Source organism: Poromitra crassiceps (genome assembly GCF_964638095.1).
Source record: "Poromitra crassiceps genome assembly, chromosome: 2".
Lineage (NCBI taxonomy): Eukaryota > Metazoa > Chordata > Actinopteri > Beryciformes > Melamphaidae > Poromitra > Poromitra crassiceps.
The window spans coordinates 44,204,511-44,330,659 of NC_139624.1; the positions used below are offsets into that span (position 1 = coordinate 44,204,511).

A 126,149-nucleotide genomic window follows, 5' to 3' on the forward strand; every position below is an offset into this window, starting at 1 on the left:
CCTGGCAAAGTGCCACGGACCCCTGGGGGTCCGCGGACTCCCATTTGAGAACCACTGCTGTAGATACACTGTCTGCATCATATGTTTAATCAGTGAGCCTATTTTAACACCAACAAAAACACACTAATAAGGATTTATTGCGATCCTTGAAATACCTATTTCTGTTCTCCGTACCCACTATAACTGCATTTACCCCCATAACAACACCAAGAACACCATAGTTATTTCCAACAGCTAAACTGGCTCCCAGTTAAAAAAAGAATCATCCAAATTAAATTAGGACTTACCCATAAAATCATACACAATGCAGTCCCCAAATATCTTTACAACTACTTTAACCGTTTTAGGGACATCCACAGCTATGCCACCAGAGGCAGCACAACGAATATCAGACTTTTTAAATATAGGGCTCTAGGTAAGAATACTTTTCTGTACTCTGCTGCCATTGAATGGAACAAAGTTCCGGCATCACTGAAGCTTATTGAGGCACAGAGCAGTTTTAAGAGGGCAATTAAAAAATTGTTGGCATCCACTCTTAGAATAGGTAGGTACTGTATCAGCACTGTATCAGCACTGTATCAGGGCGAGAATATATATTGTATTTTATGTTAATTGCTATATGTAGGTATGTATTTATGTATTGTGAGTCGTAAGTATTGTATTTGCACCTGACAATCCTGTCAGCCATCCCCTTCCTTTTCCCCCAGAGGACCACAATGGAAATAAGCCTGTGGCTTTGTTGTGTTTTAATCCTCTGCAGTTTTTTTGTTTCATAATGTCTGTCTTCTGTGAAGCAGTATTATGTGTGCTTTAAAAAATTGTCAAATAAAACTTACTTACTTACTTTTTTGTTGACCACAGATAAAGAAAATAAGAAATAGTTCATCTTACATTTCAAAAGACAAATGTAAATGCAGAGGGCCTACTTGTGCTTTGTGGATGCAAAAGTTAAAAACATGTTATTAAATCTCATGCATATTTCCTGACTTTATTATAGCTATAACGAGTGAATGGTGAATGGTGAATGGTCGAGCCAGTTTTAAAACACTATCCTATTTGTCATAGTGGGGCAGATAAGCTTGTATGAAGGTATTGTGCATTTTATGACTAAAGCATGAAACTTTCAGCATATAATCTACATACTGAAAGGTTTTATTTCAGATGTGGAAACACTTTCTATCTGACCTCTGGTGACCTGAGAGGTCATTGACCTCAACATTGCATTTTTCCAGTTTGCCCCACCACTCTCCATTATAATCTATATAAAAGAGAGCATGTGGGAAGCATGGTGCTGTCTCGGCTCTCCCCAGATCGGCAGAGGGTGGAGCAGCGACCAGGCCAGCATGGGGAATAATTGGCGAAGTACAATTGGGGAGAAAATCGGAGAAAATCGGAAATAATAATAATACAGTAATAAAAAAAGGGAGCATGTGGGCTCTGTCTGCGATTTGTGTCCCGGAAGTGATGTCACTCAACTGCAAGTGATGTCATCAGTAATGCCACTTGAGCAATTGTGCATTGTGACATCACTGATGATGTCATAGGCACGTGACATCATCAGTGATGTCATAAGAGCATTAATTTCTAAGAGCATCAACACATCATAATGGAGATGCACATACATAGGAGGAGATTTCTCCCCTCTACTCTACTGGCCTTCAGAGGGCAATGAGAATGACCATGAGACAGGAACACTTGCTGATACAGACAGGCAGCCATGTAGACTCTAAGTCAGAGTAATCATCCCTCCTCTCTGTTTCTCTCCTCCTCTCTGCATATAAAGCGTATGTCAAATGTGAGATCTTCACTGCATTCCATAAATCCTCATGTAATCTATATATCAATGTATATTGAGATGTTTGCAGTCCTTCTCTAATGATGATTAGAGGAGATTATGAATATGGCTTTATTAAATACACTTTTATAAAACACTTCCTGGACTCTTGGCTTCATTCAATTTGGTTTATATAAGCTGTTATAATGAGCATATAGCAGATGAGGAGTGGAGATCCAATTCCATTCCATAATAATGCGGCTTGGTACAAAAGCAGACCTCTTGCACTGCATAATGACTGGTGACACTGTGAACTGCATGGGGAACTTGGAAGGCTTTCCCTGAAGTGACTGAGGCTTTCAGTGAGCTCATGCAGATGCAAGGTGATGTGAGTGAGCTGTCCAAGTCACTGTTGGAGCGCTTTGTGGTGCTCATGTACAACAGGATTTTTCTTCCATTTCTTCATTTACGTCCTCCTCTACTCTTCAGGGCTGGTGTGATGTATTGGTCCTTGGCTGTCCTTTCATTCGACTTGGTCATCTGTAAATCCTTTGAACGAAGCTTCAGTGTGCGGACCTTCTTTTTTCCTTAATAGATTGGGTGTGCCACCCCACCATTCTTCGGTTGGAGCAGGTAACTGACGCACCCTTTTTCCAGGATCATGAATATCGATGTAAATGTTCTGTTTAGGGTCATAAGAGCAATGTTAACATGTTCTGCTGATTTGCAGGTACCATATATTCCTCAGGTCTAGGCTGCTCGTGTGGACCTGACTGGTACACTCACAAGGAGTTCACTACATTACACTATACTCACCATCATCATTTTCTCCTATTCCCAGGCTATAGACCCTTCTCACGGGGCCATTTTGTGTCAAAAAGGCAGGGTAAACACAGGTGCAAGCAAAACACTAATGAGGGTTTCAAACTTCCATGATTGGAATTTGGAACCCCTCATTACTGTTTTGCTTGCACCTGTGTTTATTCTGCCTTTTCAACACAAAATGGCCCCCATGAAAAGGGTCTATTGGGGCGCTGCGTGCTGTGAGTCTAACTGCATGGGCGGAGTTAATGGGGGGCCAGGGGGGCCAGGCCCCCCCAGTCGTAAAAAAATAAAAAATGGCTCACCATTGTAAATCTCCATATCACTGTCTGGCTGAATATGATCATACAATTTATATCCACTTTGACAAGAATCACAGGTATCTATTTGCTAAAGCTGTGACAGGGGGGCCTCTGACAGGGCCTTGCTGCAGCCGCCCCCTCCCTCTGGAATGCCCTCCCCAGTCACATCTGACAGGCCAAAGCTCATTGTCTTTCATACTCATTATGTCATCTTTCCAAAAAAGCCTTCAAAACCCACCTTTTCACTGTTGCTTTTGACCTATAATCTTTTTGTCTCTCTCTCATCTATTTTAATATTTTCTCTCTTTATTAAAGCGGTGAACAGTGAAGCACTATATAATATACATTACATTACTAAACATAAAATAATGAGTAAAAAAGTTCTCCAGCGCACACCAGGGTAGGAAAATAGACACTTTATTAACTTTTAGACTACATTAAACAAGGCGAAGTTCGCCTTGTTTAATCTAACCCAAAGGCAAGGTTTATTTAAACAAAAACAAAAAAGAAGTATATTTATAACAATAACATGCTCGCTCACTCACTCACACATGCACACAACAGTGTTTCCCTGAGGATTTGGAGAGATCATGGTGGCCCTGGAGCTGGACCCTCTTGAAAGAAAATTTTGTACATTTTAAAGTAAGATGCATCAATCTGGTGCACTCTGAGAGCAAAATGAAGAGGTTGAATTGAAATGTTGCAGTCAAAATCTATTTGTGGTGTGTGAGAAACAATGCACAGACACACAGAGCAGTAAATGGTTCCGTTAACTCTGCAACAGCCACTTTTAGAACAATATTTTTAAATCATGACACCATTTTGCAGCATGTCAACTGACACTGATACAATGCTACAATTCCTCAGAAAGAGCCATGTGGCGACGTGGCGTCATAGTTTCAATGTTGATGCACACACACACCCCTCTGCCACTGTCTCACACACAGCCTCTGTCCGTGTGATGGTGAGCACCCCCCCCCCCACACACACACACACACACACACACACACAGCAATACGTCAGAAGATCAGATCGTCATCGTCATCCGACCAGTGACGACAACATCCGAAGTTGGTCCCCGGGCGCTGTACGAGAAAGCGACCACTGCTCCTGGCCTGCCCCCCGGAGGAAAGGACATGCCTGGATGGGTTAAATGCAGAGGACACTTTTCACCGGCCACCGTCAGCATGAGTGTGTTGTGGCCGCATGCATGTGTTGTGGTGTTCGTGTGACAATAAAAGACGGGGCTTGTCCCGTTACGAGATTTTTTTTTTTTTTTTTTTTTACGAGAGTTTTGATAACGGCATGCCCCCACCCCCCAACACACACACACACACACACACACACACCGGTATGTGGGAAAATTGCATCTTTTTAGTGCAGTCTCATCAAATGAGGAATTTTTCTACGATTTGGCATTGCCTTTCATCGTGCTACATAATTTTGATGATTTAACAAAAACCATAGCAATGATGGATGCAACCATGTTTTCCTGTCATCTTTCATTCCAAGTTGTAAGTGGGAACTGTGAATGGCTGTAATCAACTTCCATTTTACGTTTGCCAGTTGGAACTGTTCTTCAAAATCACAATTGCAAGGAAACAAGGACACTTGCCAATCTGATAGGCAGTTGACAGCCGATCATGAAAAGCAGTGGCAAACTTCAGCAGTGGCCAGCTTTTTTCAGCTTAACTGTAAAAAAATAGTCCACACTATCAGAGGCAGACGCCCTTCCTCAGGTCTGAGGAACACGTGCTACCAATACATTTTTAATGGGTGCTTTTTCTATTGTGTGGACTCTATTTTCTTCAGTTCTACTTGCACCTCTGTCCAGCACCTAGTTTTCATCCTTTTTGAATGCGTGCCTTTGTGAACTTTTGTTGCAGCTTTTCTCAGCTGGTAAACTTAAACGGTCCAGACATTTGCTGAATTTCTACATTTTGAAGTGAATGTGAATGGACATTAAGCATTGTTTGTGCACACAGAAGAAGGCAGACGGTCGGTAAAATAATTTACCTGTTCATTTACCTGTCACGGTTTGCCCGATGCCATTGATTTACATGGCGTTTGCATTTGTCCAGGTTGCTGCAGGCCGAGTCAGTCTCGTCTGCACCCAGAAGGCAGAGGAGGTGTCCAGTGTCCAGTCTTCCTTCACCGGCACGTGCTATATGGGCCCTACACCCTCACAGCCATGTACTCTCCCTCAGCAGATGAGAAGTAAATCACAGCATTTCAGGCTGATCAGGCACTCTGAGCATTAGCCCGCTTATTACATGGCTACTTACAAAATAAATCAATTATTCGACACAAAATATAACAACAATTTTATTGATTTGAAAATGATTTGACTGCTTCCGTCAAAAAAAAGGTCTGTTTCCTCAGCAAGACTTTGCAGTTAATTTGAGACACCTGGAAACAAATAAGACAGATTTGCTAACCAGTATTGCTTGGACATGCTGCTACATCATGTAACACACCGGCCTGGAAGATACGTTACCTGGTCTGAGGTCGTTTTCACACATATTTGGGTGGGGTCATCCCTATGTTCCCCGGGTCCTATGTTCCCCGGGTCCTATGTTCCCCGTTTTTAACACTCCCTGTAACATTTGGGGTGTCTATCCGCTATGCCGACCACCCGCAATGCCGACCTTAGGTTTAGGCGTGAGGGGTGGGAGAGGTTAGGTTTTGGGTTAGGGTCTGGGGGAGGTTAGGAAGGGTTCTATGTTCCCCGGTCCCACAAAAACGGGGAACATAGGACCCGGGGAATATAGGACCCGGGGAACATAGGTACGCTCCCTGATTTGGGTCGAGCCAGGCGCTGCCGCAGCAGTGAAAAGTATACAATGTTTCAATTTTCAACTAGAGCGGCTTCGTTTCACATGTGTTTTTTATCACCGCGCCCAGGCCGTCGTTCTACAGAGTGGAGCGTCATGTATCCATGCCAACCAGACGGAAGTAGACGCGTATAGCGTACCGGTAATTCCACCCGGGAAGGAAGCCCGGCGGGATGTAAACAGAACTGAACGATTGATTGAAAAGTTTATTTCTATAGGGACAGATACATAAACATAGAGCATTCACAGTCTCTGTTATATATCCTGACATTTATCCTAAGCTAGTTTGCAATATTTGTCCCTAGATGGAGAATGGAGAATGAACAACGCCGTTTGCTCTTGGTACTGCTTTTTGCATTTTACATCGTTTGTCTCTTTCAATATCGGGAAAGTGTTGAATTTGAAAACGAGGCACGGCTGCATCTGGAAAACAATGTTTTCATGTAATGGAGGCGGCGGATGCGAATCTCCAGACAAAGCAGGACAAGGCACAGATTGATTCTGTTGAACCGTGAAGCCCTCGTCACCATACGCAGATATTATCGGCGAACAGCCAGGTAAGTTGTAAACATTAACGTTTGTAACGCTAGGCTTGCTATGCCCTTGGTGGTAATTTGGCCAATAACTGTTTATGCAATGTTTGTGAACGCCGAATTGACGTTAACATTAGAAATACAGCATTAGAACGAGCTGAAGTCGGCGCGCGTTCACACATCACTCGCGCCGTATTTAGTGTAGGGTTAGGGCGACGCAAGCCGCTCCGAAACCACCCTCTCCAGCTGAACCGAGAGCGAGTGAGTTACGTCGACTACGAGTTCGAGTGGCATGTTCACACTGACCCAGTCACGCCGTGTTTGGCCCTAAAACTCAGTTAAGTCGACCTAAACGTTCCAGTGTGAAAACGACCTGAGATGTTTCTTTTAAAGGGATAGTTCGGTTTGTTTGAAGTTGGGTCCTATCAGCTAGTCACATACACTAACGTAATTAGGTACAGTGTTCTGGATGCTGAGCGCAGTGTCTAACGAGATCCGGCACCCAGAGGAGCAGCCTCGCGCAGCCTCACCAGCTTTTTCTCTCTGAGTACTGGGGGTCAACAACTAAAACGTAATTTAGCCACCTAAAACACCTAAAACAACGCCCACCTAAACAAATCGATATCTGTGTACATGCACGCTCTATTTTGACAATTTTCAGCGCTTTACTTTTCCGCAAAACAGCAGTTTCATTCGGCACTGCTTTTTCTCCCAGCCGTACAACCACCGTATTCCTCCGCTAAAGCCAGCACAGAGCACAGAGCCGCGGTTTACAAAACAGGAAGAAGAGAGATAAAACACTGACTTACTTTAGAGACAACAAGTCACCTGGCCTCTCTGGTCTGGGTCGTTTTCCACAATTTATCCTGGGAATGGTGAATAAGGTTTGCAGCCAGGGCACCCAGGCATTTAGACAGCAGGCGCATCTCTCTGCCTGTTCACTCTCTGCAAAAGTTCCTCTTCTGTATTCTCTCTGGTTCATAATTGTATCCTCTTGTCACCAAGGTGAATGGCATATCATCCTCGCTATCAAAATCACTCATATTTTCGTCCGTGTATTCTATTTGTTGTGGCTTCAAACCGGGAGAAATAAAATAGCCTACCCCGAAATAACTGCGGAGTAATCCAGTGCTGCGGCTCTGACCTGGCTTTTAGCGGAGGAACACGGTAGTTGTACGGTTTGGAGAAAAAGCAGTGCCGAATGAAACTGCTGTTTTGCGGAAAAGTAAAGCGCTGAAAATTGTCAAAATAGAGCGTGCATGTACACGGATATCGATTTGTTTAGGTGGGCGTTGTTTTAGGTGGCTAAATTACAGTTATAGTTTTAGTTGTTGACCCCCAGTACTGAGAGAGAAAAAGCTGGTGAGGCTGCGCGAGGCTGCTCCTCTGGGTGCCGGATCTCGTTAGACACTGCGCTCAGCGTCCAGAACACTGTACCTAATTACGTTAGTGTATGTGACTAGCTGATAGGACCCAACTTCAAACAAACCGAACTATCCCTTTAAGATTATTTTTTGGGCATTTGGCCTTTATTTTTTATTTATTTTATAGGACAGTAGGCAGACAGGAAAGGTGGGGAGAGAGGGGGGATGACATGCTGCAAATGTCCGCAGGTTGCATTCGAACCCGGGTCAGCCGCGCGAAGGGCTGAGCCTTCGTGGTATGCGTGCTACCAAGTGAGCTACCAGGACGCACACAGTGTGTCGCAAATTAGCTTGTTAAATTGACTGGACTCCTTTGTGCGGATTGATATGACTTAGGTCGCCTCTGTGCATGGGACCGTTCTGATATCCCTCGCAGCGGTCTATTATACAGAAATAACAGGCAGCTGTATGTCGTGATTAACCAATCAGAATTCTGTGTAATAATAAAGACTCACCTGGTCAACTTCCAGGTCACGTTTTTCTCCAAGAGCTCCTGTGTCTACAACCAGCTCATCTACGCTGTTTTGGTGATAACTTATTTATTTATTTAAATTTACCAACATACTGTACCAAAAAACACACACAAAACAAAACATATAAACCAAACATCTACAAAAACGTAAGGGTTGTGCAAGGGTTGTCCTCTACCGATACACCGTGCAATAGCGCCCAAGATGAAGCAACACCCCGCGTAGAGTGAGCTTTAATGCCCTCCGGGGGAATCTTCCCAACGGCAGAGTAGGCCAGAGTAATGGCCTCAACTATCCAATGCGACAAGCGCTCCTTGGACAGAGGCTTACCTAAAGCCTGAGCTCCATGGCATACCAAGAGCTGGTTAGAAGTGCGCAATGTGCGCGTCCTATTCACATAGGCTAGAAGCGCCAAGGAAGGAGGGTTAAACGCTACCAGATCTACCAGAACCCGGCCCTAATGTTCTTGGGCTGGTAAGCGGGGTTGGGGCGAAGCGTGACCCTGCACTCATCATCAGAGAACACCATGCATGACTGTTGCACCGACAGGGCAATCAAGTCACCAACTCTCTTGTCGGAAGACAAAGCTAGCAGCAATGCCGTCTTCAGCGAAAGGTGTTTCAGACTGATTGTGTCAATCGGTTCGAAGGGAGGTCCCGAGAGACCCTCCAACACCGTAACCAAGTCCCATTTAGGGAGGACGCTCCTCGTATGGGGGACGAAGCTTGTGGACGCCCTTCATAAAGTGAGAAACCAAAGACAGGCATCCCACTGTCTTGCCCTCAATCTCCATGTCATGTGGCAGGCAGAGATTGCAGCCATGTATACTTTGAGGGACTGTGGCGACTGTGGCGCTTCGTACAGGCCTTGGAGGAAGCAGAGAATGGACTGTATGCCACAATACACTGGATCCAGGTCCCTTTCCGCACACCAGCGTGTGAAGGACCGCCACTTGTGAGTATACTGTGCACGAGTGGAGCTAGCTCTAGCGCTCTGTATGGTCTGTACCACATTCATCGGTAGGCCCTGGGCTAACAGCCGTTCCCGTTCAGGAACAAAGCTGCCAACTTCCACTTGTGTGGGGAAGGGTGGAGAATCTCCCCGCCCACCTGTGACAGTAGGTCCACTTGACGTGGCAACAGCCACGGAGCCTCCTGCGCCAGAGCAATCAGGTCTGCGAACCAGATCTGCGACGGCCAATGTGGGGCTACCAGAATGAGCTGCAGGCCCTGCTGCCTCACCCTGGCTAGCACCTGTGGGATCAGGGGGATTGGGGAAAACGCATAGAGGGCCTCCCTCAGCCAGACGTGCGCCAGCGCATCGTGGCCCAACGGTGGGTCGTCCCAGAGGACAGAGAACCACGTGTGCGAGCCGCGATGCGAAGAGATCGACACCGGCTCGACCGAACTTGGCCCGCATGGAAAGCGAGTCCAGCTCCAGACCCAAGAAGATCTTGACCTGTTTCGGGACAAGGGAGCTCTTGCGCCAGTTTATGAGAAACCCCAAGGCCTGGAGGTGTGATGTGACTACCTCGGTGTGCGTGGTAACCATGTCCCCTGAGCTCGCCGCTATGAGGGCGTGGTCGAGATAAACATAGATGCGGATCCCCTTCTCGCGAAGGGGGGCCAGCGCTGTGTTCACGCAGACGGTGAAGGTCCTTGGACTCAAGGACAGACCGAAGGGGAGGACGCAGTACTCGTAAGCTACTCCCAGGAAGTTAAACCGAAGGTATTTCCTGTGTCTTTCCACGATAGGAACGTGGAAGAAGGCGTCTTTCAAGTCGACGGATGTAAAGAAATCCCCAGGCCTGATCGATTTGAACAGACTGGGAAGCGTCAACATGCGGAAGGGCACCTTCCTCAGCGTCAAGTTGAGGAGCCGGAGGTCCAGAATGGGCCGCATGGATCCGTCCTTCTTGGGCACTATGAAGTACCTGTGGTACAATCCTGAGTGCTTGTCCGGGCCTGACACGGCCCGTATTGCGCCCTTTGCCAGGAGCGAGGAGACTTCCTCGCTGAAGACAGCCATGTCCGCCGGTCCCGAAGCGGGGATGCCATTGAAGTAGCCCTTTGTCAGAGTTCGAAGCACCCAAGGTGTGGGAGAACAAAGTCTCTTCCAAGTGGGGAGATTGCTCGACAGGGCAGGCTTGGCGCCTTGGAGCAGGGGTACTGTGTCGGACCCTGCCGCCCCGTTCTGGGGTGGACCCGGAAGGGCGGCTGTTGAGGCCAAGGCCTCCTGAGAAGGGCCGAGCCCGGGAGGGCTGCGGTACGCTGCGCTGCACGTGAGCTTCTGGCATCGTTCGTGAGACGGGCCGGGCCTGAGAGGGCTGCGGCGCTTTCCGACGTGCGTGATCTCCTGGCAACCTTCATAAGGCGGGCCGGGCCCGAGAGGGCTGCGGTCCGCTACAATGTGTGTGCTCGGCAGGCCGGGCCCCAGAGGGCTGCGTCCTGTCAGCAACGAGGCATTGTGGAACCCGTAGGGCCGGAGCCGTCATGGGGCACAACAGCGCTGCGCCCCTCACGGCTTTCGCTGGCAAGGGGCACATCATTGGCAAAGCTCTTTTGGGTGCTCGACAGCGCTGCGGGACACCAGGTCCTGGCAACGTGTAGCACTCCCCCACTCCCTCGAGGGGGGTTGCTAGGGCCGCGCCGGTCCTGGGGCCTGGTCGCGGATGCTGACCTGTCGCGGCGTCGGCCGAAACTGCGATTCGGCTGCTGGTGCATACGAACCGCGCGGGGCTCCCAAGATGCCCCAGGAGGCATGCCATTACTGCCTGGCCCACCTGGTCTGCTCACCCTTGCATTGGCAGGGGGCAGGCCCCAGTGGGCGGACCTCCTGCGTGGGGGGCGGGCGGGACTGGGCGTTGCCGGACGACCCGAGCGGCCCCGGGTCTGGACCGGGAGAGGGCGGGGAGTCCCCCTGTGCCTGCGCGGCAGGAGGGAGGTAACTGCCACCAAATTCTGACGCCGTCTTCCTGCCCGGCTGGCGAAATCTGCCATAGAGCCGAAGAGACCAGTTTGTGAGACCGGCGCATTCAGCATCTCACTCCTTTCAGCACCCTCTAAGCTAGTGAGTTGTAGCCAAAGGTGGCGATGGCTGACCACCGAGAACCCCATGACCCTTCGCCACACATTCCAGCATTTTGAACACGTAGTCAGAGACCTTACGTAGTTCAGTGAACATGCCAGCATCAGGGGCTGTCTGAAGCTGGTTGATGAGGACCGCCTGGTAGCCCTGTAGGATAGCTACAGTATTGGCCATGGCGGCCGACTGGCCTGCTGCCCTGTAGGATTTCTCCGCAAGCGTTGCCGTGTCCCGGCAGGCTTTAGATGGGAGCACAGGCTTCTCATTAGGGGTGAGGTGTTTTGCCATGCCTTTCTCCACAGGCGGGAAGCTCGAGTAACCCAACTCCGACATGTGTTCGATGTCCGACTAGCAGGCGAAAGCCTGGATGGGGGCCCTGGTCGTGAGGGGGGCAACCCAGGACCGATGGACCACGTGTCGCACGTTCTCGCAGCAAGGTAAACTGCGTCGTTGGCCGTGTCCGACGGGACGGAAGTGGCGCGTGCTGAAAAGCGACTTCTCGGGGGCCGGGGGTGCGGACTAGGGGTGTCAAAAATAATCGATTATAAGATGCATCGCGATGCGGACGTGCACGATTCTGCATCGATTCACAAATGTCAAAAATCGATTATTAAAAAAATAAAAAAATAAATAATAATAATAATCAAATAAAATATAATGGAAGTACATGCAGTTGTTTATTTTAATTATGGATCATAATACAATGCAATTCCAAATGCACTTTTATTTTAAAAGTAGCCACACAGTGAGAAAAAAGAAAGTGAGAAAAAATAAATCATGTATTGCGGAAAAAAGTGATGCATCGATTTAAGATGCATCGAGATGCATCGAGATGCATCGATAATCGTACTCGAATCGAATCGTAGCCCTCTGAATCGTAATCGAATCGAATCGTGAGGCCAGTGAAGATTCACAGCCCTAGTGCGGACCATTCAATGCCGAGCTCGGCGACGGCCCTGGATAATACTTCCCTGAACTCCTTCTGGTATGACTCGGCCAAGATGTTGTCAGTGGGAGGAACCCCCGAGGGGTGAGTCCCCGACCGATCCGGGCCTCCCATTAGAGAGCCTGTGTCATCCTGCGGATGGATGTCGAGGACGTCGTCCTCATGGTAGACAGACCCAGACCCCCTGGAGATGCCCTCCATCGACTCACCCCATAGTTGGGAGTGAAACTTAACTCAGTCCGGGGTACAGCACAAACAAGTTTCGGCCCTAGGCCTTCATCAGTGTAGTACACCACAAGGCGGAAATGACGTATAAGTAGCTTCAAACCGGAAATCCAATCACTCATGCAAGGTCAAAGGACACAAACAGTCAATTCGGGTAAATATATACCATAAACAGACGGGGTGCAGTATAGAAAAATAGAAATATAGACAATTAGAAAATAGTAAATAACAAACCGAGCTGAGGGGCTCCGTCAACGCCGCCCAACCCGGAGGGGAGGGAAGCGGCGCCAACAGAGGGAGAGGGAGCCGACAATGGAGGAAAACGTGATCAACCTGTCCAGCAGACCCCTGTCTCCACAAGAAACGTCGGTCCTCTCAAAAGGTTTATCTTTCGTTCCTTCCACTAAAGCTGATCCTTTTAAAACTAGGATAGAAATGTTTAAGTTTCTGAGAAATGTGAAACTCCATGCTTTTTTTGATAAAGGTGCTCCTCACTCATTACCACTTTTGAATCCCCCACAGACTGTTGCCGCACCCACTCCCACGCCTGATATAGGCCTAAGGGCCAAGAGTACTTTTGTCCCTCCTGCCCTGAACCCCTCGGTTGCTACTTTCTGCAGGCTGATTGAATAAGAAGTGACATCGAAGGTACTGATGAACAATCAAAATAAACTCTTTTCTAACATAGAACTGAACGAAAGAAATGCGTTGGCTACACTTTCTTCTGATTGTACTATTGTTATAAGAAATGCTGACAAGGGTGGTGCTATTGTGATTCAAGATAAAGAAGCGTATAGAACAGAAATCTTGAGACAGCTGGGTAACAGTGATTTTTACACTCCCTTAGCAAGTGACCCCACACTTCGGTTCTATCAAGAAATGGAGCTTTTTCTTAGCACAGCTTTGTCGGAGTCATTGATTTCCCAGAATGAGTTCAAATTCATGGTGCAGAAACACCCTGTGCGCCCTGTTTTCTACACTCTGCCTAAGATTCACAAGAGCTGTATACAGTACAGCCAGTCCCTGGCCGTCCTATTGTGGCAGGGACACAGTCTCTGACTGAACCTATGTCTCACCTCGACCGACACATCAAACGATGGTGTCCTTGCTTCCTTCTTTCTTAAAAGACACAACTGACTTTTTGAATAAATTGGATACAGTACAGCTTACTGACGATCAAATTTTTCTATGCACTATGGATGTCAATAGTTTATACACTAATGTTCCCCATTTTGAGGGCTTACAGGCCCTGTCACATTTTCTGAATAGGAGAGAAACGCTCACACCTCCCACCGACTTTCTGGTAGACCTGTCTAGACTTGTCCTTGACTGTAACTATTTCAAATTTGAAAACGCGTATTACCTTCAATGTCAGGGGGTCTCCATGGGTAGTGCCTGTTCCCCAAACTACGCTAATTTATTTATGGGTAAATTTGAAGAGGATTTTGTGTACCAAAACAACCCTTTCAGTACATTGTTACTGCTGGTTCCGGTATATTGATGACATTTTTTTCATATTCTCAGGTACACCCTCACAATTAGAAGAATTTAAACTCTATATTGATTCTAGACTACCATCCATTAAATTTTCACTAGAACATAGTCGTGAGTCAGTCTCGTTTCTGGATGTTTTGGTCACCAAAACTGAACACCTAATGACACAAGTGTATAGAAAAAAAACTGAGAGAAACAGCTTTTTAGATTTTGCCAGCTACCACCCTCCCATTCTCAAGAGGGGTTTACCTTATAGTCAATTACTCAGAGTCAGAAGGATTTGTAACTCAGATGACATGTTTGAGCAGCAGGCTCACGATCTCTGCATGAGATTCAGAGCCAAAGGTTTTGACCAAAAGGACCTGCACAGTAGCCTCCAGAAGGTCAGAAGGTTCAAACGAGAGGAGTTGTTGGTCTCCAAAACCTCCACAGACCGTGATTTTAATATTGTGTGTGCTACAACGTTTTCTCCTGTTTCTCAGGACATTAAAAAATGCATTCTTGACCACTGGCACATCCTACGGAGCGACCCCCAAGTGGGACACATCTTTTCTAAGCCTCCTCTGTTTGCTTTAAAACGTGCGAGGAATATCAGGGACCGTGTAGTCAGGGCGGACTCTTTTACACGCCCGACACATTCTTTGTCCAATATACCGAATGGTAATTTTCCATGTTTGAACTGTGTCAACTGCAACGCCATGATCAAAGGTGAATCCTTTTGTCATCCCCACTCGGGGAAAAGATATTCTATTAAAAATAGGATCTCCTGTAAAACTAAATTCGTTGTGTATCTATTGAAGTGCCCTTGTGGCCTGTTTTATAGGTAAGACGACCAGAGAACGGAGCATAAGAGTAATATCACGAATAAGGATGTAAAATCCTCTGTAGCGAGGCATTTGGATGCAGCTGGTCATGATGTGTGTTCCCTCAGGTTCCAAGGTATCGAAGTAGTCGATCCTCTTAACACATTCACTGCCAGCCGTTTTTCAAAACTGTAGTTAGCTTCTGCCAGAGGGTTTTTTTGAGGATTCTGGCTCATCTTTCAAGAGCCGAGGATTCGTTTCTGTTAGGATTTTGTGAACACACAATATCTCAAAAGAACTAATAGAATGTGTGCTTTCTCTGTCTAAAAGAGTTAGTTTGTAGAGTTAGTAGTTATGTAAGCATTAGCAGTTGAATACAGCATGGTTTCAGCGTCTGTAAATTTATTCTGAGATAAACGGCTTTTTGTGAAATTCGATAGAACAGTCACTTTAACCATTCATTTTTGGCATCAGTAAGACGTCAGACATCTAAACAATAGTTTTGAACAGTAATTTCCTCCATAACAGCAGGAAACACCCCTCTCCTTCAAACTCCTCCCTCCGTGTGTGTTCTTCTTGGCTGCAGCGGGCGTGTCACAAGCTCGTTGCTGCTGCTGCTGTAACCTCGCGTCACCAGGCTCACTGCTTTGCTGCTGCTGTGCCTGTCTGCCTGGCGGCCGCTGGGCAAGTCTGGATGGATGGGCTCGCTCGTTTCTTGGGGTTCTGAGAGCTTTGATGAAGCTTTTGCGATTCTGGTCTTATTTATGCTGTGTGTTTCAAAGTGTGTTCCACCCGTAATCTATTATGCAAATTTGCAAAACCCCACCGCCAGCTCCCAAGCGCGAAAGCGTTTTCGCCAATCCATTTTCATGAGAATGGCTTCCTCACAGTGCTTTTTGCTTGCCTTCCTCTAGAATGGAGAGCACTGTCGCCACTTAGTGGGTCGGTGGAATGGGTTGTACACGTTCGGTCGCTCCAATATTTTTATAGGAGACGTGGGGGGCATTGATCCACGTAGCACCGTCAAATTTTTTTTTTTTTTTTTTGACGTCTCAACTCGTCATTGGCAGTGAACCGTTGGAATTTTTTTGACGAGTCAACTCGCCATTGGCAGTGAACGTGTTAAGAGAGGTGGAGACAGGGATCGAGCTCTATTGCAAAGGGAAGCCTTTTGGATCCACACCCTTCAAACAGAACACCCTAGAGGTCTGAATGAAGAACTGCTACTAGGATGTTTTCTGTAATTGTTTTCTGTTTTCTGTAACAGGCCTCGCCCTGTAAGGCGGTAGCGTTTCTGGGCTGCTCAGGTCTGAAGAGAGAGGCCCTATATAGCCGTGCCTGCGGGGTCATCAAGGTGCATGGGGAACAGAAGTCCACGTCCCCCAGGCAGCGCTCAGCATGAGTGCGGCCCAAGCAAGTCACACACAGTGTGTGTGTATCATTAGGGGACAGCCAAGCGTCGCAGCGAGGGCAGCGCACCTCTGCATCGAGCTTCGATGCCATGGCCAAGAAGAAGCTAGCGACTGACTGGCAGCCGAGCTAAGAAGCGAGCGTGTGGGCGAGAAAAGCGCACGTGCCGCTAAAAGCGAACGAGTTGCAGCTTCGTAAGCGATCTCGGTAGCAGTACTGAGAGACTAACGGCTAACAGCACGTAATTCGGCCGGGAAGCGTAAGCCTAAGCAAGAAGCTGTCAGAACAGCTAACTGTGCTAAGGAGAGGAGTCTCCGGGACTCACGTGAGGATATCTTAGCAGACCAACACGTTAACCCTATCTAAGGTAGCATACAATTAGACGGCCTCTTCTTAAAAACCACGTGTAAAATACTACTTAGCTGTCGCAGCCAAAGTTCGTCGTCCGGGCGAAGGAAGCCGTCAGGCAAGAGAAACTCGACAGCCGAGGACTCCCAGTCCGCTACTCCGTGATATATTTAGATGAACGGTGGTTAGGCAAGGAAGCTAATTAGCAAGGTCGAGAGAAAATAATTATACATCTGGCTTCAATGTTGAATGCGGCAGAAGTGGGGTTCCCTGTCTGGGGGCCACTACAAGATGGCTGACGGTCGCATCCAATCACAGACGGGGATCGGCCAGGTGCCTTCAGGTGCGGCTACGGTGTTCCACGTCACCGTCACGTCACCTGGGGGGTTCGAAAGGTTCACTTTTATGGAATAAAAGGTAAGAGCATTCAAGTCTGTGCACTATGCGTGCTAAAGCATTAGTGAGAGCTCGAGCTGAAGCGAAGTAAAACCAATACATAGCCTACACAGACACAAACAGATTCACTAAAAAAATACCGCCCCACCCCGCAGGACCACCCCACCCGCAAACAAATAAAGATATTAGAACATTTTGCACAGCTCGTAGCTAATGACACCAGCAAAAACAACAAACAAAAACAGTCTCCACCACTCAGCAAAGAAAAGACAGACGCGACCTAGCTATCATGGAGATAGGGTTCAACAAATGCATTCCATGTCGTAATATTTTCTGCTTTAGCGCCATGCATACAGGCCACCGACATGGTCCACAGCTGAAGAAGCCCATTGTTCAAAAGGAAGTATGAACATAGGGGGAAGTAGCAAAATAAGATTCTGGGGCTTGCTGGAACCCTTGCTAACCCTTCTATTTTAAAATGTCACCCACAAAACCCACAAAAATACAAAAAAATATGATCCCCTTTACAAATTATCCTAAAAAATCAGTATTTTCCAGCACTAACCCTAACCCTTATGGCGAATATCACTTCCTCACTTGTATTTAAAAAGCTGCCCAAGTTCATAAGCTTCAATTTGAGCCCAAGATGAACTTCCTACTTCACAAAATGACACTTGCTGTGGCTGGAAATCCGCACTATAGCCTACCTCAAATCAGAGAAAACAGAATTTTCAGTCACTGCATCCACGGGATGTGAAAATTATGTTCACTTTTTCATAAAAGTTTGGCCAATATTGGAGTGTTTTTGTTTGCTTGTTTGTTTTTTGTTTTATTTCTTCTGGGACAAGTTCTTCTTGTCCCATCCAAACTTGGTGATGTCCACAGCTGGTGGATCAGGGCAGTCTGCAGCTTTCCAAAGCAGCACTTGTAGATGGGCATGCCATCCATGGATGCGCGCGTTGCGCTCTGTAGAAGGCAGTGTCTTCAGTGTTGTGGGTGGGGGGGATGCTTTCGGCAGATGTCATATTTGGTGACGTTCAGATGTGGCGACTTCCTCTGGTTGTACAGAGCCTAGAAGAAATGTCTCACTGGCTGCCTCTATAATCTGCAAATCAGTAGCCCCCTCCTCTCCATTGAAATTAAGCAGATCACCAGGTACTACTCTCATGGCCTTGGGCATGGACACCTTCCCTTTCCTGATGGGATAGGAGGTGGTGTCACACCCGGAGAGAGTGTGCATAGCCAGGATGGAGTAACACTGCTCGACCAGATTCTCTACTGTCGAACTGATGTTGAGAACATCTCATCTCTCCATCTGCAGGTGACATGAGATACCCACCTTCCAGCACCAATAGACCATAAGCACAAACACATCAGTGTCATCACTGAGATTGACAGTTGTAGCCTTTGTGCATCCAACATTTTATTTAACCTTTATTTAACCAGATAAAAACAATTGAGATGCGAGATCTCTTTTACAATTGTGACCTGGCCAAGAAGGCAGCAAAGTTGCACTTCAAGTTATACATGTTAGTAACATGATGTGATTAGGGAGACGTCAGCCTTATCATGTATAACAATACTGTCTGCTCTGCTGACCATCTCAGTGAGCCTCTTGTCCAATTTCTGTATTGTCCATCACTTTATGGGGGCTAGATAGAGGGGTTGTCAGTGAGAGTTGGTACTCTGTTGAGCTCTCACCGGCTCTTCTTTGCCTTATGTGATCTTTGGGCAGAGACTTGCTCACACCGGTCAAAGATGACACATGTTTGGGTGATGTAGCGATTAAGCTGGTGCCCCATGCTGGTTGCTAGGTCAGCCATGGTGCCTGACGATACATGGCCACACCACTTGGTAGATGAGCTGCGATGCATCTATGAATAGACTACCATGTCTGGGGGGTGGGGATTGGTGACAAGGATTTCAAGACGCTGGACGATCACATACTTGTTACCCTTTCTGAGGCATCCATACTATCGATGATGGATGCAGGGGCCGGGCCTAGTTCGTAGTCAAAGAGGGCGGCTCCATTTTTCTCTTGCTCCCCATCACCAGCAGCTGAGCAAACCTCAAAGTCATATGATCTTCCCATTGACTTTGAGTCCTTAGGGCAGTATCTCTTCAAGGCAGTGTTGTTGCAGCAGCCTGTCATCCTCTCTTTCTGCCCACCAGAACTTTGAGCTGTTGGGGTGATGAAGCAATCCACCCAGAGCCAGCCTGTGGGGTGCTCTCTCACTTTCTCCAGGAATGCTATTATCTGCTCGTGAGTCTTCTTTCCCTCGAAATAAGTCATGAAGAAGAGCAGAGATAACCATACAGAAGGCTTGTGTAGCCTTGGGCCAGGCCTTCCCATTGAAGATGGAAGCACCTACTAGCTCCTCCACACCGGTTCAAGTAATCAGTTCTCCAATTGAGCCGATGAATGACATGAAAGTGTGCATTATCCCAGGTCTGAGCATCATTGATGACCATTGCTGTGGATCACTCCACTTAATCAGTCAAATGATCATGTACAGCTGCATGTCCAACGTTATTCTGGACAAACTGAGTGGCCATGGCATGAGTCGTGCGAAGACCATTGGGTGTGAAGACGACAAGATCAAAATGATCACTCAAACTATGATAGGGCTGATGCGGCTCTCCAGGCCGACTGCATGCAGGTAGGACTTCATCCTAGGTAGGTATCCTCAGGTGAGGAATCAGCTATTGAGGCTACACACAAGAAAAGCAGCTGGCCCTGATGGCGTCAGCCCCAGGGTGCTCAAAGCTTGCGCCCCCCAGCTGTGTGATGTGCTCCAGCTGATCTTCAATAAAAGCCTGAGTCTCCAAAAGGTCCCCGTGATGGCGTGATGTGGAAAATGTCCTGCATCGTCCCTGTGCCTAAAAAGCCACGACCCAGTGGCTCCAACGACTACAGGCCGGTAGCTTTGATGTCCTACATCATGAAGACCGTGGAGAAACTCATCCTGGAGCAGCTCCGGCCCATCGTCAAACCATCCCTCGACCCCCTCCAGTTCGCCTACCAGCCCCAACTTGGTGTGGAGGATGCTGTCATCTACCTGACCAACCGCGCCTACGCCCACCTTGACAACCCGGCTAGCACTGTGAGAGTCACGTTCTTCGACTTCTCCAGTGCTTTCAACACCATCAGGCCGGCTCTACTGGGTGAGAAGCTGACAGCGATGCGGGTGGATGCCCCCCTGGTATCCTGGATTGTGGACTACCTGTCTGGCAGACCACAGTATGTGCGCTTGCAAAACTGTGTGTCAGACAGAGTGGTCAGCAATACGGGAGCACCACAGGGGACGGTCTTCTCTCCCTTCTTCTTTACCATCTACACCACGGACTTCACCTACCATACAGAGTCTTGCCACCTTCAGAAGTTCTCTGACGACTCTGCGATAGTTGGATGTATCAGAGATGGCGCTGAAGAAGAGTATCGGGCTGTGGTGGCTAACTTTGTCACATGGTGTGAGCAAAACCACCTGCAGCTCAACGTGACAAAGACAAAGGAGCTAGTTTTGGACCTGAGGAGGGTCAAGGCACCGGTGACCCCTGTTTCAATCCACGGGGTCAGTGTGGACATCGTGGAGGACTACAAGTACCTTGGAGTGTACATTGACAATAAACTGGACTGGGCTAAGAACACTGAAGCACTCTACAAGAAGGGGCAAAGCCGTCTCTACTTCCTGAGACGGCTGAGGTCCTTCAACGTCTGCCGGACCATGCTGAGTTGGTGGTGGCCAGTGCCTTCCTGTATGCTATCGTGTGCTGGGGCAGCAGGCTGAAGGCAGCGGACGCCAACAGACTCAACAAACTGATCCGTAAGGCCAGGGACATTGTGGGGCTGGAGCTGAGCTCTCTGACAGCGGTGTCGGAGAAGAGAACGCTGACCAGGCTACGCTCCATCATGAACAATGACTCTCACCCACTCCACGGCGTGCTGGTCAAACACAGGAGCACGTTCAGTGAGAGGCTGATCCCACCCAGATGCACCACAGAGAGGCACAGGAAATCATTCCTGCCTGTGGCCATTGGACTCTTTAACGCCTCACTAAGGAGAGCACCTCGGAGACACTCAGTCTTTTCTGAGACTGAGTCAGCCGATTGGATAGCTGTGCCTTAGTTACGTCATACGTAATGTGCAATTTGATTTAATTTAATTCCAGTGTGCAATAACTGCAATTTGACACGTACTGTACATAGATTGTAACTGTAACTACTTATTGAATGCTATTCCACAATTCTACTTACTTTTAGTATCCCATTGACCCTATTCTATTTTATTCTATTTTATTCTATTTTATTCTTTTTTATTTTATTTTATTTTATTTTATTTTATTTTATTTTATTTTATTTTATTTTATTTTATTTTATTTTATTGTATTGACTGTTTTTTTTACATTTAGGGAGATACTGTGTGATACTGTGTTATGCTATGTTGTGTTATGTGGATATTTCATGCCTGAGTGCGAGCAACTGCAACTTGTCCCAATTTTCCCCCGGGGATCATTAAAGTCTTTCTGATTCTGATTCTGATTCTGAATGCCATGCTCATTTAGGTTCTCAAGCAGTTCTGAGCTACCATGCTTATGGTGGAGTTTTACAGCAAGCCCAAGAGTTGTCTGATTCCAGCTCAGAGTGCTGCTGGATGCATTCAACGAGTGTAAGTGATGGTTTAGTCTAGGGGTGCCCAATGTTTTTACACTTCAGATCAACGTTTACATTTTTCAACAGCACAAGATCTACTTGTCTACCCCCCACCCCCGCTGTAACAGTAAACCTGATAATTTGACTTTGTTTGTACACACACCAAAACATAATTACACAAAAAAAAATCATAAACTCGTATTCCATACATAAGGGTGGGTAGAGGTGACCACAAATGAAATGATGTTTATCATTTCAATGATAAGCAATAATCAATTAGCAATAAACATTTGTTAGTGTATTTAAATTGTCCATTTGCAATAAACATGCACAGACTGACTGGTTGAATGTGAGACATTGACATTACAAAGTTACACTCATTATCCAAAAATTATTGGGATCTACCAGTGACCACCTGCTGGTTTAGTTACGTCTCCTTCATTTGACACTAGACTGGAGACAAGCTTGAGGAGGGTTGGACTTGTGTCTTGAACCACCTTGTCATGTCAGAAGCTGCCACGGTCATATTCACGGGGCAAGGAAATATTCAATGTTTATATGCAATGTATAAAGCATAATAACCTCAAAATCAACTTCAAATTAATCAAACCTCAATAATCAAAATGTAATACATTCAGCATCCCCAATAACCCCAAAACCACTCCAATTATATTGTTCAAATTGGCCAATCAGTTGCTGAAATATTGTCTATATGCGAGTATGTTAATGCTAATGATGCTAATTATGCAAATCCCAACGTATGCAAGTTAGCAGCCAACAGTTTCTAAATGCTGGGGGACCATACTGGACTTTTTTTTTTTTTTTTTTTTTTTTTTAATAGAACAATAAACGAACAAGACAAACAGGCTCAGAGACAGGAAAATAAAAAATAAAATAAAATACATACATCAAGTGAGGTCTCCAGACCATATTTCAAGCTGAAGGCCACTCATGCATAATCCGATCATCCCCTGACGACAGTCAAGTCCTAGCATAACGTGGTCAGTCAAAGTCCTAGTATGACGTCTGCTATGACGTCAAATATGACGTCAGTTAATCCTCATATATATAGCAAGGGTTCTACGTCACCTCTCTCTCTCTGGCCGATCATAGCAGCAGTAGCTTCACGGCAGTCCATCTCCCTCGAAGCGTTGTTTTGCACCAGATCTGCAGACCGAATCAGCACCCACAAGCCTTCTCTACCCGTGGAAGACGTTGGCGAAGCGACCGGACCACAGGCTGCCAGCATAGCCCCGACGAGAAGGCCCAGCGCGCGTTCCCGTGGCACGGGGCGCGCCACTGCGACGGACGAAGCGCCGCGCCGTGGACGCTCAAGAACGCGTGCGAGCGTGCCGGAGGGAGAGGCCGCTCGGCGCAGACGTGCGAGAGGCCGCGGGCGAAGACCAGTAGAGGCAGCTGCCCCGAGAGCCGGGAGCCGCTGGGGAAATGCAGGCCGCGGGGCCGCCGCGAGACGCCACGTACTTCCTGGTCGCACTGACCTCCAGGCCGCCGGGCAGATTCACGGTGATTGACGGGAACCGGCTTGGAGAAGCGCTGAAGCTGGAGTGCCGTAGCATCTCGGGCACTCTGGGCAGACCGAAAGGTCCATGGGGCGAACGGTTCATTCTGGCGGCAACAGCTGAAATGTAGTGCAATTTGCTTTCCCTTCCAAATCCAGCGACGTAAAATAATCCATTCACGAAAAGAATAAGCACTCCCAGGAATACATGGACGATAAAAGTTTAACGTTACATGCAGTTAAGCAGAAAGTCGCACTCGGCAGTAAAACTCGCATCCATGTAACGTTAATCCATCGGGTGTCCTGTTCTTTCTGTCACGAAGACTATAATCCACCAGATCACATGACGTTTTGTCATCAAGTCTTTAATCCACCGTCACACTTCAGGACATCCTCTTAATCCAAAACAGAGTGTGAAAAGTAGTTATCTCTCTCCTTGTTGTTGTGTTTGTGAAACGGAGTTTACGGTAACCAGAGACCTTTTATTGTAAAGATGCGACAGCCAATCCGCCATTTTGGAGACTAAGCTTCTGCCCCAGCAAGGAGCCGTATTTCAGGCCAAAATGGCCGCAGCGCTGTTTTCAAAAAGGCACTATATACTCTTGCCTTCTCATTCTCAATTATCCTTGCTGTTACACGCAGCTGAGTTTGTTTATTTTCTACCTCTGGGTCCCCAGTGACCCCATGTGACTGATGGTGACTGATAAATTAAATTAGGAAGCTTCTGTGATGATGACAATGATAATTTCTTAACTTTAGCCGATCTGAGGGGGTTTATTTGAACAACAATCTTTAAAAAAAAAAAAAAAAAAAAAACTCCACTATCACCCCCCCTTCCTGGAGCCCGACGACACCTTCATAATACCAGACTCGCTGTTAGTCGTCTTGGACATGGACGAGGGGACGTTAGGTTTCATAGTGGACGGACATGACCTAGGGGTGGCGTTCGGAGGACTTAAGGGCAGGAAGGTGTACCCCGCAGTGAGCGCCGTGTGGGGACACTGCGAAATACGAATCCGGTACATAAACGGACTCGATCCGGATCCCCTCCCTCTGATGGACCTGTGCAGGCGCTCTGTGCGGGCGGCTCTAGGAAGGGACCGCCTGAGCGGAATCCACGGACTGCCCCTGCCCGCCTCTCTCAAGAGCTACCTGCTCTACCAAGGACGGGGTTGACGACCACAGCACACCGAGCATACCCCGGAGGACCAGTCACCCGTGGATGCGAAAGGACCCATGAGGAAAGTATCAGTACTTCAGCATTTAAACGGGCAATCTACCTGTCCAGTAAAATCAGACGTATTCTCATCTCTTTAATACTCCGTCTGCCCGCAACGGCCCGCCCCACCAAACAGAAATACTGTCTTACATTGCTCTGAAAACACCACATGTACCGTAGGTGTCCCTCGTGCGTTGACTATATAAAGCGAAGCTGACTGACAAGTTATTTGGCCTGTGATCTGACTATTCTATCCAGTGGGCATCTCAGCCTGCCTATTTCCGACGCCTAAGCGGAAATCGCTTTCTGGCAAATGGCCAGCGGGAGTCACAATAATAATAATAATAATAATAATAATAATAATAACAATAATAATAATAACCACGCAAGGGGCCATTCTAACACCCCTGGCCCATGGAGCTCATCTGAGCATCAGCTAGAATGAGTGTTACTGCATAACCTTCGGACCGAAGACAGACGGCCCAGGGAATGCTGACGTCTTTCCGTGTTAAGCTACCCGGTCTTAATACACCACTTCCTGTTCTTAATGAATTTCAAAGTAAAATGCCTCTGGCATTTCTTCAGAAGCAGAATCAGAATGACTTTAATGATCCCCGAGGGGAATTTGGGACAGGTTACAGTAGCTCGCTCACAGAACACACATAGCTTAAAATAAAATAAACAGTAGTAAATGCAATGCAAATGCAATATTAAGCAATAAGCAGAAAAAAAAAAAAAAAAAAAAAACACAACATAGCATAGAATAACTAGTAAATGCGCTAGAAGCAAAAATAAGCGGAATGTCTAAGTAGCAAAATACAAAATACGTCAGGTAAGTATACATTCCGTGTCAATTATCATTATTGCACCCTGGACTATATTAAGTCGGCTTGCCCTATACGCTACACGTGGCTCAGCCAGGCACAGTTAACCTATCGGCTGGCTCAGTCTCAGGGAGACTGAGCGTCTCCGAGGTGCTCTTTTAACACATTGAATGCCAGCCATGTTTTCATTCCTGTAGGTAAGTTGTGCCAGGGGTGTTTTTGACGATTCTGGCTCATTTTAGAACAGCCGAGGATTCTTTTCTGTTAAGAATTCATGAACACCAATCATCTAAAAATAACTAATAGAATGTGTGCTTTCTCTGTCTAAAAGAGTTAGTTTGCAGAGTTAGTAGTTATGTAGATATTAGCCGTTGAGTACAGCATGGTTTCAGCGTCTGGAAATTTATTCAGAGATAAATGGCTTTTTGTGAAACAGTCACTTTAACCATTCATTTTTGGCATCAGTAAGACCGTCAGACATTCTAAACAATAGTTTTGAACAGTAATTTCCTCCATAACAACAGGAAACACCCCTCTCATTCAAACTCCTCCCTCCGTGTGTCTTCTCCTCCTTCCTCCTAACAGCGGGCGTGTCAGAAGCGCGTTGTGCTGCCTGCCTGTCTGTCTGCGTGCCTGCCTGCCTGCTTGCCTGCGTGCGGGGACGAGTCTGAAATGGATTACTGTAAAATCGCCAAGCCATTTCCTTGAATGGCTTGCTCCCGCGGTGTGTGTGTGTGTGTGTGTGTGTGTGTGTGTGTGTGTGTGTGTGTGTGTGTGTTCGCGCGTTGCTCCGCGGCTCTGGGGGGGAGGGGATCTCTGTCCGTTCTGTGTGTGTGTCTCCGGGCTCCTGACTGTAAAATCGCCAAGCCATTTCCGCGGGAGGCGGCTGCTTTTGGTGTACGGGTCCCGTGGCTGTGGCTTCTCTCTGTATCTGTCGCCACTTAGTGGTCGGTAAAATAGATTACACACATGCTCTTGCTCCTATAGTTATCTCGAAGATGTAAAAGGGGTTGATTGATGTCCCACCGTCAAAAAAACATGTAAGACGAGTTAGGTCGTCCTTGGCACTTAAGCGCTGGATTATGTAAGACGAGTTAGGTCGTCTCTGGCACTTAATGTGTTAAGAGAGGCATTAAATAGACCAATGGCCACAGGCAGGAATGATTTCCTGTGCCTCTCCGTACTGCATCTAGGTGGAATCAGTCTCTCACTGAACGTACTCCTGTGTTCGACTAGCACGCCGTGGAGTGGGTGCGAGTCATCGTTCATGATGGAGCGTAGCCTGGACAACGTTCTCTTCTCTGACACCGCAGTCAGAGAGCCCAGATCCAGCCCCACAATGTCCCTGGCCTTACGGATCAGTTGTTGAGTCGTCGGCATCCGCTGCCCTCAGCCTGCTGCCCCAGCACACAATAGCATACAGGAAGGCACTAGCCCCCCTTCTGCCCCTTCTCGTCCATGGCTCACTACGTCAAGCTCAGGCCTCGGACCGGCCCCTCGGCTCCCCTGTTCCTCATCGCACCCTGTCACCACATGACAAGACCCTGGTTCACCCTGCACCTCAAGCAGACGCTCCAGCAATGCAACCTCCCGACGAAGAACTACTCCAGCCACTCCTTCAGGATCGGAGCGGCCACCTCGGCCGCCGAGCAAGGAGTGTCCTCCGCCTCCCTCCAGCAAATGGGCCGCTGGTCCTCATCGGCTTTCTCCAGCTACATCCGTTCCTCACCGCACCTTGTCACCACATGACAAGATCCTGGTTCATCCTGCACCTCAAGCAGACGCTCCAGCAATGCAACCTCCCGACAAAGAACTACTCCAGCCACTCCTTCAGGATCGGAGCGGCCACCTCGGCCGCCGAGCAAGGAGTGTCCTCCGCTTCCCTCCAGCAAATGGGCCGCTGGTCCTCATCGGCATTCTCCAGCTACATCCGCCCGGAGCAGGCGGCCATACTGGCGGCCCAAAGAACCCTCCTCCCTTAAATCGGTGAGCATGGCAACAAACAGTGTCCCGGACTTCCGTGCCGAAAAATGTCTCGTTGGTGGTGGCCCCCCGAAAGCATGGCGCCCAGTAAGGCGCAGTAAATTCCCCGGTTCATTTTTGGGGGGGGATAGAGAAAGAGAGAGTCGGAGAAAGTCAGGGTAGTTGCGCCAAGGCAGCCAAGTAGGCCAAGCCGGGAAGCGCCAAGCTAAACTTTAATGTACCAAGATCGAAGGCCCGACCGAGTTGGGAGCGCCAGCCGCAAATAGCTGTAAGTCGCTAAAAAGGTTGAAGGCCGGAAAAGTACAATCGCGAAGCGCCAAGGCGGCCAGGTAGGCCAAGCTGGGAAGCGCTATCGCGAGGTGCCCGACCGAGTTGGGAGCGCCAGCCGCAAATAGCTGTAAGTCGCTAAAAAGGTCGAAGGCAGGAAAAGCATGTACCAAGGCCCGACCGAGTTGGGAGCGCCAGCCGCAAATAGCTGTAAGTCGCTAAAAAGGTCGAAGGCCGGAAAAGTACAATCGCGAAGCGCCAAGGCGGCCAGGTAGGCCAAGCTGGGAAGCGCTGTCGCGAGGTGCCCGACCGAGTTGGGAGCGCCAGCCGCAAATAGCTGTAAGTCGCTAAAAAGGTCGAAGGCAGGAAAAGCATGTACCAAGAACGAAGGCCCGACCGAGTTGGGAGCGCCAGCCGCAAATAGCTGTAAGTCGCTAAAAAGGTCGAAGGCCGGAAAAGTACAATCGCGAAGCGCCAAGGCGGCCAGGTAGGCCAAGCTGGGAAGCGCTATCGCGAGGTGCGCGACCGAGTTGGGAGCGCCAGCCGCAAATAGCTGTAAGTCGCTAAAAAGGTCGAAGGGAAAAGTACAATCAACTACTGGTGCCTGCAGATCTCAATTAACCACCGGTAATCAGATCTTCCTTTTGGGGGATCTCCTAGCCTATGCAGGTGCCCTCCTCTTGCCTCAAGAGCAGCGCCACTGGCCAATGGAGTCAAGCGCCAAAGTATTTGCCATGCATGCCGATTGCTAAATAAAGTTTGTCTAATCCTACCAACTGGCCTCTCATGATTGAAGTGAGGTCTCCAGACCATATTTCAAGCTGAAGGCCACTCATGCATAATCCGATCATCCCCTGACGACAGTCAAGTCCTAGCATAACGTGGTCAGTCAAAGTCCTAGTATGACGTCTGCTATGACGTCAAATATGACGTCAGTTAATCCTCATATATATAGCAAGGGTTCTACGTCACCTCTCTCTCTCTCTGGCCGATCATAGCAGCAGTAGCTTCACGGCAGTCCATCTCCCTCGAAGCCGTCCTCCGAAGCGTTGTTTTGCCCCACCCACCTCCCCAGTCCGCCACCAACGAGTCTTGACTCCTGATCCCCCACGGGGGGGGGGGGGATCTCCTGCCTATGCAGATGCCCTCCTCTTGCCTCAAGAGCAGCGCCACTGGCCAATGGAGTCAAGCGCGCCTATGCAGGTGCCCTCCTCTTGCCTCAAGAGCAGCGCCACTGGCCAATGGAGTCAAGCGCCAAAGTATTTGCCATGCATGCCGATTGCTAAATAAAGTTTGTCTAATCCTACCAACTGGCCTCTCATGATTGAATGACATTTGGCATCATTAATGTGGTGCTACCAGCCACAAAAGGTGCTTATGTGCTTGTGAGGGATATTACGCATAGGACCCCACCAAAGGGGTCCACATGAAACAGACCGGGCAAGCTGTCCATCACCCCCAACCTTAGTCACCGCTCCATACTGTACATTTCTAACATAAACGTTGGCGCTACCTAACATTTCCGGGTTCACAATAGGGCTCTCCATAGACTGGCAAATAGACTATCCTCAGATTCTGTGATTTCCTTCCCACAATGTCATAGAATTCACCATCAACTATTTACCTGAATAGTTTATGATACCACCATAGGCAATTCTAGGCTTTCCAACCAGGGGTTGCACCATCCCGGTCCCCTATGTTCCAGCATACTTCCTGCAAAATGTCATGTATGCATGCCATTGCAATACCTTATTACTTGCATTTACATGATTTTTGTCCCAAAAAAGGTTTTTTTGGGCCCCTGAGACCAAACGGCCCTGAGTTGAATGTTGTCCCTACACCTTGAGATGGCCCAAGGTATAAGATAACAGGAAATCATAGTGGAAAAAAAGGTAGCAGAAAACATCCTGAGGAGTGGGGCTGGCTCCTGGCCTATGGTTGTTTCGTCAGTTCAATGCCTGCATCATGGAGACAGTATTTGGCAAGAAAATTGCTGAATCTTCGGAGGTTTCTTCCAAGTAGCTTCGTAGTTTGTGGGATACAAGATGATAAAGAGGAACCAAGATGGAAGGCACTTTTACACCATCTTGGAAATGGGACTTTTCCCTAAATTGGACCGCAGGTTTGGAGGGATGATACGCTGCACATTTATTCTCGCTTATTCTCTCATTTTCCCTTGTAGACAGATAATAAATGTGGCCAGGAACATGAAGATACAGTAGCCATAAGTTGAGTTTTTATTTCTCATGACTTCCACCCTTGGATCACATGGGAATGCTATGTATAAATGCAACAAATAGTTCCGCTTCTCTGATGCTGACATGCAATCATACTGTATGTTCGACCCACACTTTCACATTTGGCAACACTATAGTCTTTAAATCAATTACAACATGAGGCTAAAATAGCTAAGACACTATATAAAAATAATAATAGTAATAATAATAACTATTATTATTATTATTAATAATAATAGTAATGAAACATATTTAGTCAATTCTGTTTTTATTTAGAAATCGCCTGTGAAGGTCAAAATATGAATAATCATACATTTTGTCTGTATGCAAGTTCAAGAAAAACTCATATGTAAATATATCTTTTCTTTTTACAATGTCTCTGATAAAGACGTAGTAGATTAAAAATTCAGAGGCTTTTCAAAGCACTGCTCGCTTCATCTCGGCTCTCCAGTGCAGGCTTTGATTTGTTCAACCCGGATGAGAATTCTTACATCACATCAGAACTTGATTTCTTAAATCTTAAATTGATCAGTGATATGGAGTAACCAAAATGGCATTGGCATGATAAATACCCAATCCGGAAAAGAAAATAGGAATATACAGAAAGTCAGTGATAACTGTGTGAGGCATGATTGACAAGGCAAACAGGTGCAGTAACATGGTCATACAAACCTGCCCTATAGTGGATTCTTCAAAAGTTGGATAAGACAATAGTACATAACAGGATCAGAACATAGTGCTAATGTTGATGATGAACACCGTGATGAAGGCACATAAGAAAAACTGAGCCTTTGTTGTCTACCAGCACTATATGAGGAGCAGCAACCTCACTAAGCACCACAAAAAGGACGGTATACAAAGACATGGAATGACTAGCAAGTGCGTGTGAGAAGAAGTCAAACCTCCAAGACAATGAGCAGTCAAAGCTTATTTGGCTACACTGAGCATCATGTAACAGAACTCTCAAAGTAAACACCCCAAACAAACGCATTGCTCTTCAGACTAATTGGACACACTAGTCTTTGAGTGCTGCTGTATAGGTCTCTCGTACAAAATAAATTAGCATTTATCAAATCAAGTCTAAAATTGTTTTTATCTATCTAAACAAGCTAAGTCTCTAGAACTCGTCATGCCGTAGCGCCTCCCCAAAGTCGGTTGCTTGGCTTCCGACAAACAGGTCATGTTTCTCCAGGATTTCCTCCTTGGAAAGCTTCCCATCCTGTAGAAACAAGGACAAGCAAAATAGATGTTAAATAGGCAAATATTTTGGGAGAGAGCGCAAAACAGAGAGCAAAGGAAAAACACAGATTAGAGTTAGGACCAACAGATTGACGCTATATTTATTTTATTTTATTTGCACAAAGAATGTGCCGGTAGAGACAGGAAATATATATATATACCGTATATATATATATATATATATATATATATATATATATATACACAGTATATATATATATATATACTGTATATATATATATATATATATATACACACAGTATATATATACCGGTATATAGCTCCCATAATGATGATGATGGATGATGATGATGATGATGAACTACATGTATATCATCATCATCATCATCATCATCATCCATCATCATCATTATGGGAGCTAGGGCTCTGTCTGTCTGTTTGTTTCTCTGTCTCACTGTGATTGTCCCACTGTGGTGTCATAAATCCCACTGTGACATCATCAGTGATGTCATAAATCCCACTGTGTCATCATCAGTGATGTCATAAATACCAGTGATGTCATAAATCCACTGTGACATCATCAGTGATGTCATAAATCCCACTGATGAAATCCCACTGTGACATCATCAGTGATGTCATAAATCCCACTGTGACATCATCAGTGATACTGGTCTCATTGGCCACACAGCAGCCGAGCTGCAGGCAAGGCTGCGCAGCGGCCGAGCTGCGAATGCGAGCTGCAGGGCCAGCTTGGCGAGCTGCACGGCCAGCTCTGCGAGCTGCAGGATGGGGCGAGGCCGCGCAGCGGCTGAGTTAGCGAGCCTAGGAATCGAGCCTAGGCGAGCCTAGGAATCGAGTGCGCGTAGTGCGCGAGATCCCTTGTATATACACACATACACACATACATAAATACACATACATATACAGGTATCAGCAAGTCAGTGACCTCTGATGTGATAGAGCCAATGCAATTTGTTTGAATACATATTTATTTTATATTAGTATTATGCAGAATTTCACTGGAGAAATGTTGTTTTTGGGGGGAGATAACACACCTTATTGGAGTCGGACTCAAAGACCAGGTGTTTGGCTTCTGCTTCTGAATGGTCATAGTCATTGGGCAGGATCCAGTCCATCGTCTCCTCCATGTCCATCTTGCCGTCTTTGTTCTTATCCCTGAACTCGGTGAACTGCTGACGCTCTGTCGCCACCCATTCCGGCTCTGGCATGTCATCATTATGGTTGTACATGTCGCCTACCAAAGAGTTACGCAAAGTGATGAGAAAACTGCTATAGACCCTTTCAACTTGACAGCATAAACATTCTAAATGGACCCTAGCTTATTTCCTGTTGCAGTGTTTGCTAATACAACAGCTGACAGGAAATAGACTAGGGTTCAAACTGTTCCCTAGCAACAGAATTCCAGTGAAACGGTCTATATTGCAAAAGGAGAAACATATACAGTAATTATTCAACCGGTACGTTTTTTGTACCGCCACCCCCCCCCCCCCAGCAGGTGCCCCGACTGACCAGAGGAGGCAGCGACCAGGACACATACCGTTAATCCGGCTTCCCACCCACAGACACGGCCAATTGTGTCTGGACGTCCGACCAAGCCGGAGGCAACACGGGGCAACCAGTACGTTTAAAGAAATAATACACCACATTTCCAACCAAAACATCACAATTATTTACCAATGTACTCCTGTAGGTCAATGAGGCCATCGCCGTCCTTGTCGATGTCTTCTATTGTTTCCTGTGGGGGTTAGCAGAAAGGGATAGGTGTCATGAAACTAATTTCTGATCATGGTTGCGTTTCTTGGAATCACTTCATTTTAGAATAGAAGACATACCTGCACCACTACTTGCTTCATGTGATCATAGTTCTCCGGGTGCATGAAGGCGGTGAACTCCTCTCTGTCCGCAGTCAGGTCACCATTCTTGTCTGCTACTTTGAAGCGCCTCTCATCTCTCGCCATCATCTTCTGATGGTCGTACTCGCTATCTGGTTCATCTGTTGGGTCAAGGGCGAATGGATGGGATCAAAACACTGAAATGTGGACTTATCCAAATGTTAGAAATCGTCATTTGTCTGAACCAATGGCTTCAAAGTTCCTTGCCCTTCCCTCCTTACCCAGGTAGGTACCATAGGTGTGGTTGTTGTATTCGTCCCAGGAGATCTTGCCGTCATTGTTCATGTCAAAGTCCTTCCACTGTTTGTCGACGTTGTCATAGATGTACCTCAATTGAGCGTTCTTTATCCAGATCTTCAGCTCCTCCTCAGTGACAAAACTATCCTTGTTATCATCTATCTTGTCTACAATGAAGCTGGAGAGAAAAATAATGCTTTGTCCACAGTGTCCAATGGAATATCATTACCAACACCTGGTACAACAACAACAAACTAAACAAGGAAATGAGTTTCAAATTAACTGCTCTGAACATGCTTGGTGTGAAGTGAAAATGCCATAATAGTAGAGTGGTGGCCTAAACTTGCACAACCAGTTCATGTCCAGAATCTGTAGCAGAATCCAGTAAGCAGAAGTACATTTCCAGTTTGTCTGCCTCTTCATGGATTAAACATACAGCATTTACAGGAAGATCTCTACTTCCTGCTGTGTCAATCTCTAAAATCTGCAAAGCATCATACGGGAAGTTCGCATTTGGAGCTACAATGTCACCCTCTCGTCGAAAAGGTTAATTTAGGCGGGACGATATAATATCACGATAATCATAACAACCCCCCCCCAAAATATCAATATATGATGATGTGGCTCACATAAGCAAAATCATGTTAAATAATCAAATGAATGTTCATCATATTGAACTGAATTAGGGTGATGTCAAACTAAACTGACATATTCACATAATATTCTTATCATCATTTTGTCTGAGTTTCTAAATGAAATGGGCTTGTTCTCCTCAGTTCAGATGGCAGAATTGTGCATCGCGATATCTCAAAATCCCTGTATCATCATAATATAAATCCCACTGAAAGATGATCAACACTAATATTGAGAAATAGCTGAATCATAAAGCCCCTCACCCCAGTCGGCGCTTGCTCTCTTCTGGTGTGAGATCGTCAAAGCTCTTGGCCTCTTCTTGGCCCAGGAAGGCCTCGTGGTCGTACTCGTAGTTCTTTTCGTCGTCGTGCTCCAGGTGGCTGAGAGGCTCCTCCTGGTGAACGCGGTTCTTCTTGTCCGTGGGCTTGCTGGTGGCGTAGACCACACACAGGACGTAACACATCAGCAGTGGGCGGATCATCCTGTGAGGCAGGGGAGACATTCGCATCCATTTCCCTTTATTAGATCACTTTTCTGTGACACATTTATGCCTGCATAATACATATACATTGATTAGTCAAAATTATAGCACGGCCGATATATCGATTGATTGATCGATCTTAGCCTACCACAGATATATTGGTATATGTTAATAATAATAAATAATAATAATTCATTTATTTTATATAGCGCTTTTCATGTTATTTATTTTTTGTTATGTGCAGCATTTTATGTATATTTGATAATTTTCTTAATTCGAGTATATATATATATATATATATATATATATATATATATATATATATATATATACACACATTATATATATATATATATATATATATATATATATATATATATATATATATATATATATATATATATATTGTTGTATAAAATTAAAGTTCCATTGATTGGCATTTAATCATCAATAAGCTATAATTGCATGCACATTATTAATTGGTACAAGTTATAGTTATGTCATAAGGACAGACTCATATAGACAGACATGGCGCCATCTTATACAAATACTGTAGTTATTAGTCATAAATGCATATGGACAGGTAGACACATCAAGGAGCAGATTTGATTTCTCCTCTACTCTACTGGCCTTCAGAAAACTCAGCATGACAGTGACCCTGAGACAGGAACGCTTGCTGATAACAGCCTCCCAGTTTGACTGCACCAACGCATATTCCAAACTATTCACTCCTCCTCTCTCCCTCTCCTCCTCTCTGCCTATAAAGCGTATGTCAAATGTGAGATATTCACTGCATTCCATAAATCCTCATGTAATCTATACATCAATGTATATTGAGATGTTTGCAGTCCTTCTCTAATGATGATTAGAGGAGATTAAGAACATGGCTTTATTAAATACACTTTTATAAGAGACTACCTGGACTCTTGGCTTCATTCAATTTGGCTTAATTTCAATATATATATATATATATATATATATATATATATATATATATATATATATATATATATATATATATATAATTTGTTAATTTTTTGTTATTTATAATTATTAAATTGCACTAATGTAATTTTGGGACAATGAAGGTTATCGTTAAATCGAGAGAGAATATCAGCCAATATAGCGATATCAGATTTTGTTTTACTCCCTAATATCAGCATCGGCCCCAAAAATCCAGTATTGTTCAGGCCCTATACATCCTACAGACCCCTGCAGATACAGTAGATCTACATCTCTGTTGGTCCTAAAGAAACTACTACTTCAAAATATATATTTTTCCCACTTGGAAAGATATGCATGGTTATAGCCTTTTTTGGTTTTAAATAATAGGACTTGATTTGCTCTGTCTTGGTCTGGACTTGGTCTTCACCTACTTATTTTGGACCCGGTCTTAACTCAAACTCGACTGAACCTGGTCTTGCAATGACTTGGACTGGAGTAAGGCTTTGACTGCTGTAATCCTATGCGTTGTTAGCGATGCTGAGGACACAGCATCGGCAGTGTTCTAAGGCCATGTTCAGACTAGGAGGCCAAATCTGATTTGTGAACTTTAGTGACCTATTAATGACTTTATCCAGATTGGTTTTATGAGTCAGGACGCTCCAAGTCTGATTTGTGTCACTTGTCCCAAAGCACATATGGAGGTAGTTTCCAATCTACTTCAAATGTGCTTTTGACTGATGTGACTTCAGTGTGGACGTGCAGATCCACCAAATCTGATTTGAACGTCACTCACAACTCGTCATCAAATGCTTCTGCGCAGGAAAACCACGTCACCAACGTACGTATTTACTGACGCCCACGTCATTACCATAGCAACCCATGCAGATATGGGAAACCAATCAAGATAATGATGATTAATGACTTCATCAGCAAATCGGATTTGCCTGTAATGTGGACATGGCCAAAGTGACGCCACCTTTTTAAGAGTGTAGAAGACATGTGGCTAGGGTGGCTCTGACTTTCTGCTCATATCAAATTACAAGATATGGGGTGGGTAGGTAGAAGTAACGCATGCGTAAAAAGTATTTTTTAAGGAACAAGTACTTTTCATGTTCCTTTTTTAAACTGTACTTATTATATCAAAATAGGCATAAAAAGTATACAGAAGTAGTAGTAAAAGTAGATTACTGGCAGTAATCTACTTTTTACTTCACTAGGCCTACATATGTCCACTCTGGGACAGATATAGGGAAATTGAGAAAGAGAAAGGTAGGTGAGGAAGAAGGGGGTAGAGAGGAAGAGATGGAGAGTGGGAAGATTGTTCATAATCTCAATTGTACAGAATTCTTGTTCGATTAGCCTACCTGCTCTAATCATTAAAAAAGTTCACTAAAAACTTTATAATAAATAAAAATAATAAAATGGAAAGTAACTTGTACTTTCAGTAACTTATTAACAAGGTACTTTATTTTAACTTTTACTTGAGTAGCTTTCTTAAATGGCAATTTTCACTTTTACTTGAGTCATTTTTATGGGAGAAATTGTACTTTTACTTGAGTATAGATTTTCAGTTGCCTACTCTAACCATCACTGAAAATGATGCAATGTAGTGTTGCAATCATAACCTGATGCAGGGTAACATCACAGTCAACCCTTAACCTCTAGCCTAGGCTACTCTAATTAATAGGCTACAATTTATAGCAACGACTTTGTAAATTATTTTGCAGTCTACTAACACTACAAGCAACAACAGCAGATCAGTCTGGCCAGTGGCCACTAACCTGAGTTGTACGAACCATGTATGGTAAATAATACAATGTTATGACACCACGTCACTGCTGCCTGCTGTCTTGAGCTGTGTAGGAATGCGACATGTAGGCCTATGTCTAAGCCATAGTTTGCTATCATTAATCTCTGCACTGATAAAGACTGTAGTAGACATAAGGAAAGGGTGACCTACCTGGGTGATGGTTGCAGTCGGACGCTATAGAGAGCAAACCGCGTTCCTCAAGTCAGCAGCCTCCAAAACACAGGCGGCTTTATCACATCAACAGAGTGCCAAAGCCACGCCCTCTTCCGGGTTAGGCATACGAACCAAGGGATTTCGTCTGCCATTCTTTTTTCCATCCACGTGTTCGTAAAATGCTTATAAAAATAGTTTTACTTGATCAAACTAAGCGATTCAGCTATATTTAGAACAAGGAGAGACTATAGATAATTTCACTCAGACCAAAACTAAAACACGAAAAACGCTGGATTAATTTTTACTTTTGTCGGAGTGAAATGTACTGTGGTATCTCCTGATTCTAAATGTAGCTGACTCGATTTGTTTGACCACCAAGTAAAACTATTTTATAAGCATTTTACGAAACGTAGATGGAAAAAAGCATAGCTGATGAAATCGCTTGGTTCGTTTGCCTAACCCAGAAGTGGACAAGACTTTGGCACTCTACAGATCACACCCTACGTCGCAGTCCCGTTTCCTCCAGGAGACAGCCAATCAACAGCCGCACACAACACCTCTCCCGATCCCATTGGTCCACTTCAGCAAGCGGCCGTTTTCACTTTTCACTCGGTGTCATCACATCATCGCAATGCACTAAACTCGCGTCAGGCTACATCGCACGGAGGAGTCGCTCATCGCACTCGCTTCTCATTGGCTGTCGTAAGCAGAGTGACGTGCATGGCCAATCAGGGTTAAAGGCGCGGATATGCGTGGAGAAAAGCCACACGCCGTGACGCCGCCACCTGCCACGTCCACAAGCTTTGAAACGGAGATGAGTCTTTTGGTAAAAAGAGTAGGCTACACACCAGGATGTATTGTGGCCCCTTCAAGGGAAGACAAATATTTATTCATTTAACAACTGTCTTTAACTGGGAGAGTGTATGCATAGGGTCATATTCTTTCCCCCCCTTTCTTTTTTAATCTGTAGACTTGCATTTCCAAATCTGAAAGAGGCATCACGTCAGATGCTCCTTGTCTGTAAAGAAACAAAAAACACACTTTCAAGATGTCTCTATAAGACAAAATTATTGCAGATATGGTCAATAATTAATCTATAATTATAGCTGCTGCGCAGCAATGGGTCGTGGCCGGGCAAGTCTCAAGTCTTTTAGCTATAGTCCAAGTCACGTCTCAAGTCTTTAGTCACAAGTCCAAGTCAAGTCTCAAGTCTCTTATGGATGAGCTTTCTATCATCTGCTGCATGCAATCCAGTCTGCTTAGAACACTGCAGTTCATGACAGGGCTGGGGCAGAAGGCAGAGCTGATGTTATGGAGAGGAAAGCTGAGCGATTTATAGATGACAATCATCATCAGTGATGTCACAAAAATGATGACATCATCAGTGATCAGTGGAGATTCAAGCTTTATTTAGCAAGAATTTGCATTAGCTGTTTAAAGTACCATTTACAGTAAAACATTTTGATGCACTCTGGGCTCAATTTTTGATCTATCAAATATCTGTTTGATAGTTTTGTGGAGGACAGTCTAACGATGCAGATGCTGGAGTTTGGTGTCGTTTGAAGAAAAAATGTGGGAGGAGTAGGGTTTAATTAGTTTTGCAGTTTTTGCAGTTTTGCGGTCTTTAGACTTCATAATTGGCCATAGGTTGCAGCGTACAAAAGTTTCTCCTCATTTGGGCACACATTTCGGTGAACGTGCCAAAGCCGTAGCCCATATGCCTGATTTGTTATGAATTTTCAAAGTTTGAAACTTTAGACGGTCGCTGTAGCGCCACTATCAGGACTATTGGCGCCAAATTCACGTCAACTTAGTTTGGCATGGGACTGGACCTTTGTGCAAAGTTTGGTTTATATTCATGCATGGGAAGTCTGACTTCCTGGGAGAAGAAGAAAAATAATAATAATACAGGCAAATACAAGAAGTGGCCCTGCCGCTTCGCTGGCCCGGCCACTAATAACCGAATGAATATAATAATGAATCTAATGCCTTTACAAATTTGTTTAATTTCATAATAAAGCTAATACTGTGTTTCTGGGTGGACGTCACAAAAGAAAAAGGAATTCAATTTAACACAGTTGATTTATCTTCTTTTCAACAGTGGTTAATTTGCCCTAGTGGCAGTAGCGGCTGGTGCTTTTTTGCCCAGGGAGGGCTATACCAACTATGGCGCCTATCGTTGCATCGGCCTAGTTTCTACGCCGAGCGCCTGGCGCAGTGGGCGTGGACCAGCGCACTTGATATCTTGGTCTTGGCGCTACACGCAGCCTAAAGCATTACAACCACGCCTTTTAAGCGTAAAATTATGCACCGTCATGCTCATTAGATAAGTGCAATAAACGAATCGCACGCTTGCCTTTTAAGCTCCAATTCCAGTGGTCCAGCAAAACCAGACAAAAGCCAAGCGCTCTGCCCCCCCCCCTCCCTTCATCCAGTCTGTCTGTCTCTATATATAGGCTATTATTCCATATTATTATGCTTCTCAAACCAATCTAACTGCAGTTTACATACTGCAAGCATGTAAATACGCTACACTATAGCAAGATCAAAGTGAAAAGAATGTTCTAAAGGCATCAGCTAGAAAAATATAGCCTATCCCTATATGATGAGATTAATTTTATATTGGTGAAAGTTTGTCCAGAAAGATATCGTTTTCTCTCCCCTGCTGCAGGTAGAATGATGCACATAAATATACCCTACATTATGTAAAGTCATTGCATAAATGTGTTTTTATTGTAAAACTAAATGTGAAGTAGGGCCAAGTTATTGGAGCGGACATCACAGTATAGCACATGACAGTAGATAGAAGCGCGTTCCGCAGCGCGTTCCGCTGTCACTTATCTAAATCACGTTAAATCCACAAGAGATATACAGTATATAGGCCCAGGAGGACATATATGTTTCACATAGGGTGGTGTATTAATTTCGATGTTTCATTTGGTCCAATATTGAAATGTGTACAATTGCAGGTTGTGTTACCATTACACATTAATTTAGATCGACCTTTTATATCTATTTCGCCTCATTTGGTTGCTATTTAGTAGCGAAATGGAGAAGCACAATGCATGCTGGGACATGCCAGGCAACTTACAACTTATTTTTCCTATATGGGAAGTGTGTTGTGCCTGTCTAAGCGAGGGAGTCAGAGAGAGAGAGAGAAGGGTGACAGAGAAGAGGCAGAAGAGCACTGGCGCACTGAATAGGCCTGGTTTCAGAGAGAGACAGAGAAGGGTGACAGGGGAGAGGCAGAAGAGCGCTCCTTGCAACTGGCGCACTGAATAGGCCTGGTTTTCAAAAGCGCAAAGCGCTAAATTTACGCCAGGTGGGAAGATATCATTACGCCGAGATTTAAGGCCGACACGCCCATTCTGGCCCATTCTGGGACTGCGCCACGCCCATTCGGCCTAAAGCGCATTTGGCAGCGTAAAGCCATATTGATATCTTCCTGAGGCAGGCGCAAGGCACGTTTTTTTGCGTTTAAGGCCCGTTTTAGCGCCGAAGGCCTGTGGGAGAATAGGGCCCTATAGGCCTGGACAATGGGGTTGAAATCAATATGATAATCATAAGGATTATTCTCAATATCAATATCATATGTTTCACGTATGCAAAATCAGTGTTCATCTCATTGAACTGAATGGTGATGTCAAACAAACCTTACATTTTCAAATAATATTCCTGCCATACCTCATTTGATCAGTTTTTAAGTAACATTTGCTTGTCATCATCAATTTAGACAGCAGAAATGTCACTATTAAAATAACTTCATATCATCACGATGATTCTACTGAAAGACAACAAAGAATAATAGGCTATTGAATTATCATCCACTCCAGCCCTAAATCAAGCAAGTAGTAGTTGAAAAGCACATGGCATAAACACTTTGGAAGAAGGACTTCCCACAGCATGTGAATGAGTTACATTACATTACCTATGAGGAAAGCATGTTCCTGCATGCAAATAGAGAGTCCGTCAAGAATGCATTGCCGTCGCTCTACCTGGCCCCACCTCCATGGTCGCTAGATACCAGCGCCCCGAATCGCTTTGTTTTGAGAGCGAACAGCGCATGTGCAATTTACACAGATCCTGGCTTAGCACTGGTGGAAGTCGGAAGTCCCCGGACGGCGTATATATATATATATATATATATATATACACGTTGTTTTATTTCCCCCTCCATGTGGGCAGGTGGGGCGGCGCCCTGGCGCCCTCTAGTGGCCGGCCGCCACTGCTTAGTGGCAAGCCACTATACATGTTACGGCTACTGTAAAAGGCCATCTGACTTAACAAGTTGACTGAAAAATAGGATAGTGTTTTGAAACTGGTTCAATGTCAGATTATAGTTACACCATCCACTTGTTATAGCTAATAAAGTCAGGAAAATATGCATGAGATGCATGAGAAATGTAACCATTATATATATTTGTTATATCTGTGGTCAACAAAAAAACTGGTGTTCTTGGTGTTATGGGGTAAATACAGTTATAGTGGGTATGGAGAACAGAAATAGTTAGGTATTTCAAGGATTACAATAAATCCTTATTAGTGTGTCTTTGTGGGCCTTACGTTAAAATAGGCTCACTGATGAAACATATGATGCAGAGAGTGTATCAGTAGGAATAACATGATTGCAAGTTAAGATATGATAATACTTTATTTATCCCTTGGGGAAATTCGGATGCCACACCAGCAATTGGCGAACAATGCGGAAGTCATGTAAAATATTTAAACAACAATGTATAGAGACTAATGCTATTCATCAGTCCTGTAGATATTTTTTTCCATTACTTTGACAGTGAAGAGAAACAGAAAGGAAGGGGAGAGGTGGCATGCCATGCAACATCTTGAGCTGGTCGGTCAATTGATTATCACTGTGCAATCCAATTTTCATTGTCTTCAAGGGGCTTATAGCTCCTTAGCTGCCTAAGAGCAGAACGATTTGCAAAATATGGCAGAGTCAAATACAAAGTTTGTCAATTAAATTAACCCATTGTAAACTCTCATTTAACCAAATCAATCTTTTCTGCACGGGCCGTGAGCAGGCGACTGATAGGCGTGTGAACTTTAAGGTTGGGGGTGCAGAAAAAATCGAGAGGAAAATTAATAAGTAGGATAGCAGCAGGTGCATTTTCATATCCTGACTAATATGCCCAATGAGAGCGGGTTCCAAGGCCAGTCTCGTTGGAGCCATTCTGTGTGCAACAATGATAAGACCGTCTTTAGGCATCTTTTTGGTCTTCTTGGGCAGGAGGGCAACCTGGATGTTGGGCAGCACACCTCCTTTAAAGATGGTGACCCCGACCAGCAGCTTGTTGAGCTCCTCATCGTCCCTGATGGCCAGCAGGAGGTGACGAGGGCCGATGCGTAACCGCTTGTTGTCTCGGCAGGCATTCCCGGCCAGCTCTAGGATCTCTGCCGACAGTATACTCCAGGATGATGGCTGCCAGGTACACTGCAGCCCCCGTGCCCCCTCTCTGAGCATAGTTGCCCTTCCTCAGCAGTCAGCAGCCGGTGGATACGGCCCACTGGGAAGATCAGCCCTGCTCTGGACGACTTCGTCATCTGGGTAGTTTTGGCCTTGGGCGCAGCAACTTTCTTACCAGGGCCAGACATCTTCAGTCTGAGGGGAAGAGAAAGGATGTATTCAGAACAAGAACAGTCTACATCACTGATGATGTTATAGACATTGCAATCTGTGAACCCAGAGTCTATTTTTATTTGAAAAATGGACTCTGGGACAGTAGCCCTAAATAAATTACGTAAATTACAGTCTACCCATCTTGGTGTTAATATAACCCGCTCTTTGGACTTACTTCTTAAAACCAATTTGACCCCTCTATTGTCCCAGACGAAGCTTGACTTCCAAAGATGGAATAACCTGCCTCTATCATTAGTCGGTAAAATACAATGTGTGAAAATGAATACCTTGCCTAAATTCCTCTATTTCTTTCAATGTCTTCCCATTTTCATTCCCAAATAATTTTTTCGTTCTATAAATCAAGCCATTACATCATTTATATGGGGCGGCAGGGTCCCTAGGATCAGCAGAACAGTGCTTCAGGGGAACCGGCACCTAGGCGGGCTCAGTCTTCCTAATTTCTTATACTACTACTGGGCAGCTAATATACATAAACTAACATTTTGGATGCATGCACCCCAGACTAACTGGTGTCTGTTAGAAGCCAAATCTTGCCGGTCGACATCACTTCCAGCTTTATTATGTTCATCTTTACCTCTGTCCCCGTCTCGACATACGTCCAACCCAATTGTACTTTCCACCCTAAAAATTTGGTTTCAGTTTCGGCGACACTTTAAATTCAAATCTCCATCCGCTCTGACCCCTCTATCAAACAATCATGTTTCCTCCCTCTGTGATTGATAATGCTTTTCTCGTGTGGGACAGAAAGGGAATTGGGTCTGTCAAAGATCTGTATCAATCTGATGTTTTCTCTAGCTTTCAGAACTTGAAAGATAAATATGCTTTATCTGGAATTGACCAGTTTCGGTACTTTCAGGTGAGACATTTTGTTCAGGCCCGGTTCCCATCTTTTCCACATGTACCTCCCAGGCTACCTTGGGACAGATGTCTGGAAATCATGCCCAATCAAAGGCGTATAATTTCACAAATGTACGATCACCTCATGTCATTAGATACTCATACTCTTTTGAAAACTAAATTAGCCTGAGAAGCCGAGTTGGGGTCGGAACTTACAGATGAGTTTTGGGATGCAGCTGTTGATAGGATACATTCATCAACATCATGTGCACGCCTCAGGCTTATACAATTTAAGGTCCTGCACCGTACCCACTTTAGCAAGGCCAGGCTGGCCGAGATATATCCGAATGTTGACAACAGATGTGACCGCTGCAACAACACTCCTGCAGACTTGTCTCATATGTTTTATTTCTGTCCCAAACTAAGTAATTTTTGGACCTCTGTTTTTAGAACCATGTCAGACATTTTAGGAAAGGATTTGCAACCCTGTACCTTCATCTCACTATTTGGAGCTTCAGAAGACCACACTACTCTAACCGTTAAACAAGCTGATATTGTGGCATATGCATCACTATTGGCTCATCGCAGAATACTGTTAGATTGGAAGTCCCCTAAGCCTCCATCATCCACTATTTGGCTTAGAGACCTTGTCTTTTTTCTTAAGCTTGAAAAAATGAAATTCACTCTCAGGGGCTCCGTAGACCGTTTCTATAAGAAATGGCAATGCCTGATAGACTACTTTATTGACCTTCAAACACTCCCCCCGGAATGAGAAAATAACTTGTATTACTTGTATAACTGTATTTATTTTTCTTATCCTTTGCTATGGTGTGTATGCATACATTTTGCTGTTGTGAATTATTGATGTGCTTTACTTTGCTGTTCGGAATCAGAATTTAATGTACACTCGCTGAACCTGTATAAGTCAGGGTTTTTCAAGGTAGGGATGGGAGGGAATGGGTGGGAGGAGGGAAGAGGCATCTGCTGTCAAAAAAGAAAATCTGAAGGAAATAATTAATGTTGACTGTTCATGTTTGCCATGTCTGTCCTTCAATAAAAATCATTGAAAAAAAAAAAAAAAAAAATACAGTCTACCCACTTCTCCAGGGACCACTACACTACTGTCGGGTCTGCTCCAAAATTTAATGGGTTCTTCCTTGGCCCATGCTACACCCTTCCACCAAGTTTCTTGAAAGTTTGCCCAGTAGTTTTTCCGTAATGCTGCTAACAAACAAGCAAACAAACAGCACCGAAAACATAACCTCCTTGGCGGAGGTACAATACAATCTGAAAAACCTGAAAGAATACAGATAGAGAGTACAACATAGTAGTGTATCTATAGACACCATATTTAAAAGAATACAGATAGAGAGTATAACATAGTAGCCTAGTGTATAACACTAGTGTATAACACAGTGTATAACATAGTAGTGTATCTATAGACACCATATTTAAATCATACTGGGCGGCATTTATATTGTTAATAAATATAAATGATACAATAGAGAGATTTGCTTGTTTATTACCTTCGCCAAGGAGGTTATGTTTTCAGTGCCTTTTGTCTGTCTGTTTGTCTGTTAGCAGGATTAGGGAAAAACTACTGAGCCGATTTTCATGAAACTTGGTGGGAGGGTGTAGCAGGGGCCGAGGAAGAAGCCATTAAAGGTCATACTAGACAGTCGGGGTTCGAGGGGTGGGTGTAGCTGGAGTGGCTAGGCGTATCTGGTTGGTGAGAGGGGGCATGGTAAGGAAAGGCGGCGGTGCTAGGGTATGTTACATCTCTTACCCCAGTGAGTTTCCCATTCATTTTCTCCATAGACATTTAGAAAAATCCTTATGTAACGAGATTTAACGCTGGAACCAAGCCAACCCGTGACCTACTCAATCGTGAGTGACCATAAAACATTTCACTCTGAGCAAAAACAAAAAAATAACAAGGTGGGGGGAATCTAATTTTCGACCCCCCGTCTTTATTTTTGTAGTCTGTACGCAGAGACCAGGAGGCAATATGATGTGCAGCTTGTGAACTAATCGATTTATCAGGGGGAATTGTTCTCCAGTCGTGTCATATCCTACCTGGAAAGTGTCGACATGTTTCCCATTAACGTCGTTGGACCGTATTTCAATTAAAAACATGCTCTCCTCCTTTCCCCATACTAATTTTTTCATCTTTCCTCTGACAATATCCTGGCACAGGGCCGGATCTACCATATGGGCAACCTGGGCAGGTGCCCAGGGGCCCTCAGTATGAAGGGGCCCTCAACTTTTTTTAAATTATTGATTTATTTTTGGTCGGGCTCATGTCAGGCTCCACAGAACTATGACACAAATCTAAGACCAATCAGAATAAAATAAAAATAGTTTCCAAGAAGATTAAGTATCATGATTGGGTGTCGTTGGATGGCTGTGGGCAAGTAGTGGTGACTGGTCAGCCATTCATTTTTCCATTTTGTAAAATGCTTATAAAAAATAGATTTACAAAGCGATTCAATTATATTTAGAATCAGGAGAGAGCATATAACATTTTACTCTGACCCCCCCCCCCCCCCCCCCCCCCCCCCCTTCTTGTGTCCGAGTGTAATGTTCGGGGGGGACCCTGGGAGCTTCATTGCCCAGGGGCACTGGGGGTGCTAATCTGGCCTTGTCCTGGCGAAACTTCCTGTAATTGGTCCGAAAGTCAGAACCTTCCAAAAAATGCTTTCACAGTGCAAAGGAACCGTGGTGTAGTTTGATCCGAACCGAGATCAGACCACCTCTTTTCCGCGGACCAAGAGCGAACCAAACAGCCTTGTTTGGTCCGCCATTAGTCCGGACCGTGAGGGAAAGTTTCACCTGTCATTTTGGTTCGGATCAAACTGAACAGTCTGATTTTGAAATAGCTCACTGACAAGTGAAGGTGAAAGGGTTGGCTTGTTTTTCAAATTAACCATGTCCCACGCACACACTGTTTTTGCTCATATAGGCTATGTCGTTTTGAGTCACTAGGTGTCCTAGGCTCGCCCACTGCGCAGGTTCGCCCACCCTGCAGCTCGCCAAGCTGGCCCTGCAGCTCACATACGCAGCTCGGCCGCTGCGCGGACTCGCCCGCAGCTCAGCTGTTGCGTGGCCTCGCCTGCCCTATTGGTGTGCAGGTGTGTGTGTGCAGAGATGGGCGAAAATACATCAAAAAGTATTTTGATACAAATTACAAATACTTGCTCAAAAAATGTATCACAATACAAATACAAAATACTGGTCTGAAAAATGTATTTGAAATACAAATACATATTTTGTATTTTGAAAATACATAAAAATACATTTGATAAAAACTGATAAAGAGCTGCAACGATTAGTCAATTCATCGATTCATTGCCAAATATTACATTAATTGCCTATTTTGATAATCTATTAATTATTTTGAGCCATTTCTTTAAGGAAAAATGTCCTAATGCTCTTATTCCAGCATCTCAAATGTGAAATTTTCTTTTTTCTTTAGATGGTAAATTGTCTCTTTAGTCCTCTGTGACAGTATTCTCCTTTGTGTAATGTACCCTCTAACACAGTGGTTCTCAAATGGGGGTACGGGGACCCCCAGGGGTCCTTGAGGGGGTTCCAGGGGGTCCCCAGCCAAAAGGGGGGTAATTTATTTTCGCTATAATCCCATTCATAAGTAACACAATGACTATTTTGGTCATGGGTTTTATACACTTTCTGTAATAAAACACCTACAAAGCATCAATCTTATCATATGGGGGACCGTGGGACAAAATCCTATCAAATGGGGGTCCGTGGTCTAATTTTTGTCAGTTTAGGGGTCCTTCATGTGAAAATATTTGAGAATCACTGCTCTAACACATTGTTCCATTTCAGTTTTAGTTGTTTTTCAGCACAACAAATTTCTCCCTCACTTCAACTGTTATTCGCCTTCTGCAGAAGCGTCATGCCCATTGAAACGGCAGTTGCCCCCTCCGATTTTTTTTTGGGGGGGGGGGGGGTCATGGCGGGGGTCATGGCGGTCATTAGTAGTAGAGCATCAATCCCCTTTTCAAACATGTGAAAATGAAATGCTGTTAGTTATTATAGGCATAGTTTGCATAGCAAACTAGGCATAGTTTGCATAGCAAGTTAGTTGGCTTAAGCCTTATAGCCTACTTGTACCTACCATGCAGCAAAAGTTAGCATTGTAATGCTAGCCAGAGCTCTTATGGCAGTGAGCTGTTAGTTTTTACCACCACTATCACAGGTTATACTGTAGTTACTGTAGCAAAACACTGAATTCCATTTGATGTATCCAGGTCAATGCAGTTCTTGTGGATATAGTCTTTTTATGTGAATAACATTTTAGGTGAAGTAAGATTGATCTATTTCAAGAAAAGTGGCAGCAGTCTAGAAGCTATCGTGTAGAAGTGAGTGACTAAGCTAATAACCATGAAAGCACAAATAATTGACCAAAATCTCTAAATAAATATACAGTATTTACCCTACTGAGAAAAGGAGCAAAATATTGAGGGTTAAAACTGAATAATGACATCACAACAGTCTAATCCTAATGTTAATTTAAAATGAGATATTCCTCTAAATCTGGCTTCAAATGGCCAACATTTTAGAAATAGCTAAATGGACCCATTGATAGATAAATCAATCAATCATGAGTGGATTCAGGACACTTTATCCGGGCAGACTGATTGAATCATTGCAGATCTATTCAGACCTTAGTTAAATTCATCCTCTGCATTTGACCCATCCCTACTAGGAACCTTCCTAGAACCAGTGGGCAGCCGCAGTGCAGCACCCGGGGACCAACTCCAGTTCTTTTGCCATTGCCTTGGTCAGGGCTACTGACAGGATTTTGCTATTAACCCTAACATACACACTGACAGTACACATTGAGTGTCAATATTATACAAGTCAAGGTAGTTTTAGGAATTTTTCAAGTGAAGTAGGCTATATGCTACTTACCTTTTTTGCCTGTATTTGACAGGTTATCTTTCAAAGACAAGGACCAACCTTTTTATTTAGCTCAGTGGGACCAACCAGGAGAGGGCGAGGCATGCATGGCTTTAGAGACATAGAACAACTTTTTTTTAATTCTCATAAACAAATTTTCCCCTTTCATTCTAATAAGAGGACCAGTACAGTACAGTACAATACAGTACAGCACAGTACAATACAGTACTGTACTGTACAGTACAGTACAGTACAGTACAATACAATACAGTACAGTACAGTACAATACAATACAGTACAGTACAGCACAGTACAATACAGTACAGTACAATACAATACAGTACAGTACAGTACAGTACAGTACAGTACAATACAGTACAGTACAGTACAGTACAATACAGTACAGTACAATACAGTACAATACAGTACAATACAATACAGTACAGTACAGTACAGTACAATACAGTACAATACAGTACAATACAATACAGTACAGTACAGTACAGTACAATACAGTACAGTACAGTACAATACAGTACAGTACAATACAGTACAATACAGTACAATACAATACAGTACAGTACAGTACAGTACAATACAGTACAACACAGTACAGTACAGTACAGTACAATACAGTACAGTACAGTACAGCACAGTACAATACAGTACAATACAATACAGTACAGTACAGTACAATACAGTACAGTACAGTACAGTACAATACAGTACAGTACAGTACAGTACAATACAGTACAGTACAATACAGTACAATACAGTACAATACAATACAGTACAGTACAGTACAGTACAGTACAATACAGTACAATACAATACAGTACAGTACAGTACAGTACAATACAGTACAGTACAGTACAATACAATACAGTACAGTACAGTACAGTACAATACAGTACAGTACAGTACAGTACAGTACAGTACAATACAGTACAACACAGTACAGTACAGTACAATACAGTACAGTACAGTACAGTACAGTACAGTACAGTACAGTACAGTGGCAATCGGATTCGGGAGGAAAATTAAGCCTCAGATCGGAATAGTCATTCTTATTATGCTCTCTCATCCGAATAAGGTTTGATTTTTGGTTTGTAATTTTGCTTTTATCCTTCTTGTTGGATAGGAGCTTTATAAGTAGACCTATCCTGCAGGATGACAAGTATGACCCACAAAGCGTATCAAACCCAGACAGTCTCACCAACCACTTGGCTGTTCTGCCATCTTGAGGGGAGTGAATGGGGATGACGCCCTAGAGCCCACTCTAGTAGGGCACGAATGATGGGTCCACACGCACCCCCCTTATTTGTTTTTTCTAATCTGGATTTTTGGCATCCATATATAAAGATTTTGATGATCCCAAGATTATCCCCCCCCCCCCCCCTCCAATGTTTTATTACCCCTATCAGACCTGCAGTATTGCTGGCAGGACTGTCTTTCAGAGACTGTGGCATGCTCAAATTTTGAGGTAGGGCAAAGATCGGGCTATCATTTGAAACTAGACAACCCTACTGGACCCCAGTCTGTCTCCCCACCCCACTTTTTTGAGAACCATCACTGCACAGAGATAATGTATTAAAAAACAGGTACATCTATAATATAAACATAAAAAGCCTATAATATAATAATAGATGGCTGATGGCTCAATTTCCTAACTGGGATTATTAAATTTCCATGGTGTCTTTATGTGCAATCTGACAAAATTCTTGCTTGTACTTTTCTGACATCTAGTGGTAAATTGATACAAATACAGGACGGCTGTGTTAACATGGAAATGATAGCTACATGTTGTTAGGCCTAACATCTTTCTTGGGGCTACAATACATACAACGTAAACGCAAATACCGGACACTGCCCGGGAAGAGCATGTTAAGGCCTAACTGTTATGGGTTGTGTCATGCACAGAGGATGGCACATCATGGCAGTAATAAGCAGGGGGAATCAATTCTAACTCTCAGTTGAGATTGGATTGAAATGAAGTGCTTTTTATTGAAATACCGACATTAGCAAAACCCAAAAGATTCAAATAGCATTCCAAGTTTGACTGGGTGAAGTTGGGCGGGTGGGCGTGACGCCATACGACAGAGCGGAACGTTCAGGGCTAGGTAGGTGGTTCCTGCCTATGTTTCTTCGCGGAACAGAATACTAGTTGCACGCGGGAAACCTGTGCGAGATGGCGGTCGACATAAGGACCGACTAGAAATCTATCCGGCTCAAATACATCTCACGTTACTGTCGGTAGCATATTATCACCTCATCGTTTACATTGACGAATCTGACCTGCGCTATGGAAGGGGGCAAACCTACATTGACACTTGTTTACCAGGCTGTTCAGGCTCTGTACCACGACCCGGACCCCGCCGGCAAAGAGCGAGCCTCGCAGTGGCTCGGGGAGCTGCAGAGATCGGTAAGAAAATGGGAGAGGTGGGAGGACTGCAATGGGCCCTGCTACTTCGTGGGGGAAATAAGTCACCGATGGGGATATATGGGCGTTCCAGACCAAGCCATACTTTAGCACTGCATCTACATAGCTAAGCATAAACACACGTGAAGTGCGCAGTCAGAAAAGGGGTTGCAAATCGCCTGTATTATAAGCTAGCTCACTCGGCGAATGAATGGATCAAAACATAACATGCTAGGCTAGGGGTTGACTTACAGTGCTGTTAGCTCTATTTGGCTACATCATTAACTGGTGGCTATCTACTAAGTTGACGAGATAGACACCAACGGCACATATCTATTAGTTATGCTCATTTTCTATGTATCAGGCCAATGTGTCTCTTCCACCCGGAGAATTAGCATTTGACCCGGGCTCAGGGGATTTCAGCCAGGGCCTGGGCAACTGGAGCTAGCTTAAGATAGCTTAGCTAAATCAACTGCTACAGTGAAGCATAACGTTATAGCTTTGCCGTTTTGCGTAATTCCCACGTGAATATGTATAACCTGGCTAACGTTATCTCCAATTCCTGCCGTTCTCTATTGTATGGATTTTATCGTTAGTTTAAAATCCTGGGAGTTTGATGTTGCCTTTCTTCTCGACAAAGCTACATAACAGCTACCTGGTAACGTTAGCACATATAAGACCTTACATGAAGCAACAGTTTTCTGATATTTTGGCATGGCGTTAGATGATTCAAGAAGCAACACTTTATTTTAACACAATCTTAACTTTTATACTCGATTTCTGCTTCCACCACGGTGTATTTTGGTGGAAGGAGATTGTGGTAATAACATTCGAACCAGTGTTAAAAGTAGACATTTTATTAAAATAAGTGCTGCTTTGTGTACTGGGTGTCTGCCAAACTGTGCCAAACGTTAGACTAGAGGTGCAGTTTTTCTTCTTTGTATTTCTTGTTTCAGTCATGTGTCTTGTCTTGGTCTTGTAACATGGTCATGTCTTATGTGGTTTTGGACGGATATCTTTAAAACCAATACACATATATATCTGTGTCCTTTTCTGCATTTTCTGGCCAAGTATGAGTGAGCTTGGTTGACCCGTTTAATTTCTGTATTTGCGTGCTTACTCCCAGCTTGTTGTCAAATCGGGTACAACTTGCTCAGCACATTCTGCATGCTGGATCCATGATGCACTGCAGTTGTTGCACTAGTAACGACTAAACTGTTCAAAAAGTCACACAGGAAGAACTCTAACCTGGTCATTACTCAGTATTTGCCGATGATGAAATGACGATTGCCTCATACACTCCTTCCTTGAAGACATGGGCATCCTGCACCTTGTGTCTGCTTCTATTTCTGGCATTCAGAGAGCTAATTTGGGAGAAAGTCTTTTGACTGACTGCATGTAATGTGTGCGCTGCCAATCAGCATTTGCAAGTTTTTTGCTCCAGCTGCATGGCTTTGCCATATGAGCTCCCAGACCCAGGCACACTTTTGTACCCATTGTTCTGTCTTGCTATTTTTTCTGCGGTTTTTGTATATAAAAAGGTACTTTTTATTTTGGCACACTTCCCATCCTTTGCTCATGGGAGGTTAAGGTTTTCCTGCTTTGATCACATTCCACATGGGACACTGTGCAACACGTGTCATTCCAGAAGATTGTTATTGTGGACCAGGCAACATGTATTCTAACCAGAACTTCTTAAATTATTTTTCTTTCTTTCCATTCTCGCTTTGTTCCCCCCGCGCATGCACACACACAGACCACGTGCAGCAGTAACTAGCTATTTCATTATCCAGTGACTGCTCTTTTTGTACGTGCTTTTGTAGTTATGGTGGGGACAGACTCACCATGTCCCTACACTCGTATTTTGAGTGTATCGTTAATTCATTTGCTAAAAAATGAGACAAAACACACAATAAACAAAGTTAAAGATGAATTTGACTCATAGCATTATTATTATTATATGCCGCAATAATACCGTTATCAGGATTTATTTTGACCACGATAATTGAGGAGTGAAAATCTGATATTGTGACAGCCCTACTTGGTATACATTTCAATCTAGCTAAAAGCAAAGAAAATTGCAGTGCATTGTTTGAAGAGTAGGAAGTGAAATGCGTGTGCATTTTCTTTTCAAAATCACCTGTCAAATCCCACTTTAACCCCTGTGCACGCAAATATTTCTGATGAGTAAGGGTGAGAGAAATGTTGGCAATCTGGCTTTTAGGTATTTTGCAGATTTTTTTTGTATGGCCCCTTTTCACAGGGGCCATTTTTTGTCGAAAAGGCAGGGTAAACACAGGCGCAAGCAAAACACTAATGAGGGTTTCAAACTTCCATGATTGGAATTTTCAAATCTTTTCCTGTGCCAACAGGTTAAGACCGAGATAATTTCACCAACATTCAGTATTAAAAATGAAAAAAAAAAACAACAAAAAAATTAATAGACCAGCTCAGGGTACTCAAGTAACCCATTTTCAATGGTTTTACATGGAAAAAAGGTTTTTCTGTTTTTTCGTTTTCGTTTTAAATGGCTTTAAATGGAAAAACGAAAAAAAGCTTCACCGCCAATTTTATTTTTTATTTTTTGCTAAATTCATAGCGGGCCACTTAAAAAACGCGGGCCGTAGTTTGGCCACCCCTGATGAACTTACTGTTTCTGCTGCCGTTGGTGCGATCGCTGCAGTCCACTCCAAATAAACTGCCATGCTGTATTATAATCCAGTCCAGCACTTGCCCATGTAGCATACTAGGCTAGTGCTATAGCTTTAAGTTTAGATCAAGATTGGATTCAGTGGATTGACCTCATCTGGGAAAATAATACGAGCATGTCTTCTCTTCCAACGTGTCTTCAGTGGAGACTCCTGTTTGATGTTCTGATGACATCATTGATCATATAAGGAGTGACGCATCCCATCGTTGTTGATGCGTGGCTTTTTGTTTACCATTGCCATGGGTCCTTTCGGGGTCCTTGCGAACAATAGGCAGCTAACATGTGCCTGACGATTTTTTTTTTGTGGACCGGGCTCGCGGCCCGCTACCAAATGTGTTGCGACCCGGTACCGGTCCGCGACCCAGTGTTTGGGGACCACTGGACTAATCTACCGTAGATTTAGACAACTAAAATAGTATGATATTTACTGTAGTCAACTAAACTAGGCTAAAACTAAGACATTTCAGGTGACATATGACTCAAACTAAATGGCATTTTAGTCAAAAGACTGACTAAAACTAAATCAAAATTTGCTGTCAAAGTTAACACTGGTGTGATGCCCCATCTTTGCCACAATACTGTTTTCAACTAATTAGCCATTTAGTGCCATAACATCAGCCAACTTCCGTCTTTCACTCAGCAGTGCCACTAGTCTAAACTAGAAGGCAGACCGCTCCGCCAAGGTTCAAGCTTGTTTGTGAGTCGGCTCCGATTCCGCTCCCAGATGTAATGGGTTCCAGTGTTTCCCCTAAGCCCTTTTCCCACATGCGTACCGGAAAATTACCTGTAAGTCAATATCGGACATTTCCCTGAATTTCCCTTCACACCTTAGCGCGCGCATATGGGAATCTAGTCGTCAAATAGCCGGTATGTTGGGGGGAGGGGAGAGCTTATTTGGGGGGTCGGCAAAACTTCACTCAGTCCTCCGTACTTTGCAGCAGCCTGACACAGGACAGACAAAGCGAGAATGGCAGAGGCTTGCAAGGCAAGCTGCCCAACGCTTGTAGCCTATGTATGTAGAGAAAGCAAATGCATGAAGCAAAATGTGTGGAAGTAGTTTGCTTTGATGTGCGCGAATGATTAGATGATGCACTTTGAAGAAGTTGGGATCCGTGTCTGAGAGAAATAGTTGCTGGTTCGATGTTTATCCGTTCACCTGCGTCGCGTTGAAGCACTTTTTACAGACTGGCTTCGTTTGATGTGTCCGGCTTGCCTTCGGAAATCAGCAAGCTGACATACTGCTCTTATTAGGCTATCACAAGATAATTTCGCCAGTTTGCTTTAATGTGCGCGAATGATTAGATTATGTCCGCTGGAACATTAAGCAATGTGTGTAGGCTACACTTCGCCCATGATTGAAGGACCGCTGTCGCGGAAAATGACTGGACCCGTTTCCACTTGCGTCCCCTTAAGAGCATACCGCTCTTCTGACTGGATCGAAACTGGTGAAATGTCGGGGACGACGGGGTCGCGCTTATACCGGCACGGCGCCTTTCCCACATGCAGGCATTACACCACGTTCCGGTCATTTTGCGGTACAAAGCGCATGTGGGAAAAGGGCTCTAGAAACATTTTCAGGCCTGGAGGGATTTCGAAACGTGGCCCGACGGCAACGGTGGGGGCCCTCGCTGGCGACGCTAAACTTTTAGCTAACCTGTTCACATCTATGTTCGCAATGGCATCCCAAGTATCATCATATCATCATACTATTATGGGATGGGATGTGATGCGAACAGTTGTATTATGGGATGTGCGTTTCCCAGGCAACGACAGATGTTGACACGTTTTGGAACAGCGCTGCACACTGGCACAATGCTCCTAAAAGCAAAATGCTTATTGTTTTGAATGATTTGGCATCTTCTATTACTGTCAACACCAGTATTGTTGTATTGTAATAATATGCCATAAAGTTTTATTGAAATTTTTGGGGAGAGCAGGGGGGAAAGATTTATTTTTATTTTTTGCAATTTCTTTTCTGGCCTGGCGGGCCCGCCAGGCCTGTAGAATGGTGGGGGAAACACTGGGTTCTTCCTTGGCCCATGCTACAACCCTCCCAAATGTAATGGTTCTTCCTTGGCCCGTGCTACAACCCCTCCACATGCTACAACTAGGGCTGTCAAAGAATATTCTATATTCGAATATATACTTTGAATATAAAGATTAAAAGAATATTCGAATATGAAAATTAATATTCAAATGTATTATTATTATTATTTTACATTTAACTAGGTAAAAAAAACTGGCCAAGAGGGCAACATAAAAACATACATCATTTGCCTGGTTATTTAAAAACATTACAAGGCTACTACTAGTAGGCTAGTTCTGTATTAGTACTCACTGAATAAATATGGGGGGGGGAAACAATGTTTATGTTGATTTTTTTTTATTTTTTATGTTCAAATAAATATACCAAGTAGTTATATAAGCTCGCAAAAATCTTATGAATATGTTTTGCTTAGAACTGTTATAAGGAATATTCAAATATGATTTTGGGGCAATTTTGACATGCTACAACCCCTCCACCAAGTTTCATGAAAACCAGCCCAGTAGTTTTTCCGTAATCCTACTGACGGCCAAAACATGTTCTAGGGCTGTCTCCAACTCAGAATTCTGTCAGTCGAATCAGATTTGGCTGTTCAATACGAATATTCGACTATTCTATTTTCTCTTGTTCTTTTTTAATAAGACTATCTGGCAATCAGAAAATCAATTGGCATGAGCTTGTTTATAGCCGGAATGGAATGATCCTTGTTTCATAACCACACTTTTCGACTGTGAGATTGGCAGTCGAATCAGGCTCCTTCGAACGAATCATAGAGTCGTCGACTATTTTGGGTCACCCGTAAATTGTTCATACCCATGCAAGACTGTGTAATATACCTATTACCTTATATATCTTATATATTACCTTATGTTACAACTTGGCTACTCTTTCTGCTTTTGATAGTGTGTTTGTTAGAAATCAGTAAATCGGATAGTCATGTCCCCTGTCTGTCCTCTCTGTGTGCCCTCCTCCCAGATGTATGCATGGGAGATATCAGACCAGCTGCTTCAGCTGAAGCAGGATCTGGAGTCCTGCTACTTCGCCGCCCAGACAATGAAGATGAAGATCCAGACATCGTTCTACGAGCTCCCGCCGGACACCCACATCGCCCTGCGCGACTCCCTCCTCTCCCACATACAGAACCTCAAAGACCTCTCGCCCATCATCGTCACTCAGGTAACGCCTCACCCTCGCGTTATTGTCGTCCGGGCACTTCCTGACGGCACTTTGCGTTTAGTAACGGTCGAGTCATGTCAGTGTTCCGTAAGGGACGCATTGACACACCATGCTTGTTGGTGGCTCATGTGGACATCTGATAGCCAGCAGCTCCTCATGCTCGGAAAGCCGAGCATAACAAAACGAACTGAGGGCCAAAGCCAGTCTGGACTGAGGCTCATATTCAGCTCTTTCAAGTTTTTGTTTCTAGTCACTTGAAAAATGGTACAGTACTTTTTTTTTAATACCTGGGCATGTTATCAGTGTGCTTATTAACATTTTGTTATCAGACGTTGAAACACTCACCTAAACCTTTTATGAAAATCAATTCTAAACTTAGTTTATTTTCTTCTTTGTTTTGTTGGAGATAAGGAGGTGTGCTTGTTTTACTGTCACTTGCAAGTTACACCTCACATTTACACTCACACTTTGTGTCTCTGCTGCTTACATGAACAAATGCACATGAGTAATAACAATAAGAACCAGGCAAATTAACGATTGGTATACATTTCCGTGTTCGCACGGTACGTTTTTCAGAGCATAATGTGAACATATCATCGCACTGTACGGCCCTGATCAGGGAATTTTACAGATTGGTCACTTTATTTTCCGACACATAACTCTTTAAAAACAACATTAACAAACCACAAAGGAGTAGCATCTGGAATGGAATCACTCTGAGGTCGTTATGGGAAGTCATGGAACTTGCCATCAGGGCCCTGGTGGGAAGTGAACCCTACTAAAAGTGCCGGGCCGGGCATCATGGTGGTGTGCCATGTAGCCGCGGCACCCTGGGTCTGAACCTTGTCTGAGACCTTTGTCGCATGTTGTCCCCTTTTGGTTGCCGTAGTGAGCCGGGCGTGAGCATGCTTGCCAAACATGCATCTGAAGCTTTCTGTAACGGTGCCGGGGCGCACTACGCTTTGCAGGAGAGACAGAAGCTGTTTTCACACACAAGCCGTTTTCCCACATGCGTACCGGAAAATTACCTGTAAGTCAATATCGGACATTTCCCTTCACACTTCGGCTCTCGCATATGGGAATCTAGCAGCCAAATTGCCTGTATGTTGGGGGGCGGGGCGGCACTGCAGAGCGGGTGGGGAGTGACGTGTCGGCAAAACTCTTGATGGTGAAATAAGTTTGCTTGTTTATCCGTTCACCTGCGTCGCGTTGAAGCACTTTTTACAGACTGGCTTCGTTTGATGTGTCCGGGCTTGCCTTCGCTGTCGGCAACGTAAGCAAAATACTTCCACATTTCGCTTCGTGCATTTGCTTCGTCTGTGTCCCTGTCGGGCTGTGCCTGTGACTGAAGGAGGAGGACTGAACGACTGTGGCCAGAGAGCGAGCAGGCAGCAGAGAGGAGAGATCACAAGATCATTTCGCCAGTTTGCTTTAATGTGCGCGAATGATTAGATTATGCCCGCTGGAACATTAAGCAACGTGTGTACACCTCGCCCATGCCGGCAAATGACTGGACCCGTTCTACACTTGCGCCTGTTATCGCGCATACCGCTCTTTTGACTGGCTCGAAACTGGTGAAATCTCCGCGATGACGGGGTCGCGCTTATACCGGCATGACGACTTTCCCACATGCAGGCATTAGACCACGTTCCGGTCATTTAGCGGTACAAAGCCCATGTGGGAAAACGGCTATACAGACAGGGAAATTACCGTAAATTCCGGACTATAAGACGCACCGGTCTATAAGCCGCACCTTCAAAGGTGACTATTTTTTTCTTCTATAAGCCGCACCGGTCTATAAGCCGCGGGTGTTTTGATGTTTAATTACCATATGTAAGGCTTCGTGCACAGAGGGGATTGTCGGGAATGGATGGCTGTTTGGGGAAGCTCCCATTTATTAACATTTCAACAAAACAAAAGTCAGGTCACTAATCCCCAGACAAAATCACACATTGTGGTATTTTTTGTTTTTTTTACAGTGCACACAGTGTCCGCGGTGTGGTGAAAAGAGGGCAAGAGAGGAAATTAAAACAGAAGTGGATTTATAGTTAGAAAGAGTGCTAAAGAAGAGAGAATTCCGTTTTTTATTTTTTTATTTTAGTTACTCACAGTACTATTGACCAGTCCAACTCAAAAGATATTCGGCAGTTTCACTTTGAGCTCTTGTTCCGCCGCTGGGCACACAGTGTCCGCGGTGTGGTGAAAAGAGGGCAAGAGAGGAAATTAAAACAGAAGTGGATTTATAGTTAGAAAGAGTGCTAAAGATAGTCCGGTCTGGTTATGACGAGTCTCGCTGGGTACAGTACGCCAAAGCGATATCCATTGACTCGATGATGCTGTTGTATGTTGCGCGTTTCTGTTGCACCAACGCGGAGAGGTCCTGCGGGACGAAAAAGCGCGTACCCTCCCAGGTGAGGGGCTTCTTCCCCGCAGCCTGGAGGATGAGTTGACGGTCGGGCCAGCGGAGTAGGCAGATGAAGATGGCCCTCGGTGGCAGGCCGGGGTCTGGACGTGGCCGAGGCGCCCGGTGTGCCCTGTCCACCTCTGGTGGTTTCTCGCCTTCCTTCAGGTCCAGGATGTAACACAGGATTTTGCCACAAAAGCGTCCATGTCACCAATCTCAGCTCCTCTTTTACATTGATCAGGCGAATGTTATTTCTTTTACTCCTGCTGATTAAGTCATCAACCTGCGTGTGCAGGGTTTCGATTTTGCATTTTATCCATTTTCGGACTCACTGTGTTGTTTTTGTCCTCCAGTGCGCGGATGCGCTTTTCCGCATTATAAACTCTGTTCACGGTTGCCTTAGTTTCTTTAGTGAGTGAGTGGATGGACTTCTGCACGTTTTCAAACTTGTTTTCAAGCTGCTCAAAACCTCTGAGCGATGTCGGACTTAATCGATAGTGTTTCACGGAGTAAAAGTTTAGCCCAAGCGTGTATCTCCAGCCTCCAGCAGGTGAGTCATTTCCTCATTCATGGCGTGATTGCTTCGTCTTTTTCTTTCTGCTTACCTGTGTTGTGTTATGTTATGTTATGTTATGTTGTTAAAAGAGGGCAAGAGAGGAAATTAAAACAGAAGTGGATTTATAGTTAGAAAGAGTGCTAAAAAAGAGAGATATTTTTTTTTTTTTGGAAAAAATCCATAGATAAGACGCACCGTTATATAAGCCGCAGGGGGCAAAAAAGGCCAAAAAACGGGAAAAAAGCCGCGGCTTATAGTCCGGAATTTACGGTACCTGTAAATCAAGACTGGCTATTTCCCGGAATTTCCCTTCACACCTGAGGGACCACATGTGTGAAAATAGCCGTCAAAGAAGCTGTATTTTGGGGGGCGGCACTGCAGAGCTTTTAAAATTAGTTTCTGCTGGTTTTATTAGACTATTTCCGACACCTGCAGTAAGATAATTCATTTGAGAATTGTGAGCGTGAGTATGGGTTTTTTCCCTCCGTATTTCCCCTTTCTGCAATGCGTGCAGCTCCTATCATAGCCTATCCGAGGAATGTTTTTGTTTAGATGGCTGGAGGATTCAACTTGTCTTCTCGTTTTGTTAATGTGTTTTTTTCTGCTTGTAGATGTAAAAATAAACGCTTTCTAATGAAAAAAAATCAAGCATTTGTTGTGGTAATGGTTTAATGGGGCACAGACAGTCAAATAGCGCATTTTAATCTTCTCGGTTAACCGACCAATTGTCGGCTAATGAGGGTCTGTTGTCGGTCAAGAAAAATTATGATTTTCGACATCCCTAATCAGAACCATCAAACCCGCCTCCACTGAATAGCCGTCTCAGCTCTCTCAGCCCTGATAGCCCACTCAGCCCTGATAGCCCACTCCGCGCTGACTCCAATCCACCTCAATCATGCTCTCAACACAACATATGTCCCCTATCGCGGCATACCACTCTTATCACAAGGTTACAAGTGGTGAAATGTCCGCGATGACGGCGGCGTGCTTATACCGGAAAACAACTTTCACACATGAAGGCATTACACCGCTTTCTGGTCATTTCCCGGTATAAAGCGCATGTGTGAAAACGGCTAGAGAGAGACATGAAATGAAGAAGTCAGTCCACTGAGCAGCAGCCAGTGTGTTGACCATGTTTCTCCACCCATGTGGTAAAACTTTGATTGTAACAGTTCATTTTTTGTCATTTCAATAAGTGTTGTTTTTGAGAGAGGAAGCAGCCAAAAGTAGGCAACAGATGCCACCACAAACAATCTCTGCTGCCACAATGGTGGAACGAGCTCCCTCCTTTTGTCAGGACAGCTGGATCACTGCCCATCTTTAGGCTGAGACTAAAAACACACCTTTTCAGGCTTCACCTGTGGCCGTCTTGAACTAACATCCTCCTCCTCCAGCTTCTTCTTCTTCTAATGCTACTTATTCCTTCTTAGGCCGAATTCAGATACAATCCGTCGACTCGAGACGTATAGTAGTCCGGCTGTAGTACATTGGGGTGGGTGGATCTCACCTCACCCCACCTTTCTGCCTTCTCCCCCGCGAACCAGGAAAAGACGAGTGCTGAGACAGGCAGACTTTCATTGACAAACTAACCACTAACCAGAGGATTTTTATTGTGAAGAGAACAGATATACAGCTGCGATTTTTTGAGAGAGAAGAGAAGAGTGAAACACAGCAAAGCTGTGTGTGTGTGGGGGGGTGGGGGCAAGCCTAGATTGGCCAGCGGAGCGTGAGGTAGGGCTGCATCTAGGGATCCAGCGGTATACCGTTTGAAGGTATACCGCGGTTTGAAAAAGTCACGGTATCAAAACCACTAAGATTTGCCGTCATACCTTCCCCACGGTATCAGCTGTTTCCCCAAAACAAAGTGCCCAGGTCGCTTATAGAGTGCAGCTTACGTGGTCCCTCCCCCTGGCTGCATGCCTACCTAGACTAGAGCACAGTAGAGAGGAGCTGTCCCTGACTGTATTTACAACCGTGTGTGTGATAATGGCTGAAGCAGGAGAACGCAAGGACCCCCCTGAACTTTCCCCCATTTAAAAAGATGACGTCGGCTGTATGGGAATATTTCGGCTATTGTAAAAACACAAATGGTCCGCGATACCGTGAAACCGTGGTATTTTTGTCCAAGGATATCATGCCGTCAAAAACTCATACCACTGCATCCCCCAAAAGTTGGGTCACCCTGAGCTCTCTCGCCATATGACCTCTGCATGTTTTTCACGCATACCCCTGCGTCGCCCACTGCCGGAGCCTGGTTATCTGTCGCCTTTTTAACTATGCATGACTTTGCATAGTTAAAACTACTTTTGACAAATGCGACTGTATTTCCTTTAAAAAAGTCTTAGCTGACAGACTGCGTTGCACAGCTGATTCCACTGCTGTTGACAAAATGTACTATTTAAGTCGCTTTGGAAAGTTTGGATAAAAGCGTCTGCTAAATGGTGTGGTGTAATGTAATGTAAAGTCTTACCAGGGCTGAGAACTGAAATGCCTTTTTACATTCAGTAAAAACAGGTTTTGTGATTCTCATTCATGTGCTGATATGGTCGTTGGTTTCAGAGTGACACTGCAGTACTGCAAATAATGGCTTTTCATTGTCACTTTGAAAGTCACACCATTTCTCACCTATCGCTGTACAATGTCACATGACCATCACTTGGTTGCAGCACTGACCATAATGAGCATCGGTGTATGCGGGAAGCTCGCGCGCAGTCTACAGATCAATCCGCTACTACGGTGCCTGGCTTGACTATCTAAAGCTTTATTCACTTCCTGCTTTCGTCTCTCTCTCAGCTGTGCTATCTGAGAAGAAGGCGAGACAGTGTGCTTCTTTATTCTATCCAATAAAGCAGAAATGCCATCACAATCATTTAGGCAACTATTAGGCAACTGTGGTTGTTGTTTCATACCCCTGTTCCTCTTTTTTGTGCAGTATCTAATCCCCCTCTCTCCCCCAGCTGGCTCTTGCCATTGCAGATCTCGCCCTTCAGATGGCCTCGTGGAAGGGATGCGTTCACACCCTCATTGAAAAGTAAGACACCCCCCTCTGTCTTTTTAAGAGTCAAGTCAATATCGCATCATGACTCCATCTTTCTCCCCTCTGCCAACTTCACTTTGTGAATTGGTGCATTCTGCCTTTCATATGCTGAGCTGACAACAACTGATTGTGTTGCGCATATTTGCATATGTACACACATGCATAGACACACAAGTGAAAAGGCCGGATATGGGCGTGTGTCCATTTGCAGCTTGTTTTTCTGGTGAGGTCAGCCTTTGCAGCTGAAAAGTCGTTCAACACTGGTTGCTCGTTCATAGCACCGCCCTCCATTGTTAAGCAGTTGAAGATGGTTTTGGGGGGATTGGGCGTTTCTGGATGAGGAGTGATTTCATGTGAAAATGTGAAATGAAAAAAAATTGTGCTTGAAAAAGTGCTTGAAAGTCCTTGAATTTCATTTTGTAATGTCTGTAACCCTGTAACCGTAATAACCAGGTTATGATGACCACTGCAATAACCGTAATAACCAGGTTCAGTGTTTCCCCTACCATTCTACAGGCCTGGTGGGCGCTCCAGGCCAAGACACCCCCGCCAGGCATATTATTACAATACAACAATACTTGTGTTGACAGTAATAGATGATGCCAAATCATTAAAAATAAACATTTTGCTTTTAGGAGCATTGTGCCAGTGTACAGCGCTGTTCCAAAACGTGTCAATTTGTGTCGTTGCCTGGGAAAGGCACATCCCATAATACAACTGTTTGCATCGCGTCCCATAATAGTATGATGATACTTGGGATGCATTGCGAACATAGATGCGAACAGGTTAGCTAAAAGTTTAGCCTGGCCAGCGAGGGCCCCCACCATTGCGGTCGGGGTACGTTTCGAAATCCACCCAGGCCTGAAAAAATTTCTAGGGGTTATGAGGACCACTGCAATAACCGTAATAACCGAGGTTATGATGACCACTGCAATAACCAGGTTATTGGTTTGGGTTAGCACTGCAATAACCTTAATAACCAGGGTTCCCTTGAAATCCTAAATCAAGGCATTACAGTTTTTGAAGATGTCATGCGTCTTTGAAAGTGCTTGAATTTAGGGGTTTTCCTGCATAGAGAATGACCATGGGCCATGAACATTCGCAGTTGGAACTAACACACAGCACACAGCTGAGAAATGTTCACACATTCAAGCCTCTCTTTAATTGTCTGAGAGCTTCTGCTAGTTTTCATTATACAAATGATGTGTTGTAACAGTAATTAACCTTGGTCCATGTCTCAAACTGCCGTGTTCGGTCCTTGCATTTGGGGAACTCGGTATTGAAAGTCCTTGAAAAGTCCTTGAATTTGATGTTGAAGGTGTGGGAACCCTAAATGACAGACACTAATTGCACATTTCCAGCTGTTATGGTATAGCCATGTTTCAATCTTCCCATATACGGACTGTCACTGAGTTTATTCTTCACCTTCTTGTCTTTCTTGTCTGTCTGGCCTACCCAGGTACAACGATGACATCAGCTCCATGCCGTTCCTGATCGAGATCCTGACGGTGTTGCCGGAGGAAGTCCACAGCCGCTCGTTACGCATCGGAGCCAACCGCAGGACGGAGATAATTGAGGACCTGGCCTACTATTCCAGCACTGTGGTCACACTACTGGTGAGACATCTCCTCTCCCACCCCTTCTCCTACTATTCCAGCACTGTTGTCACACTATTGGTCAGACATCTCCTCTCCCACCGCTTCTCCTGCTATTCCAGCACTGTTGTCACACTACTGGTGAGAAGCATCCTCTCCCATCCCTTCTCCTGTCACCGTTCTCCTTCACTCACTGCCGGCTTTCTATTCTATCAACCTACGCTGTAAAGGCCTAGAACAGTTAAATGAAGCCTTTTAACTTAAGTCTTAAATACATTTTGAAGGTCTTAAAAAGTTGTGGTGTAAATTTTAACTTTTGCAGAATTGGCCGTAAATTTAATTCTAAATGCTGTTTAAAATACCCTTTTAAAAAGTCTTAAAGGAAACTTGTATAGCAACGGCTGCTGTTTAGTCCATTTAAAGTGTACTGACGGGTTGTGTTTGTGTGTGTCTTCCTCCAGACGACATGCGTGGAGAAGACGGGTAACGATGAGAAGATGCTGATCAAGGTGTTTCGCTGTCTGGGCAGTTGGTTCAACCTGGGCGTGCTGGACAGCAACTTCATGGCCAGCAACCAGCTGCTCATGGTCCTCTTCCAAGTGCTGGTTAGTCTCACACTTCCTTCTACACTCATCCTCACAAGTTTTTATAGGGTATTGTAATTGGGAATAATGGTGGTAGTTCTTACGTTTTAGTATTTTTCCTGAAAGATAGCTTGAAAGTGCTTGAATAAAAAAAAATTGAAATCTTGAAAAAATCTTGAAAATGCTTGAATCTATAAAGAGGTCTTTAAAAGTGCTGGAATTTAGCCCACCGGAATCTCTGAGTTTGAGCCCCGTGTACTCCGTCATCTCAAAATTGCTGGGCCAAGCTTGATACACTTTCTTCCTATCCATAGTATCACTCTCCGCACTATGCTTTGTCATTGCTTGTCGCTTAGGTCTTTAGAGACCTGCCAACCTGCACGCATTTTGACATCTAGGTACGCTGGCACAATTTGTCACTTAAAACTACACAAAAAGGCATTGACACCTGTGAATTCAATGGTGCGCACGACACGTGCAACATCCAAGTGTGTTGTGAATCTACTTCATCCTGTGGTGATAACCTGACCAATCCAACCAGCAAAATGAACACGTCTAGCCTATTAGAGGCAGAGCAGGGCGGGTCTAGCCAATCAGAGGCAGAGCAGGGTGGGTCATGACTTTGCCTTCAACTCCCAGCGGTGGGCAAAACACCTGTTTTTTCCCCTGTCTGGCAGTGTTCACCTCGACTAGGGATGTTAATTATTCCCCGTTAGTCGATTAATTGCCATTAAGACCTTCACAAATTAAAAATGTAATTAACTGATTAACCGACAATACGTTCTGTCCATCATTTCTGCGGGGGAACTCAGATACTGTAGGCCAGTGATCCTCACTATTTTTTCCATGAGAGCCACACATAGCTGGTCAAAGTCAAGAGGAGAGCCACTTTTATCGCAAAACACCAAAACCACACAGTGAAGGTTTTGTTTAGTTTTTAGTTTATTAGATGATGAAATCAATTAGAAAAAATGTTAGAAACAATTATTAAAAACATAAAAACATTCAGACCGACTTGATAAAAAACGATAGAAAAAATAAATATATAAAAGTGATAAAAACATTCAGACCGACTTGATAAAAAAAATATAAAAATGATAAAAACATTCAGATGTTTTCATCGATGTCCAGTCTGTCTCTCACTGGGATACAGCTCCACAGCTTAGTAAACAGTAAGGGTGGGAATCTCTAGACATCTCATTATTGGATTCAATTCTGATTCAGAGGCCTACAATGCAATGATAAAATTATTATCGATGCATCTCGAATTGATGCATCACTTTTTTTTCAATACATGATTTCTTTTTTCTCACTGTGTGACTACTTTTAAAATAAAGTGCATTGTAATGATCCATAATTAAAATAGCCATGTGGCAAGAGCACTTTGAGGTGAGCTGAACTGGCGCAGTGGATTTGATAGGTTCCCATTTCCAGTGGAGCGAGTGAGTCATCAATTAATTAAAGAAATAACTAACTACTGTAGACTTTATCGCGATGCTGTTCTCAAATACAGCTCCAGTAGCCTGCATCATCAATGTTGTACCTGACACGAGGTTGCAGTGGGAGGCGAAAGTGAAACTCACATCTGACTGTTTAGAAGAAGCTGCTGATGTGCGTGCAGACGTTGCATCAGAGACAATAACTCAGAGGATTTGCCTCAAGGTGGAAAAGGACATGATGCAGATCAACGTGGTGGACTGTCTGTGAGCCATTTCGTGAGCTACTGCACTACGGTACATTGAGATTGAGAACCAGGCTGTCATGTCAAAGCCCAAGCTGCGTTTTTCCCCCCCAGTATGCAGCGTTAATGATTAAACAATTAATTGACTGTTATGGTGTTCAACTAATGGTTAAGGAAAATGCATGAAATTCCCATCCTTAACGTCGACACAGCGAACATGGCTGCTGCGGTCTTGCCAAGCATTCACAGCTTGTGGACAAAGCACGGAGTGAAATATGGAATTATTTTTGCTTATGTTTCTGACAGTCAGGGCAAGCCCACGGTCTGTAAATTAAGGGAGCCAACACGTCAGACTTGGCCAAACACCTCGGCCGGCGAATGTACTAGATAAAATGACATGCCCTCAAATAAGTCAAACGAGTGTGATTTATTTTGACAAGCGAACTTCTTTCACCGTCAGAGTTTGATGAAGCAATTAAGGACAATGCGCTCAGTATAAGTGCAGACTTCTGCCAAGGAGGTGTGATGTTATTGAGTCATGACGTTATTTAATAAGTGATCGATATCTGGTTGCAAATACAATATAATAACTTAACTATCAAATAAATCACATAAACTCAAGTAGGGGAGGGGGTCACTGAATACTAGTGCTGCACGATTTGGGGAAAAGGTGCGATTAGCCATTACTGTGGACAATATTGCGATTTGCTATTGTGATTGCGATATAATAAACAAATGGTATCTAGGCATCTCCCGCTAGTGTTGATGTCCAGTGTGATGGCAGACAAACATCAGTTTATTTGCTGCGTCACATGTAACGTTAGTTAGATGAGGCATGCACAAACACACACACACAGACTTTTTTTTAAATATATATATATCGCACCCTTTTGCGGTTATGTATTCGCACGTGCTGACATCGCGATTGCGATTCGATTAATCGTGCAGCACTACTGAATACAACTTATCTCTTATATGTCACCTCACCTTAATGCCAGAAAAACCCTCATTGGCTATAACGATGTGCCGGACAAGTCATATTTCTATTATTCTTGTCTATTTCCAAGTAACTGATCAATTATGCTTGAGGCCAACTGTGAAGTGAGTGGCTGATGTTTTCCGATGTGTGGCAGCAGCGAGACGACACCTCTACCAACCTGCACGAGGCGGCGTCCGACTGCGTGTGCTCCGCCCTCTACGCCATCGAGAATGTGGACGCCAACTTGGGGCTGGCCATGCAGCTCTTCCAGGGCGTCCTCACCCTGGAGACGGCCTACCACATGGCTGTGGCACGGGAGGACCTCGACAAGTAAGCACGCACTTTATTCCATCAACAATACCCCTTTCAAAATGGTGAAGCAGCTTATCTCTTAAAAAAGCACCTGCAAACCTCTACCATCTGGCTCCTGAATCCCCCACTCCAATGGCTCCCTCCTCTCTCAGAGTGCTGAATTACTGTAGGATCTTCACGGAGCTGTGTGAGACGTTTCTAGAGACGACGGTGAGGAGTCCAGGTCAGGGCATGGGCGACCTGCGGACGTTAGAGCTGCTGCTAATCTGTGCAGGACACCCCCAATATGAGGTACGCACACACACACACACACACACACACACACACACACACACACACACACACACACACACACACACACACAGTGTTCAGTGTTTTCATGTTATAGAGCATTGGTTCCCAAACTGTGGTCACCGGGCTCTGCCTGGTGGTCCGCCAGAGCTTTGCATTGTTGTTGTTGTTGTTTTTGTTTTTTAAACAGACAAGAGTTTTTACATTAACCCTGAGGAGTGGGCTTGGGCTGGTCTTTGGAAATATCGCCATTTTGAACATTTGCTTTCAAAGTATTTCTGGTATCATATGAAACTAGAAGACCTAAGGCATCAATTGGTACCAACTATGTCATGCTAGCTTGTCAACAAGGTGGCTAAATAACACTCCACATTTAGGCAAAATTTTGGCGAGGGGAAAAAAAAAAAATCATTTTCAAATTAGTGCTAACATCCAAGTCTTCCAGACTCACTCCTGGGGTACTCTATTCATAGGGTTTATATACTGGCCTTTTATTATAAAATCAGATATTATCCAGTGAGTCGTCCACCTCTGATGCATGCGGTTTGATTAATTACATATTGTAGAATTGATCAATATTCAGTGTTTCCCACAGGATTTTGAGAATTTGTGGTGGGGGACCGCAGACCCCCTAGGGGGGTGCGGTGGCATGCCCCCCCGCAAGATTTTTTTAAACATTTGAAAGTAAAATGCATGAATTTGGTGTACTTTGAGAAAGCTTAAGAGCAAAATTAAAAGGCTAGATCTATGAAGAACATGTCATCATTACTGTGCTGTGGGTTTACAATGACAAACTAAATTTCTCCCTATAGGTCAGGGATACTCAACTTGCTTTGCCACTTTCGTGAAATGATAGAAGGCGAGGGGCCAGTTAACTCATTGAGTGCCATGGACGTCTTTCGACGTCCAATTAAATAGTGACGTAGAGTGCCACGGACGTCTTTCGACGTCCAATGCGTTTTTTGACGGTGGGACGTCGATCAAAGCCTTCCGCATTTCCTGTACAACTATTGTAGCTATTGGAGGTCTATAACCTATTTTACAGAACCCTTAGGTGGCGACAGTGCTCTCCAGGTTAACAGAAAGGCAGAGAAAAACAGAGAATAAGTCGTTGGGGAAACGGAAATCGCATCGCATCCGTATGCATCGATATGCATGAAGCGTTTTAACGTTAGATGTGCCCGCAGCAGCCAATCTGCTCCCACAATTGAGCTCCTCCATGTCCGCTGCAACAGCCCATTCGCATGATCAGCCGTGGAGTTATTATTCTCAACTGGAAGCATAGGAGCCGGTGACAAGCACACGCGGAAGGCTGTAAAAAAGCTGGATGTCGCGCACCCTTCACAGTGCAGAGCAAATTCAGCAGAGAGCCACCTCCCATACAGGAGGAGTGTGCAGTTGAGGCGGGGCGGGGCGGGGCGGGGCGGGGGGGGGGGGGGGCACGCAGAGCAGCACACAACACTGACCCAGACAGACCCAGGCAGCAGGACAGGGTTGGCAAACGCAAGCCAGAATATCCGATGCCCACCAGCAGCAAATCAAGAAAGCAAAGAAGCTGCAACCAGCAGCGCACGCAGGGGCCAGCGCTGCTAGTTGCAGCTAAAAATATTATTCTGCCAAACAAAATTCCCTGGCCTTCACTGTTTTATTGAAGGAAATTATTTTTGAGGTGTGACTACATCAGAAAATTAGCTTCAGAGTCAGTGATGTGTTTGAAATGTTTAATTTCACAAAAGGGCCATTATCTCAGCTTCTAGAAAAAAACTGCTCTTTTTTGTTAAATCAAGCTATCTTCTCCGGCTGATAACTAAAGAACGGAAAATGATATCAATAAACCTGTTTTTGCTGATGATAGAAAAGAGTCTCATCGTTCTTTTGCGTGTTCATTGTTTACATAGTAATATCACACAATATTCTGTGGGCCTCGAGAAATCACTGAAAAAAGCTCTGAAACTCTGGCACTGGGAGCGTCCGTTCTCCAAAAGTGGCTGGCACTCAATGAGTTAACTCATTGAGTGCCAATGACGACAGCTGTCGTCAATTCAAATACTGACGTAGAGTGCCAAAGACGACGACTGTCGTCAATTGCGTTTTTTGACGGGGGGGGTCCATCGAAGCCAGATCTATGTCCTGTAACATTTTGGGACATGTTGAATGTCTATAACCTATTTTACCGAGCCATTAGGTGGCGACAGTGCTCTCCAGATGACAGAAATACAGCCTGACAAAGCCGTGATCAAACACAAACCGCGCTCATGCTGCGCGGATTGATTGCTGTTGGCAAGCAGCCCAGAGCCATCTACATGATGGCTCTGGGCTGCTTGCCAACAGCAATCAATCCGCGCACACAACTGCAGCTCCTCTGCCTGTCTGTCTGTCTGCATAATAGTTTCTCAACACACCAGAAAGGCAGCACCCAACGCCGAAGGGCCAACCCTTACCTGCAGTCGCGTTGGGCATTTCCTCATTGCTGCTGTGAGCTGCCAGGAGCCGCGCACAGAGGCTCCGAATAGACTTTGTGAGTGTGGGGAGGAGTTTACAGCTGACTCGGGGAGAGGCGGGGAGAGGGGGGGACAGGGGGGTGGGGCACGCATGCACCACAGAACTAAACCAGGTCACATCATCAAAAAAATATTAGCTAGAGTCAGTGAATGTGCTTGAAATAATGCATTTCACAAAAGGCTGAATATCTCAGCTTCCTGATAGAAAAGCATATTTTTGCTGTTTTTGACCTATCTTCTCCGGCTGATAACTAAAGAACGGAAAATGGTATCAATAAACTTTTTTTTGCTGATGATACAATAGAGTCTCCTTGTTCTTTTTGCGTGTTCGGTGTTTACATAGTAATATCACACAATATTCTGTGGGCCTCGAGAAATCACTGAAAACGCTCTGAAACTCTGGCACTGGGAGCGTCCGTTCTCCAAAAGTGGCTGGCACTCAATGAGTTAATAAACAAACAATATACATTTTTCTGTAGTGGATTGTAGGTTTTTGGGGTGTCAGCCGGAGTTTAGGCTGACAGTGTTGTGCACACCGGATAGTTACCGTAGTTAGGTTAAGTTAGTTGGGTTAAGTACATACATAAGTGCCTGGGTAGTGAGCAGATGGCGGTATTTGACAATTTAGCAGCTAAATCATAGATTATTGAAAGATATTCCATATTCCAGACTGAAATGCTATAACAGAAGTATTGGCCAGAATGACATGAACATTTATTGGACACTTATTCAGCGGACATCTTGCATGTTGCGTTCAGGTGCACTGTAAAAAAATTATTTTTTATTTTATTTATTTTTGGTCAACATCTTATTGTGGCGGTCAAAATATTATTCTGGCGGCCCGCCACAAATTCCTTTATGTATGGGAAACACTGATATTACACAAGTTCAGGGTCCGTACAGTCATGGAAAAGCCTGGAAAAATCATGGAAAATTCAATTCAATTTCCAGGTCAGGGAAAAGTTTAGGAAAAAAATAAAATCCGACAAGGTTTTGGAAAAGTAATGGAAATTTGTTTAATAAATATTTTCATGACCTTCATTTACACCGAGTTTAAAATAATGTGCGCGCTTAAATAGGGCTGGGCGATATGACGATAGATATCGTTTTCACGATAGAAAATGTATTTAGTTTCATATGATGCTCTATCGTGTATATCGTTGTGTTGCAAATCACACTCTTTATGGCAATATTGTCTGTCATTTGGACGACGCTGTGCTTTCGTCATTGTGTTTTCTTTATTACTCACGTCCACACACGCACCAGACTCTGTCAACAATGATTATGAGTGGCACAAATCAGCCGGTGAGTAGAAAGAGCAGGGAAAAGTTAGCTCCACTCTAGTCTCACGTAGTCAGACCCACCGTCGACATCATCAAGCTTCCACGGCGGGCACTGCCGTCCGCCTAGTCTACCCAGGCATTTGCGCTGTGTTAAGTCCGTGTTTGATCCATATTTTTTGGCAAAACATCTCCTCTCGTCCTCCCAAGGAAATCCATTGAGGAGCCGAAAACAAAACGTCTAGCTTACTAAAGCTAGCTAGTTAGCTTTAGCTTCCTTGGGTGAGAGTTGTGTTGGATAACCGGGAAATCCCGAAGTGGAGCATTTTTGTTCCTTCATAAACAAACTCATAACACCGGAGACTGATGGACTGCCTGGACCATGGACGAGACTGACTGCGCACACTGTGGCGTCACTGGTACGACTTGTGCTATATCAAATAGAATCATTACAAGACAGTTATCAAAACGTATTGCACTGAAGAGAAGTAACATTAAATAACCTGTAATAATGTGTGTGAGACAGAGAGGCAGAGGGGTGTATTTGTGTGAGTGCATCAACATTGAAACTATGAGGCCATTGACACCTGGCACTAACATGCGTGATCACAGATCTACTGTAGCAAGAGAGAGAAAAGGAAAAACAATATGAGAGATTAAACATTACGAATCTAGCTAGCTGTTTTAGTGAAACAAGTGTTACATGCGACCTTGATTATTTTTGAATTGCTAAATGTCAAGTTGCATGAAAATTGTAAGGACGCGCTAAGTGCGCTCCTCTTTCAAGGAACGCACCTGGCGTTTACACGCTGGTGGCGTCTAGTTTTTTTGGCGGAGCGCTCTGGGCGTTTTAAACTGAAAAAAGTTGAACATTTGGAGGAAAAGTGCGCTGCTCGTCTTTTCACATCTCCTACCTTTTCTCCTCCCAGAGGGATCTTCAACCTGCAGAATTGACAATAATCTGGCTTTCATGTTCACAGTAAACACCATCAAACAGACAAAACCAGCTGGCTACCATCCGTGTAGTCTCTCCCCAGACTCAAATATTACATTGAATCGCTGCGCTCCGCATACTACATAAGTGAGTCTGTGACACTTCACAGCCACTGCTGGTTTTTGAAGGCGGGTTGTTTTGAATTGAATTGACAGGTCGTAGCACTGTTGAGAGAGCGGTTCGAAAAATGGGCTGCGCCTCCCGTGTCGTCTGATCGCAAAGTCGTTCTAACTGATTGGGGAGGACTGAATCCACCACTGGCATATCACTGGCCAAGTGAACGGTTCCCTCCCATAACCAGCCGGCTGAGGGAAAGTGTCCCAGACCCAGAGAGAGATCTGCAGCATGCAGTAACGTAGTGTATCAGCGTAAGAACTCTCATGGGTCTGGCGTTGAGACTACCGTCCGTGTGATCATTGTGCCCTAAACTGTACTGCTACTGTAGGGGGAAACAAAACAAAGCGCAAAAAAACACTCCATGTGCTGTGGTTTGTGCACATTGGAAGCGCTCTCAACATGATTTCCATAGCGTTCTTACTGAAAAAAGTGCGTTGGGTCTGAACGCCGCCTTAGTTTTTCAATTCTTGTAATCTGTTAATAGTGACATTTTAAATTTAGAATGTCATACTCATTACTCATGTTTTTATGTATACGCAGAGAAAATATTTGGTCATGGAAATTTGGTTTGAAGTCATGGAAAAGTAATGGAAAATCATTGGTCAAAATGTGTATGAACCCTGCAAGTTGTCTGTAGGAAACAACTGATTCTAATGTAACCTTTTCCATCAGATTTCACACAATTCTGCATTTATATTTTGTTTTTATTAATTGTCTTTGTGGTTATGATTTTATTGTTAGTGTCCTGTTTACTGATTCTTTTTTCTGTGGAAGAAAAAGAAAGTGAACGTTGATTATAAATTACCCCCCCCCCCCTTATTTGCTTGTATTTATGTATTTACTGGTCCAGGTTGTGGAGATCTCCTTTAACTTCTGGTATCGCCTGGGGGAGCACCTGTATAAGACCAACGACCCAGCGCTGCACAGTATCTTTAGGCCGTATATTCAGAGACTGCTGCACGGCCTGGCCCGACACTGTCAGCTGGATCCAGACCACGTACGGACCCGGCTATCTTTACCTGTTCAAATTAATTCTGGGTAGCACATTACATTACAGCTCGGTAACAACATGGCAATAGGGTTGTAATAGTGTGATAATAATTAGGTATGATGTAATTAATTACCAAAGTAATAACCACCTAATAGCTGTGGTAGTTTCTGTGTAATAACCATGAATGAGGGCTGCACTCCCTGTTTCCACTTACTTTCATGGTAATATTAGATGAAACCAAACATCTAGAGATGTAGGGATTATCTGGACGATCCCCCAGAGCTAGGTCTCTGAGGGTTGCGGCTAGCGTGTACACTTCATAAGCGGGTGGATCGAATCCCGCCTCCACCCCTGCGCTAGTCTCGCTTCCCAGACTATCTCCATTTCGCTCTGTACCCGCGCAAGACAGTCTGGCTGGTCTTGCTCTCACTCTGATATAGCAGGAAAAAAGGCTCCGTTATCTTTACACCATCCACCGAAAGTACCAAGCAGGCCTGCTTTATAATAAAGCAGGCCTGCTTTATAATAAAGCAGGCCTGCTTTATAATAAAGCAGGCCTGCTTGGTACTTTTGGTGTAATAAATTATTGCACAATCCCAATCTTTGTCAAAACCTGCCATTTTCAGCACGTAGCAACGAGCTACCGTTGTCGTCATCTCACTGCGGGGGAGGCATTTCAGAGTGACATGCAGGGAGGGGAAAGGAAATCCATAAATTACCTGAGCCAGTCGGTCGGAGCCAATGGCAGAGCTTGCAGGGAGCGCAAATTTTCTTCCGCTGCCGACTGAAATGGTCAGCACCAATGGTAAAGCTGACCATCCTCCAGGCAGGCAGACTGCCCTTAACACAACGCAGGCTACATTTAATCTCATATTACCATGAAATTAAATGGAAAGAGGGAGTTTAGCATTTTGCAGCCCTGATTCATGGGTATTACACAGAAACCAATCTGGGAACCCATCGGTTAAACAATTTTTCCCCCTCTAACCTCTGGGGGCAGCCCCGTTTCAATGTGGTGCAACAGGAACTCAAGAGGCGCGGTCGGCAGCGGAAGAAAATCCCTTTCCACTCCCTGCAAGCTCTGCCATCGGCTCCAACCGACCGGCTCTACCCATTAATGGATTTATTTTACCCTCCCTGGGTGTCGCTCTCAAATTCGTCCGTCGCTATGAAACAATAACAACTCTAGCTCATTGTTAGTAGCAAGTAGCAACTTGCTATACGTTGAAAATGGTAAGTTTTGACTACACACCCGTCACGTTCACTTCATTTTGATTGGGTAAAGCGCAGCATGCGTGCGAGTGCTGTTGCACCCCTTTTGACGGAGCCTGCCGACAGATTTTCGATGCAAGTCGAAAGTCTGTCTCGAGAGATTACACAGAAACTACCACAGCTATTATGGTTATTACTTTGGTAATCACATGATATTACCTAATTATTATCACACTATGTTGGTAACATGTTGTTACCGATCTGTAATGTAAAGTGCTACCAAATTCTGCTTCATGATGGGATTTCTGCTCAAGCACACACCTCAATACTGATCATTTTGTCATGGGTGTGCGTTCCCCAGGAGGGAATCCCAGAGGACACAGATGACTTCGGCGAGTTTCGGATGAGGGTCTCGGATCTTGTGAAGGACGTCATTTTCCTCGTGGGCTCTATGGAATGTTTCTCCCAGGTATCTTTTGGTCCGTGTCATTTCCCCCCGATTTGCTATCTGTAACGTTTCCGCTGCCTCATGTTTCCTCTCCTCTTCCCTCTCAGCTATACTCCACTTTAAAAGAAGTGAACCCTCCATGGGAGGTGACGGAGGCTGTTCTGTTCATAATGGCCGCCATCGCAAAAAGTGTCGACCCGTGAGTGAACCCCCTTGTTGCTCCCTACCAGCAAAAACATTTCACCTACTTTTCATCACTTTTGTATTTTAATATATGGAGCCAATATTGGCCTTTTATTAAAGATCTTGTAAAATCTACCTCTGAATGATTACATATTTATTGTACTATTGATCAATACACTAGTTGTCTATGGGAAGACCATAACCTGATTTAATTTTAAGGCCCTGGTCACACTCATCTGTTGTCTGTCCATCTCCATTTCAATTAATTTTCAATGAGGGCTGTCCTTTGTCCGGTCATATCAGCATTGATGTTTGTTTCCAACAGATTTCCGCCCGTTTTGATAGTTGAACTTTTTTCTGGACAGACCGATTCGTCACTGTCCATTTAGCAACTAGGAGACCCCCCCCCCCCCCCCCTCTTTTTTTGTCTTTTTTAATCTGTGAACGTTGACATTCCAAAACAGCCCAACGGGCAGAAATCTGTCTGTCAATAATTCTGTCCGTTTTCCAACGGATCCGTGAGGCCGTACCCTAATGCAACATTTTGATTCGATTTCATCCACACAAGTGTACGTTTTATGCAGGTTTAGGGAGTAACCGATTACAAGTAATAGGATTACGTAATCAGGTTACCAAAAACGGTAACTGTAATCCCTTACGGTTAGAGAGAGAAAAGTAATGTAATCAAGATTACACCTACATTTAGTACAAATTCACATCACTAGCAGGATTACAATTTTAAAATACATCCCCACCAGTTTTAAAATAAAGAACGATGCACACACATTACAACACTTGCTTCACACAACACCACTCTGGTCCAACCTGGTCTCACGTCAGATTGTGAAATAATAGTCTGCAGCCAGTTGCACCAGCTGACATTGTGTTATTATTTTCACTTTGTATTATTAATGAGATTAAGACTACATAAGATCTGAAAGAGCTGTTGTTGGGTTTTTTTGGGGGGTGGGGGGGATATCCTCCTGAGGAGCATGGCCCCAGATTCGAAGGGGGGGGGGGGGGGGGGGGGGGTTGGGGGTGAAAATGGTGAAAGTTAAAGATCTATCTCTGCATTTTCCCTCCTTCATATTTCTTCCTCCTGTCCATTTGGTTTTGTGTAACTAGTCAAATGTTTTTTCCCTGCCGGCAGTGAGAACAACCCCACCCTGACGGAGGTGTTGGAGCAGGTGGTGCTGCTGCCGGAGACTGTCCACATGGCGGTCCGCTACACCAGCATCGAGCTGGTGGGGGAGATGAGCGAGGTCGTGGACAGAAACCCCCGCTTCCTAGGTGCCGACTGATCTCACAATACTGTCAATACATGATTCATATACCAGGGTGTCCGTGGGGTCTTGAAAAGTATTAAAAGTTGATAAATCAGTGTAGGGAAAATTAAGGAACCTTAAAAAGTCTTAAAAAGTCTAAATCACCATTTGATAAGGTATTAGATTTTGTAGCTGATTGTGTTAAATGGGTATGTATCGTCTCATATCGATCGCAGACCCCTGAATTGAATCAAAATCATATTGTGGCAGACTTTGTGATATCAGCAAATATCGTCTCGTCGTCCAAATAATCTATATAATGTGCATTACCGTATATAATAATGTGAGAAAATTGTGATTTACACCCCTGTCGCTGATGTGACGAAAGTGGCGTTGCCGTCTTAAAATATATTGAAAAGGTCTTAAAAAATGTCTTAAAAGGTATTGAATTTTACTTCAGGATTCCTGCATATACCCTGGCCTGGAAAAATCATGGAATTAGTAACAGTAGTTTTGGACAGATCATGGAATTTTGTTTTGTGTAATGAAATTAATTGTTACAATAATCTTCCGTGGATAACCTTACATATAATGTAACATAGCGACACACCCCTTTATATTGGATTTTAGTGCTGCTTGTATTTGTAATGTGGTGCAGTGAATGTGAAGCACAAAGAGGTGTGTCCTATTTCTCCAGCGTAGTAATAATTTCTGGTATGGATTCAGAGTCACCGCCAGACATTACATGGTAATCCTACTATGATCCTTGAAAAGTCATGGACAAGTTTTGAAATTGTATCCATGAAAATGTGTGGGAACTCTGTGAGTCAATCCGTGTGGTTCCTCCCATGATCTCAGACCCGGTCTTGAACTACCTGATGAAGGGCTTGCGGGAGAAGCCTCTGGCATCGGTGGCGGCCAAGGCCATCCACAACATCTGCTCGGTATGCAGGGATCACATGGCGCAGCACTTCCAGGGCCTGCTGGACATTGCCCGCGCCCTCGACTCCTTTCAGCTCTCCACAGAAGCAGCCGTCGGCTTGCTCAAAGGTACGCAGGCACTGTCAATAAATAAAATGGGGCTGCAACAGAGGAGCGTCCCGTCGCCACTAATTTGATGCGCTGTAGATAGACTTCTAACAGACTAACAGACTTCTGTCTCTTATGATAGTAGTATCTTTACACAAACGTTTACAGGGTTACCACGGGTCCTTGAAATCCTTGAAAGTTTGTGAATTTGAGAGGGGGAAATGTAGGGATTTAACGTTTTTGAAAATGGATAGACAGACATGGGTCATTGAAAGTGATTGAATTTATATATTTTGTGCAAGAATAGAAATTTAAGTTATTTTGATATATTTTTTTACTAAAGGCACTGACAGGGTTCTGCGCAGCCTCGACTTGGAGCCTTGCCACGAATAGCGGCGACAGCGAGACTGTGCATACTCAAACGTAACTCGGTGCATTGGCTGCGGTACACGTCCAAAACACTAGGTGGCTTGTAGTCTCAACGCCAGACCCATGAGAGTTCTTACGCTGATACACTACGTTACTGCATGCTGCAGAGCTCTCTCTGGGTCTAGGACACTTTTCCTCAGAGGGCTGGTTATGGGAGGGAACCGTTCACTTGGCCAGTCATATGCCAGTGATTGATTCAGTCCTCTCCAATCAGTAACGACTTTGCGATCAGACAACACCGGAGGCGCAGCCCATTTTTCAAACCGCTCTCTCATCGGTTCTACGACCTGTCACTCATTCAATTTCAACCCACCTTCAAAAACCAGCAGTGGCTGTGAACTGGAACAGACTCCCTTATGTAGTATGCGGAGCGCAGCGATTCAGCGTAATATTTGAGTCTGGGGAGAGACTAGGTGGCTTGTGGTACACTTATGTCCATTAAATATGACGTTATCATGTCGTTTACCAAGAACTTGAAATCATGTCGATGGGGGGACATTTTATTGTCCCTCCATTTCAAGCCTGCAGAAGGCTTTTCTAGATGAAGGACAAGCACTGTTAAATGAGGAAATGGATTTCCTCATTCCCCACAACAACTACGTCAGCGGATATGTGCGCAGCCCAAGGCAACGGCCAATCACAGCTCGCGTGCTGGTCACGTCAACGTCGACGCCGCGGAGTCACATTTTCGAGGAGCTGCACGCCCCCCTCCGCCGAGCTGCGCCAATAGGACGGCCGGCTGCGGCGACCCCTCGCTGCAGTCGGCGCTGGCGATTTCGCGTAAGCATAAAACCAGTTTTAACGCGTAACAGCACAGTTGAGAAGCCTCTCTCGTTGTAATTGTTGTCTGTGAGCTTCTGTAAAGCTGCTAGTTCTCATTATAAAAACTCTGTGTTGTAACAATAATTCGCCTTGATCCGACTCTCAAACTAGGCTGTGTTGGGTCCTTGAATTTGAGGGAATTGGGCCTGGAAAGTCCTTGAAACGTCCCTGAATTTGGTCAGGATGTGTGGGAACCCTGCATTTAAAAGAGCAAAGCCTGAAGGGTCAGCAAATAACAGAGCAACAAAAACAAACTTGGTCAAAAGAATAAAAACAAACAACACCTATTGCAACATCACTTGCATTGAGAAATCAGTTTGGTGTGAATCAGAATGCAGGGCTTAAAATACACTTTGCAAACTATATGTTCTTCAGATAGGGGGGATTTATAGACTTTGGGGGGGCTTTTTTCAGCCGATACTATAACCAGCAAATATCTGCTTCTCATGTCCGATAAGGGATAATTTCACATTTTTCTATTTAAAAAAGGAAGTTCTTAACCTGTAGTTTATGCACACCTTAGTCTAAACTACTATGGCTTTTTGTCAATGTGTTTTATCTGCAGACTAGGAGCCATAGGCTTTTGGTTCTGTCAAAGCCTTTATTTTTTGTATTGAGTGATACACTTTAATAAAACACTCGTCATATTATATCAGAAGTTCTTTGTTTTTCTGTTCACAAATCACAATAGTGATGTCAGTTAGATTTGGTTAGGTCATAGCTCTGGAATATTAGTTAAATCATCCATCTTTGCTCACTACATCTGCCTTTCCTGTCATGTTACTGGCAAAGCTGTAACAAATTTGGCATTGGGGAGTTCTATTGAAGTGAATGGGCAGGCATTGGAAGTCTGTCCCACTATAAACCATTAGGCTATCTGTCTGTGTGTTTCCACTTCCACCTGATTAAAGAAAATACATTATGTGATGTTGACTGATGTTTTATGTATTACATAAAATCACATGTTTTCTTTAATCGGGTGGAAGCGTTTTTCAATCAAAGGTGAAACGACACAGATATTATGGTTTATAGAGTGACTTACCCCACACGCAATTTAATAGGGATCTCACAATATATCGTCCCACAATATATCACGATATCAAAACGTGACAATATGTATCGTTGAGATGAAATATCATATTGCGAGAAAAAGAAGCTGAACATGCTGGCACTGATCTGCATCTGATTGCATGCTCGCTCTCCTTTTCATTGCTTTGTTTGAACAGACGAGGGACGTTACAGACACGGAGGATGAAAATGGTGAAATTACTCAAATTAGCGTGGAGGATGCCCCCTCAACTTACAAATCGATCGCAAAAAAATATTGTTAAAATATCGTATCGTTATCGTGAACCCAATATCGTGTATCGTATCGTATCGTGAACTGAGTGTATCGTGACACCCCTACAATTTAATGTTCGCTCCGATTAGCCACTGTAACGTTAGACAGCTGTTCTAGAGCCATCGACCAACACAAAACCTGGATGTTTCATTTCGGGTAAAACATGAGTTTTTTTTTTATGGATTACGCTAGCTCTGGGAGTATGAAGTGCTTTGAATGCGTGATATTTGGTCACAACAAATATGCTGCTTGCCGAGCGGGGAGGCTACACCGCTGCCTGAGGTAACGTTGAGCTAACAGTCTGCCCTCTAATGTGTCCGACACGGCGACCACTCGTCCGTATTCATCAGCAAACGTTCGTTCCGCTCTGTCGGCTTAACATTATAGACATTGGTGCGCAAACAATTGCAGGACTTCTCCTGCATTATAAATTACAAATCTGCGCGAATTGGCAAAAATATGCGCGATTCTTGCACTCCTGCGCCGAATTTTAAGCCTTGAGAATGTATCAGATGTTACCTAGTTGTGTTACATCAGTGGTTTCCAAACTGGGCTACGTGCAGGTACTACAGGGAGTAGTTGAGAGAAAGGGGGAAATGTAAGAATAAGTCATGAAAATAAATGAAACGTTAAAATAAATGTGCTCAGGAGGCACTAATTGCAACGCATTCACACCATTTTATTATTTTATAATGTTATATTCTTCAAAAGTTGGGTGATCATTCATTGCATCATATGCTATAGTTTTCTCCTGCAGTTTTCTAAGCAAAATGTTGTAGTCGAGCAAAGGGGTAAATAAAGGGGATTCATAAATCATGGAAAGGGGGTACTGAAGCCAAAAAAGTTTGAGAAACACTGTGGTAATTGATCACTTCATCAGTTTTTGTTGCATTATGCTCAACTATTTCCATATGTGCAGTTCTTACATTGTGTTGCTACATTCTCTTTGGTAACGTCATGTGCGTCATACTTTTCGTGGCTCTTCATCTTGTGAGACTGTTGTATGTTAGCAGTATGTTTTGCCTGTCATGGTTTTAGACATGTAAGCAAGTCTCTCCTCCTCCTTGGTGCAGGTACAGCACTTGTCCTCGCCCGTCTTCCCCTGGAGAAGATCGCTGAGTGTTTGAGCGACTTGTGCGCTGTGCAGGTCATGGCCCTCAAAAAGGTCAGTGTGAATACAGTGCTTCAACCACAGAACTTCTCCATAACTTAGTTATTTCCAAGCCCACTTGTCAGCATTGCAACATCATGGGACACTAAACCTGTTCCTTGAAACCAAGGATGATGATAAGAAAACATTACATATCCGTGCCTAGTAATGTGAGATCAATAAAAAGTCACATTAAAATCAATTCCTCTCTAGCTGGGGAAAACGAGGCACGAGCATTTCAAGCTTTGCTTCTGGCCCTCTTTCGATTTTAATTTGTACTGTTCTGCCTTCATAATATTTTTGACATTAATAGCACTTCTAAATAGAACTTAACAGTAAATACAGCTCTGGAAATTCTGACCAAGTCAGTTCCAGGTCTGGAAACGTGTGGGAATTGGACATAAAAGTCTGGCAAAGTATGAAGCAAAGGTTGTTCTGTGCTAATGCACACATAACCACACATTTCCTATGGTCCTAGTTCAACTGTCATTTCACGTTAAAATATTTTTGTTTATGAAGAATAATTGTCAGCTATAGAGGGATATGGCTTAGTTGACAATCATTATCAAGCTATAAATTGGGGTCTGGACAAAGTATAGAATTTTGAAAGAAAATGGAGTAAGAATCTTGATTAAAGCCAGGATGACACACAGCTTTACTGGAACCAAAGTGTGATTTTTTTATTTTTTATTTTTTATGCGTCTCCTCAGCTTCTCGGCCAGGACCCTAGCAATGGAAAAACGGGAGACCCAACTGTCTGGCTGGACAGACTAGCAGTCATTTTCCGGTGAGGGTGCTGTGTTGATTTGCATGTAGTAAAATGTCGACAAAGGTGCTAGTCTTTGTGTATTTGTGTAGAGCAAGCAATGTCAGATGATGTGCATTTGATGCCTCCATCTTGGTCACTGACTGTTTTTTTGCCCCCAGACACACAAACCCCATTGTAGAGAACGGCCAGACGCACCCCTGTCAGAAAGTTATCCAGGAGGTAAATCACATGCTTTTCGACCGCTCTCCGCGCTTATCATTTTTGTCCCTAGAGCAAAACATTTGTCTGTTTCCACTGGCATCACTTGAGTAATATTCCCCCTCCCCCCGTGTGCTGTGTCCCGTAGATCTGGCCCGTCCTGTCGGAGACGCTAAACACGCACCAGGCTGACAACCGCATCGTGGAGCGCTGCTGTCGTTGCCTCAGGTTCGCCGTGCGCTGCGTGGGCAAGGGCTCCGCCTCGCTACTGCAGCCACTGGTCACACAGGTATGTGCGCACGCTGCAATCTCTGTGTTTGTGTATGAAGGTGGATCATCTGTTTCTCTGTATGGAAAACCATATTTGGGATGGGAGACAGTACACTATGGATCCGCTTTGGTTTGTTTGCCTGTCACACACAACATCGACACTCACCACTGAGTTCCAGCAGTTTCAAATTACATGATTGACCCAAGGGAGCAGGTACTGCAATTATAGGTCAAAATTGATCTTAATAGTTACCCAGTCATTTCCCCCATACCGCAAATTCAAATGACATGAAATGTGCACTCTGCCTCCAGGACACGAGTGTACATTTTGAGCTTCTTGAAAAACAATTTTCAAGAAGTAATGTTTTACAGTATCTATATGATGTATTTGCATTGTAATGTTACTTAACAGACTTTTTTCATTTATATAAGCTGTTGCTAAACGCACCAGTGTGAGACTGCAACATCAATGGATGACCACATGTTTACCGTTGCCTTAAACAAGAAATAATTGATCAAACTGTGTATATTGTTTGGACTGTATACTGTATTGGATATTGTATGCTGCTGTGTGTAATCTCTAAAAGTCTCTGCACCTTTAATGTGCTCACTGCACTCCCAGAATGCACTTTGCACTTGTAACTTTTAAACCTATGTAGGATATTGTTGTAGTTTTATATTTTTGATATTGCGTGCGTGTGTATGTGTGTGGCTATGTGTATGTGTATATGGTGTGTACAGTGTGTACACGACATGTACTGCAACAGACGTGTATGACTACCACCTGAGTTTCCCCTTGTGGGATAATAAAGTTGACCTTGTACCTTCTACCTTGTACCTTGCCTTGGAAACGTTGGATCATCTGTTTGTGATTTGGTTTTCTCCCAGATGGTGAGTGTGTACCAGGTGTATCCACACTCCTGCTTCCTGTACTTGGGAAGCATCCTGGTAGATGAGTATGGCATGGAAGACGGCTGCAGACAGGGACTACTGGACATGTTACAGGTACACACACAAACACACACACTAGGGGTTACAAGTCGACCTTTCTACCAATTAAGTCGGATCGACGTCGACTAGTCGTCATCACGTGGTGCAGTGCCGGTTAAAAACAAAAGAAAGAAAAGTAGTCTCGGTCACAGAGTTGATGAAAGCAGGAATGTAAACAATAATGGCTTGGGAAAACTCTGGGCCAGTAATATGGACAGAGACTTCCTGCTAACAGTTTGATGCCCGGGCTGCACACACGTCGTTTCACTCTAATGTCCGGGGGTGACTCCGCCCTCCTCTCATCATGCTGCCCCTCTCAATGCAACTCCTGTCCACGCGTGCCAACTAGAAGCCTGCTCAACTCTGGATAGAAACCGTGTATTTGTATATTGTATGTCTCTTCTTCCATAACCACCGCCTCCCTCCCTCCTCTGCAGCCCCGTTTTTCCGCCTTCTCTGGGATTTCGTCTATATACACTAGGGGTGTCACGGTACACAAAAGTCACGGTTCGGTACGAATACGGTACAACGGAGAAAAAAAGCAACAAAATCCCAAATTCATTTTTTTCCCCTTTGAATTTTTCTGAATTCTGTGTTTTTGCTTTTTACTATGATGTTACCATCAGAAATAGTGTCTAATAAGTGGGAATGAATAAATGTCCACAATTTAATAAGATCTAGGCAATCCACACAAAAAGGTTTTACTCTAGAGCAGTGATTTTCAAAGTGTGGGGTGCGCCTCCCTCTCAGATGTCTGTATTCCAGCTGTTTGACAGGGCAAAGGCATTTCCCCCCACTTTAAATCCTTATTGTACACAAGTTTGTAAACAGAGTGTGTGCAAAAGACACAAGCTGAGAAGAGCAGCTCTTGCTGCTGGCAGGAAGCCTGGGGCAGTCTCAAACTACATCATGAGTTGACTTCCCCTGGTAGGGGTCGACTTGTGGTAGTAACGTTGACGTATCGACGAGTCTATGCAACCCCTAACACACAAACAGACACAGACAGCCTAGGGTGCCTGAAATCAATGGTACTTGGTAGTGGGCGATAACTGTTTAAAGTTTTAAACGTAGAAGGACTTTGTTGCCCAGAATTCCTATAATATGACGACAGTAAACTGTCCACGCATCTGCTTTCTGCTGGTTAGGACATTTCCTGCCAGTGACCACACCACACCTCTGAAATGATAGGGCAAATCTACACTGTCCCAATTAGCAGCTGTTGCAGCCTCAATTAGTGATTGAGAGCAGATAAAACGGGCATACTTTGACATAAACATCTTGCCTAGTGCAGCTTCAGTGGACTCATTCCCTCTCTCCTCCTGCAGGCTCTATGTATGCCTACCTTCCAGCTTCTGGAGCAGCCCAACGGCCTGAGGAACCACCCCGACACCGTGGACGACCTCTTCAGGCTCGCCACAAGGTATGACGCCCAGCGACACTCACCTTTTCTCTATGAGGAGATAATGCTCAATATATGCCCTCAAGATGCTGTGCCCTTGAGATGTTATTTTCTAAGAATAGTCTATCTCTACTGATTAGGGATGAATGATGTCTCTCTCATCTTACAGTTTTGTTTGAAAGAAAGTGTTACACAAATACCAAACATATTGCATGTTTTACATAACCTAAGTTTAAGTAGTTTTCTTATTTTGTCCAGTGATGGCATTATATTTATGTCTGGGCCATCATGATAAGAGTAGGCATAATAATGTGTTAATTCAGCTACAGGAGAGACTTTGTTATCTGAAATTAGGTAGGGGGGAAATGCACACATATATCCAAAAGAGTTACAAACTGTCGGATATCAGGAAGGAAATCCAATATGCATTCCTACTTATGGCCTTTCTACGTCTGATGTCGCTCACCGTGTGTGTGTGTGTCCAGGTTTGTTCAACGTAGTCCAGTAACCTTGCTCAGTAGTAGCATCATCGTTCACATCATCCAGTGTGCCATCGCCGCCACCACACTGGACCACCGGGACGCCAACTGCAGTGTAATGAAGTTTGTCCGAGACCTCATCCACACGGGAGTCTCCAACGACGTGAGTGACCCATCATATTATACGATGCCTGTGGGAAATAAATAATGACTAGGCCGCTGCGCTGCCTTGCCCGTAGCTCGGCCTTGCCTGCCCTATTGGCGCATGCGGGTGTGTGTGTGTGTTGCTCACTAAATGTTATTGCGTCAGTGATGTCACAATGCCTCCTTGTGTGTGTGTGTGCCCCATTATATGATATCACTGACTAAGGATGCTTTCGTTATTGAAACAGACAACATACACGCTCCTGCTGTAGTCTTATCTATCTACATTTGCAGATTTACATATCTTCTGGACATTGCCTTAATGAAAAACAACGCAGCTAAAAGTAATAACTGTGACAGTGTCAGTGCAGACAGCGCACAACTTGAATCTCTCTCCCACTCCACACCTGGCACCTGTGTCAGCTCTACTGCACTCGCTCTCGGCTCCCATTTGGCTTTATTTGTGGGTAGCATTTTGATTCATCTCCTCGTATCAGCGTCGGCCGCAAGCGATTGATTCGCCCGACGTAGGCTGTCATTTTAGCAGAGGTAAGAAGCATTTAATTCCAGAGTCACGTTTGGTAGCCTATACGGGAGAGCCAGAATTAAACAACCAGAAAACGCCAAACATAAAATCTAGTCGCCATTGGCGCTTGGCGGCTGTTCGTTTCGGGCCCTGGATTAATCTACTAATCGTTCAGCTCCATATATAGTATATTAAATAAGTGAGACATAAGAATATCAACTTATGCGATATATGCTGTTCAAATGACAATAGGAATATAAAAACTTAACGATGTGGTGACTTATTAGCTTGATCTTCCATTGCAGCACGAGGATGACTTTGAGGTGCGGAAGCAGCTGATTGGCCAGGCCATGGAGCAGCACGGGCAGCAGCTGGTCACCCAGCTTATGCACACGTGCTGCTTCTGCCTGCCGCCGTACACGCTTCCTGACGTGGCCGAGGTGCTGTGGGAGATCATGGTGTTCGACAGGCCGGTGAGTAACGCCCTCATGCCACTAGATGGCAGCATCAGCCCTTTTCAGGACTTTACACAGAAAGAGACCACCTAACCAACTGTTTAACTGCAGAGGATTTCAAAGTGGGAGGCGGGCCTCCCCAGAAGGGCTCCAAACAGATTCAGGGGAGACTCAGTGAAAAAATATGACATTACTTATTTGTTATCAAAAGGAGATGACATAGAAGCCTAAATGTGTGTGATTTGGTTAAATAAATACAGTCGTTTTGGTGAATCTTACCCATTGTCATCCAGGAATTGAGTGAAACTACCGTAAGCAAGTAAACTGTCTGAGGGGAGGGGAGGCCCACAGTCTCAGACTTTGAAAACCCTTGGTTTACTGTAACAAAACAAAGGTGCCAACATTGAGTGGTGGATAGGTGGATAGCTACAAATATCTGGGTATCATTCTTGATAACAAACTGTGTTTTGAGTCCCATGTTGATGGCATTCTCTCTAAAAAAAGGTCTGATGACTTTTCTTTCAAAGAAAAATGAACTCTTAACGTTTCTTCTGAGATGACTGTTTTATAGAAGCTTTATTCAGTCTGTCTTAACCTTCTTGCTTTATTGCTTGGTTTGCTAATTTAAACTTGTCAAATAAGAACAGCGTTGGCAGTCTAGCTGCACTCCCTTTGCACATACAGTGCACATTTGCACTTTTTGCATTGCACTTTGTATGAATTCTTTTTTTTATTTATCGGTTTGAGATAGCGTCCCCTGCACTACTCTGTCTGTGTGTTTTTTGCGTGACATGCTGTTGTATATCTATGTAAACCATGCTGCAAAACAAATTTCCCCTAGTGGGACAATAAAGCCTCTTTTAGACTGGTCAAAAATCCCACTAATATCCACAAACTAGTGGCATTTTCTTCAGTCTAAAACGTTTCCAAGCGAACCTGCAAGTGAGGTGGGTTTTGACGTGGCGGCTCTGCTCCGGCTGGTGATATAAATCTTGGCGGTGGTCCAACCCGCGATTTTCTGACCGTGCTTCTCCTCCGCCTGAGTTGCCGCCCCTTTTCCAACGTGAGTCAGTGAGATTCAGTGATTCCTGAAATTCGCCTTTCTTAACAGTTAATTAATTTACATTGACGAAATATGCTGAGAGAAAAAAGTGTCTCGCCCACACAGCACAGCCCCAGGCGCATACTGTGTCAAGTCAGCCAGAATGTAAGTACGGTAGGTCGTCCGCTTTAGCACTTTAAAAATAAAGCCCTCGTTGTAATGTTCACATTTTGAGTAATGCTTTACAGCTTCACCATTATGTAATCTTAACATCAAAACGAGTATTTTGATACAATGTTTGCTGCTTCGTTTGTTGAAACACCTTTTTCTCCTCCAACGTGCATCAGTGAGGCCATTTACTTGTTTAAATGACATTAGTTTGAAATTTTCCCCCCGGAAGTTTCCATTTTGTTTTGGCTGGCCTGACACGTGTCTGGACAGCACAGCAGTGAGGGGAAAAGGGAGGGGGAAGAGACAGCCTGCAGCGGTGGAGAAACGGGGGTTGAGAGTGCGATCTAAAAGTTTAAAAGGCGATGCTGCTGCTGCTACCCCCTGCTGCTTTCCTGGGTAACAAAACACATGTACTAGTGGGAGTTTTGATGTGAAAAAAGGTATAAGGTAAATCTTGAACATGGTCTGTTGTTTCCTTGCAGACATTCTGCCGCTGGCTGGAAAATGCACTGAAGGGTCTTCCGAAGGAGACGTCGGGCGGGGCGGTGACCGTCACTCACAAACAGCTCACAGACTTCCACAAGCAGGTCACTAGGTAAGCAGCAAGTCTGTTTCACTATCTGTAACTTTTCAAGATGGTACATCTAATGCCTCAGTTATCCTTTTATATACAGTGTTTGACCTTTGCCCTTGCTGACCAGTGGACCTTCTCTCTGATTGTGATCCAATCCAAGCAAAACAATAGTTCTGTATCAAACAGGCTCCTGATTGGCTGCCTGTAACCACTGTAACGTCACATTAGTTCAAACTTAGAAAACCCTCTGTAAAGTCATGTTTCAAGATGTATATAAAATACTCTACTTTGAATAATAATTTGTCTGATGGTTTTTCCCACAAAAAAGTTTAAATTATCTTGTTAAACTCCTTAAAAGGACTTCCCCCCCTTCTCCCTAATTTAAAAATCCAAAGAAACCAATCAGGTTAACTAGCCAATCACAGCATACGACACAGGCTTTCAACACATTCTCACTCCCAACTCATGACAAAGTGATGACAAGGGTTCCTAACCGATCTGCAGTATATGACGAGTTGGGAGTGAGAATGTATTGTAACTTTATTAACGGCTGAATACTGGACAGGGATTGGCTCCAGTATTTGTGATTTGTGATGTCATGAATCATGCTTGTTGGAAACCGCCTTTTCAGTGAGCACAGAGAAACTTTCCACTTTCAGCAGATGATTGTGAAAACAGCCTTCTAGTGTCTCTGCACAGACATCATTCTGTTACAGAAAAACTGATTTTTTTTTTTACTTTAGGGGGTCTTTAACAGTAATTGCATGTAGAGACACATAGCGGGTTTGGGCCACTAAAAAGTATATAAAAAAACAGGGTTTAAAATTAAGTTTTAATTCAAAATTAAATTTGCTCATGTCTCTTTATTGAATGCACATAACGAAAGTTAACTTAAGACACAGGGGCTAGTGTTTTCACCTGTGACTGGAGCTATGGGCTTATCGTCGAGGCCTATAATGGTTCCTCCAAGTTTTGGGTTAGCTTAGTGCAGCAGGCCCGAGGGCAACCTTTAGCCTGGCTGTTGTATGGTTCCTCCAAGGTTAGGGTTAGCTTAGCGCGGCAGGCCCGAGGCCAACCTTTAGCCTTGCTGTGTGGTGTAGCCACGTGGGTTTGCAGTCTGACAGGTCCGTGCCCAGACAGGCTGATCCGGGGACGCTGTGGAACGCTGAAAAACTGGAGCGGGTGAGAAAACCCACGGTCCCCATGGCTTGTTCAGGCTCGTCCAGGAAGCAGCCGCAAGTCTGCTCTGGTTAATCTGGGCATATAGCGAGGCATGGCAGAATGAACCTGCCTTGAGCACTGTGTAGCTTTGTATTGTAGAGTTACTCTCTCCACTGAAATCACTGATCATAGCGGACTCTATTGGAAAGAATATTTTAATGAATAATCTGTGTTATTGGATCTTTTAATAAATAATCTGTGACATTTTTCCATAATCATTGTCCATTTTGCTACTCTAGCTTCCAGTCTAATTGTGTTTTGCCGTCTCTTCACTTCGCCCCAGTGCTGAGGAGTGCAAGCAGGTATGCTGGGCCGTCCGAGAGTTCACCAGATTGTTCCGATAGCCACGTCCTTGAGAGCTCTGCCACAACACCAGGTAACGCACATCAGACCCGAGGCAGGGGGTTCCAACGGGGCAACATGTTGGGTGGGATAGAGTCCAATATAGGTTTTTTCAAGGCCGATGCTGACAGCTGCCAGCAGCTGCTATTTTGCACATATATTTAAGGTTTTTAAATTTGCCAGATTAAATTTGGCCAGATTCACCCTGAACAATTCTGAAAATGTGTGATCAGTTTTTGCCCTGGATTTTTATTCCTGTAAGCGGAATGCCTCTGAGCTGTTAGACAATAGGACACTAATGCTGTGTTCAAGACAAGTCGGAACTTGGAAGTTTCAACTGGAGATTTCTGACTTCCAACATCATTGCGTTCACACTGTTTTTAACTCGGGCTTAAAACAGCAAATTAACTTGATTGGTACAATAGCTGTTGAATTCAACATATTGCTATAATCAGAGAGAAATATAAACAACTAGGCATCTCGCGTCTCGATTCCTAGGCTCGCCCGCTGCGCGGGCTCGCTAGCTCGGCCCCCACGCGGCCTTGCCTGCACTGCAGCTCGCCTGCTGCGCGGCCTTGCCCGCAGCTCTATTGGCATGCGCAGGGCACAATTGCTTAACTTTGCGTCACTGATGACATCACTCACTGATTACATCACAATTGCTCTTATGACATCACTGATCTCACAATGCCTATGACATCATCAGTGATGTCACAATGCCTATGACATCATCCAGTGGGACAAAAATTGAATCAAACAGACAGAGAGCCCACTTGCTCCCTTTTATGATGATGATGATATAAACATATTGCATAATTACACCTCAAATTAGGTCAACAAACCAGTGCTCTGAAATAATACCCGAATTTCCGACCTGTAATTCCGACCTCGACAATGGTTCAATTCATTTTTTACAAGTCGGAGCTCGTTTTTCAACCCCTGAGTTCTGAGGTGTCGTGAACGCAGTATAAAACTCCATTGACCCATTGTGATGATGAAGCATACTCAGTTATACAATACTGTGGTGAGATTTAATAATAGAAGAGTAGAGTGCACGCACATCCAAAAGTATATTTCAACAGGTGCTGGATTGAACTAGATTTAATAATAGATCATGATTAATAGATGCTATTATCTATTAATCATGATCTATTATTAAATCTCACCACAATAATAACCTTACCTATTAATCATTATCTATTATTACATCTCACCACAATACATACATAATCAAACATATTATTGCATTAGAGATTGATAACACTGATTTCAAAATTCTCCCCCTTTTCAAACTACACTTGTCATAGACATTCCTAGTTAATTAGTTAACTCTATTTATTTTCCTCCTCAGGTTAAATCTTTTGTTGGCTAACATTCAGAGGTGACGGCAAAAAATGCTGAGGACTGCAGATGAGGATCTAAAGGGAACTCTAACTGAAAGATGGCGGGACTTGGCGATCGTGGAAAGCCAAAACGGGGACACAAAAGTCTGGAATTGGAGTGACAGGGTGAAACGAGATTGCATAGACTGAGAGGAGTCCACCAACCCCATCCCCCCCCCCCCCCCTTCCCCCCTACCCCCAGCTCCCTCGAGGCCCCCCTCGCTCACCGGCACCCGGGTTGGCAGGGCGGGATGGGGGGTCAGGCCCGAGGCGGAGCGACGTTCACCGACTAAGTGAACTGAAACGGATTAGTTCTGCGTCAGCTGGATTTCTACGTGATCCATCATCAAAAAAGAGCAACAACAAAGAAACAAAACAAAGCAGAGGGATGTGCCTGGTTGCAAAGTCATAATGCATCAAAAAAAGACATTGAGTTTTTAAGAAAGAGAGAAAAGATTTATTTTCATGGACGTGTCTTTAGAACTTGAACATGGTCTTGCTGTCCGTGCCATATGAAGAGTCAATAGCAAACCCATGATACTCAGTGAATGGCTGCCAGTGCCTGCGGGAGGCATTTAGATGGTAGAGGCTTAATGCTTGGGAGGATTTGGCGTCACCTTTGACCTTTTTAACATGTTGGCTGGAATTTTAGTTATCCTTTGCCAGAAAGTGAGAGCTGTGACAGATTGTGTGAACTCTCTGGCAAACAAAACAACTTTTCGTTCTTCCAATTGGTATCGTCCTAACTTGGGAGAGACAGACACCACGACATCATCGACGATGTAGCCTTGTTGTAAACAATAAAAAAAACTGAGAAGAACAAACTTGCACTCAATATTATAATTTGACTCAGCCCCCAGACCCCCCCTATTTTCACTCTGAAACCGGTTTCAACTGCATCTCCATTGTTACATATTAAGTCTCTTGTCAGAGAAAGCTGGCACACACTAAGGGATCAACTAGAAGGGTTACATTTTCAGAAGAAAATGTAGTTGTGCTTGCTTCAGCAAAAGAAGGCTGAAGGCAGTTGAATTTTTATTACAAAGAGTTTAAATGTTTTGAGTATTTTTAATTGTTTCAAGTAGCTGAAGTTATAGTGTCAGTAGAAAGAGTAGAGACTGCTGATACTGACGTTTTATTTTGAAGGTTCTACAGCCTTTCGGAGGGTGCTGGACCTCAGGTTGAATCCTCGCGGCCCGTCGGAGGGTCCCATCGGTCCCCATGTAGCATCTGATAATGTAATATCATAGACCTTTAAAAGGTACTTGGACATAAAGTAGTATTTGGGTGGAATATACCTTTATAACTATAACTGTGTGGGTGGGTCTGGTGGGCCTGCACCATTGGGGGAAATGGTGTCAAATTATGCTGATTTGAGTGAGCTCACTGGTTTCAGTGTCTGAGGCATTAAAAATCCCACAAATGAGCTTTTACCTTAAGAAAAAAGGTCTGGCTGAACATTCTCATATGTAATATATGCAGTAATGCAAGTAGTATACTATGAAAATTGTGTGGAGCAGTGACACTTTAAGAATGTGGAAATGAAAAAGCTAATTAAAAGTCAGAAATTGGATGGCACGGTTGGTCAGTGGTTAGCACTGCTGCCTCACTGTAAGAAGGTCCTGGGTTCGAACCCCTGTCCGCCCAAGGTCCTTTCTGGAGTTTGCATGTTCTCCCTGTGTCAGTGTGGGTTTTCTCCCACCAGATGTCCTATGTTAGGGTTAATACTTCTGTCAGTGTGTGAGGCACTGGCAATTCTAACTGGAGTTCCAAGGGACAGCAGTTGAAAATCATCCATCTGGCTAACACAGGTGCATTTACAGTAATGTTCATTCATGTGCATTGTCCCTCAAATAAATGAATAGGCCCCAAAACAGTTTTGCACTCATGTCAAACAACCCATCACAGCTCAAAATGTATAAAAGTGACATTACTTTTAGAGTGGCAGAAGGAATAGCCAGACAGTTTAAGGTAAAATATGTGTAGTATACAAATTATGGGAACAATGTTTGAAAACGTTGAAAATTTTGCCATGACATCACAGCGAGCTAAACATTCCACCATTTAATTTAATGGGGGGAAAATACTGCGTTTCAACATAGATCGTGACAAATGTAAAAGTCGGAATGTTTAGAAAAGTTATAACACGCAATTTGCGAACATTCTGAACTTTTGAGTTGGGACTACATCGATGGCTCAAATGGTTCAAGCTGTGAAATAGTAATAAAAAAAAAAGTGCAAAGAAGAAAAAGCAGTAATACAGAGAACATTATGAACACCGGTGTGAAGATACTCAAAAATATTAATGGGAGAAAACCTCTCTTGGCACTAACATTGAGTGCATTCAGATTCATGTGTTTAGCCTCTTGGTCAGTCAGTAATCGGAACCCGTCTCTATTGAATGTGAACAGGGCTCCAGCCTGGTTGATGTCACTCTGCAGCCCTCCCTCGGGTTAATCTGATGTCATGATCACACATACTGCCAACTCTTTTGTATCATGCTCGCCTCGTTGGGACCGCGTTGGCGTTCGAGTCAAACAGGTTTGTGTTTGTTGTGAGCACCCAGTTGGAGAGGCAGCATTTCCTCACCGTTAAAACCCCACTTGAATCGCTAATGCAATCCGATAGCCAGAGCTCAGCTATGTAAGGGGGAGTGTGAGAATCCCACAATAGAGCTCAACAGTCACGTGACGTCATTGCCCCGGAAGTAAGTTCCCCATTCATTTTCTCCATAGACATTTTGAAAAATCCTTATACAGTATAACGAGTTTTAAGGCTGGAACCAAGCCAACCCGCTCAAACCGAATGTTTTATGGTCACTCACGATTCAGTAGGTCACGGGTTGACTTGGTTCCAGCCTTAAAACTCGTTAAATAAGGATTTTTCAAAATGTCTATGGACAAAAAGAATGAGGAACTTAGTTCCGGGGCAATGACGTCATGAAAAGTCACATGACTGCTCTATACATACCCATACATCTTGAATGGAGCAGAAATCCTTTAGGGGGGAAAAATAACTTATTTTGTAGATATTCCTTTCTTTTACCACATAGAAAATACTGTACATTATATTCAGTGGTTGTCTCAATAGTGTAAGCACATCACACTAATTGCTGAATGTTTGCATAACATACATTAGCCCGATACTGAATTGTTGTCAACTCATTACACTCAACTCTGGAGTGGGTGGATTGGGAGGTCTGGACCCAGCAGGCAAACATGGGGGGGAAATACATGAAATAATGCATCTTGTGGCATAATATATAGATTGTGGATATAGGGGTCCAGTAATGGATGTGTTTGCCATTCATTCACAAAACGTGTTGACTGATTGTTGGTTCACACGAGATGTCATTAAGAATGCAATAGAGACGTGAAAACTGGCAAATGAGAGGAGGGGAAATCCCTGTCCCCATATTAATGAATACTGCAGCGGTATTTATTGAAATCCTTAGTTACAATCCAATATTAAGGGGATACTTATTAGCCAAGAGAAATTAAAATACAAAAGGTGTGTAGGTCATTCAATACCTCAGGTTAACTCAATACTGCACATGACTGCTATTAACTTTCAATGCTGCATCCAGTTTCACACTGAGCAACACAATCAAGTCCCTCCCGATGCGATGTTAGTTTCATGAACTGCAAGGGCAAAATGGATGACAACAGCCACTCAAAGCTTTCAAGTTCTACACGTTTTGAAAGACTACAGGCACAAATGTCTCAAAAATGGTGTTTGGAGAACGGATGCAACCATCATTTGGGTCGATGGTAAACTCCAAAGTAATTTTATTAGATTTACTCTTTATTTTCAATGAAGGCTACGCAATTGGTGCTTGCTAGCTAGCTATATTAATTAATTGTAATGATGCAACATTATGAAAGGCAAGGCCAAAGCAGAAGCAAGTTAGGAACTTTGCAGGTGCAGACCACCACATAGTCGAACCTGCAACAACCACAATCTGTCAGAATAGCAGCAGTGTTGACGCATGATGAGACAATGAGTTCAATGTTGGACAACGCACCCACACTTTAAGGGTTGAAGCGGTCTTCCTGAGGAGGTTAGCCTTTGGCCCTCTGCTTCAGTGTACACTAGATACCCAGGGCCCTTGGTCTCTGGCCCTCTGCTTCAGAGTATATTAGAGGCCCAGGGCCCTTGGTCTCTGGCCCTCTACTTCAGAGTATATTAGAGACCCAGGGCCCTTGGTCTCTGGCCCTCTGCTTCAGAATATATTAGAGACCCAGGGCCCTTAGTCTCTGGCCCTCTGCTTCAGTGTACACTAGAGACCCAGGGCCCTTGGTCTCTGGCCCTCTGCTTCAGAGTATATTAGAGGCCCAGGGCCCTTGGCCCTCTGCTTCAGGGTACATTAGAGGCCCAGGGCCCTTGGGTGTGCTGGCTCTGGAGGAGCTTCTGCAGCTCCTTAAATTGCTCCACTGTGTGGTCCTTCACGTCAGGGTTGGAGATCTGCAGCCGGATGCTGTCTGTGGACCAGCTGAGTTCTCCAGAGAACATCTCTGTCAGGATCCTTGCCACAACAGGGACAACCTGAGGCCAGTGAGAGACACATTACTGCTGGGGACGAGGTGTAACGTCACTGAAAACTCTGTTCCTTTGTGCTGCTGCATTTGGTTTTCATAGGCAAAAGTTTTAGTGGTCTATTCCCACCAAAATAGGATGGCTTAACAAGTTTGAGTGAAGGCCAGCCAATGCATGCCACATTAAATCAAAGAGAACTGCTGACCTGGACGATGATAAGTTTCTTCTCCTTGGGTTTCTTGTCGGGCCAGTCCTCGCCAAAGCAGAAGTAGATCTCAAAGGGAGGAGGGTTTGGCGCCTCACCCTTCTGGAACATGATCAGACCTGTTTTCCATGTGTGTCCAGATGGAAGGATATACAGTATGTATAGTTAGGCAACAGAAAGAAGAAGAAAAATACGGATCCACACAATTATTGCGTTGGAGGAGCCACATCCTTCAGGGTTCCCACGATCATGGAAAACCTGGAAAAGTAATGGAATTTCTAAATCTACATCATGGAGTAAAATCCTTGAAAGTTTTAGAAAAGTCATGGAATTTTCTTGTGTGTAATGGAATACATTTTTACAGTAATCTTCCATGGATAACCTTCGTCCCACAACATGGAACATAATGGCAAATTTATTTTCTGTAGCCTAGCTCTAATGTGTGTCCCACAGACTCTGGATCAATAACAGAAATTTTCACTACACTGGACAAATACGACACACCTCCTTATAGTGGATTGTATTGTGTGTTATGTCACTGCATCACATTACATTATTGAAATAAAACATGCATTTCCATAAAATATTAATATAAAATACAAGAAGCACTAAAATCCAATATAAAGAGGTGTGTCCTATTTGTCCAGTAATAAGTTCTGGTATTGATTCAGAGTCACCGCCTCACATTACACAGAAATGCTATTATGGATCCTTGAAAAGTCACAGAAAAGTGTTTTAATTTTATCCATGGAAATGTGTGGACTCCTTGTGTAAAACTGCCTACAGTTTGCAAAATGCATTGCAAATTGAGAAGAAACATGGTTATTGATTGCAGTATTATAAGATACATTTCCACTGCAACTTTGATTTACTGCATGTTTTCATCATGAAATCTTCACCGAGAGCTGGTTAAAAACAAAAGCAATGGGTATCCATGCATTGTCAACACAGAATAAATCAATTGTTTGCAACACCTGCATTGCAACAAGGATGCAGCAGTGACAGATTATCCTCTTTGAAATTAATGAACTTCCATTGGAGAGCAATCAATGCATTCAACACATTAAGATTGATGCTGGCCTATAGTGGCCTCAATAAGAAAGGTGAGACTCCCAAGATGGCAATGACAGATCAAAAATAAGCTGCATGTGGCAAAAAAGCTTAGTATTGCCATGATGACTGAAATTTCAATACCGTTGGGAAGGATTGAATTCAGTGAATGCATGAGCTGTTTTAATTCAATTTGATGGAACTTTTCTGCATTTTTGGAGCTATACAAAAGGTCCAATGAACTTCAAATGTGTTCAAATAATAACAGAATTTTCCTTTTGGGCGAACTTTTGTTTTGATATTGAAATGTAAATTCTGACACAACAAACAGTATAACTAAGTGATTTCAACACTTCACCTTCCAAGAAGTTGTTGAGGCTGAAGACCTTAATCTTCCTCTCGCGCTCCATGGGGTTGGGCGGGCCGTGTTCGTGTGCGCCCGGTCCGGACCAGTACACCTTGCACTGGCACAGGCGGATGGCGTAGATGTCCTGCTCCCAGATCTCCAGGATCAGCCCGCGGTCCATCACGTCCAGCAGGGCCTCAGTGTAGAGATGAAACGGTATAAAATTTTCATATCACGATTATAGACCTCATATTTTTGCAAACAGTGATTACGTATTTTGTGGGCAGAGCCGAACTGGTTGCAGAAAATGACAGCTAGCGGTTCAGCTGTCATAAGCCCCTTTCAGACATGCCCTGGAATTCAGAAGTTATCTAGCTGTTACCCAGATGGGTGTATGTATGAACATAATTGGCTGTGTTATGCGTGCTCCCACAACGCTCCTTTGACCCAGATCTGTGACTAGGCTAGGGGGTAGTCACAGGGCCGGGTTGGAGCACCAGAGCTTGTGTGTGTCTGCCGGCCACCTCCTCACTGTAAGGAGGACGGCGGGCGCAGACACAAACAAGCTCTGCGGAGCCTGTGAGAGACGGACAGAAAACCAGGGAGACAGATTATTAGGCTATTATATGAATAGTCGATGTGAATGAGCGAGCAAACATGCAGTTTCAGTTTTTCCAAATGAAGCTGGAGCTGCTCTGTGGGTCAGCAAACAGGCGACGTGTTGCTTGATTGAAATGCCTTGGCTCTATTTCTGCAAAGCTTCGCGCACCACACCACCTTCAAAATAGAGCATTTTTGGACGTGTGGGTCGTCCTGCTTCCCAGCATTCGACATCACTAGGTAGGATATCTGGGCCTATTGCCAGAATAAAGCGTTTTTGTGTTTGTTTTTGTTTTCATGGAGTGGAGAATTGCTTTCTATATCTCTGATGTAGCCTACATTGAAAAACGTTAAAAGTCTGTCTCGACTCTCGCATTTTTGGACGTGTGGGTCGTCCTGCTTCCCAGTATTCGACATCACTAGGTAGGATATCTGGGCCTATTGCCAGAATAAAGCGTTTTTGTGTTTGTTTTCATGGAGTGGAGAATTGCTTTCTATATCTCTGATGTAGCCTACATTGAAAAACGTTAAAAGTCTGTCTCGACTCTCGCATATACTCCGCAATACATTATAATAATAATGCATTTATTTTATATAGCGCTTTTCAAGACTCAAAGACGCTTAACAGTAAAACAAAAGACAAGCAACAGGGAGCAGACACAGGCAACAGATACAGGCAACAGGCAACAGATACAGGGGACAGGTTCAAATAACAGTGGCGGTTCAGGGCAATGTTGTATGGAGAAGCAGAGGAGAGAAAGAGAACAGGAGGGAGGGGCAGGGGGGGGGGGGGGGGGGCGGAGGGTGATGGTTTGGAGGAGGTGGTCAGGGGTAGGGGAGGTTGTAAGCTTGGGAGAACAGATAGGTTTTAAGTCGGGTTTTGAAAATGGGGAGTGAGGGAGAGTCTCGGATGTCTGGGGGAGGGAGTTCCAAAGTCGGGGTACGGCACGGGAGAAAGCACGGTCACCAAAGGTTTTGAGTCTGGATGGGGGGACGATGAGGGTGGCAGTAGAAGAGGATCGGAGTGTACGTGAGGGGTGATGGGGGATGAGGAGGTCAGTCAGGTAGGGGGGGGCTAGGCTGTGGAGGGCTTTGAAGGTGAGGAGTAGTAGTTTGAAGTCGATACGTTGCTTGACGGGGAGCCAGTGGAGAGAGTGGAGGACAGGGGTGATGTGATCGCGGGACCGGGTGTGAGTGAGCAGGCGGGCGGCTGAGTTTTGGACCATCTGGAGCCTATGGAGGGAACGGGAGGTGATGCCGGTCATGCAAAATCCTACTGCCTGTTGTTCCGGACTACACTCTTGATCTCTGTATTCCAGTAATTATGTAAGCTTTTCACAATGTGTGTGTGTGTGTGTGTGTGTGTGTGTGTGTGTGTGTGTGTGTGTGTGTGTGTGTGTGTGTGTGTGTGTGTGTGTGTGTGTGTGTGTGTGTGTGTGTGTGTGTGTGTGTGTGCAAGTCGATGTATGCCCCTGGCCCACATCGACTTGGTCTTGCGGCCGGTGTGATCCCATTGCAAGATGCTAGTTCCATTTGACATTGGACTACAATTGGACATCTTGATATGAAAGAGTCACAGAGAGCATCTTTGTTGTATACTGTAAGTCAAAATTGGTACCGAGATACTTTAAGAAATCCTTACATCAAGAATGCTTGATGTCTCTGTCTCACACCAATGTTATAATATTAATAATAATAATAATAATAATAATAATTTATTGAATTTATGTAGCACCTTTCTAGATACTCAAAGTGCTTCACATATCAGTGGAGTGGAGGAGGTGAACTCAACTCATCCACCACCGATGTGTAGCACCCACTTGGGTGATGCACGGCAGCCACTGGTTTGATCATCCGGAGTCCTTGTTTATTCAGTGCACACACTCCACTCTTGCCCACGTCTTATAGTTTCCATTGAAACACTTGTACCAGGCTTCATCAGGTCATCCTGTAGCTGTCTTGCAGTCACATGGGGGGTTTTCTTAGTTGTCCAGACTAAGTTGCTAAGGGCCCTTGATGACATTTTGGGATTTCTTCCACGGCCAAGCATGTTTGCAGCTGTTCCATAAGTTTTAAACTTCCTTATAATGCTCCCAATGGTGTTGGAAATCTTATTATACCCAAGGCCCTTCAGGTGTGATGAAATAATCTCCTCTCTCAGCTTTTGTGGAAGCTCCTTTGTCTTTCCCATCATTGCAACTCACCTTGAATACCTTAATGGGTGTGGTTTATATGTGCATCACAGTTGAAGCAAATGAAGGATGATTATAGAGTTCCAAAAGGCTTAATTATGTTTCAACTCCACGTTAGGCCATAAAAACTGTCAGAAAGCTTTAAAAACAACAAATATACTGTTACACACAAATACTACATGCATCTTCTGTGTTGATTTTATGTATCAGTCAACTAATAAAGAAGTCATCCAAAGCAGAATCTTGCTCTTTGAAAAAACTTTAATTGATAAATCCATAACATCTTTGGGGGGTTGAATATTTCTGATTGCAACTTTTCAATTGATTTTATTTTATTTCACTTTTAAGTAACTGCACATTAGAGCAAGTGCTGACTTTGACATTCTGCAATGCGTATGCTTAAAATTGCTGTGTTGTGTTTTATTGCACAGGAGGGGTCTAGGATCCAACTACATCGCCAAAGTTGCAGTGCCAGACATCGTCATATTCCTAGTGGGAAACCCCAGCGTCTATACAGCACAAGACGTCTTTTTCCCTTTCCCAGGGATCTCTCTAGTTTCGGTTTCACTTGTTTCCTCAGATTTTCTGCTACCACGCTGCGTGCGCAACTGCAGTGTCCAAATTGGTCTACAGTATACTGAGTATAGTGACCAAAATTATCATGGTTATCAGTATAACATTGCAGTGTTGTTAAAATGTGCTGAAAATGCTCAAAAAGTACTGATAGACTCACCGAAATAATTTGACCAAGTTTTATATTCAAACCTCAGACCCAGAAAGTACCGATAGACACTGAAATAATTTCACCAAGGCTGCGCGCCTGCGTCTGGGAGACTGTTGCTAACTTTAGTTGATGATGGACAGTATTTACCGTGTTTTTCAAAGCGCTGTAATCACAGTAATCATGGTAACACGGTTTTCATTATAATAAAAATTTGAAACATACTAACCGTAAGGAATTTTCAGGGTTCCCACGGGTCTTTCAAATCCTTGAAAGTTTGTGAATTTGAAAAATAAAAATCGAGGCATCAAAGGTTTCGAAATTAGACATGGGTGCTTGAATTTCGTGTTTTTTTTTCTGCATAGAGAATTACGAGTCAAATTTCGCTCCGCCTTCAGCTCTCGATAAGTGAAAACAAAATATTTACTAAAAAGCGTTGCAGTCAGTGTATTTCTGTAATTTACAATTGCAACTAATACTGTGCAGCAACTGTCTGTGGACTTCTACTAGATCCGCCATTTTAGGGGGGAGTATGTGTTTGTAATATGTGTCTGTGTGATGGTGTATGAAAGGGTGTTCTTTTTCACAGGTTTAAGTTCTATGTTGTCTTTTTACGTTATGTTAGGTTCTTTAGTTCTTAGCTGGTGTGATTTTTGCTGCTCTATCTCTAAAACTACTACGGTTGGTTTAGATAAAGAATATGGCTAATAAAAATCCTGTACAGACACTTCCGACTACTTTTCAAGTTTCAACCTGGAATGTGAACGGACTGCAGGAAGGTACAAAAAAACATAAGGTTTTATATCATTTAGGAAAACTCTCATCCGACATTGTCTTTCTACAGGAACTCCACTTTAAAAAAGGGCAAATAGAATACCTTAAGAGGCAATGGGTGGGGGAGGCCTTTGAAGCTGCATTTACTTCGAGAAGCAGGGGGGTGGGAATATTAATCAATAAGAGGATACCATTTAAGCTGCTCTCTCAGCAAGCTGATACTTACGGTAGATTCCTAATAGTGAAATGTGAAATGTTTGGAGAACTTTATACGCTAATTAATATCTACAAGCCTCCCATCTCAGATATGTCTTTTTTGTGTAAAATTCAAAAAGTGCTAGACAGATCTCCAACAGGAGTGATTATACTTGGGGGTGACTTGAATAACATTTTTAGTTCTAAAGATAGCTCAACAAAAAATAGGAAAATTAACCCTCCAAAAAAACTTTTGAAATTTCTTACGGTAAATGAACTACAAGATATATGGAGAACTCTGCACCCTAATACAATAGACTATACATACTTCTCACATCCACAAAATAGCTACAGCCGAATAGATTATTTATTTGTTTCTAAAACTGGTTTGGACACTGTACTTTCGAGTAAAATAAACGACATATTAATATCTGACCATGCCATAGTCACTTGTACTATGACCCCAAAACAAAACACACTTTTACATAGGATATGGAGAATGAATAGAAAATATTTGAGTGACACCGATTTCCTGAAGCATATAAAACAACATATTGATATATTCATTCAAACCAATGTAAAGGAAGGGGACCCCTTAGACAGACCAGAAATCGGCATAATTTGGGACACCTTTAAGGCCTACATAAGAGGAATAATGTTAGGATTTGCAGCAAAAAGAAAAGCAGACCTGGATAAAGAATTAAATAAACTGAAAGATCAAATAAATACATTGGAGAAAAAACATAAAATACAAATCAATAATAGCACATTACATGAATTACAGGAATTAAAACTAAAATTAGATACTTTGTTATTAAAAAAAGCAAATGATTTCAGACATAATTCTAATAAACTCAATTATATCTCTGCTAATAAATCAGGCAAACATTTAAGCTCTTTAGTTAAAAAAGTTTTAGCGAGACAACCTATATCTCTGAAAAATAAAACACAAGATGTAGTTTATATAAATAACAAAAAAATTAACGAAGAATTTAAATTATTTTATCAGAAATTATATACATCAGAAATAAAAGAAAATGATCCTCTCCCTTTTCTTCAATCACTTAACCTAAAATGTTTATCAATGGAGGAAAAAGAAACACTTAGTAAGGAGATTACCTGCACAGAAATTAAATCGGCCATTAAAAATTTTCCAATTAAAAAAGCTCCAGGGATGGATGGTCTCCCAATAGAGTTTTATTCCACATTTTGGTCAAGTATAGACTCCCTTTTCTTAGAAGTAGTTAAATCAGCCCAAATGAATCATAAACTTCCACAAACAATGTATTCAGCAACTATATCCGTAATACCAAAACCAGGCAGAGACTGTGATAGCCCCTCTGATTTTAGACCGATAAGCTTAATTAATTGCGATAAAAAAATTATTACTAAAATAATAAATAACAGACTGACATTAATCTTACCAAATATTATACATCACAATCAAACTGGATTTATACAAAACAGAGATCTAAAAACTAATACTAGAACATGTTTATCCTTAATTCAATATGCAAAAAAGTACAACAAAGAATTAACACTCATGGCGGTTGATGCAGAAAAAGCCTTCGACAGAGTTGAATGGTCTTATTTGTTTAAAGTTTTAGAAGTTTATGATTTTCCAGTTGAATTTATTAATATGATCAAAACATTTTATAAATCACCAATAGCACAAGTATACACAAATGGCATTCTTTCTGACCCTTTCCCCTTAAGTAGAGGTACAGCTCAAGGGTGTCCTTTATCCCCGTCTTTATTTGCGTTAGCAATTGAACCGTTAGCCCAAAAAATTAGACAATCGGAAAAAATAAGTGGCATTACAATTGGAAAAAATGAATATAAACTTAGTTTATTTGCTGACGATTTACTGCTTTATTTAAGTAACACAAACACCTCAATCGCACAGGTAATTGAAATTATTACAGAATTCTCCAAATTATCCGGTTATAAAATGAATGAAGGGAAAACAGAATTAATGATAATAGAAAAAGGTACAACTAAATTGGAAAATTTAAAACAGTTTAAAATACAAAAAAAGAACATTAAGTATTTGGGTTGCTACATAAGTGCAGATAAAACACAGCTATATAAGGATAACTTTCTTCCACTCATAAAAGGACTTAAACAAGATATAGAAAGGTGGTCTGAATTGAAAATTAATTTAATAGGTAGAATTAACCTTCTCAAGATGATGTGGTTGCCAAAATTCTTATACATATTCCAGACTATTACAATTACACCACCGCAGTTATTTTTTAAGGAGGTGAACTCTCTTTTCTCTTCTTTTATCTGGTCAAATAAAGCTAACAGATTAAAGAAAAAGTTACTGTATTATCCTCGAGAGGATGGCGGTTTGAACCTACCGAATCTGGAGTTTTACCATAATGCAGCTCAAATGTTTTATTTCGATCATATAATAAATAATACAAGTGAAGAACCATGGATAAATATCGAAAATCAACAGTTAAAGCCCAGCAGTTTTCTTTTAGCTCTTTTCTCCAAAAAAAAAATTAAATCTACAAATTTTATAATTAATAGTACATTAAATGCCTGGAAAAAAATGAAAAAAATACTAGGTCAAGACATAGGAATCCCCATACATATAGAAATCTGGAAAAACCCATCAATAACCATTCAGAACACGCAATTATATTGGGAAACATGGATAAATAGCGGAATTCAGAAAATATCAGATATCATAGACCAGAACTCGTTACTTTCATTTCCGGAATTAAAGAATAAATATAAATTGAACGACAAAGAAATTTTTAAATATCTTCAATTAAAAAATTGGATAATAACAAACTTTGACCTTGGAAATAGAATTTCGACTGAGATGGGGGAAATTCTAAAAAAAAAAAAAACAGATGAAAAGAGGCGATTATTGGGTGCGGCGTATAAAATACTTCTTAAAGCGGAGGACAATAATGAACTACTTCAAAATATATATAAAAACTGGAGCAAAGATCTTGGAATAGATGCAAAACAAAAATGGAAGGAATGTTTGCAACATACATATGTATTTACCACAAATGAAAATTTACGCTTAATACAATACAAACTAATGACAAGAATATATTATAGTAGAGACAAAATTCATAGATTTGATACCAGATCCTCAGATAAATGTTTAAAATGCAGTATTCATAGTGACTCTCTCATACATGCCTTTTGGTACTGCGACAAAGTTAGAAAGGTCTGGGATGATATCGAAAAGTGGATGACAAAAGTGTGTAAACACAAAGTAAATTTTTCTCCAACGATCTGCATCTTTCAAGACATTGATGACATAAGATATCCAGCTAGGTGGCAAATCCTTTTTGTGTCACTGGTGTATAAGAAATTAATACTGCAAAATTGGAAAAGTAAAGACGCACCTTCAATTCAAAAATGGAAAACATTAATGAAATATTACTTAAGCATAGAGAAGACAATGTCGGATGACAGCAACAAAGAGAAACAATTTCACACGATATGGAAGTTAATCTACGATGCTCTGTAGACTGAGTGAGGCAGCGAAAAGAAAATCAAACCAGCATTTATCAAACATTTTTATTTATTTTTTTGTTTGTTGTTGTTTTTTTTGTTTTTTGTTTGTTATGTTTGTTGTTTGTGAATGTGCGTGCGCGTGTGTGTGCAGTGTGGGTGGGCGGGGTGGGGGGTGGTTAGTGGGTTAAAAAGAAAAAAATGTTGTGGGAGGAAACGTATTATGCCTTGGATGCAGATCATTTTTGATGGTATATTCAAAAATATAAGGTAAACCATGTTTTGGTTTTCATGTAACATGTCCTGACCCTCACTCAATAAAAACAATTATAAAAAAAAAAAGAAAACAAAATATTTACTAAAAAGCGTTGCAGTCAGTGTATTTCTGTAATTTACAATTGCAACTAATACTGTGCAGCAACTGTCTGTGGACTTCTACTAGATCCGCCATTAAACCGAGAGAAGAAGAAGAGCTTCTGCTTGTATTCATTATAAAAATTCTCAGTGTGCTGTGCTAACAGTACTCCATGTCTCAAACTATGCCATGTTGGGTCCTTGAATTTGGGGAATTGGGCCTTTAAAGTCCTTGAATTTGATGTTGAAGAAGTGTGGGAACCCTGAATTTGATCACGGTTTATCATTAAACCGGTTATCATTTCACCCCTACCTCGGTGTAGAACTTCTGCTTCTGGTTCTGCATTTCGCCGGTGCTGGGGAACAGGACCTGCTGGAGGGTAACGGGCCCGAACAGGTCCACCTGCTCTGGGGTGGGCTCCAGGTGGCCGTAGTACAGCCGGCAGCCCTGGGGGTTACTGACGGTCAGGGAGCCCGTCGTACGACCGCGGTACTGGAATTTCAGGTCCAGGTCCGTCACTGGAGAGATGCACATATTTTTATTGGATCAAGTGTTTTTTCAGAAAATAATCATTAGTTGCAGCCCTACTGCTTTCATCAGGAATATACTGCATCATTGTTCATTCATTGTTTCTTTTTTTAAAGCTGTGATAAATGATGTCACATGAATATAATCTGATTTGGATAGAGAGAAAAATCCATTCAAATATTTGATGAAAAATGCAAGAACAATATTTGATATGATATTTTGACCATGCTATCGTAATGCTATCCTAGCCAAATGCTTAGTACGGTAATCTCTTCTCATGTACACATGGAAAATGAGACTGTATTTTTATTGTGTGACCACAGAACCTATCTATACCTATACCTTATACCCTGCTGTCACACCATCTACCACAACTTATACCTTATAACCTGTCACACCATCAGCTACCACACCATATACCATTGTGTGCCAATGGCTGGCTGGGTGTGACATGAATGTGCAGCAGTGTAACAGACTGCACCACTAAAACCAATATAAACCACATAATCACTGTTAAGCTACTACTACTGGGACCTCAAATAACACTGGCAGTTTAAAGCTGCAATATGCAACTGAAATAATAACTAAATAGGGTATACATTATCAGTCTGCAGAGCAGGGAAGTCATTGCAGATTTGCTGTGCTCCCTGTCTAACACTACACATGTCGCATACTGTAGCGTTAACCCTCCAGCACAAAACAAACACAGGGTTCCCACACCTTCTTAAACATCACATTCAAGGACTTTCCAGGCCCAACTCCCTCAAATTCAAGGACCTAACACGGCATAGTTTGAGACACGGATCAAGGTTAATTACTGTTACAACACTGAGAATTATTTATAATCAGAACTAAGGCCGATATGATTCAGATATTTTTTATGTTTTTTATTATTATTGATAAATTCACTTTCAATGACCCATGTCTATTCATGTCTATTTCCAAAAACGTTCAAGGCATTGATTATTTTCTTGCAAATTCACAAACTTCCAAGGATTTCAAGGAGCCGTGGGAACCCTGCAAACACTTTCTGAGGCGAAGGAGAGGGTTCTACTCACACGGCAGGCTGTTCAGCAGGTCGTACTTGCAAGGCTGGGCCTGCGTTTCGCCCTGGGTCTCCACGCCTGGCATGTCCTGGGTCTGCATGCCTGGCATAGGGCTGGCATCCATCGGGGTGGGCTCGGGGGGTGCGGCGGCGGAGGGAGACATGGAGGAGGGCAGCTCTGGGAGGGCAAGGGGCGGCACACCCAGCCCATTGGGGAGTCCTCCGGGATGCCCGAAGCTCCCCCGATGTGGGCCATATGATTTCTGCAATGCAAATGAAATGGATGGAATCATGGAATTTGGTAATACAAGTGGAATCAACTGTAAAACATGGACTATTGCAGAATTGTCCATAATTTGGCTGAAATTGGTAAAAGTAGGCCTAATTATCCAAATCAAAAGTAGACCTAATTATTGCAGTATGATTTCATAAATGTGAAATAGGCCTAGAGTAGAGAAATTATTCTGGTTTTGATTGAGGTGTTTTGAGAGGGCGGGTCAGTCTTGTGCAGGTTGGGACCCTTACGTCACCTCACAATTTGGTTTTCACTTTGAGAAACATGTTGAAGAGGCTGTCTGAGAGAGCCAAGTCATATATATATATATATATATATATATATATATATCCTAAATCCTAACTTAAAATTAAAATGGAGAAAAAAAGAAATTTGGAGAGAAAAAAAAAAATTCGGCGGGAAAAGCACATTTGATACACGCAGGATGCATCATTGGTACATTATATTTTAATTTATGAGGCCATTTTAGGTATGCTGCCTATGTACATCCGTTCTAAGTTAATAATAATAATAATACATACGTTTTATATGGCGCTTTTCTGGGGAACTCAAAGACGCTTTACAATACATAGAAACAGTACATAATACAGTAAACAAACTAAATAACAAGAACAAATACAGATACAAAACAAATACAAATCAATAGATTGCAGAGATGGAATGGTGGTTAGAGGTAAAAGTCAGATATTCTAGGCTGTTTTGAAGAGGTGGGATTTGAGTTGGGTTTTGAAGGAGGTGAGTGAATCTGAGTTTCTGATGTTGAGGGGCAGAGAGTTCCAGAGGGTTGGGGCAGCGATGGCAAAGGCTCTGTCCCCCGTGGTGCGGTGCTTGGTTTTGGTGATGGGGGTGAGGAGGTTGGCATCAGCAGAGCGGAGACGGCAGGTGGGGGAGTGGCGCTGGAGGAGATCTGTTAGGTAAGAGGGGGCCAGATTATTGAGGGCTTTGTAGGTGATAAGGAGGATTTTTAAGTGGATGCTGTGCTGAATGGGGATCCAGTGGAGATGTTGGAGGATGGGTGTGATGTGTTATCTGGAGCGGGAGTGGGTGAGTAATTGGGCAGCTGAGTTTTGGACATATTGCAGTTTACGGAGAACAGTGGAAGGGAGGCCATAGAGGATGCTGTTGCAGTAATCTAGTCTGGAGGTGATGAAGGCGTGGATGAGTGTTTCGGCGGCTGAGGGGGAGAGAGTGGGACGGAGTCGTGCAATGTTTCGGGGGTGAAAGAAGGATGTTTTGGTGATGTTGTTGATGTGTGACTTGAAGGAGAGGGTGGGATCCAAGATGACGCCGAGATTTCTGACCAGAGGGGAGGGGGTGACTATGTCCATCAATGCAGAGTGAGAAGTTCTGGGAGGAGGGGAGGAGGGATTTTGGGCCAAAGATCATGATTTCTGATTTATTGCAGTTGAGTTTGAGGAAGTTGTTGGTCATCCAGGTTTTTATTTCAGTGAGACAGTCAGTGAGGGTGGAGAGAATGGTATTGGTTATGGTTTTGGTGGAGATGTAGAGGTAGGTGTCGTCAGCGTAGCAGTGAAATTGTAGTCCATGGCGGCGAATGATGTGACCTAGGGGGAGCATGTAGAGGATGAAGAGAAGGGGACCAAGCACCGAGCCTTAGGGGACTCCGTGTAATACTGGGGTGGTGTGGGATTTGCAGTTGTTGATGGAGATGAAGTGAAAGCGGTCAGACAGATAGGATGTGAGCCAGGAGAGTGCTGTGCCGGTGATGCCAATTGATTTTAAGCGACAGGAGGATGGAGTGGTTGATAGTGTCGAAGGCTGCACTGAGGTCGAGGAGGAGGAGAATGAGGAGGGAGCCAGAATCAGAGGAGAGGAGTAAGTAAGTAAAGTAAAGTTTATTTATAAAGCACTTTTCACAGACCAGAGTCACAAAGTGCTTCACAAGATCAAAGGAGGAGGTCATTGGTGACTTTGAGTAGTGCGGTTTCGGTACTGTGGTGTGATCTGAAGCCGGATTGGAATGTTTCGTAAAGCTGGTGTGGAGGTATTGTTTGAGTTGAGTTGCGACGGTGCGTTCCAGTATTTTAGAAAGAAATGGGAGGTTGGAGATGGGCCTGAAGTTGTTGGGGTTGTCGGAATCCAGGCCGGGTTTTTTGAGGGTGGGTGTTTTAAAATACATACTACAGCATGCGCTAGGACGCGTCATCAGTGATGTTATCTGGGGTCGTAAGGTGTTTCGGGTCTCTCAACATCATACACCCTCGCCCAGTAGACCCAGCCGAGGCCAATTAAGACCCCGACTCGCATCCCAGAAGCCGCTCATGGATCAGCCTTCCTACTCTGTCTGCAATGTTGCCCGCGGAAGGGTCGTACACCCCTATCCGCTGCAATAGAGCTAGTGCTACACCGCAGTATTGGCACTTCGGTGCATGGAGGATCTAGGCTCTGTGGGTAACTCCCGGCCGCACTCCTCCTTCGTCTCACCAGACCCTCACGGGGCAAAGGCAATCCAGAGGCAGAGAGGATGCCTCAAGGACGCCTCAAGAGGGCCTGTGCACTGCACGTCATTCGCCTGCGCCGAGCACCTCGCTCTAGCCTGAAGGACCCCAGGCCACGCCGATCTTTACACAGATTTTCAGGAGGCTAATCCGTAGCGTTTGTGGATTTCTCCCTCACGAGAGAGCCAGGATGGGGTGCTAAACCCATCCCGTACCGAATGCCGTCTCTCCGACCATCAACTGTCTCTCCAGCTTGTCACCAAACTATACTTGGTTGTCACCTAGTCTTTCCTAAGTGTCACTGGCCAGGGCAAGCCAGGATTCATGTTTTAAAATACATACTACAGCATGCGCTAGGACGCATCATCAGTGATGTTAATGGGGTAAGTTTGTATCACTTAGTGACACTCACAATCTCAGATCCAGTGCCTGGGTCCGTTTTAAAGTGGCATGTGCTAGGACTGAGGATGGTGGAAGAAGTTTGTTCTATTTTGGCCCATCTTAAATTGGCCTATCTTATCTCTTCTCTTTATCGAGTTTTAAACAAAGAAAATCTGAAATACTCACCACTAGCTGCTCCTGCCATGATGCATAGTTTGTTACTTTCAGTTGTCTCTTTTAGTTAGTACTTTCCGCACTGATGTTTTGGCGCTTTTTAAAATTAGATTTTAATTTGTTTTTATTGTTCTCCTGTTTGAGTAGATGGTATTCTTATTCTGTACTTATGTTTGTCTTGTTTGTTTTTACTTGTAATTGTATGTATTTGCTGATGATGTTGCTGCCTCTTGGCCAGGTCACCCTTGTAAAAGAGATCCTGTCTCAATGGGTCTTATCTGGTTAAATAAAGGTTAAAAAAAGAAAAGAAAAAAATCATCTGGACCTACTCGATGCTCGCCGCCCACCAGCTGCACCCGCGTCGGGAACTCTGGCCGAGGGAGGTCGGAGGTCATGGGGAGGTCTCTGCTCACATCCGCTCGGAGGGAAATGGGGATGAGGTGAGCCTGTCCCAATGTATCACTGACCGACGTGCTGAAGTGGATCGCTTCTGTGTGCACGGGGAAGCCGGGGAACGATGGCGTGTCACTGATGATGGGGTCTGGAGAAGATAGCAAAAGTACAATAGAAGCTCTTTTACTCCAACCTCAAACATCTGAAATCTACCATCTACCAAAACGGCGTAAAATATAGTGTTCTACTGTCAAATTTGTTACGTGCATGCACATGCATATTTCATATTTCGAGTTGAGGAGAAATCCTCCCTTGGATACTCTGTTAGATATCAGCCATCTGTGATGTTCACTGAATTCCATGATTTTGTGATGAATATTTAGCATACTGGCTAGTGTTTTTCCAGTCGAGAAAAAGTGACATTTAACTATGTTTTACACCAGTGATTCTCAGCCTTTTTGAGTCGCGACCCCCCCCAAAAAATGTATGGTGAGGTTTGCGACCAATCTATGGATGTGCGCGACTAGTCGTTTAATCGTTTAACCGCCTACTCATTTATTAACCATTTAGTATTTTACTAGTCGGTTAAACGCTGCATCTTGTTCTTCATGCCTCCGCCTCGTTGTAAACAGGCTGAGCAGCATCTAACTCTGAATTAACTAATAATTTAGCCAATTGTATGTAACATACCAAATAAAAGCAAACGGCAATGTCTAAGAATGCAACACCATGTAACTGGCTCATTAAGTCTCGCATTCCAGGGAATTACGCTAACGTCTGCGGGTCTTATTGACGTTAGTGGCTTGAGCGCAACTCGGAGGAGAGAAAACTATCTGAAGCTTTCTTTGTTGGAGTCCAGGTATGTTTTACAAGAAAATGCTCGTCATTGTCGACGATAACGTTATCTGACCTGGCTGACTGGATACTCGCTTGCTTGCTGTGTACCGGCTCAAACTAGTAGGCTACGTTCTTTATTTTACCCCCTTCACTGTCCGCTCCAAAAACAACTCTCTTATTTTGCACCGTGACCGCCGGAAGTGTTAAAAGGACCCGGAAGAATTTGGCCCACTGTAAAGTCTGAACATAAGGTGAAGACTTTGATATAAAAACCAATAAACGGGGCAACTCCAATCTTGAACAATCTCAGCATGAGACGCCAGCTCTATTATTCTTCCGCTTCCAGCATAACCTAGCGTCAAGCGCCCCCACAACAACACACACACGCACTTCCGTTTCCTGTCTTCAACATAAGAGCCTACAGTGCATTGGCTGTCTAGAACGTAAACATAAATTATATAGCACCTTCATAAAAATAGCTTACACAATCATGCAAGACACGCTGGAACTCCGTCATACAACGTTATTCATAATAAATGCCATGCATTGCATTGGCAAACGTATCAGAAATGTATTTCTCTTTAATTTGTTCACCTTTATTCAGTCAGTTGTTACATCAATAGAATTTAAATTAACAGTTTAGTTTTTCTAGATCCTGTCTGGACATGTATCCCCGAATTTTTGCTATATTTTTAAGATGATAAAAAGCTGATTTTCTGTTTGACTTAATGTGGGAGTTAAAGTTGATATCGGAATCAATAATAACGCCAAGATTTTTGACTTGATCCTCAGGCTTCAAATGCAGCGCTAAGATCCAGTAGCACTAGAATCGAATTTTTGCCTGAGTCTGTGTTCATTCTGATGTCATTTATGACTTTAGTAAGTGCGGTTTCTGTGCTGTGATGGGGGCGAAAGCCTGATTGGAGTTTATCTGATTGGAGATCATTTGAGGTTAGGAATCTATTGAGTTGTAGGTAAACAACATTTTCAATTATTTTGGCTATAATATAATATTAATATATTAAATCATTGGTATGGGAGTTAAATCATCATTGTGTGATGTGTTGTTGTTTTTTACAATCATCCCGTGACCCCCCAAAATAATCAAGCGACCCCCCTGGGGGGTCCCGACCCCCAGGTTGAGAATCACTGTTTTACACCGCTGGAAAAAACCTTTCTGCACCAAACTTCATTGTAGCTGCTTGAAATATCTCAACGCAATGTCATGTTGTCTACGTTTGACCATGGCAAATGTGTCCATTAACCAGCTGATGTGGGTGGAAAACACTCATGGACAGATTCATAATAAATGTCTGCATTTTACTTACTAATTGAGAGACCCACAAGATTCGGCATCTGAGGAGGACAGAGTTAGATTAGATTTTCTGATGTCAAAGTCACAAAAAGATTTAATTGGAACCAACAGATTCCATTCCTTACCTCCTCCTCGTCCTCATCAGCAGCATCTGAAAGAAAATTCAAAATAACGCACATCAATTAGCTTAAAGGAGAACTTTACTGAAAAACAATGCTGATTTATTTTGCACATGCTCTCACACATATCCAAAAACCGTAAACCGTTTTGCAGACATTCATTTAGTTTTACAGTTATTGAGAGTTGATTTGAGTTGTGGACCAGTGATGTCATTTGTGCATGAATGACATCACAACTTAACATCACAACACAACTCTAATCAACTCTCAGTAACTGTCAAACTAAATGAATGTATACAAAATGGTTTACAGTTTTTGGATATGTCTGAGATCATGTGCAAAATAAATCAGCATTGTTTTTCGGCGAAGTTCTTTAAATGTCAACTCTCGCTCACTCGTACACGGTAAAGCACATGTTCCTCCACACGTACCTCCGTTAGTGGCGTAGTCGCACACCTCGTAGATCTTGTAGGGCTGGACCGGGGTTTCCTTGGTGCCATCGTACTGGAGTTTGAACTCGCGGCTCTTGTTGAGGGCGCAGCGCAGGTTGGCCTTCCACTTGGCTGGGTCGGCTTGATCCACACCCTCCTGGTACTTCCCAGTTTCCAGAGCCCACGCCTGGAGGCCACAGCGGGGACAGACTGGTTTAGAACAGGGTCAACTTTGGTTTAGAACAGGGTCAACTTCAAAACTCCATACTGTTTCCTCCAGACCTTAAAGGATCAATCTGATCACAGTGAATGTTAAGCTAATTTTCTACCAATTGCCTTCTTTGCCCTCTAAAAATCGCTGTGGATTTTTTGGAGGGGATGCGTGATATTGGATTTTTTGACGATCAGATATTTTCCAACTCATTTGGCCGATTGCACATGCATGCATTCCCCCCTTCCCCCCTAATTTTAGGGAACACATTATTATGCCTACTCTTATTGTGATGCTTTTTGAACACTTTTCAATGCTTTTCAAACTGTACACATTCACTGAGCAAAGTAAGAAAACTACTTAATCCTACTTAAACAGGCTTGGATGAAGCATTTGGATATACAGTAATTAAAGGCAAGCGTCATTTTTACCAGGTGCGCAGCGTAACGTGTGGTCAAGAGACGGCTCTTTAGGGTGAGTCATTCATTCCTTCATTCAGTGAGTCGGTCAGTCACGGAAAGAACGCTTATTTCGGGGTCGCTTGGTGAGATTCCCTCTTGTTTCCTGACGGGGTGGTGCATTTCAATCGTGCTGCTTAAATGTTCACCCCCGCCCACTTGGGACGCTGTCTAAATTACAATGAGCGCACACACTGCAACACGGATGTGAACCGCAGATTAACTGCACGTTTAACCATCAGTGATACAAACTGCTGCTGTACATTTTACAGTAACAATTAACTCATTGAGTGCCAATGACGACAATCGTCGTCAATTGCTTTAGTAACGTAGAGTGCCAATGACGACAATTGTCGTCAATTGCGTTTTTTGACGGTGGGACGTGGATCAAAGCCTAATATATCTCCTGTAAAATTTTGGGGCATGTTGAATGTGTATAACCTATTTTACCGACCCATTAGGTGGCGACAGTGCTCTCCAGATTAGAGGAAGGGCCGGAAAACAGCAGGAAAAACCCCCGTGATCAAAGAGAAACCGCTCATGCTGCAGCCAGAGCCATATAGATGGCTCTGACTGCAGCTGATGTTGGCTGCGAACAGCAGTCAATCCACGCACACAACTGAGCCCCTCTGCCTCTGTCTGTCTGTCTGCATAGTTTCTTCACACGATTAGCCGCCAGAAAGGCAGCACCCGACGCCGAAGGGCCAAACCTTTCCCTGCAGTCCGGTTTGGCATTTCCGTGTCGCGCTGGGAGCCGGCGCAAAAAAACGGAGCGCTCCGAAAATAGACTGGGTGCGTGTTAGGCTGTGTGTTATTGTGGGGAGGAGTTTGCAGCTGAGGGGGGGAGAGGGGGGTGGGGCACGCAGGCACCACACAACTACACCACGTCACTACATCAGAAAATATTATCTTCAGACTCAGTGAATGTGCTTGAAATGCTGCATTTCACAAAAGGCGGAATAACTCAGCTTCTAATTTGAAAAGTGTCTTTTTGCTCAAAACAGCCTATCTTCTCCGGCTCATAACTAAAGAACGGAAAATGGGATCAATAAACTTTTTTTTGCATATGATAGAAGAGCGTCTCATCGTTCTTTGTGCGTGTTCGGTGTTTACATAGTAATATCACACAATATTCTGTGGGCCTCGAGAAATCACTGAAAACACTCTGAAACTCTGGCACTGGGAGCGTCCGTTCTCCAAAAGTGGCTGGCACTCAATGAGTTAACATTACCTACATCGATGATGCAGACTCAGAGTAGCAGTGATCCATGCAGAGTTGCAGTGAAAAAGTGCGTTACTTTAGAAGGGGAGGAAAAAAGCGAGCGACTCATTAAAGGTGTCCTCTCCCCTTAAGTGACTGTGACTTTGGGCATCTTCAGTGGGGAAACTGGGCTTTGTCATCATTGAAATAGATGACAAGATTGTGAACTTTATGCAGCTTATGGCGCGATACTGCCAGTCACGTCTGCCTTCCCTATTCGCACTTCCCAGATCAATAGCTCATAAACGAGGCATTTGTAATGCACAAATGACGCCTCTTTCCCATCTCCCATCTCCCAGTAAGGTAGACAACGAGCTACAGGTACAACCTCATATTCACCAAAACGTCCTCGGTCTCTATGTGCAGCCGGCTGTGCGTCGAGTGCTTAGCGACCGTCTACAAAGTGCAACACAGACTACACAAATATTCCATAACTTCACTGTCGTACAGTGTAGCTTCACCTAAATCACATCACACATCAATGGCCTCCTGCTGGTTATACTACAACACTAACTTTGGAAAAATATGATTTAGCATAACTTCGGTGAATTTTTATTGGGAAAATTAATCAATAACTTCATTCTCATACAATGAAGTGTCACCAAAATCACGTCACACATCAATGGCCTCCTGCTGGTTATATTACAGCACTATGTTTGGAAAAATATGATTTTGTATTAGATTTTGGCTGAGCCAAAAAATCACACACACACACACACACACAAACACACACACAGTATTATACTTGAATATTGGGGGATGTGTTCCTTATCTCACCCTGTTAGATATTTGCTTTCGTAATGAGACACTATACAAGAAGTACCACAAATTGAAGGGAATGATAATTGCCACGATTTGGCGTCACTCCATCCGTGCCCATACCCCATCTAGCCACATCCCAGGTAAGCCTGCCCCCACGGTTGCTACACGACGCACGTGGTCCTGGGCCGAATTTTCCCTTGTTTCGGCCTGTTATATCGGCAGAAATGTTCGTTTTGGGCCGATGCCGATATTTCAGCCTTTATCGGCTGATACCGATGGTGCGCTGATATCGTGTATCCCCAGATTTTTTTCATGCCATTATCGAACGTTATCATGTGACTATTTCCTTAGCTCTAGACTCCAGTCAGTTTATTTCAACTCCTAAATATATCAAAACCAAATTTCTGAGATTGCAAACTAAGTGTAGTGACATCATCCATGGAGAAGACCTGCCCTTTAATTCCTTGATTTCATTCAAAGATTATTATTATTTTTTTTGCATTTTTTTTTACGGAAACGGACCAAACGAAAACAACAAAACAATGTGCAGGTAGAGACAGGAAACCCTAGCTCGACTTATACTTGGTCTCTACCTCAGAAAACCAATAATAACAATAATCAGAATAATCTGTGTTCAGTGAGTTATGCCAATAGATGTCTTGCCACACAAAACTACAAATATGTCATGAAATCCGGCCCCTGGACCATCTCAATCCGGCCCCCAATGTCCTCAAAGGAAAACAAAACAACCCCCCAAAACTCAATAAAAGGCACAATTATGTTAATAAATCTCATCTGCTACAGCCACATTGGATTTGTATCACTATCAGGAGATTAACGAGAAATTACCAATCACAGCGGGAGAGAGGGTTAAAAATAGAGATAGGCTACTCCCGTGAAAATCTGGATTGTTGCAAGTAGGATCTCCAATGTGTGGCCCTTCACTTACTTTATGTAAGTCAGTATGGCCCTCTGGATTTGTTTTGCCCACCCCTGTCTTATATATACAGGGGCAGTACAACAATATTTTTCAACTTTTTTTTTTTAACTTCCAAACTTTTCATGACTTTGCAATGACCAAATTCTTCCTCCATAGTAGATTTCTGTGACTTTCCCTGTGATCAAATGTGTATGAATCAAAGCTTGGGGCCACTATGTCAATATTGCTACTGGCAGCTCATGACACATGACACATGACACATGACAAACATAGTAAAACATCATATGCCTCCATTGTGCATCAATTAATATAAAAGCCCGCTGGCACACAGTATAATGTACTATACTGACCGCACTGACCAGAAATAAGCCTAAGAACAATAGAACCAAATGGAGAACTGGTTGCCTGCAAACGAGGAAATGATCCCATGTATGCAAAAGTTGAAGTAGCACAGGAGATCATGAGGATGTTTAGGAACTCCCAGAATGACAAAAAAAAACCCACTTGAGAACAGTGAAATGAAACTGGCCTTTTCACTTCACTCAAACAGTTGGCCCTCTTCTAGCAACATGCTACTCTGGATAAGGAAGTTGCTGCAGCTCTTTCCTCCTAATGTTAGTTTATGTGCTGCTCATAGGGCTGGCCGATATGGTTGAAATCACGATAATTACAAAGACTTTTTTCTGTTTGTTATCGATATATGTCACGATATGGCTCACGTATGCAAGATCTCGTTAAATCCAGTTGAACGGAATGGTAATGTTAGGTGTGATGTCAAACAAAATTGACTTGTTCAACTAATACTTCATTTTGTGAGTAAAATGTGATTGTTATCATCCGCTTGACAGTAATCACCATATCATCACGATATGATTCCACTGAAAGACAATAAATGATCATATTAACTTAGCACCCAGCCCTAGCCTCTCACTTGCTAAATGTATACTGTTGTTCACCAATTAGCAGTAAAATGTACTTTCAGAATGTTCAGTTATTGACACAGTAGGGTGAATATACTTTTGGTGATGCAGCATCTCCCCCAAATTATCCTAGTGCATGCATATAAGATGCACGTGAATCAGTCTTTGTAATTTCCCCTTTAAATTCTCCTGCCTCCTCTGCATGACAGACACATCCCTGTACTGGCCTCACCTTCAAGTAGGGCTGGGCAATATAGCGATATTATACTATCCTATCGTATTAAGATATCGTAATATGGTGATACGGCATAATTGTTGTCTTTTCCTGGTTTTAAAGGCTGCATTACAGTAAAGTGATGTCATTTTCTGAACTTATCAGACTGTCACTGTTCTAGCTGTTCTATTGTTTGCCTTTACCCAAATTGTCATTATATCCACATTACTGATGATTAATAGTCAGGAAGGAAACCCCCTCTTTGCATTTTATTTTTTGACCACAGTCTTGTTTTAACAAAGTGCTTGTTGTGACATCATCTCACATGTGTCTTTGACTTACAACCACATTGAGCCCACTTAGCAAAAAATACCAAGATATCTTGTATCGCCATTCAGCCTTAAAAATACCGAGATATGATTTCTGGTTCATATGGCCCAGCCCTACCTTGAAGATGGTGTTCTCCTCCTGGGACATGGGCATGTGGCGCGTGGCGTGTCTCCAGGGGATCTGGAAGAGCCGCTGGTCCGGGCCGAGCCACTGCAGGCCGGGGTACAGGCCGCTGTTCACCTGCGCCAGGAGCCAGGGCTTCAGACGGATCCTGCGCGGCTGGATGCTCATGGCGGGAAAACGGGACACTACCGAGAGTCCTGGGGGACGGGGGGAGTGGAGATAGGAACAGGAACAAGGGGGAAGTGGGACTATCTTGTGGGCTTGTAGTCCTGGATCCTGGGGGAACAATGCTCCCACACACCCAGTAACAGCCTTGTTTCTGGAAGTGAAGAATGGATGAGATTTAAGTGTCCCACACCCTGATAAGGAGAACATTCTTAGGGGAAATACTGCATAGTTGTAATTTTTGGGGCATCCGGGCCTCTATCAGCACCTTTAACACAAAATATATGGTATCACGACCAGCCTTCAATAGCCCATAGCAGATAGCTAGCAGGCGGTCAGACCGAAAAGCTACTGTAAGCAATACAGAATGTCAGTATGTGTGATGGCAACAGGCCTCTGTTTAGGGATTGATCCATTAGAAACACATGGCAGCGGAGGAGTATGAGAGGAACAGTGATTTCTGGGATCAGTGTATCCAGATTAATTATGTGTAATGATAGTTTAAGCCAACATAAAACCTTTTATAATATCCAGATGACTGAATCACTGAATGACTCACATAGACAGGTGAAAAGGTGAAAATAAAGTAGCCTTTCAACGGTGCTGGGGTGTGAGAAACACATCCCTCTCCATGGCTTTGCACGCCTATTTTGTACTTATGCTGCAAGGTGTGAAGCAATGCTCATGTGGTCCTAGAAGTAGTAAGGATTGGACTGCTATTTATCTAGGACTAATAGTAAATAATTAATAAAGTAATGTTAAAGTAATGTTTCGACACTACTGTGTCTTCATCAGAGTAAAAAAGATTTGGACTCTGATGAAGACACAGTAGTGTCGAAACGTTAGTCACCGGTTTGCACTAATAAAAGCTGCAAAGTTATCAGTGTGCTCCAGTCCCTCCTTTGTTTCCTGGAAGTAAATAATAAAGTTAAGAAACTCATGTTCAGTAGTTTCTAGACAAAACACTATTGATTTCAGAGCTGCATTAGTTATATATCTGTATTACCTATTCATAGTATTCCCATTATGCCACAAGCATTTTCCTACCAATATGGCACTACAAGTACACACAGCTCATTGGCTGTTTGCATCATTTGATTGTAATCACCTGTTAATTGATTACAATCGCCTGTTATTTTCCTACCAAGATGGCCGTGTGGTGATGTAACAAGATACTAGCGTTAATATGAAGACTGTTACAAAAACGTTGCTTCTTATTGGGACACTTTAATTTGAATTTCATAACTATGCTGACGAAATGGCAGAATGCGATGAGATCATGGCGAAAGAGTTTGAGAGAGAGGAAAAGAGACAGAAGTGAACGAACTTTTGATTTCTTTGTTCATTTACTGACCTCAGAAGGTTGAGATCAGCCTATTCGCAATGTTTTAAAAGAAATGATGGAGCCACCCACCTGGTGTTGGAGAGCTAAGGCGACTTGCACCGTGCGGGGCGGACAGACAGCTGCTGGCTCCCAGGCTCCAGAGCAGGTGTGCGGGTTACACTGACCTCCAAAAAGGCTTTTCAACACAAACAATAAACAGTGACCAAAGCGAAGAAGCGCCACTTCCCATAAAACATGTGGAAGGTGTCGTCAATCAGCAGACGCTCAGTTGGAGAGAGCAGCCTGGAGTGTCAATTGTCTAAAATGCGACACAGAATGAAAACCACAACGTCCGGTCAAAATCTTCAGAATAAAAGCTTAACGTTGCTAGCCGAATAACAACCATAACGACGTTATGAAGCACAGTTAAAAGGCATTGGACAGACATACAGACTGACATAAAGCCGACCCCACACATCCAGGACATCAACTCTTCAGGGCCCGCCCCCATGGCAGAAGACTTTGATGTCTGGCACGCAGTAGCCTACCTAGCCTACCAGAACGTCGTTGTCACAGCTTCTACCCAACTGCCATCCGCCTAGAAAGCCCCCTCCCCGAAATCAGGGGGGTCACGCCTATGTTCCCCGGGTTCTATGTTCCCCCGCTCATTATCCATAAAGTAGCCTATTAGTAAATGTAAAATAATGACAAAAAGTTTTTCCCCCGCTTATATTTTGAAGCCAATCCACCGTACTTCCGGTCTTATTCCGTCTTTCTGCCTTAGCTTGGCGGGCAAACAGTAGAACGGTGTGTGTGGTGTGGTATGTGTATTTGCAGAAGTTACTCAGGTACCGCCCTTCCGGGTGACGGTCTGCACATTGGACGGAAGCAGAACTTTGTTTCTCCAAAAGATCAGTGATGAGTGTGTCTCTTGAGGACGGAGGTGTCCCCATTCAGAGCCATCATCACTGGCTGGGGTAACACTTTACAATACGGTACACAAATAATATAGTAGTTACTAGTAAACTAATGAGAAACGAACTTTTAGTTAATTAATAGCTAATGAGCTAATGGCCTTTAATCATTAATTAATCATTAATTAATTAATGATTAGGTAAGTCAGTTCTGAGTATAGTAATGAATCATTAGTTAATCATTAGTTGACCATTAGTTAAAGTTTGTGAGTATAGTAGTTAATCATTAGTTAATGATTATGTCAGTTCCTTAGTAGAGTAGCCTAATTACTAATTAGTTAATGGGCAAAATGCAACCCCAGGGCTGGACCTGGCCCCTGGACCATCTCAATCCGGCCCCCAAGGTCCTCAAAGAAAAACAAAACGACCTCCAAAAACTCAATAAAAGGCAGAATTATGTTAATAAATCTAATCTGCTACAGTCATTGGATTTGTATCACTATTATATCAGGAGATTAACAAGAAATTGCCAATCACAACGGGAGAGAGGGTTAAAAAAAGCGAGACTCCCGCGAAAGTCAGGAGTGTTGGCAGGTATAATCTCCAATGTGTGGCCCTTCGCTTCCTACTTGATGTAAGTCAGTATGACCCTCTGGAAAAAAAAATTGCCCACCCCTGCCTCAGCATACATTTCCCCTTTACTAAGTTGACACAAGATCGTTGCAAACACCTGAGCAGAAAGCCAAGGAACTCACAGGTTTAAAAAAAATAGATGGCTCTACAGAAAGACAAATTTATCAGGGAAAAATATAATGAGAACAAAAGAAAATGAGGCAAAAATGTATATACAGACACCAAGACAAAAAACAATACCAAAATATATACCCATCTGCAGCAATATAAGCACCAGACCAAAATTATGTATCATCAGAACAACTACAAGAAAGGACTGAAATCAATCTATTTATTCAGTCCTCCTGGATATATGGTCGGCATTTGCTATACAAAGTGTCATGGGCTGGCATTGAGATTTCAAATATCTGAAACACTGCATACTATGGTCTCACTAAGGCCTTTGTAGTAATTGTGCGTTCTCACTAGAAATGACCAGCATTTAACTTAGAAATTATTCTATTTTAATTACGAAATAGTTATCCGTTATTACCAGAAATTAACCACCTCTTTCTGTCAGTTATTACCTGTAATTTGTGAAATTAATTTCTGTTAATGCATGCTAGTAGCTTTCCGTGCAATGCCGCCTATTCTGTAATCAGAATCTTAGCTATGAGGCTTGTTTCAATCTTGCATTGTATTGTATTGTATTGTATTGCATTGCATTGCATTGCATTGCATTGTATTGTATTGTATTGTATTGTATTGTATTGTATTGTATTTCGGTCAATTAAAATATAGGATAAAACAATGAAATTAAAAAGAAAAGAAAAAAAGGAAAAACATAGCCTATACTGGTGTCCATACTGCAAACACAACTGAAGACATAATTGTGAGCGAAATGGAATAGGCTGAAGCCAGAGCTTATGACACCTCCCCTTATCACTAGTCTCTCAAGCCAGACTGTCTCTTCTACATTCTGCGAATGCATCATAGACAGTGAGTCTGTACTTCAAACTGGGAAAACTTGGCCAAAGCCGAAAGGAAAACTCAGGGAAAATAATGAGCAATGATAGGCGGATGTCCCGGATGTCCCGCCTAAAGACAGGTGATTGGAGGAATCTCATATCCAAGTTTTCAAGATGGCGCCGCGCTGGTGGCTGCCTGTTACAGCAGCTCTGCTCAATGCTTAGTGTTTTTTTAGTCTATTGTATTTTATTGCGGGTCTTTTTTTATTTGTAAAATAAGTGTAGGAGCAGAGTATTCACGCGGAATGGATCCAGAATTTCCCCTCGGGGATGAATAAAGTACTCTATCTATCTATCTATCTATCTATCTATCTATCTATCTATCTATCTATCTATCTATATTTCTCCAATCACCTGCATCGGTTCGAACTTCCTCCGGTCTGAAGCGTGTTCCCCCCCAACAACTTCCTTTGAACAGGCTCTGTGGGCATGAAGTACAGACTATGATGCATTCGCATAATGTAGAAGAGACAGTCTGGCTTGAGAGACTACATTATCACACACGTGGATAATCAACAGCAAATATCAAAGAAGACAAAAACAACAAAACACAAGATGTCATTAATCAATTATGACAGGATATCAAAAAACTGTTTTATATTTATCCATCGCCCTACTTTTAAACACTCTTTTAAATCTCTGAATTGTACTGCACATTTTTTAATCATCCTCAAGACTGTTCCATACATTCACCTTGGATACATTCTTCTCATACATCCTTCTTGACTCCTTTCTTTATGCGATGTTCTCATTGTTGAGTGTGGCTCAGCTGTCACAGTTGGCTGATGGATTGGGAGCCTGTTTCTTGAGTTTTCTTCCCACCTCTGTCACCGGTGGCCTCGGCTTGTCTCAGATGAACAGCTCTCCTGCAGATGTCCTTGAAGGTAGGACTGGAGAAGTAGTAGAGCACAGGATCCAACATGCTGTTGAGATACGTCAGGCTGAGGGTGATGTAAAATGCCGTGGTCAGGTCCTCCAGCGCAGCACAGCGGACTGGAGGTTCAGGAAGGGTGTCTGCCACCTCTTTGGTCCTGACCCAGATCAGAACCTGTGTGATGTTGACCGGCAGGAAACACACGATGAAGAGCACCACCACTACAGTGATGGAGCACAGAGCCTTCTTGATCTTTGCCTGCTGGGCCAGCTGCCTCCCTCTGAAATAGCCAAAAATATGGAATGTGCAGTAGAGAATCACAGCCAGAGGCACGAAGAAGGACAAGACAAACATGGATTTATGCCAAGTCACATTGGGATTCTGCATGCCCACATCCCCGGTCTGAATCATGAAACTTTCACAGTAGGTTCTGTTCATCCATGGCATAGTGAGCGGTATAGTGAGCAGATGCGCCGTCATTGAAATTGTGAGCAACCACAGTGCAACTGCACCACACGCTGCTTTGGAGACGCTCAACGAGTTAATGGGGTGATGGGGATGCACCACACGCATGTACCTGTCCACAGCAATGGCCATGAGGAAGAAGATACTCCCAGTACGGTTCAATGCAAATGTGAAGAGATTGATGTTGCAGAGGGCATCTCCAAAAGTCCAGTTGATGCCAGACAAGTAGTAGCTAACACGGAAAGGCATAGCCATGTTGAGCAGGAAGTCAGCCAGCGCCAGGTTGCAGAGTAAGACAGTGCTGCTCTTCCAGGGTTTCAGGTGGAAGCAGAAGATCCAGAGAGCCAAACCATTACCAAGGGCACCCAGAAGAAACTCAGTCAACAGCAGTGGAGGCAACGCAGTGATGAGTAGAGTTCCGTTGAAACTGCACTTCATTTTGAGTTCTGTCCTACTTGGTTTGATGCAGGTCAAAGAAACAGCCCTGTGAAGATTCTAAATTGAACCCCGCTCACTTCCTCTTGCAGTGTTTGCTATGGACGTCAACGAAAAAAAAAACATTCAAGTGCAGGACTGACCATTCCGTGAAAACCGTCTATACAGCTGAGCAGCGAAAACAAAAGTAACGATGTCGAGTGAATATTTCTGCAATTTGCCGAATGCTGAGAAAAAGGAAGTGCTGTGGGGTTGCGCTCTGGTGAAAACTGTCTATACAAAGCCAGAGGATATCACACATCAGCCACCACAGACATTTTTTCACACGAAGCCAGGTCGCCATTGTAAATAAGAATTTGTTCTTAATGACTTATCTGGTTAAATAAAGGTTAAATAAAAAAATAAACACGAAATGTGCAAGCCAATGTGTAGAAGACTTCACAGTTTCCATTTTAAGTGTCTAAATATTCTTTGGTGGGGTTTGGTTTGGCGGGGGTGTGGGGGTTGTGTTTGGTTTGGCGGGGATGTGGTGGCAGATAATACAACTGAAAATACTATTCTAAGATTCTAAAAAAACACCCAGGCAGGCAGTAATGTGAGCAGTGTTGGGCAAGTTACTGAAAGAAAATTACTGCGTTTGCTGGATCTTACCTACAAAGAAGGCAGACACACTATTACTTTTACATTATGTTGTCCTGACTTTGCTGGCAACAGTTTGCCATGTTTGCAAACATTATTATTATTATTAGGGGTCCAAGCACGAAGTGCGTGGATCCCTATTGTATCTGTTCCGTTTATTATTATTATT

The 126,149-nt window shown here is 43.7% G+C and overlaps 3 protein-coding genes and 2 pseudogenes across 5 annotated transcripts; 1 reads left to right on the forward strand and 4 right to left on the reverse strand.

The window, feature by feature from the left end:
• Positions 1-29,815: 29,815 nt before the first annotated feature.
• On the reverse strand, positions 29,816-37,030 carry LOC310795488 (calumenin-A-like). The gene is made up of 7 exons (XM_083657549.1): positions 36,934-37,030; positions 33,811-34,029; positions 32,899-33,092; positions 32,618-32,778; positions 32,460-32,520; positions 31,820-32,019; positions 29,816-30,783 (listed from the first exon to the last, which is right to left on the reverse strand). Exons 2-7 carry the CDS (start codon positions 34,026-34,028, stop codon positions 30,682-30,684), a joined length of 936 nt encoding a protein of 311 aa, XP_083513675.1. The 5' UTR covers position 34,029; positions 36,934-37,030; the 3' UTR covers positions 29,816-30,681.
• Positions 37,031-37,934: 904 nt separating this feature from the next.
• Positions 37,935-42,546, reverse strand: LOC310799671 (histone H2A pseudogene; annotated as a pseudogene). The gene is made up of 2 exons: positions 42,148-42,546; positions 37,935-37,954 (listed from the first exon to the last, which is right to left on the reverse strand). The product of its transcript is annotated as a histone H2A pseudogene (transcript).
• An 8,008-nt stretch (positions 42,547-50,554) lies between these two features.
• Positions 50,555-93,762, forward strand: tnpo3 (transportin 3). Its single transcript, XM_083632391.1, has 23 exons — positions 50,555-50,777; positions 56,504-56,704; positions 62,622-62,695; positions 64,161-64,317; positions 64,758-64,901; positions 67,695-67,870; positions 68,005-68,143; positions 73,886-74,032; positions 75,600-75,707; positions 75,794-75,885; positions 77,020-77,159; positions 77,993-78,184; positions 81,830-81,921; positions 82,617-82,693; positions 82,834-82,894; positions 83,022-83,162; positions 84,032-84,148; positions 85,459-85,553; positions 86,018-86,174; positions 86,987-87,154; positions 88,832-88,944; positions 90,428-90,520; positions 91,838-93,762. Exons 1-22 carry the CDS (start codon positions 50,658-50,660, stop codon positions 90,486-90,488), a joined length of 2,772 nt encoding a protein of 923 aa, XP_083488517.1. The 5' UTR covers positions 50,555-50,657; the 3' UTR covers positions 90,489-90,520; positions 91,838-93,762.
• Positions 93,763-94,799: 1,037 nt separating this feature from the next.
• On the reverse strand, positions 94,800-121,262 carry irf5 (interferon regulatory factor 5). The gene is made up of 11 exons (XM_083632343.1): positions 121,104-121,262; positions 119,519-119,843; positions 114,306-114,492; positions 113,881-113,906; positions 113,769-113,796; positions 111,540-111,751; positions 107,915-108,164; positions 106,641-106,846; positions 98,018-98,201; positions 96,610-96,728; positions 94,800-96,413 (listed from the first exon to the last, which is right to left on the reverse strand). Exons 2-11 carry the CDS (start codon positions 119,690-119,692, stop codon positions 96,225-96,227), a joined length of 1,575 nt encoding a protein of 524 aa, XP_083488469.1. The 5' UTR covers positions 119,693-119,843; positions 121,104-121,262; the 3' UTR covers positions 94,800-96,224.
• A 3,025-nt stretch (positions 121,263-124,287) lies between these two features.
• Positions 124,288-125,344, reverse strand: LOC310772014 (hydroxycarboxylic acid receptor 3 pseudogene; annotated as a pseudogene). The gene has a single exon. The product of its transcript is annotated as a hydroxycarboxylic acid receptor 3 pseudogene (transcript).
• Positions 125,345-126,149: the final 805 nt, after the last annotated feature.

Coding starts and splice junctions, on each gene's coding strand:
- irf5 (XM_083632343.1), bottom strand. CDS start 119,692: ATGAGCATCCAGCCGCGCAGGATCCGTCTGAAGCCCTGGCTCCTGGCG. Junction 113,797..113,880: donor CTGATGAGGACGAGGAGGAG/GTAAGGAATGGA, acceptor TGTCCTCCTCAG/ATGCCGAATCTTGTGGGTCT. Junction 96,414..96,609: donor AGAAACTTATCATCGTCCAG/GTCAGCAGTTCT, acceptor CACTGGCCTCAG/GTTGTCCCTGTTGTGGCAAG.
- LOC310795488 (XM_083657549.1), bottom strand. CDS start 34,028: ATGATCCGCCCACTGCTGATGTGTTACGTCCTGTGTGTGGTCTACGCC. Junction 32,779..32,898: donor CACCTATGGTACCTACCTGG/GTAAGGAGGGAA, acceptor TTGACCCAACAG/ATGAACCAGATAGCGAGTAC. Junction 30,784..31,819: donor TTGAGTCCGACTCCAATAAG/GTGTGTTATCTC, acceptor TTGTTTCTACAG/GATGGGAAGCTTTCCAAGGA.
- tnpo3 (XM_083632391.1), top strand. CDS start 50,658: ATGGAAGGGGGCAAACCTACATTGACACTTGTTTACCAGGCTGTTCAG. Junction 74,033..75,599: donor GTCAGCTGGATCCAGACCAC/GTACGGACCCGG, acceptor TGCGTTCCCCAG/GAGGGAATCCCAGAGGACAC. Junction 82,694..82,833: donor AGACTAGCAGTCATTTTCCG/GTGAGGGTGCTG, acceptor TTTTGCCCCCAG/ACACACAAACCCCATTGTAG.